Consider the following 143,640-nt stretch of genomic DNA (forward strand, 5'->3'; position numbering starts at 1 on the left):
GTAAATAAATTCAAATTGTGGTAAGCTAGGAACAAGGAAGGGTTTACAAATGTTACAATTTTTCTGGCATATATCTTGTGGGAAGGGATCTTATGAACTGTGAATCATCTCCCAGTGATCTGTTGTTACTATTGGGAAATGTCTCTTCTGTGGAAAGAATGACGTCTAGATTGATGTTGATATGCACAATACAGAAAGATGCTAAGCAACCCAAAATGCAAGGCAATATGTGCAGTCTGAAAACATTCGCTTTTACCGGCCAGAATGTGTTCTCAACACTAACCATCAGTGGGCACTGCTAATGTTTGACTTGCAACAAATAGAGCTAGCAAAAATACATCAAAAATTCTTTGTCTGTTTTTCAAGTATTTTTCTTCATGCTTTACCTATTTGCTCTGATGTCCAATTTAATCACTACTAATGAGACCTATGCCATTGCACAACCTTACAGTGATCTTACAATGCTTCAGCTGTTTATGATGAGTGAATAGTTCAGGGTGATTCATATTTTTATTCAAATACTATGTCAATTTAGCATTTAAACAAGTTTAATCGATTAAATAAACTTGAGAATCGCCAGAAAGCCGCAGAATACAGAGTATAGCTTCCTTTCGAACCAGCTGGGGTACTTGGGTGTGAGAAGTGCATGCCACAGTGTTTCATTTACATGACGTGTTTCTAACATACATAAGTCAAATTGAGTTGTTTTCATTAGTTGAGCATTTTTGCCTGGTCGAAGGGGCTGAGCTTTGCGCAGCTCTGGAGCAGGCTTAGGCACGCTGGCGAAGCGGATTCCAGGGGAAATAAGGCCCCAGTGACTGACCTGCCTCACGGGAGGGAGCATTCCTCAGATTAGAGTCAGGGGATGTTTGTCTCACAAACTCACTGCTTATACCTGAGACAGCCCTGGCACCAGTCATCAGCTGTGCCTCAGTGAGTGATGAGATTTGTCTGTGGGCCAATCGCCAGTAGCTATTAGCACGGGGAACAGCTAAATCAGTACACCAACCGTGATATTGACAAGCAATGCATATCAGAACTTGAAAACCACGCATTAATACATGTTGTGACAGACGATTAAAGCAAAATGACTGAAAGCAGCAAAGAGACCCTGTCATTTTTGCAACAATGCGTTGGCAGATGTGAAATATCATACTTTTGCATATAACAGATTAAACAGGATTGCGTCTACTTTGAAAGCCAACAAATTAAGGAAATGCATTTGAATGTAGCTACAATATTCTCTTAATAGCAACGGTGTGTTTAGAAGCACAAGTGACATTCTGGGAAACCCTGTGTGAACTTACCCACTGCTTGGTGTTTACTTCAACATAAGTAATGACTGGCCCCATGGCAGCTTTAGTACAGATACCAGAAACATTGGTAGTAGGCTTGTACTTGCCTATATGTAAATATTATACAGAGGTGTCAATTATTAGCATGATTGGGCTTGTCTGTTCCAACAAAAGCCCCCCACCATTAACCAATGCACGTTTAAAAGTGGGGACGCGTCATTTTAAATGGTTAATTTCCTCTGTCATTCGGTGCCAAAATCACCTGTAACTGCTTTAGAAAGGCCTGTCAGAGTGTCCCTCCAAGCTATGCCCTGATGAATGCTCCATTCTCCAGTCCAGTTATTCTCACACAGGTCACATTCAGGTCAGCTGGAATGAGCAGTTTGAGTCCATCTGAACCTGTCTCATGGACCTGCCCTGTGATCATCGAGGTTATGAGCTTGCTTCTTTCATTTGTCAGGAACGAGAACTCAACATTCTGCGCCAATGTCCCCTGGACATAATCTTTGCCCTGAAACATTCCACACCAAAAACTTTTAAGTCTCAAAATCATTCATATTTTCTCCCATAAAAAAGTGCCTTTTAAAACAAATTATTCTGAATATGAAGACCAATGCAGTGAAACAGCAGTCCAGTCTACTGTGGAGGGAATTTGGTTTGTAACTCAAAGATTGTGGGTTTTTAGGGATTCTGAGGTTCAACCCTGCTTTTGCATGTTGTCTGGGTGCACTGATTCGATGGATTGAAAAAAGATAATTAACTCCATCTTGACTGCACAGAGATGCACTGTGTGCATGCATGCGTGTGTGTGTGTGCCAGCAGCACATTTCTTCTATTTGTTTAAGTGATGATCAGGTGAAAATCAGGTCATTAACAATACAAGTCTGTGCAGTTTGGTTGTCAGCACATTTCACAGAATCACTGTAAGAGGGTGCTGACAGAATGCATATCTAAAGTGCTTTTAAACATATATATGATGTAATTTATAAGTTCTGACAGTATAGATATTGTGTGAAAGTGAGCCTGTGTTCTCCTCTACAGCCCCCAGCAATGACAAATGAAGCTCCCTGCCCCAGACTGACTCCCTGCCCCAGACTAACTGCAACATGAGTCCTGACAGAGCTCCTCACAGCCTCGTTCCTGACTACTGTCAATGGGTCTTCATCCAAAACAGAAATGAGTGCACAAGATCTATCACTTTATTTGGCCATTACCTTACGGGATGTGTTATTCTTGTTAGGCTTGTTAATCCGGGGTTTGGTATTCGGTGAAGGTTCTAACTGTGAACTGTGCCTACTGTAGATTCAATTGTTGTGTTGGTTCATATTGGTCCCCCAATACGTTACATCTAAGTTTCCCTAAGCCTGGTTACTTTTATCTATCTTGCAAACAAGTTGGACAGGGGCAAGTTCATCCTATGGACACTAAAATCTCTAGTTTTCTGTGCCAATAACCAGGCATGATAAATGCTGGTTTCTCTGTATGGCATGATGTTATTGCACTAGCCCTTATAAACCCATCACACATTTGATGGAATCAAAGCCATGTTATGTTGTGCTTCTGTTCTTTCTGCCCCAAACTTTACGGTGCCATTAAATCTTAAGGTGGATGAAAGTGCTATTGGAGCTGGCACTGTTCTTTTACAAGAAGATGATCAGGGCATTGAACATCCTGCGAGTTATTACACTCAAAATGTAAACAAACATCAGGCACAGGTATTTTATTATTGAAGAGGAAACTTTGACAAACTTTGAGATGGCAGTCCTCAGCCCGTTGTCTTCCTTTCCAGAATGTATAATCAGAATCGCCATCTAATGCACTGGTCACTTATTGTATAGTATTACAGTAATTGTTCTGCATTATTATAGATAACATAACAACCTAAATCAGCACAGCCCAATATGTTAAATTCAGGTTGTTAACAGTCATGTCAACATGGATAAATGGTGGTGAGTAATTAGAAATGTGTTGATCAAAATTTTACAAAACAGTAATTTTAACAGGCACCCAATGAAGGCAGGAAAAAGTACAGCCACATTTGTGCGGTTTCTGTGTACCAAGGGGAATCATGCACAGATGTAATTAAGAAGGCAGAGTAGTTCAATCATCTTTTCTGATGACACATTGTTGTAATAATTTATCCTAACATAAAGGGCACAAAAAGAGGGCTTCCTCCAAGGGTGTAATGAATCTCTCTTCTGCGCGCTGTTCCAGTTTGAGAATGGAAAGCTGCAGATGTGATTCACATATTGGCAATCCCACAAGAATGCTAAAGAGAGACAACATGTTCTTATTATTGCGTTCACTGTCAGAAGGGGAGGGAGTGGTCTCTGTGTCAGTTACCCTGGCACAGTGTAAAAACTGAACCATGCCACAGTTTGATTCTTAAAAGTGTATGTGTATGAACACATAATTCTCCATTTATTGTGTAGAACATGATCTTAAATGAGTAAAATTAAATTTAAAATGAACATTTTTAATTATTTTGAGTATCATCTTGGTTTTTCAAAAATGTACTATGTTCTCATACTCGAGGTTGTACATTAACATGCATGCATAAACAGATGAAATGTGTCTGTCTGAGAAAAGTAACACTTCTTCTCCAGATGCAGGATTTATGCTAAACAAGTGGGGCCTGGAGCAGAGAGAGAGGCCCATGCAGCAGAGTGGATTTTAGACCTGCAGACTGTCAGCTTGAGAACATATACCGGACCAGACAGCACCCGGGACATTCAGCCATCTCTGCCTTGACTCTAATGAACTGTGCATGTTGATATATCTCTCACTGCTGGATCAAACCCACTATCAACTCCAGAAGCTGCTTGCACTCAGTTTGGCCATGGGAAAAGAGTTTAGCTCCTCCACTTTTGTATCTGAGGTCTGAGAGACCAAAGGATATTCTTCAGTGGGATTACCTGGGGTAATTTATATCGTAGTGTCCCATGCAGCAGGTCAGAGGTGCAGGAGGGAACGGTTTAGGAATCTAGGAGTTATTGCTGGGCTTGATTCAAGGACACCCTTGAGACTAGTACTGAGTACTGAGATAGATACATCCCTCTGTCACTGCATGTGATTTCATGTTCCACGGGCTTCCTCTGTGAAGAGGTGGCCTCTCTTGCATTCCTCTATTGCTGCCTGCACCTTAGGGGCTCTCTGTGCTGTTAGGCAGTGTTTCACATAACCTCTATTGTAAAGCCACTTTTTCTACAGAGTTCCTACATGATATAGGCTTTATATATTACTTTTCCTTAGAGCCTGGCACTCCTGTTTCATGGGTCTACTGCAGCTGCTAAAATGTATACAAGGTTACCGGAGGCAAAATAATTATGAAAATGAGTGTCATTTGGCAGAATTCATAACTCAGAGAATCATAGATACCTTACTAACCATTCCACTGAAAGACAATTCCCACTGAGACAATTGATGGCATAAATGCCTGGGGTAGTAGGCCACTGCTATGCTTTAATTCTGTACTGTGTTCAGGTCACATCGCTCAGTGTGGTGCATGCTCAGGAATCAGCGGGGTGTCTGATACTCACACATATGTTTTCACTTATAAACATACAGCACGATTGGGTCTTTATCACATGATCCAGCTTAAATAAACATTCTGAAGCCTAATACGATTATCAAGAATAGGATGATCAATTGTTGGTTTAAATTTGTCATTTCTTTTTTACACTTTTGTATTGGGTAAGGTTTACAAGAAATGACATTTGCCAAGCCGTTTATGTGTATGAGAGGGTATGTACTCTGCGTTTGTGTTTTCAAGGTAGGGTGGACAGGATATACATTTCCTAAGTCTCTACTCATGTCAAATGACAACAAAAAAAAGATGAAAGGCATGCACAATTTGATTGTTGCGTGGTCGATAAATGTATTTATGACTGAAAAAGCCAAGACGAATAGCTGGAGGGGATGCCGGCCAATCACATTCAGGGGGCTGTGGGGGAGGGGCGGCATCAGGACTATCAGGAGATAATTGTGTGTCCCAGACTTGTGAAGCAGGAAGGAGAAAAGAAAATGTTTAGATTCACTTAGTGCTGCTTGGCCTTAAACAAACAAGCATTAAAGCAAGTTTACTTATGCTGATGTTAATGGGACACAGGGAAAAAAATACTGTGTAGTTAGATGCATTTCGATGGGCTACTACAAAGTTAATTGCAGAAACTTTTCCCCAGTGATATTCCCGAAATGTAAAATAAATGTTTGTAGGGCTTTACTCATAAATAACTGCCAGGTACATTTAATTATTTTTTTCACACTTTTGGCTGAGCTTTCTATTTGTGTACATACCTGCATCATGTATCACAATACAAATCTTTATTAAATAACACATTTTAAAAGTATATATTTTATATGCGCATATATTCTACATTTACACAAGCACAAAATCTTTCATTTAAAATATTATGACAAACCATGAATGTATTTTTAATCAATCATTGTGTGAAATGACATTATTCACTTTTTATAAAGAAAAACTATGTCTGGAATGCTTGCTATGTTTTACTCTCACAAATTGCAGATCCCTGAACTGCAAAGTATACATGTTATAGATCACTGAAGCAAGAACTTCAGTGTTTGTGTTTACATTTGTTCTTTGGCCACGTGTTGTCACCAGCTAAAAGCTCACTGAAACAGCTCCATTGCTACCTCTTTATGGTCGATTCCTCATATACATTCTAGTCAGCAATATGATTTCACACGCTCTCCAAATTATTTGCTAATAAAAAGCATAGCAACATTACAATGAGTCTAGAAAAATGTAAACACTATGTCATTTTTTTTTCTTCTGTTAGTTAACTTAGGCAAAAGGACAGATGAAAATGATACACTTGGGGCAGAATGCTATGCGAATGAAATCACGTTCTGCTTTGCAGGACATAATGAAGAACATGTTTAATGGAACAGAGTGCACTGTAGATACAGAAACTCCTGCTTTGGAGATGGGCAGAGAGGGGCTGGTTGAAACTCTGCAGGTAAAAGAAGAAGGGATATGCTTCACCTCTGGCTTCTCCTGTAAAAACAAACAAAGCATATCTGTAGAACAGTGAAGATGGGTATGCTGGTACCCTGCAAGCTGGAACCAGTTGGCCCTGCATGACCAAGTAAAGCTACCAGCATCGACATCACATCACCAGCCTGACCAGCATAAACCCATTAACCAGCTTCAAACTTATGCTGGTTTATGCTGGTGTGGTCACAGAGTGTTAAAAAGATATGGTGATGGTTGTTGATACTACCAATTAAAAGAAAATAAAAAAGTTTTGTTGATTTATTGATTAAAATAATGTATATTACAACTCTTTGCTTATGAATACAGGATTTAAGAAAGTTCAACAAGCACAATGTTATTAAACCCTTTTATATGCTTGTACTGCAGATGTCAACAAAAATGCTGACCTCATCTACGATGACTTAAATGACTCAAACCATATGGTCTGCCATGAGACAGTAATAATTTATCCTGAGACATGACTATGTGAATAAGATCTTCCTTTGGAATGTAATAAGAAAATTGAAAAGAGTTACACAAACAAGAGAGACAGAAGACTGAAATATTAACATTTGTTCACTTATGGTACAGCTATAGAGCAAAAATTTGCGATTGCTCTTTCGCTGTACCGCTGATATTACCGAAGTCACTATGATTTATTAATAGTCTGAGAGCATAATGATCATGTTTCCTACTGTCTGGTCCTTCCACTGTGAAAATCACCCTATATGTTATACAATTCAAAATGCCAGTACATTGATAGCACATAGACATATGATATAACTGATAAAAGAGATATGAAGTGTATCATAGATGTTCATTTTATATCTAGATATCACTTTATACATGAGTTATAGTTTAGCAGGCACATTGACGCATCTTGTCTGAGGAAATTAAGTATTATTATTACATTACTAGGATGTAATTACCATAAACATAATACTTTGTACTTATCAGGCACTTGATCATGTTTCAAATGTTTCCTTTTTAAAAAAGGAGCATAGGAATTCTTGGAGCAATATGATACTTTGTTCATCCCAGAGTCTTGTATACAGGTCACAACAGCTATTCCTTATCTGATACCAGCTGCAGGCTTTATCTGATGGTCACATCTAAGAACGAATTCTGCTTGTGTATGTAAGTACTGTATGAGAATGTGATGGAAGTCAGTATTAAAAGATTAAATAAAACAATGCTAAGAATCAAACAAAACCAAAAGGTGAGGTTTTACATATACTCATTGTACAAATGCTCTATTGAAAATGTCATATGTCATATATCTATGAGCCAGAACACTTTGCCGTGGATTTTTTAAAATTCTGCCACAAGATTAATATTAATGTCATTGTCAAACTGTTGCACTGCCAAACCAAACAATCTTATTAGCAAAGCTCAAGCAGGAGCACGACAGGAGAACAGTTTTCTCAGCATCAGTCAAATGGATGACACCTCTTTCCAAAATAGCTGGTCTGAAAATGTAGACATACTGTCTGACAAGGTACTATATTGATTCATCATTATGTGAGTATGTTTTAAGATACAGAGAAGCATTTCAGACTGAGATAGATAAACAAATTCCTCCTTCAAAGACTGAAAGAGGGCCTGGCTAAAATTGCGCAAATAAAAGAAGGAAGGAATACTCTTCACCACATGCTTCTGAAACAAGTATCAACATACAAAGCACTTTATTAGGTATTTAAGTTTAAGTTAAGTCTTCTGCTGCTGTAGCCTATGCACTTACAGTTTTGATGTGTTGCATGTTCAGAGATGCTCTTCTGCATACCACTGTTGTAATACATGGTTATTAGTGTCACTGTCACCTTCCTGTCACCTTCGACCAGTCTGGCCCTTCTCCTCTGACCTCTCTGATTAACAACCCGTGAACGGCTGCTCACTGGATGTTTTTTTTGTTTTTTTTTGCACAATTCTCTGCAAACTCTAGAGACTAGTGTGCGTGAAAATCCCAGGAGATCAGTAATTTCTGAAATACTCAAACCACCCTGTCTGGCACCAACAATAATTCCACAGTTCAAAGTCACTTCGATCACATTTCTTCCACATTCTGACATTTTGTCTGAGAAACATCCGAACCTCTGAATGTCCGCATGCTTTTATGCATTTAGTTGCTCCCACATGATTGGCTGATTAAATATGCGCATTAACAAGCTGGAGTACAGATCTACCTAATAAAGTGAACAATGAGTGTAGATCGGTGAATATAAGTATGCTGGTGGCCATCATGCAGGAACCAGCTGGTCTTGCATGACCAATTAGATGATCTACCAGTATGGACATTAGATGACCAGCCTGATCAACAGGCATACCGCTGTGCATTCTGCTCTTGCCAAATAGCTGAAGCTAAACAAGTGGGGGCTTGGTTAATACTTGTTTCGGAAAGCTCATGGGCATTATGTTTTGTATTGGTGGCTCAGCAGGGGGCGATCTCCCCTCTGGTCAAATAAACTGCAGTGTAGTGATTGGGACACTGTGCTGTAGGAGACACCATCATGTTGATGAGATGAAACTGAGGTCCTGACTCACTGTCGTCATTAAAGATCCCGTGGCACGCAAAGGGTCTTATCGCACAGTATCTCAAACAATGGATGGATACTCCACGGTATGCAATCATTGATTATACTGAAAGCCATGAAGACATAGTAGGCATGGCAGGAACTGCCTACTGTGTGAAAAACCAACATAATAAAAGTTTATTAAATTGTATATGATTTCTTATGTAAAGATTGCAAACATTGTGTAGTGTAAATATAGTAGTGCAAACATTGTTGTCTTATACATAGTAATTACGAGCAGTGAAACATGTGGTTGGGAAAGCTCTGGATAGGAGTTATTTGCCTTTCCACCTGGGAATTTCTGCCAGCATGCATGTGTTAGTGTTTCCACTGCACTGATATGAGTGCGGCGGCACGGATGGTGCAGTGGGTAGCACTGCCGCCTCACAGCAAGGAGGTCCTGGGTTTGAATCCCCGTCGGCCGGGGCCTCTCTGTGCGGAGTTTGCATGTTCTCCCTGTGTCTGCGTGGGTTTCCTCCGGGTACTCCGGTTTCCTCCCACAGTCCAAAGACATGCACGTTAGGCTGATTGGAGAGGCTAAATTGCCCGTAGGTATGAGTGTGTGAGTGAATGGTGTGTGAGCCCTGCGATGGACTGGCGACCTGCCCTGGGTGTATTCCTGCCTTTCGCCCAATGTATGCTGGGATAGGCTCCAGCCCCCCTGCGACCCTGTTCAGGATAAGCGGGTTAAGATAATGGATGGATGGATGGATGATATGAGTGCAGTCAGGTGACACAGTGAAGACAACTAGGCAAGGTAAGCATAGGGTATTGTCTACCCAGTCCCAGAACATGCAGGCATTTTAGTTATATTTTACCAGCAAAATGTACATGGAATATCTCTTCTCTGTGAAGCAAAGAAACAAATAAGCAACCAGTACTTCTCACATTGTTTGTACACTGATACATGAAACTTATTTTCACACTGAATAACGGCTATTTTAAGTACCGTACATTATGTTTGAAAATTGATTCATTTTGTACTGAAAAGACAAAAGGTAAAAGCATACAATTAGAATGTGAAAACTCTTCCAATCTAAAATCACCCACGTTGAATCCAAACCCACAGCCGGAAAGATTGTGGTCTGGGAGGGGAAAAAACGTCCGCACACTCAGTTACTGGTTTCTCTTGGCTGGAGTCGGGTGGCGTCTGAGTTATGTGTGTGTGGATCTTTTCTGGGCTACATGCTGGGAACCACCGTGAGATTCACCACGTCTTTACAGAAACATGCTATTCTCACCAATACCCTCCAGGACCAGGCTGGAACATTATGACATCCAAACTGTAGGCCTGTTGGCTGGTCCAAAGCCTGATTCAATGGGGTTTTGTAGTTTTCAGTGTGACAACTGGACAGAGCGACTCATATCTGAGCACGGAATGAGCTCCAGAAAGAATCTAATTTAGAGGAGCTCGTATCATTCAATGATTTTAAAGCAAGGCTTAATGCTATGGAGGAAAGTGAAATTGCTTTGACCCTTAGTCCGCACAGACTACTCTTGAGTAACTTGAGTGTAAGACTTAGAACATTGCTGTTTGCCTGTGTTTATGTTAAATGTTGTAATTGTGTTGTCTGCAATCAGTTGATACTTTCATAGAAGATATTCCTAATGTCAGTAAGTCTAACCTGGTTAAATAAAGGTTAAATAAATTAATAAAAACTATTTGGGGTCACTAGATCTCACAAAAACATATGCATTAGGCTCTGTTTCTGCTGCCTTGTTGCCTCTTTGCAGTCACAATATCTATTTCTAATCACAAAAAGTGATAAAACTTCCATTTATAAATTGTCTGAACAAATGTTGCATTATCGTGGGTAGCTCAGTGATTGGAATCTCTCTTTGCGGGAAATGTTCATTACATTTAATCTGAGCATGTTTTTGACTCTTGAAAGAGATGGCAACCAAAAAGAGAGGAAAGAACTGAAACAGAACTCAGTGAGATCTAGAATGACGCTAAATAAATGATCAATGATCTCCTCACAGGAGTCATATAGGGGTTTCAAATCCAATGTGCTGGAGTACAGAGTCAACACAAGCTAAAACCATGTCACTGTCCAAATACTTATGCACTGCACTGTAAACTGTAACATAAAGTAATGCTTCATCTGGATCCTTACAGCTTTGTCAATATACTATAGTATATGTATGCTAAAAAAAAACATAAAATTCTAGATTGAACAATTCAACTTGGCTCCAAGTACACCATACATAAGCAAAGGTATTTTCTAGTATTTGCATAACAAAGCTGACTACTTAATAAGCATGATGTAAGGAAAGGCAGCATTTGTTTGCATTCCATTTAAAGTTAAGGACAAACAACAAAATCACTTAAGAAACAAGTAGTGGATGACGCGGTATTTGACTTACAGAGAAAGTGTTGGTTGGTGTAACCTAAAATACATTGAACAATATGGCTCCATACTTCCTTACCTTGCATATATGTAGGTGCTAAATACTTGCAGCAAATGGAAACTGAGAAAATAAGATCAACAAACCAGAGCAAGGCTGCTCTTGAACAAATGGCAACACTAAAGAATAAAAAACACATGCTTGTCACCTCTAACCTTTAACCCATCGACCAATCAGTGCTATTTAGTTAAGTACACAAGACGTGTGAAGGGTCTGGAATGTCAAAAGGCCACTCAATCCCTTTAAGACATCAACTGGCATATAGACATGGCCTTCTGTGGTTTCAGCATCCAAGCATAATTGACGGTTCTTAATATATACACATAAAGCATCTGCCAGTCATTTTTATTAACAAAATATGAAATAAAAGATCTTTGTTCAACACGAGGTCAAATTTAAATCTTGCGACTGGTGGTATAATTGAAATCAGACTGACAGAAATAGACAACTGAGCATGTAAAATAATCATATCCCTGCAAAAAATATATATATATAATAATAATAATATTAACAGCGCAGAGATGACATTACACACTAAAGCTGCTCTTCCCCTTTTCCCTAAGTAAAACAGATTAACATGTGAAACACTTCTTGCACAAACCAAATAGCTGGACTTCGTGGGAGTTGTAAGGCATTCCATACTGATGCTGTGCATCTACAAGGGCAGTCTGTCATTTCAGATGAAGCAAATACTAGAGGGTAGAATACAGTTGTTATAGGAATATTACTCTTTGCAAATGTGGGTTATTCTATGAAAAGCAGCTTTTAATTTCAGATTTGGCCCTCTCTGTTATAGCAATGATGGAAGATCTGGAAGATCAACAATAACACTGGAGGCCTCTAGATAGAAAGGTAGCTGATCAGCTGTTCTGGAAGGTCAATCTAACCAAACTTTGTGCATGTCTGTCAGTAAGTACAATGACAAGAGGAATCCATACAGCCATAAATCGTATTTCTGTTGTATGTTACATTGTCAACTAAACTTGATTTGATTTTTTGACTGGAATTGTAGAGTCATTTATGAATGGGATATCAGTTTGTATTAGTATTTGCATTCCATTAGATGTTCCAAAATACTTGATAGTCAGATTCTCAAATGCAAAACAATTGTTGTTGATTGTTTTAATTGAATGCATATAAAATGAATCAACAGCACAAATTGTATGCTTTCAACTTAACATTTGCACAACCTATTGGCTTAGACAAGATACAGAACTTCAGTGACACGAACTGTGGTGAGTTTCCCAAAATTAAAACTGTAATTCATAAAGTTTATCAAACTATCTGCAAGTAATTTTCAGTTAATTCAGTTTAAACTCACACACTGACTGAATTGGAAGCCAAGAGGCCCAGATGATTGGAGGGAGGAACCCCAGACTCAAATTTGACCATTGGTGGATCATAAAACGAAACAGAAAATAGGATTTCATTGATCTTTAAATACAAAATGTTGCCAATGTCTAATTTTCAAACTCCCTCATCATGCATCATACAAGTTCCAGACAGAAAAGTAGCTTTTGGTTTTTAGCCTGTCCTCCGTCAAATCCTGGAATGAAGACTGAGTGAGGCAGGTCTTGATTCAGAGGCCAACTGGTTACAATCCGGGAGAGACTGAAAGCTAATACCAGTTCAGAGGGGTAGGGGACTAGCGTGGCTGTGGGCTGTTGCCATGCCAACAAGTTCTTTTTAACCATGATACACGTTAAATGGTAGGGTTAGAATCTCTGTGAATACAACAGCTGTTCTTTTCTCTCTCAAAAAAAAAAAAAACACAAGGCAAATCACAATACCGAGACCCTTTTCAAGACTGATCATGAAATCAAACTGAATTCCTTCAAAAATAATAGAATAGAAATACCTTTCTAGGTAATTTACAAAACCCTGCATTTAAGAACATTTGGCATTACAATGTAAGTTTTTTTTATTACTTATTCCTTCTCTATTGACACAGAATAACTTCTGTTTATGCTGAAATTAAACCACATGAAAATAAAAACATGTGCATGGTATTTTATGAACCTGAAAAGCATTCTGATTCATAGTTGCTACAGCACAAATGGTCGTCTTTTGAAAAACATAAAAAGCATTGTGTTTCTAATTTATATTATATATCTTTTTATTTTTATTTTAACCATGTTTAAAAATGACCAGGAAGACAAGCCAAAAGAGACAGACTATCTGCTGTGTGAGGTGAATTTCATGCAATCATTTTTCTCCTCCAAGACACGTGATGAAAGGAATAACAAACTGCACTGCAGTGCAGGGAAAATGTTTCTTGTGAGACAATTGAATTAAGGCAACAAGGCAAGCAAAGACATGGGCCTGTTTATATATAACGGGAGGGCAGAGTAGAAGAGAAAATGTTACTTTTTATGTTGGTTTGCCAGTAGGAAGGGAAACAAAACTATGAAGCGCAGAGTGGGTTTTGGGGGAGGTAAAGGAGACATCTGACCCTGGCCTGGGCACTCTGAGGAATTGGGTTGATTTGCTGCAGCTGCCTCGTGCACCATGCATTCCTCTGCAAACCTGTCTTGTGTTTCACATCCTGTGTGTGTAAGTCACTCTGCTTAAGATGGCTGCTAGTCCCAAACCTGCTATAAAGCCAGCCTCTGCATCCTCTCATATATTTCTCTGTGAACATTCACAGTTTTTTCCACAACCGTACAAAACATTCGACGACTACTACATGGACTTGCCCCTCCACTTTGGTTTACTTGGACACCCCAAATGCCTGCCAGTTCACTTTGAATATCACAGCGCTCTGTCATTGCCCCCATGTCACTGGTGTCTGCTGGGCATCTCTTCCTTGCCACAGCCATTTTATGTGCCTCTTAAAATCTGATTTTCAGTCTGAACGTGTAACTGGGGAGGGAAACACACTCCATCAGTGTCCAACCAGGCGTAAAAATCACTTGTGAAGGTAGGAGGGGACACATTCATGCCAATTTGGATCGATATGGATTCATAACAAGGAGTACAGGTGGTTTTAATCTATGTGTTACAAATAATTTGGTGAAGAATCATAGGAATATTAACCAACATCATATGTTCTGAGGAGAAAAGGAAGAAACAAGCCAGGACCAGTTCACAGTAATAGAGATGCCTTAGATATGAGGTACACATAAATTATGTATGTAGCTTTATATTTAGTAGCTCCGTTGAGCATGGACAAAATATGTTACTGAATGCCAGTACTGCACATTGTGTAGGATCCAGATGTGTGGACAGTGTAAAATGGGCCTTGTTCCCCGCTTCTTAATCCCATCTCACCCCTTAGCCCCAATCACAGCCTGGAACCAGGTCTCACTGCTTGATTTATGGCTGTCTTGGGTGAGGGTCACTCAGTCTTTTATGGTTTCCTTGACAAAAAACTTTCCTGGGTCCATTGACAATGCAGCCTCTGACAAATTCTTTATGCAATGTGTTGGAAAAATAAGACAATTTTTTGCATGCATTTCCAAGTGTAGTGTAGCAACCTTGGAATGAAGTATTCTTCTGAATAATTTCAGTGGCAATGAGGTAATTTTTTTAAGCCCTAACGTTGCAGCACGTTTTCTTCTGATAGCATGTTCAGACTGCTTATTTACACTGAATGTTAAACTAATACCACCACATTCAGCTTCACAATGAGCTAAATATGCACTCTTTTATAACAGTGTGAACTGTCATGTTTGAGTAGCTGCTGTGCTTTGATTCATGTTTGCTTTAGGATTTAGATGGAGTCCTTTACCACCATCGCTGGAGGGAGTCCTGGAGAATTACAGCCCTAAGCCACATTTGCTAAGTAAATATTGTGGGGAGACTGGGTCCTTGCTACTGATAGCACAGAGTATGTCGGAAGAACATAAGACTGAACATGAGGCGATATTAGTTCTCAGAGATAACCTGTGTATAACACATTCAAATGAGCTATTTGAAACAACAGTTCTTGATGAATAAGTTCCAGTCTAATTTATACTATATTAAATATTTAATATTTTCCAGAAAGAAACCATCCAATGGACACAGCATACATAACAAGTTTCTGTTTACTGTAATCATTTCCATGAGTAAAAACTTAGTGAAAAAAAGACTCACCTTACATTAGGATAAACTACAACAACTACTACTACTTATACGTAATTTGCCCAAATTCCCCGCATTTGTTCCGCGCCTCTTTGCGGTGTCTGTGTTACTCTGCTTCATATTCATTATTTACTCTGCAGGCTCATTTGTGCTTGGTTTACAAAGCCACTTAAGCTCACGCACCACTTTAACATATTTATGACCTCAGCCCGCTTTCTTTCCCCAGACACTGTACAGAGATTGTTCTCTGGACCCGGGTATGCCAGCATGCCCTCTGCGATGAAAAGAGACAACATAAAGGAGGAAATGAATGTGTGAACGATGAATAACCTCAAGACAACAACTGTGTGCAATTTGGCCCATGGCCCTTGGGGTCAGCTTAATGGAGTGAAGCCACAGCCCCTATTGAGTTCATGGGAGACTATTAACTCTAAACAACTGCCAAGCTTACGTTCATTCTTTTGGCTAAAGGTTTTGTTGGAGCTCTGTTTGCTCCAATTTATGGCCAACTCTTTTGCTTTCAGATGGTCATACCACTTATTCGAAAAAGGACAGGGTAACAGAAAGTATGGAGAGAGTGTTTTAGTGTTTCCTTGGGAGGAAAGAAATCTAGGGGTACTTCTATAAAGTAGGGGATGTCCTGACTTTTATTTGAAATGATGTAAATTAATGGTTGGCCCACACTACATTAATGCATTAAAATATCCAAGCCTGGATACAATGAGATTAATATACTGATGATAAACTTGCCCAAGCTAAAAGTCAGCCAGCCTAAAAACACAGGAGAGGGGAGATGCGCAAACAAGCATAAAATGTTTTTATGTTGCAATAGAAAAACACTCAAGTCAAACAAGACATAGAGGTTTTATATGAACTGCAATATATTTTTATTTATCCAGACTGATTCATATTGCCTCATGGGGATTGAAAAAATTGAAAGGAAACACGTTTTTATATGAATAAACATGTTTTAAATGGGATGAATCCACCCTAGAATCCCATCATTTATTCCCAAAAATTTCCCCAAATACTCTAACTTCTACTCTAACTTCGATAAAATATGCACAGTATAAGAAATGGCAATATAAGAAAAATAAAATAAAGTTTTGTGCCAATAACATTTTTTATATTCTGATACCAGATGACAAAGTTCCCGGTTGGAAACACCCAAGAAAGCGTGGTTCCCATGGTGAAGCGAGAAACCTATAATTGAAAGCACATACATTTAACACAAAAATGCGCTGAAAGCACTTCTTAGTTCACTCGCCCAGATTGATGTGTATACATTAATTAATAAAGTAATTCCCTGGAAAGGTTGTCATACCACCTTAAGCGATATGATTACATTATACCGGATTAAAATAACACAGACTTCCTGATCACAAATATAATAATTAAATGACTCTCATGCTTAAGACCCCAGAGCTACAAACTTTCTTTGTCTCCTACCTTTACCTAGAAAATCCACAAAGGCAAATGCTAAAAACAATGTCACTGTTGATCTTTTTAAACAAACTCATTCTCCAACCTGAGATCATAATACAAAGGACTTTACACAACAAACGCAATTCATTTTAATGTTCCTATCTTGTTCATCAGAGCACAACTTATATATCATACTGTATGTATGTATGAACAACATGATACTTCAAACAACTATCAATAAGAGGCGAGAGGCACATGTTTCTTAAAGACAAACTCATAAATCGCAACAATCAGCTCCCCCTTTGAAATGGCTGGGTGCAGTCTGAGTTTCCCTTCTGGGTCAGTAAAGGCATTGAAGTTTTAATGGCCTTCCACGGCAGATTACACCACACAGCTGTCCCGCCACCGTGGAAATTAAGTTATGCCCCGTGTCAGCAAGTTTTGTGTTTTTCTCCCTCACTCCCACTCCCCTCTCTCTTTCTTTGGCAGCCCTCGGAGGGGCTGGGGAGAGGTGCACATCCTCGGGAGGCCCGGGGATTGCCCATCTCCAGCATTCACACTTGGTAAATAGAGTCGATGGCTAGTGGAAGCCCCAATAGAGGCTTTGTTTCCCATGACTGGGAGCGGTCCTTCCCCTCCCCCACACTTTCCCCCCCTCGCCCCCCACTCGCTCTGTCTCTCTTTTACTCTCACTATCATAACCCCTTCCCATCGCAGCGCATGACACCAGGCGACAATAAACCATCGGCGCCCACCCCCCACTCTGCTTAACACTGCGCAACACTCTTATAGCCAGCGCTGGGGCCTGTGGCAGACTCCAGCGTCCAAACACTTTGCCTGTATGTGGGCAGGCTTGTTTATGTTGTGGTCAGTGGACAAACACAAACTCTGAGAGTGCTAACCTGCAACATCAATAGACATGGATCCTGTGGTGTGAGCCAGAGAGGAAGGATGTGGCAACGCAAGCACAGAGCCAAAGCGCTGAAAAAGGGAGTCAAACCTCTAAAAGAACATCGCTATCTATTTACAATGCATTATATTCCATTATTGTCTTTGCTGGCCAAATACTGCATGGACAACCTTCAGTAAAGAAAAAGCACGAATTACTCAAAAACACAGATCAAATCCAACATTCTTCTTCATTGACTGCATCTTCGACTGAATGAATAAGCCATACAAACCATGAAAACAGTGGATTCAAGTACAAATGCTGCTGTTCAGCTTTCTTGGGTTCATCAGCCAGGTACACTGTAGGCTGATGGCGCTACTGTGCATATATGCAGAAGATTTAAAGTAACGTGTTACTGATGGAAGCCCCTACCTCCCTCCATACACACGCATTCTGCCAGCTCAACGCCTCCTCCTGACCACTGCTGCTGTAGGGCCTGTCCACTGTTTTCCATTTGGTCTGTCACATGAATTATATGGCTGTTGCTTTAGAAAGGAGGTGCCGTCACAGTGTAAAAACACCCTACAAAATATTCATTGTCCTGTTTTCTGCTAGCAACTTCACTATTTGTCCATTCTGCACACTGAAGCAATGGTAATTGTAAAAAAGTAAACTGCTCCCCCCACGTTGGACCTGAAAATACATTTGTAATGACATGATTTTCATATCATGAAATGAACAAAATTACATGAAAAACAGTATTCCATTTTATGTAGCCATTCATGTGGAAAATGTAATATGCTAGGCTCCAATTATAACTAGTATTTGTCCAAATATTTTGAAATAATTTGAGCAGCTAAGTTACTCACAGAAAGGGTGATAAATACTTTCAGAGGGGGAATTTCTAACAGTGGGATTTATTTCAAGAGGCCTGTGGTCAGAACAAACAGGCCCCACATCACCTATAAAGCTTCCAAATAGCTGGAATAAATAGTGATGGAGAGTTTCTTTAGAGAACAATTTAATCCTGTGGTTGCCTCTTAAGGCCAGGGTGCTGGAACCCAGCTGGCATAAGTGAAATAAGAATATTAAATGGTAAATGGACTGCATATAGAATATTAAATGGTAAATGGCTGTATATTCTGTCAATTTCAAATGGCCGTTACTAGATTTTGATCTGATGTGATCAGCTCAGATCAGTTGTATAGCTTTGACCCAAAGAAACAAAATATTGAATAATTGTATATCTTCTATTGTTACCATGCAGGAGTGCGGAAGGAGCCACTCCTATGGGTTGTGGTTCTATGAGCAGTGTTTTATTTTTACTTTGAGGTTCATTTCATATCCTGACCTGTGTGTGTGTGTGTGTGTGTGTGTGTGTGTGCGTGCGTGCGTGTATGTGCTATCATATCCAGTTTACCATTCAAGACGCCATGTTGATTACACTGTACAAAGATGCTTCCCTGGTAATGCTACCTATAGTAATAATCATATCTCATATATAACTCATGATAATAATCAACTATTGCAACTATCATATTTTTTATCCAAGTTTTACTGTTTGAGAAGTTATTCATTTGGATAAAATACAAGATGGCCGCACACCCGTGGGACCCTCTGGGATCCCACAGCCAAAGTAACATTTAAAGGTCTGCTTTCAAATGAGCTTCATACTGAGATGGTCATCCTCCAGTCGTTGTGCTGTTAGACCATTCCTTCCCTCAGCACATAACTCAAATGATTTAAAAAAAATAACATGGCCGTGGGATATCTATGCAAGATAATTGCTGTCAACAAATTCATAAAACACACTTCAAACTTCGTAAGAATGGAGGCTCTTGGGCACGAGGCAGGAGTTATGATGTGCTTGTTTTAATGAAGTTCTCCTCCTGCTGAGAGGTTGCCTACAGATTTTCCATATTTCGACATGGGAAACCATTTAGAGCATAGCCCTCAGTGCCAGGAGTTAATTGAAAGCATTTCAGGAGAAAGTAACGTGGGGGGAGGGGGGGTGAATGGGGGGGGGGGGGGGGCGCGGAGGTTCTTTGAGGAAGGGGGGAGGTAGTGCTCCCATTCCTTCGTTATCTGAAAAAATAATGAAGCAGCACTGCAATTATGAACAGGGAAAGCTTTCTTAAAGTAGCATCAACTTATTTGAGCAGCGCAACATATCACCAGAAACATATAAGCTGCATTACTTTTTCATGTTCAGAAAATACTTTTTACAGGTTGCGAGTTTATTTAATTTTTTTGCCTTTTTGCAATTAAGAGCATTAGTTATTTGCTGTAACATTACACCTAGTAATTATGAGGTTCCAAAGAGAGGCAAATAAATTATTACATTTGACTTTTAAAATGGAGATCCAAATGTATGGGCCGGTGCTCAATGTTTGTGTGCGTGAATTTAATATCTTTAATATGAATAATTTGAATAACTGATAGTTATAGTAGAAAGTGAACCAGTGTGAAGCGCTCCTCCCTGCAGCAGACCACATACAATGTGCAGACTAAGACCAGCATATCGTTCCCACATCCTGCCCCGCTGCTTCCCTCAGAAGAGGTGTCAGCGAGCCTGAAAGGATGAAGTGCCTCCACATTGTGGGGCTGAACTATTATGTGCTTAACATTTCCATGACAGAAGTGCCACTCGACTTCTCCCTGATTAATTCAGCTCGAGGGCCCTTGTCCACCCTCTAATAAAACATAGCTGCAATCATTGATTTTGAGTCTCCGATGGCAGGAGCGGGAGCACATGACCCGTTTATGAGGGTATGGGGAAGAAAAAAAAAAATCCCCACCCTCACAAAATATCTGTTGCACAACCATTCAAAACCAGATCCAAATGATGCTTAGATTGATCTAGATTGTGAAATAACATTCTCCAGCGAACTCTGAAACTGTTTTTATGCCTCTTAACTTGTAGCTGTGCAAGTGGTGGAAGTCAAACATTCTACTAATTAGTAGCTTGTATTAATAGATTTTGTAATTACACATGAGTAATAACTTATTATTCAGTGTGTGAGCAGCTATGTGAGGGTAATGTGAAGTTCTTTGATGATACACAGAGGCAAACCTTTTGTCATTTAAGTCACTGAAGCATGAATCCTATTCTAGCTCCATGTACTGTAGTAGTCAGTGTCCCATTCTTTAGCAGCTTTGGACCTCAATCATTTCAACAATTGTCTCCTAATGTTAGATCAGAAAAAGATAAACTGGGCAGAAAAGGGAGAGAACTGACACAAACTGATGAAATAGCACACTGTACATTAGTCTCTTACGTCACGCAACTGTGAATACCAATAAATACATACTGTACATATATCCATATGGAAAAATATGGTGATTTCCTTTTGTATTATCAAATACAAGTGGGAATGAATCTGCCTTAAGTTTATCCGATCCAAAATTTCCACTGAAGAAAACCGTGTAGCCTACTGAACAGATTATTAAGTCATACATTAAGAAATGCTGCCATCATTCATTCATAACTATGTAGTACTCATCAGGGTATTGACACACAACTCTAGTTCAGACAGCGTGGTTTACACGTACATCATTGCAGCAAAGCTTATTTGGGCTGTCTCCACCTTGTTGATTAACCTAATCATATTCATGATTGGAGTATTAACTGTTCAAGAGAACAGTTACCCCATTTCCATCTGTACCCAAAATTTATAAAGGTTTATGCCTTCAGCAAATATTGGTACTGCATTAGTAAAACAAGTCTCTTGGTTTTGAATGCATCCAGAAGACCTTCTCCAGTAGAGATTGGCACAAAACAAAGTGCACTGCTGAACAGAGTAATTTTTATCCAGTTTAATAAGAAACATAAACATTTATATTGAGAAATTATTTACATGGCATTAAACATAAAAAGCAGTCAAGTATGCTCAGCTAAAACTTGCAAAACTTTCAAGCATTCATTACATGCACCATACAGTCATACAGTGGATTTTAGACATTTCTGGTCAGTGGATGCTCTAATTTAAAAAAACAGCACAATCATACAATTATCTCTGAAAAACTGTTCTTGATATACAGCACAGTTCTTTTTTTTCTCATAAAAAATTACTTTCCCTTTAAATGTTAATGCTTGCATTTCATTCTGATTCATCAGCAATTAAAATTATTAAGATGAACACAATATTCTGATGTAAGAAGGTAGCATGTTGCATATGTGCAACCCAAGCTACTATGCAAAAAATCAAGCATCACATGGTCTTTATAAAAATGAAATGCTTATCTCTGAATTCATTGAAGGCAAATTTACAAAAGAAGTTTCAAACCATGATGTATGATGCGTGAAGTGTTGCATAGCTTTCTTTTTGAACAATGCATCGGTTGGACACAAACTAAATAAACACAATTGTGTAGGTATTTCCTGTCATGTCCCATTTCTTCCAGCTTTGAACCAATAGGTAAATGTGATCATTTTCAGGGCTTCTTAAACAAATACATGTACTTCCATGCAGTAGTATTGACTTATTTACGTTTGGGTCTTGCAGGACATACTGATAAGGCTTTAGTGTTGCTTCTATTTACCAATAGAGCCATTATCATTACAGCAAGGGGCGTGAAGCTGTATGAATGCATAGAAATTAAAGATGCCAGCTTTCAATCGATATAAAAACTCATATGGCTCCCTGGGAAATTAATAATAAACGGAAAGGTGAGTTCATACTCTTTGGAGTCAAAACACTGATCTGCTATTGCACAGCTGAATGACAAAAGTTGACAAAAGTCAAACATATTCTTCTGGTCGATGATTAACCTCGATGATTAGAGCTGGGAGAATAGAACCAAAATGGATGCCCCCATAGTCAAAACAGTAAGGGGTCCGTTAAAACTACCTGTATTTTCCTCGTACACGGGGTATTCCGTAGCCATGTAATAATCTTCGTCATCTTGCTCCGAATCAGAAAATCCGCTGCCAACATATTTATCAGGAGAGTCAAAGCAAAGAGTTTTCATGCTTATTTTTACATACTCGCATATGGTCCTTTCTGTTCCGTCACACACGCAAGTATCCAAGAGTGCAGCTTTAGGTATGCTGCGCATGTTGTAAATCACATTCCGACATGCGTCCGTACACCTTACCCCACTGAAAAGTTTACCACAGTGAATTAAATAATCGCGCATAGCACCGCTACACTGGGAGTCTCTCTCGCACTGGCGCCGGGCTTCAGTGCAGCCCATGGTGCTAGTCTTAGGCAAGCAAGGCTCAATTGCCCGTTTTGTATTTCTGCAGATCGCATCCGTAGCGCAGTCACAGTCCTCTAGAGATGGTCCATTTTTTGTTTGATTGAGCTGAATAAGGGATGAAATACAGTGGCTGGGACACTTCATTTTCTCTCCCATTATTACCGGCGCACATGCGTGCATATACTGTTCGTATGCATAGTGGCATTCTGCTTCTCCTTGACACTTCATGATCGCCTGCCAACAAACCAACCGGCGACCATGTGATGGAGTGGCAACCGAGATGTAGCCGAACGTTACGAACATGCACAATAACGGCCAAATCAACCGACAACAGTACTGTATACTAAAACTACCAAAATGTGCCATCGTGATGGCAGAAGAGATGAGGTAAATGGTATTTCAGACTTCAACATAAGGCTGTCACGCTCCACTTTATTCGGCAAAAAAATCCAAGTGTTGTAGAGGGACACGTTTTCTGGGGAAATCCATGGAATCCGAATTTCTTTTTTTTTTTTGGAAAGCCGTTCGTTCCGCAGACTACAAGTTGGCTAAAGGAATGTAGAAGTAGCTAGTTAGCCACAGTAGTTGGTTACAAAGTCGCGTACCAGCCTCTCATCAATTGCTACTTTGAAAATAAAAATCTGAGCTACTTCCATAATGAGACATGCGAAATGTGGCAGTAGCCTAGTCCTTACATTGGTTTCGGCATCTGAGTTTCTCCTTGCCCTGGTGCTCAACATCCAGTGTCTCTTATGCAGCTCTGTTGTGTTTCCAAGGGATGCACAAATCCGACAGACTCGACGTGTTCCTCAACTTTAAGCAAAACCACTCCAAGCGTATCGTCCTCGTCAATTCGATAATAAGTTATCTTATTCGCAGCATCCCATATTTAACTTTTATCTTGTGTATGTGGACAGCGAATGTCCTAAGCAAAACATCATGCTTCGTATTAAATGACTTCGTTCTTTCTGGTGCATTTTTTTTCTCCACTGACTGAACCCCCAAAACGAAAGGTTAGCATTCCCTCATTGGTTCAGCCAGTTGTTGTAAATTTCTACGTTGACCAAGGGCGGGTATATGGGGGTGGAGCCAAACTTTGGAATTCTGTGAAGAGTACTAGCACAGGAGGAGGGAGTAGAAGAATGTCGACCAGACGGATAACAATATTTATGCATTGGTAAAATATCCATGTTTTTTTTTTTTTTTTTCGTTTACTTTGATGAAATTACAACAAGCTATGACCTATAAGGATTTCTTTTCTGGCAGCTTTATCTTTCAAGAAAATATATGTTTTTCAAAAAGGTCATGGGCAAAACTCTTCAGAACACTCCAAGCCCTGGATGAAAGCCAAGAATACGGAAAGTGTGTGTGCGTGTGTCCAATCAAGGTAATGCAGTTTAGGTAAGGCTAAACTGTAGAAATATACCTCCCAGATAATACTATTTTACTCGCAATGAGTTATAGCAGCTATAATGCTACTGGACCAAAAGTAATACTAAACACATTTTTAAAACTATTATTTAATTTATCTAATGAATCGCTCCTGTGAAAAAGTCATTGCCGCCATAGTAACTCAATCAACTAATTAACCAAATTTAATAGAGAATTAGATTAAATTGGTTAAATACGGCCAGGCTTGAGTGCAGCCATCCCTCTTGAATCTAAACCTTACTCATATTGAGCATTACCATCAGAGTGAAGTAGTCACCACAAAGTTTCTACAAGCACACTATGCCACGATCAAAGGAAATTCCAGAAGAGATTAGGAAAACAAGTTGTTGCAATATATCAGTCTGTAAAGGGTCACAAAGCCTTAAGGCTCCGAGACTCGGAACCACCGTGAGAGCTATTATCTCCGACTGAAACGGTGGTGAATCTCCCCGGAGTGACCAGCCACAGCCACAACTCATCCGGGAAGTCACAAAATATCCAAAGAATGGCCCCAGCTCTAGCCCCAGCTACGGTCAGTATTCATGACTCCATAATAAGAAAGAAACTGGACAGAAATGGGATTCATGTGAGAGTAGCAAGGCGGAAGCCATTGGTAAAACAAAAGAAACATCAATGCTTGGCTTACATTTGCATAAAAACACCTGTATGATCTCCAAGCCTTTTGAATAACGTTCTACGGACAGATGAGTCAAATGTGGAAGTTGGACGGGGCAGGTCCCATTATGTCTGGCGTGAAGCAAATACAGAATTTCACTGTAGGAATGTCATAGATCATACCAGCAGTCAAACATGGTGATGGTAATGTGATGGTGTGGGGATGCTTTGCCACCTTGGTACCTGGATGAACTGCCATTATTGGAGGGACCATGAATTCTGCTCTGTTTTGGAGTGGACTAGTCAAAGTCGTGACTTGAACCCAGTAGAGATTCCATGGCAAGACCTGAAATGAGCAGATCATGCATGATCTGAAACCATTCAGTGAAATATACAGTTATAGGGGAAATCAGGAAGGGAGCACATACTAGTCTTCATGGACTAGTCCTTATTAAGACAGCTGTTTCTATGTAATCTTTTTTTTGTCACAGCCTATTAAAAGTTTGTGAAATAATTTCCTCCTGATCTATTACTGTATAACCTTAAAAAACATTCAGCGGGGATTGTGATTGAGGATTTACTCTCAATCCATATGAAAATCCCCCATGTGGGAAGCTCTATTTCCCGCTATGAGTTTATTATACTGAGTGCGGTAACCCTACAAATGTTTTCCCTTATATTAATATGACAAATTATAGGAAAAGACAGACGGCTGCCAGGGGTGGTTGCACAAAGTATTAAACCAGGGGTGCCAATAAGTGTGAAACCTGTTTTGATGGTCTCAAACACTTCATCCACAAATTAAACCTAAGTCATTTCCATTTCTGGAAAATGCATCTGTTGGGAACCACCCCTTAATAGGAAAAAAACTATTATTTTACCACTTGAATAAACACACAAATACAAGGTTTTTTTGGATTATGATTTTTTATTTTTTATATATGCAAATTAGCTATTAGCTTAATAGTTGGTGTTTGTCAGAGGTTTTTGTCAATATATATATATATATATATATATTAATAAATTATTCCAAAAACAACACGTACATGCTGAAAAAAATAAAATAAATTGACCTATTTGTACTGATAAAATGCCACATAAAATGAAAAAAAAACCTAAACGTATCAAAAGAAACCTCTGACATGCACTAGATATTACACTTAAGAAGCAGTATGTAAAATTATGTAGCTGTATCTACTGTTAAAGTTGAGAAATTGAATACCGTATGGGAAATATAATTTTGAGAAAATGGCTGTTAAAGATTGGTAAAGGTAAAAACATGCATTTCCCACAAATGTGAATGAAGAAAAAGGCTAACAACACTTACTTTAAGCTCAAAAAATACCATAAAAATAGAAAATACATTTAGAAAAACTGATTAGGATTTTAAAAAAAAAAGACAAAAAATCTAATTGAACATGTTGCAATATAAATATGAACCTACATCAAACAACAACAAGAAACATGGAACATGAACAAGAAAGTGACCGGTGAGGGAACCCACTCCATGTCAGTCAGCTATGCCTGCCCCATAGGTGAGGCCTTCTTCTAGCTGTTGCTGGTGTCACTTAATTTTTTTAGTTGTTCCTTTTTTTAGTTGTTCCTTTTTGCGCTCTCACATGACACAGCATCAGCATTGGCAATGCAATGCTTATCCTCCGCCAGACTCTAGTGTGACCATGGCGCTTTCTAGCCACAGTTTGTCCATCACTGCAGTTATAGCAGTAGCACCCTCATTAAAAGTGGCCACTGCCATGCCAACTGCTGCTTCCACCCGGCCCTTGCCTACAAACACAGTTTTTGGGCATCGGGACCAGATGACCAGATGATTGCCATGCTGCATTCTTTTTAGGAGATTGTCTCCCGTCATCCGATGGTACACTGGTACCAGCTGTTTCCCTACCTCCGTGGAGAGAAAATAATGGCCTGCTGACATAGAGTGCAGCAGGATCCAGATCAGCATGCGCACTCCTTATTCTCTCAGCTGCGTTGTCGAGAGATGCCAACCTTCGCTGAATCTCAGCAACTAAAAAGAAGCGGAGGGAAGCACATTCTGAGGACTGTGCAAGTAACTTCCATGTTCCAGTAAAGCCATGGAACAGGAGGGGTAAAAGTCTATAAATGCCTACACATATGAATCTAAAATGTTAACCAATTAATTGAGACAAATATAAGTGAAAGTACAGGCTATACATTGTTTATTTGTTTATTTGAAATTACACACCAGTAAAAACAGACTATGCCCTTCGAATGAACAACCTTACTGTCATATGCACTAATCATAATAAATAATACATGTTATTTATAAACAAGCGCTTTTCATTTGCATCTCAAATTGCTTTACAGTACACATGACATTGTGCAAAAAAATTATAAAAAACACAATTACACGAAATGAATGCGATGAAAAACAGTCACAATTAAACACAATAAAATAAAAAGAATGCAGTCTTACCAGTCACTTTCCTACCATGTTTCTGATAGGCGTTTAGCTTCAGTGTTGGCACAACAAGGACCTTGCCTATTTAGAGCAATGCTTAGTACCCCAGACCCAGTTCGTGGGCTAAAAGCACCATCATGATGTTGATGCCAAAAGCGTCATTTCCTTGATCTTGGAGGCGAGATGACGTGTAAATACTTCGGCGGTATTTGTTTTTGCAGTCAGCGCCACCCCACTCCAGCATTACACAACTGCAAAAACCAATTGACACTTTTAATTTGTCGTTTCAACAATTTGGGCAGATCAACTCACTGATTCGTGTATTCAACTGAGTGATGTGGAACAAAAGCAATTGCTGGTGGCTTGCTGGTTCATCAGCTGTTGCTTCTGGAGTCGCGTTAGCGATTGCATTCTCCACTAGTCTCCACGGTGTACCGTGAAGCACTTAGCTGTGACGGTCCGGCGACTTCGTCGTCTAATGTCTTGGTTTGCTCTATTTCTCCCCCCAATTTTAGCCCTAGCACCAAGCTGTTGCATTCGCCTTTTTCGCTGCTTTCTTTTATTAACAAGCCTGTCTCTAAAATTCATTGTTTTCGCGTTCTGGTCTCACGTTTTTGCTCCAAAAATTGCTACACTTCACTCTTTCTCCATCACCTTCTCTCCAGTCAATGCTAAGCAGGAAGTACAATTCAGATCACGTGACGCGTTTAAACCAATCACTAACGCCAGAAGGGATATTTACAAGATACTAGCCAATGAAAACGAATACATTCAATTTCCCCGCGTGTATTCAACCCTCCCTCACAGTGAGGACAAAGGAAATAACAATAGATTTACAATAGATAGGTTTTCCGGGAAACAGTCTTTAAAAAGACGTATAACATGGGCAGGTCCTTTTTAAAACCGTGGAGGAATGTAATCATAAAAGATGCTATCATAAGCGCATTTTATGCTTTGAGTACCTTACCGTGTGCTATATTATCATCTAAATTAACTATTTATAACGATTATATGAAACTATATTAGTTCTAGAAGTAAAATATAAAACAATATCAAGATTGACACATGGAACCAAAATCATCGTTTTTGACAGTGGTTCCTCCCCAATGTATTTGTCAACACTGACCGGACCCTCTAAAACTATGACAGATTTTGCTCCAGGGGTCTTGCTTCCCTTTGGTCATGCATACACTTTCGTGCTTTTGTGACTCTAGGCCTGCATGGGAGTAAAATGATCTTGTGCAAGTTCACACATGAATGCACTCCTCAGTTTTTTAAAGTTGATACAGTGGCTAGAGGGGGAGGAGGGTACAAAGGGGCTTGTGTTCTAAGTACCATTCTGCTTCCTGGGACGTACCTTTAGGCCAACCATTGAGACTTCTCAGAACACAATGCAGTCAATGTCAGTCATGGATGGGCAAAGCGGACGTTATTGGCAGTTTCTTGACATCGCACGTCAGAAATGATGGATGCCAGGAAACACTATCCTTCCGCAGGGAGTTTGGAGAAAATTTTCACACATTCCACAACAAACAGATTTCATAATGACCATATCTATGTTTCTGGTTAAACAATTATTTTGATTATATTGTACTGCTTAAGCTATTGACTGAATAGCACTACTGATACCTTGAATCTTCATGATTATACATACACACTACAGGTAAGCACACAAATAGCTCTATGATGTAAGAAACAGAAGGTAAGGGAAGGAAAAAATCTTTAGAGGGATTTTCTTGAATTACACGTTAGGAACAGCATCATGTTTGTGTGTTTCTGCATGGGCATTGCAATTATTTGACTGGATTATTTGTATCCAGTGAGCAGTATTCTTGTGCCTCATTTAACTTACATCTGAGATACTATTTAGTGTTTCGACAACAACATTGTTTAGGGCGATAGAGGAACTAATTATATTCCAACTGCTATATCATTTTTATGCTAATGTCCTACTGTCAAGAAGAAAACCTGATTAGCTGGGATTGCATATAGTGGGCTCCAGAATTATTGATAAATATGCACAAAAAGTGCTGTAAACCAAACAATAATACAGTTATTGACAACAGCTTTATTTTCCAACATATGTAAAGCAGTGTGCTTTATTAATGATACAATGGAAGCAAGCAGAAAAAAAAAAGATTTCAAATTCAAACACTCCTGGCAAAAATGACAGCCATGATGGTGTTTCCTATACTTTTGTATAAAGTTAGAGAACACTTTTGGAGGGATTTCTGACCATTCCTCCAGGCTCCATGCAGAACTTTTCAGAATCATTGATATCTTTGGGATACGTCCCTCTTCAGTTCAGACCATGGGTACATGTGATGTATGTTTGGAGTCATTATCCTGCTGGACAATCTACTACGACCAAGACTCAAAAGACAGGCAGATTTTCTGATGATATCAGGATTTATGAAAGCAAGGGAAAGCGTGGATGTTGCATGAGGAAATATCCGACGACAGGAAATGAGCTCAGAGCTTCCTCTCTTTGGATTTTTGAAGGGTGATTTCAAAAAAGATAACCCCCCCCCCCCCCAAGAGGCTAGAAAAATCTAGGGTATCCTTTTTTCTTTTTTCTTTTTTTTGCTTAACTTTTATTTCCTCAAATAACTACATATTCTGGAGAACAGATTAGAATAGAAACGGAATAACAGATTATTGGCTCGGGCTGCCCCCTCAATAAAGGTATCAGCTGTGTCTGTCACTAGCAACTGATAGCAGAGAGGAAAGGACACTATATGAGTCTGTTTACTCCCTAGACAGTGAGACAGCAGCTGTTATAACACATGCATTGCTACATCTCCATTCAGTATTTGTGTCTATTTATATAAGCCTAAGGGCCTTCCATGCTGTTGCAGTTGGACAAACATGACCAAGTGCATATGGCTATGCCAATAAATACATAGCCTCCCACAGATATGTGACCTTAAGTTCCCTAACTTTGCTCAACAAAAAGAAAAGAAAATCAGTTATGTCTGCATTGTATTACCTTTTACTCATATAATAATAATTGAGTATACAGTGGCAGTGCCATGTGAATAGGGACAAGATGTTGAGACACAAGATATGTAGGTTCATTTAGAAAATTTTCACAGAAAGAGTTGTTTTAATTTTTTTGGACAATTAAGGGGAATGCAACAAATAATTATGAGAAAATGTCTGTCAAAAAAAGTTTGCGAATGTAATCATTCCAGCTTAGTGTAATAGAAAATTCCCTCTCTGTGTTGACATTGCTGCGCTCTTGTCACCATCTTAAACATTGTTAATATTTGAAAAGTGTTAAAATGACATGTTCCAGCCGTAAGAGCGCCCGACGCGTACTTCTCTCCCCCAGCTCCTGTGACATTCTCACCTCAGCATATGGCCGGGGCCTGCAGACCTGGCAGGGCTCCAGGAGCCCCATCGCAATTAGGGAGATTAGGGGCCAAAGAAAGCAAGTGCAGAGAAAAGAGTCCGACAAATCGCCCTAAAATCATCCCCGCTCACATTCCAGAACCACGGGCATCTGTGGAAATGAGCTGTACTGTAGAGACGTACAGCGAATGTGCGAAAGAGTCTCTGGGAAAGCGCTGTGCCCCTTTTGCATTTCACACATTAAATGCTGTTCCATCATCATCGTCAATCTTTATACGAACACAAAAAATATATATTTTTCAAAAAGATTTCATCATCATTTAATCAACTGTCACTCCTGGATTTTAATGTTTCATGTTCATTTCACATTTTATTTGATTTTGTCCTTAATTAATCTATCAGTGCTCTGAAATTAATCTCAAGATTAATGTTCAGAACATGTTCTTTTGTAAACATGTATTGCCCCTTAAATAGGTCATTTCCATTTAAAATGAGTTGCAAGTGTTGAGCAATTCTGAATATTTTTATTCCCCCCACTGAAACAAGAGATGGCAGGCCTGTCCCCTAGTGACAGCTAAAAGTTTACAGTCTTAGCCACTGGCATTTAGGGGTACCTTATGTTATTGCCCTCTAGACATGCATATCCACACACGTGTTTTAGACCTGCATTGGCTTAGTGGGGTTTTATAGCCCTCAGGTTGCATCTGATTCACCATGCTGTCCAGAGTTAATGAATCCATCACTGCTTTGCTATTCACATCCAGCATCCAACTATGTGTGGTGGCAGTTTAACTGATACTGACTAGTTTGTTCACCCATTATGGTAATCATAAGCACAGGATCATCATTATATTTTTTTATTGTTACAACTACAAGATGGCATCAACCTGAACATTATACATTTGTTGCCTCTTCATTTCATTCAGCAATGCTGATTCAGCTCCGATGAACTACACTGCAGCATCTGGTGATCTCCACTAATTGATACACAAGTAAAGAAGTGAAGAGCTAATCATTTTCAGATGTGCTATGTTCATAACTTCTCCTTTGTCCCAGAGCTAAGTAACTGTCGATGGGGTCAGGGGGGTGAGATTATTGTTTGCTGCTGTTGCATTGATATTTAATAAATGTGCCAATGTATCAAGAAATGTTTTTTTTGGTGTGTACAGTTGTTGTAGTGTTGTTTCCTTTTCCGTTTATTTCATCTTCTGAATATTGTTATTCAACTTCAGGCCGAAAAAAATAGACGATAACTCACTGGACCTCACTTATAAAACGTGAACCGAACAGACTTCACAGTAAACAACTTGGAAATGCATTTACAGAAGTAATGTGGGACTTATCAAAGTTTTGGGATGTCAGTTTGTTTACATACTAGTTTGGCACTTTGAAAATGGCTACTTATCAGAAGCTGAAACACCACAGCAACGGTGCTCCAAATAACACATAGCATGCTCCACCTGCTTGTCCTGCCAAATATTTACTAGGCTACTCACCAGACAATACACAATGTACAATTTTTGGCTCCGTTTTCTGGCTCAATCTGGCGCAAGTTTAGGACCAATCAGAGCTGACAATGCTGAGGTGGAGTTTATGTTCTCCGGGTTCTTTTTGGGATTATCTCCTTATGAGTCATTTGTAAACAGTGACATTGGTGTTATAGCTCACAGAAGGGTGTGCAGGCTGTGTCTGCACTGTGAAGTGCTGCTTTCAGTGACTGCTGGTACTACATGTGTCCCTCATTGACAGCTCTGGCTCCTCTTACTCCTTCGCCTCTCATGCAACGCTCCTGCTGTGTGACACATTGGCAGCATCCCAGTTGGACGGCCTTTCACTGTGCCCGAGAGGTATAATTAGCTTACTGATGTACATCCAAGGTTTCCTGTCAAGTGGGAGTCCCTCTTGGGTTCTGCCATTCCCATTCTCCAAAGAACAGCCCCCTAGAGAGAGTTCCACTGCCAGTTGGCACAAGGTGCACTGCTGGGATTCCTGTGCTAGGCCTGTGGTGAGTTTTATACTGGATGCTGTTGACTGTGTCCCGCAGAAGTGCTCCACAATAAGAATATGACAATTTGGAAAGGAAGCACCTTTTCTCTACGCGCTGTCCTTTTGGAAAAGATATTGTAGTAACGCCCTGTCTTACAAGAAAAAATATGATTATTATTCCCAATTATAATCAGCAATGCATTGAGGAATTTGTCTACAACTTGGCAGACTGGGTTTTTCCATTTGTGGTTATTCTCTAATACACTAGATAAATAAATCATTTGGATATAATTTTCATACTGAACATAATGCGAATACTGATTCTGTCTACAGTAATTCTCCTTGTTTTATGGTGGACATTTGAACTGAAAAGCCTGAGGTGGCCCCAGCACAATGTAACTAAATCCGTCTAAAGGCAGATCCACACTGGAGTACAGAATACAACACGTTCTATCCTCTACTGCTCGAAGGGATTCTCCAGGCACTGAGCCAGACATAGTTTGGAAATGCGGGAAACAATCTTCAGCTATCTGCATTTACCATCCCTGTAATTACACCACAAAAACCTGTCATGGGATTCCTTTGCGCTGTTTCCTGAAATTATTTATTTATTCAAATTATAATAATCTTGTCATTCATATTAAGTTTTGACTGCACACACCTATAGCACCATCTATAAAATGACAAATATTTACACAATAGAAAAATATCCTTGATAGGGCAGCCTGTAGCGTCGTGGTTATGGTAAATGACTGGGACACACAAGGTTGGTGGTTTAGTCCCGGTGTAGCCACAATAATCTCCGCACAGCCGTTGGGCCCTTGAACAAGGCCCTTAACCCTGCATTGCTCCAGGGGAGGATTGTCTCTTGCTTAGTCTAATCAATTGTATGTCGCTCTGGATAAGAGCGTCTGCCAAATGCCAATAATATAATGTAATAATGATAATCCTTTTTTTAATTGAGCATATTAGCAGAGCATATTAGCATACTTCCAGTGATTTATGGGTTAAATAAATGTTGGCAGTAAGCATGTTATTCTATACCTCAAGAATAGTGGTGTGACTTTTTCAACCTGTAACCTCAACCTACCAGCAGCTGTTCACCCGTATTGTACCAAGATATCTGCCGTGTGCATGCTTGTACAGACTGCAGTCTCCATCTATCTGAGATTGTAAAAGGAAGCCTCCTTAACTGTGACAGAGTAAGCAAAGACCTTTACTTCAGAGCCTGCTATCAACGGAGAGAGCAGACCCCTCAGATTTCAGAAATGTGAGATCGGCTTCAGCTGCAGTGATAGCTACCCCACTCAGGAAATACCTGTCCAATAAAAAACAGAGAATAACGTAAGCAAACATTGTGAGCATTGTTCCCACTGAAAAGAGTATCAGGGTACTATGGAAACAGGAACACATACCCATCTCAGAGAAGGAGATGAGCCAAAAAGTGTAGGATAACAAAAGATTAAAGCTAAGGCTTATGTAATAACAAGCAAAAAGGCTGGTTTTCATTTTTTATTATCTGGGAAGCCTAGAGATGTCTGCATGACAAATCCCATAAAATCAGTGAGGTGATGCTACTCTTTTTTATCTTGTGATGAGGATTTTATTGCATTAATTTGCTCCCTTTATCACAATGTAAGCTGGTGTTTCATTACCATAAGGTTTAAATGGGATTTTGAAGTTGTAAAAAACACACATTATAAACACATTCAATGATTGTGTTGCAATATTATTTCCTATAATATTTAATACATTGTGCACATGATTCGGTAAGTATATAAGTCCTGCATGGATTTGACAACATAAAAATAACAGATGTGTTTGTTTCCTGTGATAGGGGACTGTTTGTAAGGGACTGTTAATTCACATCTCGATTTGTTTGTCCAATATTTACCAATATTTTGTGTGTTCGCTGAAGTCTTTTAAAAAATCTGAGCGGTCTCAAAATTCTCTGGCATAGTGAGCTCCATGAGGTTGACAGCCTTTTTTTCTTTTTTCTTTTGATGTATTCCACAATTTTAGGTTTCTGATCAAATAATTCAAATGTGGTTGAAGTGCACATCCTGTTGTTTAGCGTATTTTTATTATACACTTGATTTTGATACACTTTACCATGTAGAAATTGCAACTAAACATGACTGCATTTATTTATGAAACATTAATATTTCCCAAATATTTATTTGTTCCTGATTATAATTTCTAACTTCTGTTGTGTCATTTTACACAATCTGTCAGGGAAGGAATGTTATTCTGATATGAATTAATCGGTCTCTGGACTACAGCATGTTGTAGAGGGCTTTTAACATCTGAACACTTCTGCTTGTGTGTGGTAAAGGAAACAATGGCTTATTATTTCAGTGCTGTATTTTGTGGAGTTTTCACATCTATGATGGGACCATGGATCCCAGTGTGTGTGGTGCTGTCTGAGGATTTATAAAAACACAATTAATTTTATTATCTAGACAAAACCAGCCTTATGCTATGTCCTGTCAAGGCTCTTTTCACTCATTTCTAAAATCACAAAGTTATTTGGCCATACTGACATAATGAAAACAGACAGGTCATTGGACGCAGATCGTTCTTTAGCGTATATCATGTTGGTTATTGCCCTTGGAGTGCCTTTTCAACTATCTGGAAAAGGTTTTAGCCAGTATAAATCACAGTGCAAAAAAGTACATTGAAAAAGTTGTAGCAAACATATTCGCATACATGCTATCTCTTCATGCCCCAATGAAACCATAGAGCTACCTAAATACACAAATCAATCAAGCATAATCATGAATTTGGGAAAAAAACCAGCATAATGTCTAAAATGTTTGGATGCATGACTACATGTTTTGCCATCAGAATCATGTTGGGTTATTCATCCTAAAATGCAGCTGAAGTGATAATCACTGAATATTGTAATTGTAGAATAAAGTGTTCACTGAAGGAAATGTCTCCATTCACATGCTGGGAAATGAGGACACAGTGTACACCTTTTCCTGTGCACGGTATCTGTGTATAGATCAGCTTGTTTAGATCAGGTCTTTCATAGTGACCTCCTATGATCAATACCAGACCTCATCTCTGGCACCTTAGATCATATAATATTGTTGCATATGCATGTATCAACTAAACCCACCCACTTGTTTTCTTTATCTAGTGATTGCACAAACACTGTCAATGGACTCCCATTGAAAATGGATTTCCGCCACTTAAAAACAAATAAAGTAATCTCAACAGAGTGAAAATCTGTACTCTCGGTTTTGTAACCTGTACACTTGGTTTTGCAAGCCTAAATGCGTAAAATATCCTTTAATAAAAGCTTTAGCCCCGTATGAATTGTTTAATTAGAAATCTAAAGTTGTGGAGTACTGAGCCAAATCGAATGTTATTACCTTTTTAACTTCACAGCTGTATGGTTGTTTACTTGTTGCAGAAGCAATAACTCATGATTGAAGCATTTTTAATCCTTGACATTAATTTTGATTCATGGAGTCATTTATGACTGTGATAATTGAGCATTTTCATATTTTATGTATGTATGTAGGGGAGGTTACCTTTGAAAGGCAAGCTGGGACTGCTTTCAGGACATTTTCTTTAAAACACAGTGAGCAGCTTATTGAAGCTTAAGCTTGCTAATGCTCTTCTATTTATTATGTGGGAAAAAAAAGAAAACATAGATTTGTCCTTCAGTGGGGACCATTGACAGATGTTTGTTAAAAAAGGCAATAATAATTTAAATATATTGCAAACATGACTAATGGATACACCTACTTAAGGAAAAATACATTCCCAAGTGTGACGAGGTGGGTGTAGTTTCATTTCCATTTCACAGAATCGTAGAACAATCCCAATGGACCCATTAGAAAACACAACTCTGTTAGTAGTTGTTAACTCACAAATGTGAGTGGTCAAGATTTGCAGTTTAACAATGAAAGGAGTGATCCTATTCAATATACAAAATGCAGACATGGCAATGACCTGAATTCATTATGTTTGTGATGTGCCCTGAGACACTGAAAGTAGCCTTACAACCTCTTGTTTCCTGTGTTTTCTGGTTTGGTTCTCCATAGAGCCCCTGGAATTAGTAAAAAAAATATATGATCTGCAATACCCTGCAGCTTTCAGAAACATAATCAAAAACACATGGGACCAAGGGCATCCTTGTGACTCAGTCGGTAAATGCTCTCAGCACCATCACAGGTTGATTCCTTTATCAGTAGTTCACAACCCTTTGGACAATTTGTACCGAAAGTACCAGCAGGAATGTATCATTGTACATAACAAGGACATTGCAGGTTTCTGATGACAAACTTATTTAACCAGGATGTTTGTTTGAAGAACCGTTGAGATTAAAAATCTATTTTTCAAGAGACCATGGCCATGGCCATGGTAGCAGCCAAATACTTTTAAAAGGATAACTAACAAATTCACAACACAATACAATGTGATGCACAAAAGACGACAAAATACAACCTCACAGGCAAATTGGTAACAGTGAAATCAGTTGCACACCTCATTTGTTATGCTAAGAACAATCGTATTGTTCTTAGCATAACAATCCTCATTTACACATTGAGGATTACATTATGCAAGAAGAGCTATAGTAGAAGTATAGGGTCATTCATCTTTGTAATCACAGTTATATTATTTTAAGCACTTTTCATGCTGTGACTTATGATTTACTTATCTTGTTCAAATTGAAATTAGACTGTCATAGGTATATATTTTGCCTTTCTGTCATGGTGAAGAATTTCAGGATAAGTGATTTAGCAATTGGAAAATTGCGTGAGAAATAGCCGAGGTTATTGCTCAAATGGTAAAATGAATGATTTTACAGAACGATTGAGACAAAGACACAACAGTGCACAATCGCAGCATAAAGTGAAGTTGAAAGCACTGCAGTGATGGACTCCCACAGATAGACTCCCAGGCTTTGTGTCAGGGGGTCTGTTGAATGGTGGGTGTGGGCCTTACAGGGCTGCATGTCCCTATCTGCATGACAAAACACACCCTTGGATATGAAGTCCCATTCACACGTACTTCTCCCGGGGCTAGGATGCGGTAGATTGCGGCTATAATTCCACACTGTAATAATCCGGGATCACTGGACCGGAAGAATGAAAGCTTTATAATTATTGCTGGGCGTGCGGTAGTCAAGCCAGGGGAAAAGGCGTCTGTGAGAAATTCATTTTGTGGCCGGATAAAGCCTCAATAATCATCCAGATTTTTTTCAAAGAGGCATAAAGAAATCGGCCTGCTGTCTTTGTTTCAGCTAATCAGTTGGGATGGGGAGTTCCCATGCAAGGCCTTGCATTTTCTGACCAATCAAAACTAATGGGCTGGGATGAATGATCTGTTGTCCCTGCAGGAGAGATGCCAAGCTGCTTTTTGCACATTGGCCATGCATCCTGGTGTCACAGACAGGAGAGATTGGGAGAACATGGTTTTTCCCAGGTCTGTGCCGGGGTCAGATTCCCACGTTTCCCAGCTCAGACACTAGCATGTGAAAACAACAGATGATGGGAAAAATTGACAAAGAGTTCGGGCTGTATTTTGAAGCCTTTTGATTTTTTGAGTTCATGACTGTTGGTTTTTCATTTGCCTCAGTTAATGCATGTTTCTTAGATTCTGGCTACACTGTAGTGATGATATATTTGCTATATCATAGTGATGTATCAGTTGGTGTTTTCCCATCTCTGTTTTCGTAGGGTACATATTAATGAATTATCCTTAGGTGTGGAAAATAGGTTAAAACTTTTGTAATTAGCATTTTTATTTGAAAGATAATTGGTATGTGTGTGTGTTGGCCTCAAACAGTAAATTATTAACATATTATATGTCTATTGTTTGATGCTGTTCAACCTGGTAACATAATATTGATTTAGGTATTTTTACTTACCATCGACAGTATACAACAGTTTTAATGCCAGCAGCCTTATTGTCAAAAGTCTAATATTTCCAAATACACAAATGATCAGGGATGTATTTGTATACTTGCTCTTCCTTTTAATTAAAACAGGATCAACATTATTTCCCATACTGTATTTAACTTCCCATAATAATGGTCCCATAATAGCCAATAACTAATTCATGAAGAAACAAAGATAAAATAAAGAAAATAATAAAATAAAGAAAAAGAAACGCTGTAACCGAGCCAGCTAGAGGAGTACAGCTTCCTTAAGGAGTTAGAATATAAGGCTAATGAAAGAACAATGGATGAAAGGAGCGGGGCCCGCATGCTCACTCACCACCGCAGACTGCTCAAAGCCACAGGGCATAATTCAAGGCCAGAGGAATGAAAGCTGAGGTTTCTGGTTCGGGGTCAGCTGAGGAGTCAAGCAGCAGAATCCCTCATGGACCCTGAAGAGGAAGTTATTGTGCGGAGCATAATCAGTGAGTGAGGGAGAGTCATTGTGAAGAGGTGCCACCTCCGTCAGGCATCGGAACAGAACGCCTTTTACAGAGGGAACTCAAACTACTTATGGGATATTAATTCTCAATGCGGAGGTCATTATATGGGACGTAATTTGGAAACTACGGAAAATACTTACAATTGCGGCTGACTAATCTACTCCATTTAGATGTTCATCGTGTAATGAGAAACCCTATTGTACAGTCCACCATGAATAAGCCAGCAGTATGTAGCCAGCAGTATCATTTTGAAACATTCTGCCAATGAGATTGAAGGGCTAATCTATAGGTTGCAAAAGAGATGATGCTATATTTAGCTATATTACCAACCATGCATGATGGTAACAGGAGCCTCGGTGTAAGATAAGAGCTGTGCTCCCCACACTCTTTCTGGGCTCTCTGTCATTCCTAATTCCCCTGAAATTAACAAGGTTGAATGTCTGATGTAGTGTCCATTTTGGTTTATAACAGCTTATTTTGGTAAGCCTATTGTTTGGTCTAGGTCTCTTACTGTTTTTTCTAATTTCTCAGCCTCATAGTGGCTTCCTTGACTTGACAACTATGATCCTCATCCTCACAAATGCCAATAACAGACTCCAGAGGCAATCAAAAGCCTAGAATCAAGATTAGATACGGGAAGGTCTCTCTCCATGCACTAATGAAGTGAATGAACACATCGGACTAAGAAACACCAATGATGTCATTAAATTGGAGGGACTATGCACAAAAGGTGCTGCTATTTCTACAGTGAAACCAAAATGTATTAAAATAATCTTCAATAAATACATTTTTTGATTCAAAATCTAAAATTGTGGAGTATGTATGTGAATGCATGTATTATCAAAAAGAAACTGGAAAAACAATACAGAAGACACAGCTTGCAGCGGAGACCCTGATCCTGTTCAATGGCCAATGGCCTCTGGTCTCTGCCAGGCTCAACAATAAACACAAATCCTAACAACAGGAAATAAGCGTGTAATCGCTGTAACCATTTACACTGGCAACCGACCAGTGTCACACATTAAAAGCTTTGTTTACTGGTTTTCTCCAGGCCAGACGTGTTCATATAAATAAATTAGAAGCCCCCACAATGAGTCAGGGAGTTCGGGGTTTTTTTTTTTCATGTTTCACGGCCAAAAGTGCAACAGATTAACAGAGTGATTTCAAAAGTATACGTGACATTATTGGCTGCTTTTCAAACATTTTACGTATTTATTTACATTTAAATACGTTTTACCCCCATCTCTCCTATTTGCTGAAAGCGCTGTAACATTGTGGGAGATACAGACTGGAGAACTTGTGAGGTTAAATGTCTTTACAACTGGAGTGTCTTAATCATATTTACTATGATTCAAATTATGCATAGTTTAATATTTATGTCCTGTGCAAAACATTATACCATATCTAAATAGATTTTTTTTTTTGCTTTATTTATTTTTTCTCTTTACAGTGTTGCGGTATATGAGGGAGGTTTTTGCATCAGAAAAGAGGTTTGTACATTTACACATATTTTTCTTAACAAAAGATGATCAGGGCCATGGGCCATGGTCTGTTTTTGGGCATTTCTAAATAACTAAAAGCTTAAGCAGTCAATGGATTCTGTCTGATTTTGCTGTCACAATTATACACTTTTGTTTTTGTGTGCTTAATGGCTAAATGTAAAGTTTGTTATACACACATATTGTATTGCAGATTGCAAAAAGTTAAACCTTTACTTTGGACTATTTGGGAGTCTACACACAATGGAAAATCCATGTCATATTCTCTGAAAATTTAAATTTCACTGAATTGTCAAAAAAGAAACAAAGTTTTGCAATGCAAATTAATGCAAACTTGTCACTAGATGTCTCATTTCATTGTACGAAAATGCACAAAAGAGAAATCATAAACGTTTGTTTGCTAGCTTTGACCACAAGATATCAGTTTTCTTGGCACTAGGTCCCTTAGCATGGTTAAGTATTGTTGCTGACCATGTGTATCCCCATATGGACACAGTCTACAGTTCTTAAAATTGATACTTTCAGTTGGATAATGTGGCATTTCATAAAGCATGTGTCATCTCAAGATATTTCCGTGAATGACCAATGGCTGTGTTCCCAGATCTCAGTCCAGTAAAGCACCATTGGGATGATGGATAAGTTGGAACAGGAGATCTGCAGCATGAATGTGTGGCCAAAAAATCTTCAGGAACTGCATGATGCTAACGAGTTAGCATTGACCAAAATCAGGGATTGTTTCTAGCACTTTGTTGAATCCATGCAAAACAGGACCAAATAAACAGTATCTACAGCAGCAGCTGTTATCCCTGCCTGGCCCCCCATGAACGTATATGTACGGTTTTTGTCCTATATCTTACCATGGGAATGTGGAGCAGGGGACTGAACCCCAGCTGAAACCTTTATTCATGCCGGGTTTTGCAGCCAATTAATTCCAGATGTGCTCTGTCACATGGAAGTGAAATTCAGTTAGACGAGTGTGTGAATATGCTTCCTGTACACTGGTTCTTTATCGATCACTCAAGACACAACGCTGGAGAGAGGCGGTACCAGGACACTCCTGGCAGAACCTCTCATTTCTGTGGTTTAAGTGCTACATGAGAATGCAGCTCTCCAGAGATATCCTGTTTCCTGCATTCCCATTATAAAAGCAGGGTTTGGAAGACCCATGGAGACAGTCCCCCTGAGACCTGGGTTTCATAACTCTTTAAGGTCATCCAAAACCATATACCATAGAAAGCTAACATTCTGTATTCTGCTTACAAGCACAGTTGCCACTTGTTGCCAATTATTGCTCTAAATAAAAACCGTACAATGTTATTGGAAATCTGTCCAATAGCATGCACCAATTTATTAATTAAGTTTGAAAACGCCTTCAACATAAGCGTTTTCCAAATGCTCCAAAAAACATGTTTGTATTATGGAGAAATACTGTGTGTGGTCTGCTGAGATAATACAAATATTAATGAAAACAATCTGAAACTCTGAAAAATTAAATTAACATGTGCACCATGTCTTTGAAAATGCTACAAAAAATGAGCACAGAGAAGCAGTCCATGAATTACTGAAAGTAAATATTATAATTACTGAATACGTGAATTAAATGCCTTTCAATGTCTTGTTAGCCAGGGCCCAAGGTGACAGGAAAGCCTCTGCTGAGATAATGCTGGAAAACCGGGCTTTCTTTATTGCTCAGAAATAAAAATGAAAACATTTAAATCACACATTATTAGACAACGCTCAAGATTGTGTTCACACCTCTTGCTTATAAGCCTGTGCATTCATTGGCTTTATTCGTGATATTAACATGGATAGATGTGTTCCATCTTCCCTTCCATCTCACAAAGCAGAAGCCACCAACACAGCTGGCTGCAGTATTGATGTTGATATTGCTGAGCCCACAGTGGAGCACTGATGTGTTTGTGCGCGTGTGTGTGTTTGTGTGTGTGTGTGTATGCATGTGTGTGTGTGTGTGTTTGTGTGTGTGTGTGTGTGCATGCGTGTGTGTCATGCATGTGTGTGTGACTGATTCATTGAAAATTTGGTTTAAATAAATTAACCAGGCTCAGTTCTGACACACATTTTAATCAGTATTCAATTGAACCATTCACAAAATACAGTACTGTGAGCTGTTCCCATCTGTTATCAATTCAGATTCATTATTCCCCCATAAGAGTAATAATGAGAGAGACTTTGCTGGAAATGGAATTGTTCACTTAATAAACCTTATCAAAGCTTCAGTGACTGCTGTACTTGAAGCAGTAACTTAAAAAAATAAATAAATAAATACATAAAAAAAACCTCTGGGAAATGGTGATTGACATTGCCAGCTGCCTAAATGAACCCTTTCTCACTCAGAATTCTTTCTCTGTTTTAACTTTTTTTTGACCAGCCACTATTTACTTGTGGTCCTAATTCTGGCGAACTATAAATTGCAACTCACATTGCAATAACAGCAGAAAAAGTCTTCCATTTTAAGAGCTGACAAGAATTCATTTGAAGAAAAGGCCAACTTCCAGGACAGAGATTAATCAGTCTGTGTTTTACAAAATGTATCTGGTTCTATACAAAAGTTCTTGTTCCTGGCATAATTATTCTCTCATGAATGCATCATTGGTATGAGGCAAAGCACACAAAAACATGCCTCTTAGTCTAAGTCTTAATAAGCCTCCTGTGAGATCATACACCATTGCCATGTGCACAGAGGATATCGTAACCGTGTTCATTTGTATTGATGATTTATTTGTCTGTAAAGACATACTGGCCTTGATTAGTATCTACAATTAGTCCATTAGTGCACGGGTTGGGCGGAAGCAATGTGGAGTCATGTGGAGTCACTCCTTTTGATTCAGGGAGCAGCTTTGGGCCTGGGGTTGTGTGTGGGTGTAAAGTTCCCTCAGCAGTCCCCGGAACAGTATGGCAGTATAACAGGAGTGGGCGAAATCTTTCTGCCCTGTCGAAATGTGTCAATGCTATGTCCCTCCAGTGCTAAAAGTTACATCAAAAATCAGGCTTGACAGACTACTACTGCACCATTTTGGCCTAATATTCTCACCTCTGAGAAATTTACCAGTGGCAATACGCCAGCGGAAAAATCTGAAGATGAATAGTTTATTTTATGGGAGGACACATCCTATCACAGACATGCACTCATTATGTGCAGTGAAGAACACAGTGCTCTGATGGCAGCAGGCAGTATTAAGTATCTCCTTCCACAGGAAGTTTGGTTTGTTTGTATTCAGTTATACCGAACGCCATTCCCCTGCATGCGTGTCCTCAGATTGTAACTGATAGAAGCAGGACCTCTGAAAGCCCCCATGCCCTCACTCCTGGGCGTCAGGAACACCCGCTTCATAAAATCTCTTGGCTGAAAACTGCGTATAAGCTTTAACAAATGAGGGTAGGTATGCATGACAATTTTTGTGTAAAAATGGGGACAGCTTTGTGGCTTCAGGGTCCAGGAATTGCTTGATTACTTTTATTAACTAGGAAAATGGAGGAAAACCTGTATAAACGTGTCAGATGGTTTGATCAGAAGTTGAGAGCAGCAGAGTCCATGAAGAATCCCTTACGCGGAACCCAACCCAGCCAGCATGCAGGGCCCCGTGGCAAAGTGGGAGGAACTCTGGGGTGTGTACACATCCACTGAGGCAGATCTGCATGTTGTCTGCGTGTGGAAGAACCAGGGGACCACAGCGCTGAAGCTGGACTAACTCTGATGTCTGTGTTTGCATCAGGCCTGTATTCTCCGTAGGCCAACCCACCCACCCCTTCCCAAGCCAGGCCCTACACAACACACTCCCCGAGCCCAGAAAGGGCCATTAATGTCCTCATTAAACTCAAAAACTCCTGCTGGATCACAGTGTCATATGCTGAAATGTATTATTTATGCTATCCTTCTTTAATTCCTTGAAAAGAGGATAGTGTAGAAGAGATCCATTTGCCAAACTGATAAGCACTGCACTTGAACGCGTCCCACATGTCATGTTAGCTATGTGTAAAGAATTAACACCTTTGACCGCAGCTGCTGGGACCCAGTTCCACTGCATTGGTTGACTATTTCCTGTGATCCAGTCCTTTGGGCCGGGCCCGCCCAAATAAAACAGCTGGCCGTCCCCAACACAGTGTCAATGAGCCCAACACGATGGTGTTATGGTGGGGTTCTTTGAAGTTGTGTCAGTCAGCCTGAAACAGGATACCTCCTGGTGGTGGTGAGATTTACTGATCGTGCCACTAAAGATGCCGCCCTCAGCTGTGCTAATGTGCTTATTCTGGGATACAATCAGTGTGAGCAGAAAAGAAGCAATGAATATATGAACTGATGTATTATGAATCTGAAGGAAATTAATATCATCTAAGATTATTTAAAAAAAAAACATTATTTGAGCATATTAGATGGACATGCCACGCAATTGGCGTATGCATTTAAATAGTTTGTTATTATAGTTTTTTTCATGCTACATTAGCGTCTTAACAAAATACTTTCATGCTTCTGTTTCAGCAGCGATAAACACCACCTGTTTAGCTGCTGAACTTTTACACTGAGAATGAGTGCCCTCTGGTGGAGAGTACAGCTGTGTCCACTCCTCACACAACATAAAACTCCACTGCTTACAATATCTGCTGACAGAAGTACACTTTGTTTCATTATCCCAGAACTCTGGCCTACAAACATTTCATCCGCAAAATGTACACAAGTTAGAACACTCACCACAAATATAACAGGACTCATCTATGATCTCCAAGATTGAGTCACATCACAATTTTAGCTATTAAAGTGATTCAGAATCAAACTGCAATTACTCTTGAGAAATAGACCCCAAGCCATGACATAACATGTTCTCCTTGGCACTATCCTAGCACAAGATTTAAAAAACTATCAGTTGATCCAATGTGGCATTCCGTAAACTAAAAGCAGTGCCAAAAGGCAAAATGAAGTTTAGAAGAAATATGAGTTCTGACAGTGTGCTTAGTGAACTGTGGCATTCTGGCCAAATACCTTCCTCCATGTTTCTCTCTAATCTTAGGTTCATGCCAAGGAGCTGCATGACTTAATGGAGTTAACACACTGCTTAATTAACTCTGTGTGAAGGCCTTTAAGCTATGAATTGGGTTGATGGGGAGGGATGGGGGTTTAGGACGCACCTTGATCAGCCCAGGAGCAATGAGCTGCTCTAATCTGAGTGGACGTCCCGTCGGGTTAGTGAAGGTGCACAGAGTCTTGTGATGGGAAATGTGTGGGAGGGAGAGGGACCCCTCCCTATAGCCCCTCCATGAGCCTCATTACCCAGAGGATTGGCCCAATCCAGTCAGCTGTAAAATGTCCAGGTACCCCCCTCAGAATTCCACAGACAATGTTTCCCCCTTCCACATGACAGCAAGAGCATGGAGTGTGATTATGCCCTCTTCGTCGTCATCACTGTGTGTTCGTACATGCATTTGTGTGTGCGCTCGTGTGTTTGTGTGCGTGTGCGGATGTGTTTGCGTGTGCAGACGTGTGTGCGTGTGAGCCAAACAAGCTTTTTACTTCAATAGTGTACACTCTTCTATGCTGTACTGTGCATCCGACATTGTCACAAAGCTGGAAAGTCCCAATTATTCAATGTATTTACTACCTGCTGGCAGAAGCATGTCCTGGATGCCCCTCTTCAAGAGGTTCAGAATTTTTGGGGGAGTGGAGTTTGTTGCAGCTGTGTAAATACAAATGATTTATGGTTCCTCATGTGACCTGTTAATGAGAGGGTCACTTCAGTGCAGGCACACCATTCTCCCAAATAAAGATGATAAGATTGTTGTTCTAACACTTACTCACTGTGAGTCACAGTGGTAGGCCAGAGGGGGACTGTACAGTGACTATGTGAGATGTGCATCACATATCCTAGATTCCAGGTGCCACAGTTCCTTTTTCTGACCACCAGAGGCCGCCAGTTCCCAGCCTGAGTGTGTCTCATTTTTGTCGGTTTGGTCACCGTTCATTATTATTATATCATTATTGAATCACTTTGTCTGCACCTGAGTTTTATTTGTTTATTCAGATCACCTGTCACCGGTCTTGTCCTGTGTACAAGTCCCTTTGCCCTTGTGTTTCATTGCAGGGTTGTTAGATTGTATGTTTGGTCAGCCTTGTGATTCCTTGTGGCTAGTTTATTCCTGGCCTCAGTTTTGTTAGTATTCCTAGTTGTCCCAGTAAAGACGTGAGTCTGAGTTTTGCCTCTGCATCCTTTCCCTGAGCACACTGTGCTACCAGGTTCCTGCAACAACTATGATGCCCCTCTTTATCTGTCCCACTCAGGCATTTTCTTCACCCGTGTGCTACACCGCCCGATTTCACTAATTACCTTATCTGAACCAGGCAGGTGGAATAATTAGTGAAATCATGTTGTGCAGTGCACAGCAGGAGAAAATGCCCGCAGACACTGTGGCCCGCAATAGTATGTACAAAAGACCGAAATCTGTGAGGCTGAGTCTGCCAATCTGGAGGGCAGACATTAGGATTCAGCCCATGTCTTTGAGCCAGTGGTCCTCACTCCTGGCCCTGGAGGGTCCCAGAGTCTGTTGTTGCTCAGCATTTGAGTAGTACAACAATTGCCAAAGCAGTTGATGAGTTAATTCAGGTCACCTGGTTTCTTGGGTCTGAATCAGTCACTGACCTTCAGGGGGTGGGGGGAGAAGAAAACCCCGGCAGACCCTATGGTTGAGGCCAGGATTGAGTATCACTGCAGTCAAAGGAAAATGTGTCCATTTAAAGCAGATTTTAGTTTTAACCCAGCACTAGACACCCGACTCTACTTAGTCTTGATTGAAGACCATGATTATTTCATTCCTTGAATCATGTATTTATTTTTACTTTTTTAACTGCTCTCATTTTGTCCCACTGTTTCTAACAGAAACTAACGACATGGCTCAGGCAGTAAGAGCAGTCGTCTGGCAGTCGGAGGGTTGCCGGTTCGATCCCCCGCCCGGGCTGTGTCAAAGTGTCCCTGAGCAAGACACCTAACCCCCAATTGCTCCTGACGAGCTGGTCGGGGCCTTGCATGGCAGCCAATCGCCGTCGGTGTGTGAGTATGTGTATGAATGGGTGAATGGAGAAGCATCAATTGTACAGCGCTTTGGATAAAGGCGCTATATAAATGCCTGCCATTTACCTTGTGCAACATTTTAAAATACCGTAACAACAATCTGTGGTAGTAAGTCATCAAACTAAATTTAACTTGTTTGTGTCACTTGTAGTCATCGTTGTCGGTCATCATCTGTGCTTAATTAGTGCCATTTACTTCATCAACTTTCATTACTGAGATGATGCAATGGGATAATTGTTCGAGAAGTGGTTTGACAAAGAGGCTATTGTGACCTCTAGCTGGCGGATGACTGAAGTACCATGCAAGAAAACGAGACAAACTGGTGGCCCTCCCCACCTAACACTTACCTTTTATTGGTATTAACCCTAACTGTTATTCCCTTCATTTTTCCTATGTTATAAAAACATCAGTTTATACTTTAGGTATACTGGTGTATTTCAACAATTCATTGGAATGCTCCATTCAAACACTTAATGTACTGTAAGCACTACTCAGCAGGCTCAGTCAAGTTGCTATACATTAACAGTAAGACTCCGCACAATCGATAAATTATGAATAGCATTCCCAGAAAAATCATGCTGACTGTAAAGTCCATGCTAAATTTAGGTAAAATGTGACATTAAAAAGCCCTTCAGAACGTGTAATAGACAGATTCCATTGAATCATTTAAAGCATAAAAGAATATTAGTTATGCCATTCTACTTTATAGGTTTTAAGAACATACTTAAATATAGCACAGACCTTGGCATATAGTCACTTAACATCGATCAATGCAATTGGAAGCACCGCTTAAAATTACTGAGTGAACCTGAGTGAATATCTCCACTCTGCCGTTCCAGGATCAAGCAAAAGATGGAGCTATTTCTCCAAACCAAAATTGTAAAAGGCTGATTTCCATGTGAAGCGTTGAGAATTGTAGGTATGTCCATTAGAGTTTACTGATGCAGAATACAAAGGACTGAAATGCAAAGGAACCATGGCCATTGTGTATAGATAAAAGGCAACTCAAATCAAAACAGCACAGTTTTCAGTGAGAAAATCATTGCTCACACAATACAATTGACTTGAAAGGATTTTGTGCAACCAAGGACCTGTCCAAAGCAGACAAGGCCAGTTAATACTCTTCAGACAGACTGAGCTGATTATTGGATGTTTGAAAATAAACATCTGTTTTCCTCAATATTCCTAACAAATAATTGCATATGACATTTTGTCAGTCTGTGTTTCATTCCAGGCCCTTAGCCTATTTCCAAGCTCCCTTGTAAGACTGGCCTAAAGCTCACAGGAAGAAATGCCTCATTTTAACACAGTACAGTCACAGAGTTTAGTGAATAAAAATGATTTCATTCGGACAGGTTGTGGTTTGCACATGGGACTATAAACTGACCATTCCCATCATCCCTGGAGAGACATTGGTTGAATCGATGAATATGTGACATTTCCCAGCTTCTCATCAGGTAGGTTATGAGCTGGGTGAATGTGTTTGGGGGCCTGATGCAGAAGATGAATCCATGTGTTGTTCATAATAATAATCCATCCATGGATCATCAGGTCTGCAGGGGGGCTGGTGCCTGTCCAGGCAGACCAGTGACCCACACACCATTACCTCACACATTCACACCCCAAGAACAAATACAAGTGAATAATAATAATAATAATTAAAAAAAATAATAATAAAAAATAAAAAATAAAAAATAATAAATAAATAAATAAATAAATAAATAAATAAATAAATAAATAAATAAATAAATAAATAAATAAATAAATAAATACACGCTACAGGGCGTCCTGTAGCGTAGTGGTTAAGGTAAATGACTGGGACACGCAAGGTCAGTGGTTCTAATCCCAGTGTAGCCACAGTAAGATCCGCACAGCCGTTGGGCCCTTGAGCAAGGCCCTTAACCCTGCATTCCTCCAGGGGAGGATTGTCTCCTGCTTAGTCTAATCAACTGTATGTCGCTCTGGATAAGAGCGTCTGCCAAATGCCAATAATAATAATAATGTAATGTAATGTAATGTAATGTAATAATAATAATGTGTTATCCAAATTACTGAAACATTTCTGAGAAACTTAAGGTAACATACTCACTGGTGTTTCTGCATCCTTTGACATACTTCAAAACCGCAAACGTTAGCACTAAACATTGATTGCTTATTACTGTCCTGTCGTGCATTTGCTTCTGGCAAACCGTAAAATGCTGCCTCTCCAGGACTGAAATATCATTGCACTTTGTATAACGTTACGCGGATTTATATGTACACACACCCACATGCAGAGCGAAACACTAGCATTAAAGCGAGCAGTCTGTAGCCTACGTTATTCACGATTACCCTATACCTTGACATACACACGCGCAGATGATAACGTCGTGTACCCACAGGAAGCCGTGCAGATTTTTTCCTAAGGTGCATCTTCTTTCATGTTATTCATATTTATAAGTTCTCATGGAGAGAAAAACTTTGCTAGCATTAGTAATCTACTGAGTTGGCCGTCAGCCTTTTTACGAAGAGGCGATTTCCTTGAGGAAGTATGACACATTTGGTTAACGGGTTTACTGAACTGTCATCCACTTCCAAACCCTCCTCTGTTGACAAGGCAACAACAAGCATGCATGCACCGTGGAGTGTGAAGTCATTTTCTCTTGGATTGAATTCTGCTCTTCGGAAAGTCGCCATTTAAACTTGATTTTTGAAAAAACCGTGAACTTCCAGGATTTGTAATGTTTCCAAAACTCCGCTGTGTTATTGGTGTAAAGTCACGTCAGCGAACCGCTCTAGGGGGTGAAGCTGATCTCTACTGAGTGGTAGTGAGTGCGCTTTCCTTTTGCGATGATGTCCTGGCTGCAGTTGTCCGTATAAATTGCATATGTCTTGAACTGTTCTGCTATCGTTTATAGATGTTTATAATGCTTATAACATTATGGCGTGCCCCCCTCATAGACTAAAATGAGGGACGATTCGCCGCAAAATTGAAAGGTTGAGAGGTTGAAAGATATACGGTATTTTGGTGAAATCGACGGGCGCTGATTCGGGAATCTCGTCTCACCATGACAGCATTCAATCAAGAGAATGTTGAGGAATACTATGAAATCGGTGAAGAGCTTGGGAGGTAGGTGATTTCATGAGACACGATATATTGTTTAGCTTGGTTTGTCATTTAACAGGTGATGTAGGTACTAATGAATTGTAGCATTGCTACTTACAATGTTGTATGTAAGTTTCAGAAAACCCATATGTGGTATGGATGTACAGTGAAATTGTATTGTGTAACACTTTGACAAGGCCGGTTTACTAAATATTGTTGAGAGAAACCTGTGTAAGTGCTACTTATCGATTCTAAAATATTTTTATCAATAAAATCTAAAATCTAATTTTGGTTTTTATAGTTGGAATAGAATAAAACAAATTACTACGTGATTACAGCGCGCAATATTATATTAGATTAGAATACCCGAAATAAGACACTATTCAAACACTCACTTTACTGATACATTGAGTGATGAGTAAATATGGCATACATTGATGGGACGTCCTTCTGAGTTCTGGGGTGATAGCTTTTGAGTTAGAGTAGCCTTAAACTATTATTGGTGAAACTCCATGGTTGCCCGAAGTGACGAACTAGTTCTGGTTTGAGATCCACAGTGATGTTGCAGTGTATGGTACTGCTTTAGTGTAACATTGTCGTTGTCTTGAGTTTCAGCCAGTGGGGAGAATTCAATCGAATCTTAAATATCTTATTTGACTACTAAGAAAGGAACATGTAAGAATTGCACTTACCTTGAAAGGGGTATTAGGTTTCAGATGTGAAAAGCAATACAGTATAAGACCAAAGACTTGGGATGAATCCCTTCCGGATATTTCTGTGGGATATCATAATCAAATTTCCCGTGTAGGGTTGATATGTAAAAAAAAATTTTTGTTACTCTTACTTATATTTCATACCTTAAATTTGAATTTGATTGATTTACTCGTTGATCCTGAAAGATGAATATGATCAGAAACTCCACTCATGTCATGTTCTGTTTTATGAACAATTTTGAGTATCATATGAAGAAATGATTTGAATGAACAAAAATTGCATGAAATATATCTTAACTTCCATCCCACTAGCTTGCCCTGCCAATGCAATGGTTCTAGCTGCCAGCTGTGGTATGCTAGTTTGAAAGTTGATTGTACTCTTCAAGGGTTCTAAATTTCTGTATGTTTACACTAGGACTCGGAACAGTACTGTCTTCTTAGGTCCACTTTTGCACTTGTTCTTGTGTTTGATTTGCACTTTGTTGTACGTCGCTCTGGATAAGAGCGTCTGCTAAATGCCATGTAATGTAATGTAATGTACAGTGGGAAGACAACGGAGGAAACCCAGAAAAGTATATTTGCTAGATTATTATACAAAGAAGGCTGTCATTTTGCACAATTTATTTCCTTGATTTGCTAATCATGTGTCAGGTGTTTTACTGTATGAGGTGGTACAACAGCATTTATAATACAGAGAGCCACCATTTCTCCTCCATTTGCAGTTTTTTGTGGTTTCCCTTCAATCAGCCTGTTTACTCTTCGGAAACAAGACGTGTGGACACCTTAGACAATCAGTGACTTAATTACTTAGCTGCTGGTACACACCAAAACAATCAGACACTGTCCCCCTCCTGGACTGGAGACTGACAGCCCTGCTCTAAAGGAATAGTAGGGCCCATAGAAACTCCTGACCATGTAACTTGAGACATGTGGTCATTGTTTTAACACTTATTGTATCACTGTAGGCACTTTAACTTCAGAATGTCTTTTTATTTTCAATGAACCGCACGTATACATCAATTATACCATTAAGGATTAATTAGGAAAAGCTTGTCATCAGAAATCAATATTATGTGATGTGCCAACAAAGTGAAAGAGAACAGCAGGGCATCCAAAGGTAATTATTACCCTTTATTAAGGGAATCTGTCTCATTAATGACATAAAATCTGCCTCTTACTTGCCAATACTTTATTTTTTTCCCCCCGAAATTCTTGTTTTATTTGGGTTTTCACTCACACAATAGCACCGACCACCCCTTTGATTGGATGTAATGGGCCCCACTTTTCAGTACTGTTAAGAGCTGAGGGGAGTGTGGCACCAGGCTGGGTTAAACACATAGCCCCTCTCCATGGAGCGGTGGTGCTCTTCATTGTGCAGACAGTCTGTTTCCTGGGTGGCCTTTTTAATGGAGTCGGGCGCTTGAATGAGATGTGGAGCATTTACTCACTTGGCATTCATGGCGATGTGTAATGCAGCTACAACTCCATCTTGCAGCCCATCCCCTGCACAAAAGCAGCATCATGCCCACTTCCCTCTGCTCAAGCCGGGCCGCATGACTGTGGGCTTATTGTTTGCTAAATCTGTCATTGAATGTTTTTCATCCTCTCAGTCGTGTTTTAATAGAAATATGAGTATAATATGCTGCAAATATGGATATGAGTTAACAGCTGTACTCATCAGGGTGTGAGCATTGTATATGTTTGAGTACTTTATTTATTTTCCTCCTTTTTCCTGACCTTGAAAAACCATTTTCTTGGACTGTTGCCTCATGATCTTTAATTGTCATTATTTTAATAGTTTGCGACCATTTGTATAACTGGTTGAGAATGGAGGCATAGACGTTTTTTGTATGTAAACAAAGGGCTGCATCCAGGCCTATAAATTATGCATAGTATGCCTTTAAAGCAGCCTGTAGCATAGTGGTTAAGATACGTGACTTGGACACGCAAGGTCGGTGGTTCAATCCCTGGTGTAGCCACAATAAGATCCGCACAGCCGTTGGGCAGTTGAGCAAGGCCCTTAACCCTGTATTGATCCAGGGTAGGATTGTCTCCTGCTTAGTCTAGTCAACTGCTCTGGATAAGAGCGTCTGCCAAAATGCCATTAATGTCATTTATGTAAAGGGGATTCCATGCTCACTATCGTGCAGTGAAATCCATGTAGGTGCAATATTCACTTTTTAGCAACGGTGAGGTGAGAACTGCTTGCTCTCGCATGCTTGCAATAGAACTGTTAGCTGAGGCAGGAACTGCACTGACGCCCCAGGGTATAGTTACTCCTATATCCAAGTCAAATGAGTGATACTGGTGAAAATGGCTTAGATCAGGGTTCTCTGGTGGACTGCAGTATATGCAGGTCTCTGGGTGGTTTCCTTTCAACCTGAAGCCTATACTGTAGGCTCTGGAAACAAGGCGGTTTTTAGCCAATCACTGACAATGGCAATATCTATCTATGAGGCAAATTCTCCCCATGATGCTAAGGCTGCAAAGAAGTATGCTGTGCATACAACAGAAACTAAAATAATCACAAAACCGACAAACCTGAAGTGGGGATGCACCATGGCTGACCAACTGTAGAAACTCCACTACATAGGAGTCTTCTTCTTTTATTTATTAATGTGTGGGTTTTAGCCCACGACCCATGGCAGCTTTGGTCTGTATTGTAAAGTGTAAGGTGTTTAACAAACACTGGGCTTTCTATGTCAATGATCTTAGTGTGGCCATGACTAATGAAGAAATCTCTAAGGTCATATGAAACTAGAATGCTGCTTCTGAATTCATGACTGTTATTTGAAGGCTAAGTTCTCCTCACAGAGTGAGGTGTACATTCTAAAAGTGACAAGAATGCATGCCCCAGTCATGCAGTTGGCATCCTCTTGCTTTCCTGTGAAATGTAGCCTAGCCAGAAAAAGTAGGCTTATAACGATGTGAGACCATTCTGTAAAGTACAAACAGCCTGGGCGAACAATGTTCTAGGAATGTTTGGGTAATTCCACAAAATATTAATGACCGGAAAATATTAATTGAAAACTGAAAGGAGAGTCAATTTTATTTTGTTATATTCTTATAATATTTTATTATATCAATATAAATCTGTAATAAAATTTTGTGAAATTTCTGTTATGTGTGAAATTATTTTGTGTGGCAGTTTTGGATTTCATCAGCTTGCTAGGTGGCTAGTTAAAAATCAGTGTCTTGCACCAGGCTTGCTGAAAATGAAGGGACAGATGGTGACAAGAAAAATGTGAGTGTGCCATCAACAAATCAAAGTTTGTCACAGGAAATGTGTCTAAATGCAACACCATTTCTGATGCTTTTCCCGCATTGTGCGCAGTGGGCCAGGACATTCAGCAGACAATCTTATTTACATTTTATATACAATAAATGTTTACGGCTGGATATTTTATGAAAGCAGTGAGTATTCAATGGTCAAGAGTGCAACAGCAGCACATCAGCTGGGCGTTATAGTTGCAACCTCTTATGTGCACAGTTACAAGTTTGTTTTTTAAGTCAGTTCAACTGATTTCAATGTAATTAATATATGATATCTTCACATACATTTTTTTAACTGCATATAGAACTGCAACAATGAACCTGCTATACTATATCATATATTTGAGAAATGAAGCAGTTCATATTTGGAGGCCAAACTGTGTAAAGGAATCACAGTGATGTAAAGCACTTTTTGCAATTAATAGTTTCAAAGCTGGGTAAAACATAAATACCTCAGTTCTGGTTAAGGTGCAACTGTGCATTTATAAGTTTGGTGCTACTTAGGGACCAGTGGTATTTCAGCATAATTTTAAATGTTTTTATCTGAACTTTGGTAAACAAAGCTGCCCAGTATAATTAAGTGTCTTGCTTTAAACTGCCCTTTTTGAATATTATCTCTCCGAATCAATTTTATTTTCATCATATAACCTGAACTGGACTGTTCTTTTATATATGCTCTTAACCTTTAAAAATATGAATCAGTTTAATTTCTCTCTGGCTGATATTTCCTTTCGTCTTCTTTTTTATGAATGAAAGAAATGTCAAAGGGCACTCATTTCCTCCCAGTTACAAGATTTCATCTAGAAAATCCAGTTTCATACCGATTTGCAATGAACAAGACTTTCTTGCTATTGCTCGGCTGTGCAGTTCGACTTTTATGAAGGCATAAAATACCTTTTCCATAAATACTTTTTATTTTTATAAACGTCTTCAGTGGAGCAGCTTATATGTTTTCATGTAGGATCACTGTAAATTACGTACTCAACAGTTTCAAGGGGAAGTTCAGGGGAAGGACTAATGCGATGTTTAATGTTTAAAACAGGAAGCAGCCAGCAGGTTATTAGAAAGGCTTCTGCATGCAGCTCATGCCATGGTTGCCCCAGTACCGTATCTGTTTCCACATAGATTCTGTTCAGTTACAAAGAGAGAGAGCGAGATTGACTCCAAGGGCACAACACAGGGTTGGGTTTGTCCGCTGTGTCCAGAGTGGGATTGGGTCCCTCAGCAGAGTGTATGGATGGATACAGCATCCATACCCTCTGATGCTATTATAGCCTTGGCCTGTCTTTCATCTTCGCTTGCGTATCAATTTGACCTTTTCCTAGAAGATGCATCCTGGGTGATACTGTACAGGAACCTGTACAGGAACCTGGAAATACTTATGTTGGTATTGCATTGATTTTGAATGTTGTGTCCTCCATTATGATAACAGGACAGATAGACCAGTCTAAGCTGAGTCCCCTACAACTGCCCTTATCATCTTTCATCTTGTGTCCCTCACTGGTGTGATTTTTTTCATTTGATGTGAATACACACCCTGACGCCCTGCAAATATAGAAACACATTGACTTCTGTACAACCCTGCTGCTTAAAATGAGGATGGTCTCATATACACATGACAACATACACTCAGTGATCACTTTATTTGGTAGACCTGTACACCAGATTGTTAATGCAAATATTTAATCAGCCAATTATGTGGCAGCAACTAAATGCATAAGAGCATGCAGATGTGGTCAAGAGGTTCAGCTGTTGTTCAGACCAAATGTCAGAATGGGGAAGAAATGTGATCTAAGTGACTTTGACTGTGGAATGATTGCCAGACAGGGTGGTTTCAGTAGTAGTCTCTAGAGTTTGCAGAGAATGGTGCAAAAAAAACAAAACGGCGATCAGCAGTTCAGAACACGCAACGCGTCAGACCTCTAAATGATTAGGCTACAGCAGCAGAAGACCAATAAGTCTAATACCTAATAAAGTTCTGACTTAGTGTATATTATGTCTGGCTTTAGAGTTATGATATCTCCTTTATATGCCATTTCAGTTTCATGAGAGAAGAAAATATTTATTTCTTAACTTCCATATCATGTTCTAGTTCCCTGAGCGAGGCCTTCAGTGATTAAAAGAAGAAACAATTTTGAAATTGTTTAACATTGACTAAATACAATAAACAACATAAAAGTATGGCTGACTCATTGTGTGACTAAGTGTGAAGCTAGACTTCCTTGCTTCTCCTTAAATAATAATTATGTATTTTCTCAAGAGCATGCAGTGCGATGTATCAACAAAAGTGCACAGTCTTAATATAATTCACTTGCATCATTTATAATTGAGCTGTTTATAATTTCACACTAAGCTTATTATTATTAAATTGTTAAGTTGTCCAATTAATTATTTCATTGCATCCATAATTATCGACACTGATCTGAAGGTGATCATCACACTCATTATACACAACCACTTTCGGCAGTGTTGTTCTGTACAGACGACCGCTGGACCATGGTCAGATACATTGTTCTTCAGAACATACTTTCTCTTGCTAAGAGAGCCGGGCCCCAGATGGTTGATAAAATTAACTCATTTGCATCGTCTGTACTAAAGGATACTGTCAGTGGAATTATTCCACTGTAGGTGCGTCCCATTAGTCGGAAAATGCATGCTCCTTCACTCCACTACCGCCCTCCTCCACTCTGTGCCCCGGAAACCGATCTTTTTGGACTCCTTCCCTCCACTGCCCCATTATCGAAGTATACAAATACAACTCCCACATTTCAGTGGAAGTCTTTTCACATTTCTGGGTGACATCATCATGCTCACGTCCACATACTATGAAAGCCTAGCCCACAAAATCCAGCACTGTCCAGATCCAGAAAGAGGAGATGGCAGTGAACTTGAATTCCCCCAGTTATGCAAAATATTTAGCCAAATTTGCGTGTTGTTATTATCACGCATAGCATCCTACCTGGATTGCGAAATGTCCGTTTTTGTGGCTCATATCCTATAAGCAAATTTACCAATTTAAAATGGTAGCGGGTTTATATATTTGTACATAAAACCAATATGACTCTAAATCAGCATTGTCGCTACCATTATTTCAGTGTGTGAACATGCATGGATGAATTTATTCAACTAACCATTTCCAAATATTTACATATTGTATTATTACCAATAAATTTGTTACAGATGTTACAGTCGGAAACATTGTGAACACTGTACTTTGGAAACGATAACTCAAATAATATGTCATGCGATATAGGCTGTTTATATAGGCATTACTGTTTCTGAATATGCGTATGTGAGATACAATATCCTAGAACATAAGCTGTACGAGGTGTTCAGATCAGACACATCAGGATTCTGGGATTACAGTAAATAGGCCTAGTTATGTTTGTATAGATCCAATGTTGCTGTATGCTGATTGCAATGCCATGTTTGTGTTTTTAACAGGCTACTGCATTCTACTATCCAGCTTGAGCTTGACACTTACAAGCTATTTTTTAGCTTCAAATGGGCTGGCCATATGTAAGATCTGTAATGGGTTATGGGAATATTTGTGGGCTTGGCAAAAAAATAACAGTTATGACAAGGCTATTTCTTCAAAAAAGACGACGACTTTGTCGAGGACAGCAAAGCCGAAAAGCTTCTCCCGATTTTCTTCACTCCCCCTCGTTCTCTCCTTTGCTCCACTCGTTAACTCCACTCCTTTGCTCCACATAATTCTGCTGGAGTGGAGGAGTGATGGTGGAGGAGTGGAGTGAAGGAGGTGCAGTGAAAGATAATGGGATGCACCTTGTGTCTTACTGACTTGGCTGTAAGAGGGATCTGAAACCCTCAGCAGACAGCAGTTACTCCTGGGGGACCTGAAAGCAAATTCAATTCAATTATATTCCTTTCTGTCTCTTATTATGCTGCCTGCTAGATTTAGGCTCAAGAGTTCCTGTAGCCATAGCAACACACACAATTTGTCAGTGTTATTGATGCACTGTCACATCACTATTAACGGTAGACGATGTTTGATTAGGCGTTTGTAATGTAATGGCCCTGTGTTGCTGCAGTATCTTCTGCAGAAGCACCTTTGTGTGATGAAGTGGAATCTTGGGGAACATTGAAGTGGGGCATTGAGGAACCAATGTACAGTAACTCCATTTTGTGCAGATTTGAGCATTTCATTACTATTCTTAGCAATGCCATTGGCTCACAGACTTACAGGTAAATAAAATAGAATGTCTATACTAAGTGTGAGATGGATTTTTTTCATTTATGAACTGAGAGTGAGCTGAAGATGTAGATATTTACACCACTGTTCAAAGTGAAATACCAGATCTGAGCTCCTAAAATGAGCTCCTAACACCTCAGTGTTGTTGCTTACTCTATCTCTATCTCTGACTCCTCTCTCACTGCCCTCCTTATACCCTCCATCTCCCAGTAGAGACAGGTGTCATTGATATAATTCTCCAAGCTCTTTTGAAGGTTTTCTCACCTCTTCTGACAGCACATCTGCTTACTAACTTCATTTAAATGATCTAAACTTAGTTCAGGTTACAATAAATGTAGAACTCAGTTTTATTTTTTATTTATCTGCATATTTAATGTGTTGGCATATGTTTGGTGCATAGATTCATATAGGTATATAGCACAGAATATGATAAGTAAATGTGATCTACAAAATGGCTTCAGTGAGCTTACCTAAATGGTGCAGACTGCACAGTATTGCTAATAGTCCTACTGTATTGAGAAGTTCCCTATACTGTGACTAATGACCAGACCATAGTAAGTGAAGACCACTTACATATCTCATTTGAGAGAGGGAAACTTGTACAACAAGTGCTCTCATGGCTGTGCTGGGGCATTAGGGAGGAGTGACCTGGCACTCAAACACTCAAGTACTAACCAAATATCCCCGTGCATAGCATCAGCACTCTGCTGAGCATGCAGGGAGGAACAGCCTTGTTGAATACACTATTTATAACTGCCATGCTTTTCAGCTTTGCCTGGTCAGAGACCGGAATTTTCTTCCACTCGTAACATGTAAACTCCAGCAGTATGCGTGGAGCTGAGATTCATTTTACGGAGGCCAGGAGCTTCCTTGCGTAACAGTATCTGCTAGCTCGATAAATTATGTAAAAAACAATGTAATATAGACATTATTTCACAACTGATTACTCAAAGTTTGTTTGCAGATGGTGTGGAATAATGACATCAGGATTAGAAGTATGTTTTCTGTGTTGGAGGCTGTGTGCACCAGTAACGCTGTGGCATAATTAAATGCTTAGCATCTCAATCATCAGATCCTCTCAATTGAAGAAATTCCCTACAGTCTGAAGGCAACATGCATGGTTTACCGGTATGTTACAGTAATACATGGGGGTTTTTCAGAATAGCAGAATACTAGAGTTCAGTTCTTAAACATTACTGGTTAAAAGCAGCCCTGAGTTTGTGCATAATCTTAGAAGAGGCTTTGAAGCACAGGTATTTTTAATTTTTTTGTATTGGCTTAATGAAAGTGCTGTAGTGAGTGGAAGAGAAGCCACACTGACCAGAGGTAAACACATTTTAAATATCAGGTTCTGTGGTATTATCTTTTTCTGAAGATAGTCTTTGGGCACACTTGACACTGGTCACACATTACCCAGGCCAGCGGCCTACTGCAGCGAGTTCTTACCAAGCACAAAATCCACACAATGTCCTGCACAGTGCTGTCATTTGGCAAGGGCGTCATTTGACACAGTTACTATTGAAACACTCCATCACCATGGCATTTCCGATTTAGGAGCAAAAGGCCACTCTGACATTTTGATATGCACAGTTGTGTCAGTTTAAGATTCAAACAGGCCCCGAGAGGACCTTTGTGGGGGTTTTTTTCCTCACTCGAACTGCCAAATTTACACAGCCACAGACAAGCTTCCTCTTTGTGGGCTGGCCATTGTGCTGAATGTGATGTAATTTGCATTGCACGCTGGGATGTGGCTCTCTTTGGGAAGATTTCAATAAGGAATACTGAGGCTGCACTTCATGGTGCCATGGAAACTGGCATAGCAGACAAACCACTGATGTCTTATTTATTGTTGTGACTGACAGTGCTTTTCATATTCCCTGAACGGAAAGGGCAGTCTTTCATATACAAGCTTGCCCAGGTACACTCATTTACAATTGATTAGTCAAACAATATGTTCTTATCCCTCTTAGAAATAAATTGTTTGATTATTATCACCCTGTTATTTGATTATTATCACCCTGTTATTTGATTATTATCGCCCTGTTATTTTGTTAGGATGGTATAGTCCTGGCATGTGCCCCATTTAATACACTTTACATTTAATGATGTTTTTCACAAAACCAAGCATTATGCCTTATGTTAAACATTAAATCAGGAAGCATTTTAAAACACAATCATATTTTCATACATGGTAACATAGAAATTCTTGCCCCTGGTTTACAGTTTTACATACATATACATTTCCATTTATGGGTGTTAATTCTAAAGGGGAATTCTGCATTTCAAAGTTTTCTTACATTTCCGGATCATCTCATAGTTGTTTCCCAGCCTGTTTGTTTGTTTGTCATGTGAGCACTGAAAACTGTCAAAAAATGGGCCTCCATAAAAATACATTACCAGACTCCAGAAAAAGCAGCAGCATACATCCGATTAGCATGACTAAACTGTCTCCTGTACAGTCTTCCTTCCTTCCTGCCATTGTTTGAGAAATATCCAGCTGCTTGTCTGGCTACAGTCATATTACAGCTTTAAAAAGTCAAAAGGGCCCCTTCAACAAGTGGCACCAGTGCAGGCTTGGTCATGTTGATCCTGGTCAGTGCCATTAGCTGATAATTGGGAGTCCACAGTGACGATGCATTTGGCTATGCTTTTCAAGAGGTTTGGTGGTTTGAAGTGAATAAGGGTTGCTCGGGTTATATTGAGCTCTTGTACTATCAATCAATCAATCAATCAACCTGTATTTAAACAGGAAAGGACAATGAGAACCATGATATCTATTACATTGTGACCTATAGTATGGGATGAGTGCATTGGAGAAGGTCTTGCATTCAGTGCAGTGCTGCTTGCACAGGTGACTGACAATGACAAATTGGAGAGGGATGAAAAATCGAATTATTATTATTAATTTGGTCAATTTTTTTTTGCCTGATGAAACATTTATGTGTCCTCATTAAAGATATTGACTTTAGCTTTGTAAAAACTGTTCAGGCTGCCTATATCTCTTTTGCCTAGCTTTTAGTTTCACTCTGGGTCTTTGGTGGATAAATATAATATGTAAAGGCGGACTGGTGATGGTATAGCATTTCAGTTTGTGGTTCAGGCCTGCATGGAGTCTGTATGCAATACTACTGCATATGCCATAGTCACTTGTATGACAGGCTCTGTATGCTGCTCATTACTGTGGATGGGGTGGCATAACAGGGCCTTGGTGGGATCATCGTCATGGTGACAGTACGGACTGCAGGAGGAGCACTCAACACTAAATGCAGTGTTTGTTTACTCTTTCAAGTATTTCACAGTTGACTGCACACTGGGAGCCGTGCTTGAGACAGTCTGTGGTTTCTGATTTCACCATGTAGTTGACTGGTGAGTCACGAGGATTACGGCATTGCTTTGGTGGTGACAACCAGGAATGTCGAAAGGTTGTATTTTGGAGTTTCTGTTGACATGTTTAATTCAAATGGATTTATACATCTGGAAGTCTGTAGTTTGGATTTGTGTTTTTTTGCATTTTTACAATGCATTGGGAACTGGAATTATTGTGAGCGGGGCATATTATCACACTTTTCACTCTTTCTTACATTTCTTTGGTGCAATACATCACAGTGGAATAAATATCATACCAAGTGGCACATATTTTGTATTTATTACATCTTCATATCTTATTTATTTACATAATTTTAGACAGGTAAGCAAGAGCTGTCTGCTTGTGACAACTCTCCCCAGTGATCATTGATCTTCTTTAGACATTAAGGGTATAGACCACACATATATGTTTTGTTCCCCGCAGCGGTCACTTTGCAGTGGTGAAGAAATGCAGGGAGAAAAGCTCTGGCACGGGGTTCGCGGCCAAATTCATCAAGAAGCGTCGGAGCAAGTCCAGCCGGCGGGGCGTGTCGAGAGACGACATTGAGCGAGAGGTCAGCATCCTGAAGGAGATTCAGCACCCCAACGTCATCACGCTGCACGACGTGTTCGAGAACAAGGCCGAGGTCATCCTCATTCTGGAGCTGTGAGTACGGCCGCTCGTCGCCCTGTCCGATGCCGCTGTGTAACCGCAGCCGGAGCTGTCCGTAGTGGCACGGCCTTTAAGGATGCGGGGTCAATGTCCCAGTGAGGCGTTGTACACTTGAGCATGGTACTTGAGTGTTTCAGTAAACATCCAGCTGTAACTATACAAAATGAATGCTCTGAACATCACCTGGCATAAACAAAATAAGAAATGGAAAATAAGTTTCACTTGATGCAAATTGCATTTCATGAATGCAAATTATTATGTAATATGAATATACGAATGCACATTAAAAATATAATATTATTTCTGCCATGGATATTTTTGTGTTGCAATGAAAGTTGCTGCCCTTTTACTTATGTATGTACTGCTAAGGATCCTTCTGTATTTGTTTTCACTATTATTCTGCAGTCGTGTCCATATGAAAGGATCAGGGTTAAATAAGATATGATAAGTTGCTGGGGGTTCGCCCCAAACCAGTGATCTCACCAGCTTACAATGCGGTTGAACCAGCTGTGCTTGTTGTAAGGGATTCTGGCTTTTTGTAGAATCACACGGAGGAACCTTTTTTGTGCCGTCAAGAAAATGTCTCATATGTCATCCTGTTGGAAACCTCCCCAAACATGGCCAGTATTTGTGTATTAAAGGCCCCATATTGTGGAAAATGACAATTCCCTTGCTACATGGATTATAAAGGAGTTGAAGGTATATAATCCAGGTTAATAACTGCTTAAGCAGTTTATTCCTATCAATGGGCCTTCAGTAAAACAGCCTGTTCTTGGTGAAGCTCATGAGTGGTGGTGCAGACATGTTTTTGGTACCAAAAATCACACAAACGTCAGGATCAGGATCTAAAATAAAACACTGGAAAGGTGTACAATATGGGACCTTTAAGCCTAACGACTATATACTGTGTACAGAGTGTGCCTATCACTGAATATGTTGAACGTATCCGTAAAATTGAATGAACGTATTGTGGTTTGGTGGGAAAGAAAACATTGTCCCTGCATGTTTTCCTTTGTCTGGGTGGCAGGTTGTTTGGAAAGACCTCTTGGCCTCAATAGGCTTGTTATCACAAGCCATTATTTTGTCACAGCTCCACAGCTGCTTCACGGCTTCTTAATCACAAGCCACATGTCTCATGTACATGTGAAAACTAGAATTGTTATGCCATTAACAAATAAGTTTGTTTTGCTTTGCCAACGTATGATTTTTTTTTTAAAGAAAGAAAAAAAACTCCAGTTGTGCTTGTAGCTGTCTGATACAAAGGTCATTTTGAAAATATGGTGCATAGTGTATACTCATGTCCAAGAATGCCATGAATGCCATGAATTATGGTCCATCCTGAAATGATGTGGTGAGGTGACTGTCTCTGATGGAGAGCTCTTTGAAATGATGTGGTGAGATGACTCCCTGATGCAGCGTGGTTGGGGAGAGCTCTTTGAAATGATGTGGTGAAATGACTGTCCCTGATGGAGAGCTCTTTGAAATGATGTGGAGAGATGACTGTCCCTGATGGAGAGCTCTTTGAAATGATGTGGTGTCCCTGATGGAGAGCTCTTTGAAATGATGTGGTGAGATGATGGTCCATCCTGAAATGATGTGGTGAGATGACTGTCTCTGATGGAGAGCTCTTTGAAATGATGTGGTGAGATGACTGTCCCTGATGGAGAGCTCTTTGAAATGACGTGGTGAAATGACTGTCCCTGATGGAGAGCTCTTTGAAATGACGTGGTGAAATGACTGTCCCTGATGCAGCGTGGCGGGGGGAGAGCTCTTTGACTTCCTGGCGGAGAAGGAGTCCCTGACAGAGGAGCAGGCCACCAAGTTCCTGAAGCAGATCCTGGAGGGAGTCCTCTATCTGCACTCTAAGCAGATTGCCCACTTTGACCTGAAGGTAGAGTCCACTCATCATGTCAGGAGTGCTTTTGATTATTGCCTAGTGACTCCAGCAGAAAGTACTATTTTTCACCCTCTCTCTCTCTCTCTCTCTCTCTCTCTCTCTCTCACTCTCACACTCTCTCTCGCTTGCTCTCTTCTGTAACTTTTTCTCTTCACAGCCAGAAAACATTATGCTGCTGAACAGGACTGCCCCTCACCCACGCATCAAGCTCATTGACTTTGGATTGGCCCACAAGATTACTTTTAGCAATGATTTCAAGAACATTTTTGGGACTCCGGAATTTGTGGGTTAGTCTTTCCCAGTACTTGTTTTTATTTCTTCATTCTCTACTAAATCTGTCAGGGTGTGCCCCCTGGTGTTTGTGCCAACCCTGCTTCCCTGGCGCAGGTTGTAAATTTGGAACGGGGAGAGGTGAAAAGAGATTTTGCTGCACACAGGTCTGCTTCACTGAGTCACTTCCTCCTGATCTCCCCGGGGCAACCTTTATGTGCTGCTGCTGCAGAGAGATGTTCCTGTTTAGTTTAGGAGCGCACTGCCCTCCCGGGCAGCCTAATCCATCCTCTTTTGAACAGCAGCCAGCAGCACCACAGGGAATCGCACCAGTGCAGTGTGACAAATAGAGATCAGAGACACTGGCATGGCCAGTGCCCAGCAAGTATCCCACTTTCTATTAGGGCCAGGAGCCACTGGACTGATGCATCATGCAGGCACAGGGAAACAGTCCAAACGCGGTTGCCAGGTTTACGGAGATAAAAGCCATTTAAAATGTAGGACTAACCTTGCAATCGAGTGGCTGCACAAAGCGTAAAACTTGTCATCCAGAAGAGAGCAATTCTTGCTTTGCCTTGCAATGTCTCCGATTTGCCGAATTGTGGTTTTTGTGTTATTCCATAAAGGGCAGTTATTCTGACTCTACTGCTTTTATTTCAGCGAAACAGCTGCACTGTCAGGATCCAGACTCTCAGATTTAAGACAGGATCACTTAATCAGGGAAATTCTTTTTGTTTTTCGCCCCATTCTCTGCAAACTGTAGAGACTGTTGTGCATGAAAATCCCAGGAGATCAGCAGTTTCTGAGATACTCGAACCACCCTGTCTGGCACCAACAATAATTCCACAGTCAAAATCACTTAGATCACATTTCTTCCCCATTCTGACATTTGGTCTAAGAAACAGCTGAACCTCTTGACCATGTCTGCATGCTTGTATGCATTTAGTTGCTGCCACATGATTGACTGATTAAATACTTGCATTAACAAGCTGGTGTACAGGTCTACCTAATAAAGTGCTCACTGTGTGTATATTTCTCTGTGTCATGTGTGCAGCTCCAGAAGTGGTCAACTATGAGTCACTTGGCCTTGCATCTGACATGTGGTGAGATATTCTATCACTCACTTAAGCAGCAGTCGGTTCAGTTTCCCCAATCTCTTCAAGAGCGTAAAATGTTTACGAGTGTAAAATGTCGGCACTAGTCGTGAGATTCCAAGAATCGTGTGTGCCCTGTTAATCCCTTTCCGCCTTCTTACTGAAAGAGAACAAATCAATTACCTCTAAACATACCTGTGTCCCTTACCCTACCACAAATGTGTGTTGTTTTGTAAAGGTGCTCTTGTGATATTGCTTCTGCAACATTTATTTTGGTTGATTAAAAAAGCTATTCAAACCGCCTTAGTAAATCAGGTAGCCTATTGTCTCATGTCAATTGTGTTGAAGAAAGTGCAATATGTTAGCACAAATGTAATTTTGATTACGCATTGAAACACACCTGAAAAGTTAATTGAAGGGAAGGCTATCTTCAAGTAACTCTTTAGAGTTACTCTTGAATAATTCTCCTCACATCATGTTTTGGGAAATGCACATGACATTTTCAATACTTGTCTTGAAATTGTGCGTGAAGTCTGTCATGCATTTTAAAGACACGTCGCTATTGGGAAACTCACCCCAGATAATTACCATCCTGCATTTCTGCCATATAATTTATTTTCTTTTTCATTGCAGGAGTGTTGGTGTGATCACATATATTCTGTAAGTACAAACATAATGATATAATGATGAACATGTGTATGAAATGTAGAATTGTAACAATATATGGCATATATACATGCAGAATTGTAACATGAATCACATTACTAGCTGTAGTTTGTTTATTTATTGATATATATGTGGTGGACTCCCTTGAGTGCTACCATGTGTACATTGTACATATTTTGTATGCATGGATGTAGAGCACTGAGTGCTGTCTTGCTTTTCCTAGCTGGGCTTATTGTAAACTTACGCATAAGTATAACTTGTCATATTCCGATCTCTGCAAAAACCACAGTGTCTAAATCAGTGGTCCTTACTCCTGGCCATGGAGAGCCACTGGGTGTGCTGGTTTTTGTTTTTGCCTTAATATCAGCAACCAATCCAGACCCAATAGACCACTTGAGGTGAGTTAACTTTGTAATTTACTGCTATAATTGATCATGAGCTGAGTAACAACAAGGCTGCACACTCTGCAGCTCTCTAAGGCCAGGAATATTTTTTTTAGGACCACAGGTTTTCTTCCCACCTACTCCACAGTCGCTACTGTATAAGTGGAGCTCCAATCAGTTAGCATCACACCATATGCCTTACTGCAGTCTGTCACTGGTGCTGCTGGTGTGTGGGTGAAGCCTTATCTCATTAGCAGCACTGGTTTTGATGGCTGACAGTACATTGCCCCTTCTCCCCATTTGTAATTCTAATTCACCATGATGTATTTGCATCATTTGGTTGTGGCTTAAGCAGTAATCTGTATTTGCTCCAGTCTCCCGACTCTCCTTGTCTGCCACTTCTGCTTTCCTTGGCTGCCTGATTTCATTTGCGCTGAAATTACATTTGTGCCGTTTGCTTGAGAGCAACGTGCGTTTAATTGGATGACAGCAAGTGTGAAACTGCTTATCAGGGATATTTTTTTGCCTACTTAGAAATGCCTGCATATGGTAAACACGAAGCACAGCCGGAAGGATTTTAACTAGGCACTCTGAAAGTATCAGCTGCCTTTGACCTATCGTCTTCCATTTCCTCAATATTTGCAATGAACAGATTTGACTGCTTATCCATTAGCTTCCCTGTCACCCATTCCCCACTTTGTTAATATTCGCAATTGCTCTAGCACTCAAACAACCAACACGTCAGGCACAATGTTTTGACATCAGTGTGTCTTGTGTAATCTTTGCTCCCCCGCCTCCCATTGAACTATGACAGCCTGAGTGGTGCTTCTCCGTTCCTGGGTGACAGCAAACAGGAGACGCTGGCCAATGTATCTGCCGTCAATTACCAGTTTGATGAGGAGTTCTTCAGGAACACCAGCAGCCTGGCCAAAGATTTCATCTCAAAGCTCCTCATCAAAGACCCAAAGTATGCTGCCTTTCAGTCACTGAGGAATTCAATACTGGCTGTGTGGACTGTAAATAATAATAATAATAATAATAACAATAACAATAACAATAACAATAATACTAATCTGTCATACATTCCAGCTTTATTTGTATAGATTGTGACAAATATATTTTTAAGTATGGGAACATTTTTATATGATTGTAATTGCATTCTGTTTAATCATTTCTTACCCTCTCTCAAATCATCAGTGTCAGTCTAGTCTGTACAGACCAGCTAGCATAATGACACACTTTTATTATTCAGCACATGCGATTTTTGAATCGAGTTTAATATTGATTTCAGCCTTATATAGCTGAATATAAATGTTTCACAGGAACAAAGAAATGCAGGAAATAACCAGAGGATATTTGGTGGCACAGCGCAGGAGAGTGCAATGTTCTTAACAATTGCGGAGTGGTCGGCATGCTATTCTCAGAGCTGTGAAAGTGTTGCATAAATTTCCATAATGCTGTTTCCTGTTTTTGGTCAGTTACAGGCCAGACTTAATTGCTCCATAGGTTTCTTGTTGGTTTGGAGGTACTCTCATTTCATCTTTGTGTAGACTGTGAGATACCTCTCAATGTGACTTCACATTGTTCGTCAAAAGTGAACTGAAAATGAAAAAGATCCTATTGTCTATTGTCTCTGATGCTTTAAAGTACAATGCCGTGGTTAACATCCTTAACCATGAATGCACAAGCTATGTGTGTGTAATTTAACAAATGTATATATATATGTATCTGTTACAGTTAGTTAATAATTTAACAAAAAAATCAAATAAAGTACAAAATCACTAGAGCTGAAAGAGATCAGTAATTCTCCTCTCAGAATGGTTGACATATAAGCTAGCCAGCCATTATTATTAGTGTGAAGTACCTGCTGAGTTGTTCTGATAATACAATAGTGATTTCAAGTCTATGTATTCTGAGTCTGGTTATGTTTTCTGTGTTCCATCAGGAGAAGGATGACCATCCAAGATAGTTTGTGTCATCCTTGGATCAAGGTTGGCCCTGTTTTTAAATTGATATATCTTTAGCCCAAATATTCCTTTACATTTTGTGAGTCACAGCAAACAATAAAGAAACAGTAAATGTATAACAGCACCACTGCTGTGTCAAACAATTACATGTACAAAGTCATGGTTTGAAAGATTGCTTTTCCCACCCTATTATAGCCAAAGGACACACTGCAGGAGCTTAGCAGGAAGGAATCGGCTGTCAACATGGAGAAGTTCAAGAGGTTTGCTGCTCGCAGGAAATGGAAGGTGACTTACCACAATTCCTCTTTTTCCGTTTTGCTCATTGGCTCTGGGTCATAAAATCCACTTTTGTTGTGCATTTTTGAGGTGAGTCTAAGCCGTGTTTTCTGCCTGTGACTCTGAATCTGGCTTGCAATGTGCAGTAGTCCTCAGACTTGTTTTGTTGGCGTTAGGATATACAGTAGTGAGGTATCATTTTATACCTTTCTACTGTGGAATCTGACTGATTGTGAAATGTCATACAGAGTCCCACATTAACCAGCCTGTTGCTCAGTAGACTCCAGTGAAATAATAAATATGAGCGATTTAAGAACAAATGTGTTCGTACGAGTGGTTCTTGCATGAGGCCCGTTATATGAGTGCATGAGGCACTGTTATAGACTGCAGCGAGGGCCAGTGAAATGACTGCAGGTCCTTTCTCCTCTCTCTTCCAGCAATCAGTGCGTCTCATCTCCTTGTGTCATCGCCTGTCACGGTCCTGTCTGTCCAGGAGCAACATGAGCGTCTCCCACAGTGATGATGCTTTGGTAAGAGAAGGTCAAGCGCTTCTTATCTCTGCTGGACTGTATTTATGTATATGTATGTATGTGTTTTTTCATTCTAATGATCTCAGGGCACTGTGGGCAGGGGATGGGAGCCACCCACTTGAGTCGAGCATGGCAGTTTCTTTTTGCAAGAAATATTCTGTCTGATATTTAAATCTATGTATTACTTCTATCTTATTTTTAGATTAAGTAATGGTAATAATGGTATTTTTGTTTTAACGTTTGGTTGCATTGCTTTTGTATGTAATTGTTGCCATATCCAAAAAATATGTAAGGGAAATAATTAAATTATTTGGTTTCAAAAGTCAGTGAATGTTACTAAAATGAAGCATGAAGCAACAATAATTTGAATTTTGAATACCAACAGCTGTTTGTTTCTTAGCAGTCAACTAGCAACATTACTGTTTGTGTTAATGATTCCATTAAGCCCCTTACACACAGGAGAAAAAGGTGCCATGAAGCTATTTTTTTTTAGCGGCTTTGAGTTCTGTGTCTAATGGTCAGACTGGCATTTTTGAGACCATCAAAAAATGCATCCAGGAAACTGGCTTGGAACTGCTTTTTTATGCCGCGTAAAAGGTACAAAGGATAAAGCCTTAGGTATCTGGCCTACACGTCAATATATAAATATTTTGTGGAGATAGCCGATCGGAAACTGCAGGAAAGAAAGTTTAACCCAATGGATTCCAAATACTTTATACATATTTTTCAAACAAATAAGAGCTGGGAGGTATTTTAAAAGCTGCAAGGTAACACTAAGTTCACACTAAACTCAAAAGACTCAAACAGAAGTTTTTTAGCTGTGTCTAAAAGGTGTTCCTCTAAGAAAAGGCTGTGCCATGAAATTCAGTGCGAAACTACAGTAGCTCATACATTCTGGTACTATTGAAGCCTTCATTTTACCTGTTCTTTTATCCTGCCCATGGCCAATTTTGTTATGAGGCTAGTGTGCATTGCTAGAAACTAGAGATAGAATTGCACTTTCTATAAGGTTAATAAAAAAGAGAGAAAAGTAACTACATTTGATCTGCAGTTGGCCCCATTTTAAACATCTTAAACAGCTGATTGATTTATTTTTGCATTGCTTAGCAATGAAAGCAGTATGTGGTTTGTGTGTGAAAGGGTGCATGCTAGCATACTGATGCCTGTTTTAGGCAGTGTGAATGCGTTAGAAATTGTTTGAAGTAACACTGATGTGTTCATTTCACCGCCACGTGTTATGTTCTGATGAAGAAAATGACTCTCAGTTCCCCTCATTACTATGTAATGAACTTAGTACCCATTGGGAGCAGACTAATTCATTTTTACAACTTTCATCCAATCAATAGTCACAGCATCTTCCTCTGTCTAAAAAAAATCTACTGTCAATCAGTAAACAGAGTAACGTCTTTCTCCATCCATATCTCTACCCCAAAATAAATCAATTTGAGTTAAGGAAGGACATAATCATTATAAATTGAAGCAGAATGAATTAACCAGCGTTTAGCAATTATTGACCATGTGTCTGGGGGGAGGTGGATTGGAATCAGATAGACAGGGATGGGCAGAAATACACTTAAATGTATCTTGTTAATACATTCATGCAAATATACACTCGGTGAGCAATGTATTAAACAATTGCAGCTAACCGTGAGAACATCCATTGTTCTCAATCATCAATGTGTGTAAATAAAATGTTAGGTTCTCCTATAAAACGTTGGAGAGTCTAAATTGCCCATAGGTATGAGTGTGTGAGTGAATGGTGTGTGTGCCCTGCGATGGACTGGCGACCTGTCCAGGGTGTATTCCTGCCTTTCGCCCAATGTATCCTGGGATAGGCTCCAGCCCCCCTGCGACCCTGTTCAGGATAAGCGGGTTAGGATAATGAATGAATGAATGAATGAATGAATGAATGAATGAATGAATGAATGATGTTTCCCATCCATTGGATCCTCTAGAGGATTCAGTACTTGCCTTACAGTATTCAGCTAAATTCAAGACCTTCAATTTGGCTCAAGATCTGTATATGGTAAAAAGGCTTGAACCCAACATGATGATGGGCATGATAATGGGTGTGATGATTTCTGTGCAGCTCCTGCCTGCTCTGAGGTGCATTTTGCACACTGGGCTTGGGCAGTATATTTTAGGTGTACTGTTTACCACTCAAGAGTCAATTGTCCACTTGTCAAATCTGTAATATTACTCTGAAAGGTTACAGGTGGGCCACATATGAGACACACAAACTGACAATTGCATGTTTTCGGCTGTACTGAATTCAAATGTAATAATCTTTTTCTCATTAATGGTTGAGACTTAAAATACTGATAATCTGAATTTGTCATTTAATATCCTTGTGATTCACATTTGTATTGAAATACGTTAACGTTACATCCATTTGCAAGTTTGGATTGCCCTGACTGATTTATGCTGTATGTTCTGAAAGCTTGTCAATGCAATAGTAACATTGCAGAGAAGGTTATTTCCCCGAGAGCCAGCAACAGTAAAACAGGTCTTATAATCAGCAGTATTGGTGCCTTTATCTTGCGAAATATTAAACTGTCAAGTAAACATATCATGCATGAAATTCAGCGCTGTCGGAGGAGTACTAAGAAACAAGGTGTTGAGCCTGGATGTGAAAATGGTGTCCCGCATGTGAAAAGGTAAAGTGAGCTGTGCTGTGTGTGCAGGATGAGGAAGACTCCTTCGTGATGAAGGCCATCATTCATGCCATCAACGATGACAACATGCCAGGACTGCAGCACCTTCTCGGATCCCTGACAAGCTATGACGTGAACCAGCCAAACAAGGTCAGAGGTCACAGTCAGCCTGAGCCTCTGCCAACACAGCAATGAAACAAACTGTCTGCTCATCCCATGTATACTCACGCCTCAGTGTCTGAACAGGGATGTTGAAGAGCATTCTCCCTTTACCAATACCGTTCATACGGAAAGCGAATGACTCATTTGACTTAAAATTTGTTATTAATGTTCTGTCAATTTATATTAGCAATTTAGGTATTTTAGACAATGTGACAATGTGATTTAATGAGGTAAGCAAACCTAAGCACCACTAGCTTGCGAAATTAAATTCAAATCAACAATGCACATTGATGTGCATCTAAAATCAGGGATGTCAGGGAAGGATAATTTATGTTAAGATTGTGCAGCACTCCTGGCCCTTGCTATCCTGTTTTTGTAGCAGTTTGTTTTCACTCATTTGCATTTTGGAATTGGGTGGATGAAAGAACATGACAAGTCAGCACTGAAATTCAATACACTCTTTCAATTACTACAAGACTAAATTAAAAATGTAATGACTGAACGAGTATCTTTTCACTTTCGTAATTGCTTTGGGAGAATAAACAAATGGTTACTTACCCACAGATACAGATTCGTACCAGAGTGCTGTGGTACATTAATGTTTCCATAATCTATTTTGCAAAACACACATACACTCACATACCACACACATCTTCTATTCTCTCTCCGATCTTCTATTCTCTCCGATAAAGTGCATAATGCATGTACGGAATAGAGGCATTTCTATATTCGGAATGCTTCCGATGAGGGGAAAAGTGACTGGGCTTGATTACTTGTGGGCCGCAGTGGTATGCTAGTTTTGTGAAATGAGCTCTGAGCTCATGCCTTTACCGATGCTTGCGTTTCTGAACATGGCTGCCTGCGCCGTAAGACAGCACAGTGGCAGGCAGGGTTTAGTGTTTGATATTCAGTGTAATATTCTGTGTAGGATGATGTTGGCTGTGTTCATCCTGCCTGTGTTTCAGCATGGCACGCCTCCTCTGCTGGTGGCTGCAGGCTGCGGAAACATCCGGATTGTAGATGTGCTCGTGAAGAAAGGCGCAGAGATCCAGGCCCGGGACAAGGTGCCCAAAACTGCCCTGTTTTCTGTTTTTAATTTTTATTTACATTTTATTTTTGCATATGATCGCAGTTGTATTTTGAGGGTTGTCTTGCATTGAGGCGTTCAAATAACATTTGTGTCATTTTAGTTTTCTTATACAAATTTATTTTTGATTAAAACAATCATGATCATTTTTTTAATGATCATGAAAGACACATTAGAAACATTACTGCGCTGCAGCTGCTGAAGCCATTTGCTCAGAAAGTAAGCAGGCGTGCAGTGGTCTAACGGGCCGCTGTGTTTGGCAGTCTGGAGCGAACGCCGTGTGCTACGCAGCGAGGAATGGCCATGTGGAAACCTTGAGATTCCTGCATGGGAAGAAGTGCCCTCTGGACAGCCAAGATAAGGTGGGCCCATCGTCTGCTTGTGGAGACGCACTTGGCATGCAGTCTCAACACTCCACATCAGGGTTGCTGCGGAGATAGCTTGATTTTTTTCCCTCTTCAATATTCCCAGGCTGTTGTGTGTGATTGCACCCTTTATCGGGTTATTTATGGTTACCATGGATACCAATCAGGCGGCGATATGGCTCCGTGATGCTTCCCAGCTTTGTGTGAACCAGTGAACATTTCTCACAATTTTCTTTCACATTTCTCAAATTGTATTTGCTACCTATTGTCTTCATTTGTATGAATATACACAATATGATGTTTAGTTTAATCTGTAATTGAAACTATCTTCTGGTTTCTTATGTTTCTATGTAAGCATAGCAATGTATGGTAATAATAATAATAATAATAATAATAATAATAATATTATTCCTTTCCTTTTTCTTGCAGTCTGGAGAGACTGCCTTGCATGTGGCAGCACGCTATGGCAATGTGGATGTAGTCCAGTATCTGTGCAGTATCAATGCCAACCCAAACCTCCTCGACAGGGTATGTGCCTCCTTTCTGTCTAATCACACCAGTGCAAAGACTGTACATGCACTTCAACTGTTTATGTAATAAATAATCAAACGTGAGGTACTCCTATATGTTATTCGAAACCCTTTAGCCATATTCTGCAGTTCTATTCGATCTATTCAGGGTAGGAATATTATACATATAAATGTTTTGTGTATTGCATATCAAATTAAGACCGCCTCTTCAGTTCAGACCACAGGTTCTTAAGTCTCGAGACTGAGATGGCCATTTCAGAACATGGATGTTGTTTTCACTTGCTGGCTAAGTGAGAAATGATACATCTTAATTTGAAAGGATAATGATGCGCTTGCTAGTGCCGGTGTATCATTTTCTTAAGTGTGCGTGTGAGAGCCAGGGCTTACGCTGTCCTTTCAGGAACACGAGACGCCCCTGCACTGTGCGTCCTGGCACGGGTACGCCCCCGTGGCCCGGGCGCTGTGCGAGGCGGGCTGTGATGTGGACGTGGAGAATCGGGAGGGGGAGAGCCCGCTCCTCACTGCCTCCGCCCGGGGCTTCCGCGACATCGTGGAGTGCCTGCTCGAACACGGGGCCCGTCTCAACTCCACAGACAAGGTAGGGGCTCCTCTCTGTCTGCTGACCCGAGGAAACCCAACACCGATCCCGCTGGAGCGGGAACGCGCCCCGCGCCTGGGGTGCACTTCCCATTGGATACTTCATGCGCCACGCCGCAGGTTCCGTCTCGGTCGCTCGATCGTGGACGACTTGGACGGGGAGCGAGATCGCCGTGCCAATGGGCCGTAAAGATTAACCGCTCAAATGTCCGTGTGTGTGAGTGAAAGGCAGAAGGGCTTCCTGTTGGCTCAGCGGTAAGGTGAGTGGCCTCAGGTGTCAGTAAGTCTCTGTTTGTGCCTCAGGATGGGCACGCGGCCCTGCACCTGGCTGTGCGCAGGTGTCAGATCGCCGTCGTCCAATGCCTGCTCGGCCGCCGCTGCCGTGCGGATGTCCAGGATCACCATGGCAACACTCCGCTGCACGTCGCTTGCAAGGACGGCAACCTGCCCATTGTGTCGGCCGTCTGCGGTGCCAATGCTGCCCTGGACATTCCGAATAAAGTGAGTGTGTACGCTATGCGGCCTTGTCCAATGAATAGTCTAACAGTTTAACAGTGTAACTAAAGTGTTGTTCTAGCCCAGTAAACCTCAGGTGTTCAAGCCAAATAATCACTTTAAAACAGAATTGTTCTCCCAGTAGTGATTTCAGAAGCGTAGAAGCCATTCTGAGTGCTGAATACATCATCACATTGCAGTTCAACCCTTCGGAACCACTAAATCTACATTTAGACATAGACACAGACACTCATCTATGCTCCCTTCTTATGCTTTGACAAATTGTGATAATACTGTATGTATAGTTTTGATAATAATGATTTTATTCTTTATTGTAAAATTGTATTGGAATGATTTCAATTTTACAATCTCTTTTACATATGTATTTACTATATACATTAGTAAGTGTCACTCTATTGTGCTTTAAATTGCCATTTATGAGTCCTTTGTTTTCCCGATAGCATGGGAGAACACCTCTTCATCTGGCTGCAAATAATGGATGCCTGGAGGTTGTCCGATACCTTTGTTCTGCAGGCGCTAACACAGATGCCATCACCAGTGTAAGTGTCATATGTGCATTTGTAATTCAACCAGGCAACAATTGGTTTGTTGAAAGTCAGAATACAGCCACCCATCATAAGACACAGAGGCGCAGGAGGGCCTGGGACCAATAACAAACTCCTCAGATCCTTCACCATAGAGGATAAACGGTAACAGGCAACCAGTGAACAATAAACATTAAACTGGTAATTGAGTTGTCTCTTCTACTGAATGCAGGGTGTCATTCACTATATCACAGAAATCCCAGCTCATTCTTAATATAGAAATCTCAGCTCACTCACATACAGAGATCTCACCCCACTTTCACACATAGCTATTGCTTATAAAGATCTCAGCTCACTCCCCTCCAGTTGAGGCCATTTAATTAAAGCGGAGGATTCTGTGCCACTGGAGAAGGAACTTTCATCACTCAAGCACCCACTGCAGGGAGAACAGGTGAAGGTCCACGAAGGTCTAGTCTCTTTCAGCATCCACTAATCTGCCCCATATGCCTCATTAACATTCATATGTGCACTTTGAACATAGCCACCGATATAGTACAGATCACTAGCACTTAAAGAGGGTCTGGGTGGGTTAAAATACCAATTGCACCACATTTTCAAGGTGATTAGTGTTTTTATTGACATACCCCCTATTGCACCACCCAACGGATGTCGACACAAACATCTTTAGAAATATTAGCAACCCACTTGAGTCCTGGATTGCACTATCATTGTCTCATTATTCTTAAGTCATAACACTGTTTGCATGTTCTATGCTACATTTTTCATAATATACCAGAACCTCTCCTTGCAACATTTTACAGTACGGAGAATATGTTTAGTGTTGCAATGCTGCTGCCGCAGGAAAAGGTTGAAGAGGCTTTCTGAAGGCAATGGGAAGGCAGAACTGGAGAGGGAGAACAGGGGGATAGAGTGTGCATTGAGAGAGAAAAGTGGGCAGTTCATTCTGAACTCTGTCACTCACATAGTCACACTTCAGCGCACAGGAATTGGCAGCTGAGCGCTTTGTTCTATAACAGTGATAGGCAGAGGAATAATTACAGTCTGGGGGGATGATTTCTGCTTCCTGCCTAGATCGATGTGTGTGTTGGAAAAACACTATCATTCATTTCAGTTAGCTTCAACAAAGTTTGTCATTTGTGTATGGGTTATATTTATAGTGAAAATAATATGTATGTAGTTGATAGTGAGATCTAGACAAACTTATAAAACTGATTTTGTGAAAGCAGAGCAAATACCTCAACATATTCCACTTAAATACCAATTACAAAATGCATGCACAGATAAGTTACCTTCATTAAAATAATTGAATAAGGTTTTAATTATTGGTCAATTTATTTAATCCATGACTATATTTATCTGTGATTATTTAGCCGCTCATGTGCTACTTTGCAAGAGGGAGGAACCTCACACCTGCTTTTATGCAACTGAAGAAACAAATCCGCCATCTTCTAAAGGTCTTACACTTCCTTCTGACAAAGATCTGTGGTTTCAAAGAACTAGGTCATATTTGTTTTTGTATATTTGTGGATTTTATACTATTATATCCTATGGTTGATGGAGTGCTCAAACCGGATAGTGGAATTCATCAGCCAACATTATAACATCATTCATCAGTAATCATAACTGACACTGGTCTAGTGGTATAAACATTCATCATGAGTGCAGAACAATTCTAGGTGGAGCAAACATGCAAGGTAGTGAAGAAATCTCACCACTTTTAAAGCTGCTGTGCTCAGAGTTCTCTTTCTGCTTTAGTAAAATAAATGCTAGTGAGCAAACCTACAGTATGTAAAAAACTTACTAACAGGCTCAGCCAAGTTGGAGGGTATTTGAAAACCAGTCCACACAGAGGCTAGTAAAGCAATCACTTGAGTGCACTTGCCTGTGTCCATGCCAAACCAGCCATTACATTTCTGCAAGTGTGGACTTTAGTGCTCAATAGTGATTTCATTATCACACTATTGAAATAGGAGAAAACATAAACCTCTTTTCCAGTTTTCTAGCATATATTCTGAATCATCAAACAGTAAAAGCACTTTAGTGACACTTCATTCTCCCAGTGGTCCTGGAGAACATAAACCATTGTGACGATTACTGTATTGATCTCGACAGGGTGATACACTAAGCCGTGTTTAATTCCCTGTGCAGTTTCTTCATATTTTTTTTTCACACCTCTCGGGCTGTGTGACCAGCAGTTGTGTAAGTCGGGCAGTTGTGTAAGCATTGCGAGGGAAGCAAACACCTCTATTCTCAGAGAACGATCGAGATCGCAGCGAAAGTGTGACTGTGCTGTGCCATCAACACCTGGGCTGCTGCCTACCAAAGAGCCAATTAGAGGACACGCAGGTGTGGGCGCGCTGTTCGATGCTCCGCTCCCTCCCGTTGACAGGAGGAGCAATGCGTCCGTGTCCACGGCCCCTGTTTAAAGCACACCTCCTCTGCTGTTCTCCGCAGGACGGGAACTCTGCCGAAGACTTAGCCAGGATGGCACAGCATGGGCCTGTCGCCACTCTGCTGGGGAAGCTTAAAAAGGTAGGGGAGACCAGACGTCTCGAAGACTCGTGTTTATTTATTAGTCTTGTCTTCCTCCGTAGTTTCCACTTGATATATATTTAATTACGATGCGTATGACTGTAGCTGATACACTGTACTGTATGAATGAACCAAGTGACAATTGAGTATATACCTGCAAGACATTGGACATGTCTCTGTTTCTCATACCAATCACATGAAATAGCTCATCTGTTATGTTGGTGCTGCAACATCAGTGATATTTGGATATTCAGGTGTTATTCACATGTACTGACGGGTTTATGCCTGTTATTGGAGGGTGTCTTTTATTCTTTGATCTGATTGGTCCCCCAGGATACGCACAGAGCCAGCTTCCTGCAGCAGCTGCGGCCCACCCAGACCCCTCAGCCCCGGGTGAAGCTGAAGCTGTTCGGGCACTGCGGCTCTGGGAAGAGTACCTTGCTGGAGTCCCTCAGGTGTGGTCTCCTCCGGAGCTTCTTCAGGCGGAGGAAAACCCGCCTGTCTTCCAACAACCCCACCCGCCTGCCCCCGTCACCCGCATCTGCCAAGCCCACTGGTACAGTGCCGACTTCCACAATGCTTCTCGGTCTGTTATTTCTGTCTCGCGCTCTTTTCATGCATCTTCGCTGTTTTGTATATGCTAACTTGCTAAATGACCACTATCAGAGAGCTTCTGATATGTGCTCTTTTGAAATCCTGATTAGTCTATTGATGAAAGAAAAGACAAAACATTATCCTGGCCCTCAACTGGTTCAAAGCAGTGCTATAAGACAGCAGAATAGATATGTGAAAACTGCTGTGACAGCTGTCCTTGTTCCTGTTCTAAACTCGCCCTGGTCACAGCCTCCCTGTTCACGGTGATAGATCTGTCTGCCACAGTTGGCTCCCCACGTTCTCCTCACTCCCCAGACGGCCTGGGTTTGCTCAAAATAAAAGCGTTTCGTTTAAGGAACAGTGATAAATCAACAGCTGCTAGACATGCTCAATGCAGCATGAGAAGCACAGACTCATTCAAGCAGCTCATCACCAGCCCAGTGCAAGTCTGCTTTTTACATGTTACATTACATCCAACTGCACTTGAGACGTGGCTTTCCATGAATGAAAATGTAATATTTTTTGCTAAAGTGGGTAACTGACATTTTTCAGTTTTGAAGGGTACAAGTTGAGGTAAGACTGCCCCCAATTGGTTAAAACTGGAAATACATTTTTTCTTTAATCCAGATAATGAACAACGTTACAATTCAATGGCTCCTGCTACTACGTAATGATAATAAGAGACAAAGTATTTTAATTTCCTCAATTCCTGATTTTGGGGGAGAAGAGTAGAGGATTGTAAAAGTGAACCTTTCTTTCTGCAGTGTCCCTGAGCGTCTCCAGTTTGTACGCAGAGTGTGAGAACGTGAGTGTGCGCAGTCGTAGCATGCTGTTTGAGCCTAGCCTCACAAAGGGCCTGGTGGAAGACTGTTCCCCCACACACAGCTCACTGACCGCCTGCGATGACCAGTCCACCAAGGCCATTGACATCCAGAACGTCAACATTAACGGTGGGTGGCTTATCTGGGTCCGGGCGAGCACACTGGTGTCACTGTAGAGTTGTACTGGATACAGGAGTGCATACATTACAAGTCTGTGTACCAGTTAATCTAATTTCCTGGTACTCCTGATTTATTATGAAGATGCACCCTTATAATCAATATTTTTTAATAGGATTTGTAAATAAATCTTGTTACTACAGATGGGCATTTGTAATAGATATTTTCATAATCCGTGTCACCCAGTATTAAATATTCAATAACCAGACATCTAAGCACTGTATGAACTGGTAGCAAGTCTGCAAAGAGCTATGTGTTCATTCACACATTGGACTTGGAAATTAATGATGTCAGGATCTCCATGCATATTAATGAGAAACGGTACCCTGGTTTTCCATAATCCTCTGTTAATTGACAAGCATTTGAATAGTTATTAAGAGGTCAAGAGGGTGTTGGGTATTTGAATAATCATATTCAGTCTTACTCCAAATTATCACCTAATGTTTTCATTTGTCTACAGCTTGTTTTGTCCTTCCAAAGTGGAGGCCCTGCAGTTGTACTGAACTGTTGAGCTGTCATGATGAGCCAAACGTTGTTGTCTTTGTGGATCAGGAGTGGGAGACTTGAGCGTGTGGGAGTTCTCTGGTAACCCGGTCTACTACTGCTTCTATGACTACTTTGCTGCCAATGATCTGACCGCGGTGCACCTGGTGCTGTTCAGCCTGGAGGAACCATACGAGACGCAGCTCAACCAGGTCACCTTCTGGCTTAACTTTCTCAAGTCCCTCCACCTGCCAGAGGAAGACATTGGTGTGTATCTGCAAAATGCGTATAATTTCTATGTACCCAAAGTCACCTCTATGTCCTAATGCTAAATACAATTTGCTGATCATCTTCACCACTGCTGGTTAGTAGTAAAGATGAGTTCTTTACTGTGGACTTCTGTACTTATTTTCAGAAAAAGGTTTGTTTTGCTATAGCCATTTGCAAAAGCAGTTCCAGACATTTTTCCTTAAGGGACAATATTTTCTCTGTGTATGTTTTCTGTGTCCTGTGTCCTGGTGCTGTTGTGTTACCAGCCTTTAGGGAAGGGTAAAGAACACTTCATGTTGTACTGTTGTGTCACCAGCCTTTGGTGGAACTGTAAAGAACACTCTTCATGTTGTACTGTTGTGTCACCAGCCTTTGGTGGAAGGGTAAAGAATGCTCTTCATGTTGTGCTGGTGGCCACACACGCTGACATCATGAACATGCCACGCCCCTATGGGGGGGAGTTTGGCTATGACAAGGAGACATCACTGCTGAAAGAAGTTAGAAGCAGGTAACTGATTATTTCACTGCATTAAATGCATTAAATTTACTGTATTAACTGATAACCCAGACTTATGGGTACATGTTCATGGAAAAAATCAATAGTTCACATTATAACTTTGAAGATGCTGTAAAAACAATGAATGAAACCCCTGATGATTTGTTTCCTTACACTACACTATTAATCACAAGTAACCTGCCCTTACTTGGTGGTTTTATAAATTATATATAAATGTCAAACTGAAAGGTTTCCCTGAGAAACAACAACTGTTGTTAAGTCATTGACAAGTCAACTTGTTTAATTCACCTCACATTTGTAATCTATTTGCTGTTGAGTGTTTGATTTTGGTTGTTTTAATAATCTCCTGGTATGTATTTGCAGGTTTGGGAATGATTTTCAGATCTCTGAAAAGCTGTTTGTGATGGATGCTGGAGCATCCACCTCCAAGGAAATGAAGCTCCTCAGAACTCACGTGCAGGAACTGAGAAGCTCCATTATATCAGTTAGTCATCACAATGTTCCTGTGATTGTAAAAGATGTCCTGCCTATCAGCGTAGCTGCTGTTCTGACATGTACCGCCCACATAGTCCAAATTCACTGTCAATGCAGACGTACTCCTACATGCATATATAAAGAACATATGTATAATAACACCACATGAAGCCAATTTAATGTGTCACCCTTTCACAAAGGTTTTGCCCTGAAAAATCGGATCTCTCCCTCCTGAAAACAGGATAATTCTGTAATTTAATAATACAAGGTTCAGTAATGCAGTACGTATTTTTGCTGAAATTAGTCATGAAAATGACTTCTTAATGACAATTCTTAATATCCATCACCACTAGTGTCTATAACCCCGGTTTGTTTTTTGTTGTTTATGTGCACTTACTTGATAAATAAAAGCAGTATGTTCGCTCACCTCACCTGGTTTCTTGGCTCTGAGTGAGCCGGTGACTTTGGGGTGAAAACAATGAGCAGTAAATCCTGCAGCCATCAGCGCTGAGAACCCCTGCTGCGCAGGATGTTGGCGGAAAGGCTATGGCATAACATGAGAATGGGGAGAGCCTCCCCCTCATTGCACCGCAGGAAACAATAGGTCCGCGCTGGCCGGCTTTGTGTTTTTACACGGGCTGAAATCCCCTCTGTCCCCAGACGTGCCCACCCGTAACTCAGCTGTGTGAGAAGATTGCCTCAGTCCTGCCCTCCTGGAGGAGGCTCAGCGGGTCCCACCAGCTGGTGTCCTGGCAGCAGTTTGTGCTGGATGTTCAGGAGCAGATTAACCCATTGGTCTGCGATGACGCTCTGAGGGATATAGCCTTTCAGCTGCACAGCATGGGAGAGGTACTGTAACCAGCACACACATTACCCCCATGGCCTGGCCTAATACGTATTCTACACAAACAAAGACAATAGCTTACTTTCCTGGTCTAACCACTAGAGGGCAGTATTGACATATTGGCCAAAAAATGTCCCACAGTTGGCTTGTATGTAGGTACGGCTATTTAAAAATGATCCACTCATAGTGGACAATAGTTATCACTATTTGTATTTATAATAATACTAATAATAATAATAATAATAATAATAATAATAATTATTATTATTATTATTATAATCACCATCATTACCATCATGATAATAATAATGTATTGTATAATGCAAATTATATATTATTTCTATGAGCTGGTGTCGTTAGTGGGAGGAAATGAAACAAAACTGAGTAGGAGAAATGCCTTGTACTTGTACAACACAACAAAGAACTTCTAAGCTTCTAAGCTTTACATGCCGGCACACAATTATCCCGTGACAATCCGGAGGATTAGTGCGCTTGTGATGGACCACAAACCTCAAGGCACATTGTACTACTTCTTCTGCCATGTTGTTTCCGTAATGCTATAGAATTCAAAGGTAAGAGTTTAATGTGCTTGCAGCATGTGAACATGACCTGAGAGATCTAGAAATAGTAACTTGTTTACAGCTGAAGTTTAAAGTTAGCCAAACAAACCAATAATTATTCCTGTAAGCAAAAGTAAATTCCATTTTACAGTTAACATATCTTTCCAAAAGGAAATCAAATAAGAAAGAGGACCACTAAAGTCTATAGAGAGGGTACAGTTCCTGCTGTCCTGATCACTGTGGGAAGCTCATTCCACAACTAGGGGACCAGAACAGATGACAAAGGCTTACAGAGGACAAAAGGCCAGTCACCCAGGGGTTGCAATACAGAGAGATCTGGCTGGTGTGTGGGCTTCATGATCTTTTGAAGACATAACAAAGTAGTCCCTTTAGCTGTCTGGTAGGCTAGCACCAGTGTTTGAAATTTGATGCCAGGGACGATGGAGGGAGATGGGAAGGGAAGGGACATGAGCCTGAGGAGGTTAGAGATGAGGCAAGCAGCCGTGCTATGGATGAACTGCAGAGGGCTGATGGTGGAGACAAGGAGACCAGTGAGGATCTTGACCGGTGCTGGGAATAAGAGCTGGGTTGAGTAGATGGTGTGGAAGGAATGATTTTTCTGGAAGGAAGAATCTGTATGCCCAATACCACTCTGCAGAGTGTGTTAGTGACATACAACTAAGATCTGATGTTGTGACTTGCATATGGGAAATAGGTAGACGGTTGTGGAAGCTGCGTTATGTCACCATAGGTCAGTAGCACGCATACACCCAGCCTTGGCACATCAAACATCTTGTGATCCTGACCATACATGAAGCCACCCTGCCTGCATCATGTGACCCTGACAGTAGATGGTGTCTCTCCCCCTCAGATCGGTATTCTGCAGAGTGAGACGGTGCACGACGTGGTGCTGCTGGACCCACGCTGGCTCTGCAGCACTGTTCTGGCCAGGATCCTCTCCGTCGATACGCCAAAGGCCATCCACCACTGCAGGGGCCGGCTCCACCTGGAGGAGGTGCAGGGCCTGGTGGCGGAGGGCGACGTGGATGAGCTGCTGCAGGTCCTGGACGCCATGGACGTGTGCGCCCGCGACCCCAACAACCCCTCCATGGTGGACATCCCCTCGCTGGTGCGCTCCGGCGGGCTGCGGTGCTCCTGGACGGAGGAGGAGGAGGAGGAGTCGCTGGTGTACGGCGGGGTGCGCGTGGTCCCCGGGGAGCACCTGACCCCCTTCCCCTGCGGCCTCTTCCACAAGCTGCAGGTCAGCCTGAGCCGATGGAGCCACCAGCAGAAGCCTGAGGACGGGGACCTCCGGCTGTGGGCCGGCGGAGCCAGGGTGTCGCAGGGCCGCACCGAGGCCGTGGTGCTGCTGGTCCAGCACGGGCAGGGCCTGGAGCTCAGGGTGCGAGGGCCAGACTCGGACAGGCCCTCCTGCTGCGCGCTGCTGGACCTGGTCTGCGGCATCGTCGACGGCCTGCTGGCCACCACGCTCCCGGGCCTCCTGACCGTCAGGCATTACCTCAGCCCCCAGCAGCTGAGGGAGCACCAGCAGCCCGTCATGGTCTACCAGCCCCGCGACTTCTTCAGGGCTCAGGAGCTGAGGGAGCAGTCGCTCACCAACACCATGGGCGGCTACAAGGAGAGCTTCAGCAGCATCCTCAGCTTCGGCTGCGGCCAGGTCTACCGGCAGGCCAGCCTGGGGGCGGACATCCACGCGTCCGACATCAGCCCCTTGGCCAGGAGGAAGCTCTGCCGCCTGCTGGACCCTCCGGACGCCATGGGCAAGGACTGGTGCCTGCTGGCCATGAACCTGGGCCTGACGGAGCTGGTGGCCAAGCTGAGCTCCAGCAGCAGCAGCAGCGAGGGCCCTGGTGAGGGGGCTTTCCTCCTGAGCCCCACCGCCTCGTTGCTGCGGGAGTGGAGCGGGCGAGCCGACAGCACGGCGGGCGTCCTCCTGTCCAGACTGCGCGAGCTGGGCCGCAGAGACGCGGCCGACTTCCTCCTGAAGTCATCGCCCGTGTTTCGGGTCGGCCTGGAGGGCGCAGCGCAGGACAGCGACGGCCCTGCCTTCAACGGGGGGACCTCCCATAACTCCATCAGTTCTGTCATATCCAGATGAGCGCGCAGTTTAAACACCGTGCGCTATTCAGGCAAACGGCAATCTGCTCTCCCGTCTCCTCCCATGTGGCACAGTTAGGAATTTCTGGTGTGGAAAACTCAGTCTGTACACACTGCTGCCCTTCCGCTAATATGCACAGATTGTTCCTTGTCCAAGAAAAAAAGAGAAGAAATTTCAGAAAACATCCGATAAAATGTATTTATATATTTAACATAATACAATATGTTAGCATAAGGCTATATACAATTTTTGAACAAAATATGTAGCATTGAAAAGATGACTCCATGAAAATATTAGCTGCTGTAATTATGTGTGTGTGTGTATCTGTGCATGAGTGAGCCTTCAGTATTACAATTTCAGTGTCCTTAATTCTCATTATCTATATCTGTCAAAAAATGTGTCTGATGACTTAGTTTCCATGTGCAGGACACCCCAGAACAGTTTGAAGCTCTACTTCGGCAAAATGCAGTCTACCCTCTGGATCCAAGATATAGCTTGTCCCACTGGTGCTATTATGAATGCAATATGCTTTTGTGTGAAAGATTGAGATAAGCTTTAAAGAAGAGTATTAATTTCCATGTGTTAAATTGTGTACAGAATTCTGGCAAAGGAGCGCAGTAAAGGTGAAAATATATAGAAAATAAAGATATATAGAAAATAAAATCACTCATCCCAAGAAAGTGCAGCCACACATGAATTATATTTAGTACTGTATATTTGAAACATATTCTCAGCCATCAAACAGTACTGCTTGAATATTCACTTTTTTTACACTGTAACATGTTTGGAAATATTATGGAAGTCTGTTTTACCATTTTTATAAATCACATTTTGTTTCAGAGAAAAATCTAAAGAGAATAGTCATTGGCACCGCCTATCAAATATCAGACTGCACTATCGATTTTTAATTTCTTTCAATTGTATTGATTGTTTTTACCAAAGCATACATCATTTAGTGATTTAGAGTATCTCTTTATAATTCATGCTTATGAGAATCTTGTAAAAATCAGCTTAAACAATTGTTACTACACTCAGTTTCCACTTTATTAGGAATTTATTCTACTTTTTTAGACTAATTGGTCTTCTGCATTCCATGATCATAGTCACTTGGATCACATTTCTTCTCCATTCTGATGTTTTGTCTGAACAACAACTGAACCTTCTTACCATGTCGGCATGATTTAGTTGCTGTCACATGATTAGCTGATTAGATATTTGCATAGATATTTTAGATATTGGCAAACAAACTGGTGTACAGGTCTGCCTAATAAAATTGTCACTGAGTGTATGATCCATTGGCAGCACTTTAACTTGTTCCAAACAAAAAACAAATGTGTTTAGTTTTTTTGTGATTGTGGTGTCTCAGAACTAAGACGTCTGCTCAAAATAGATAGGAGAAGGACAGGATTGAGCACATTTGGCATGTTTAAGTAACGCATTTGGCTGGAGAAAGAACTGCAGATAGGCAGTAATTCAAAGCACGAGGAACATTGCTTTACTTTTTTTTTTCTGTTAAAATATTTGAAAATATTATACTAGAAACAACTTCATTTTTGTTTAATGCCCTTTGCCTAATTCCACATTTGTGATAATCATTTTATATTCCACATCCTGAGTTCACTCACTCGTGTTACTAAAAATGTGTAAATTAGAAAAGTAGCCATTTAACTTAAAATGAAACAAAAAGTGTGTTTCAGTAAGACAGAAGAGACAGTAATTTAAAGGGAATCAGAAGTGAATCTGCATTTCATCTCCAGTTGTAGTTTTGGGAATTCCATACCTTCAGGAAATTCTTCCCATTATGGAAGGCATCATCTTCAGTTTCTGTCCCCCTGATATGACGGTATGAACCAATCTACAGGGAACAAATGTAAGAGTGTTTTTACACAAAAGTCTTTGCAAAAGACAATTTAAATGTATAATTGCTGTTATTTAAGCATGTAATGTAATTCTATGTCCTTAATATTTGTTTAAATGTTAAAATACATTTTTATAATAAATTGTTTACCTGATTAGCTTACTTTGTTTTCTTTTGAAATGAGAAAAGGTAGAAAGTAGTCCATGTCATTGTCTTGATGAAATTCCTGGCAAAGTTATTAACAGATGCCTGACACTATTGTTTAGATGACTGTAATGAGCTTTAATTTATGCACAATAAGGGGGAATGAAAAAAATAATTGAGGAATGAGCACTCTTTGACGATATTGGAATGTAAAACCTCTTTGTTTAAACCATATTTTATAGGATGGTGATGTAAGAATAAGACAACTTAGCCACCGTTTCCCAGATGAGTCATATTTTCATGTCTTGAAAAGTATGCTCTTACAAAAAACATAAAGCCTAATTGCTCAATTGCATAAAAGTAACCTATACTACATAATCATAACTAACATACAGCAACCATCTGAAAATGTTATTAAAAAGGAGATTTAATATCTGTAATTCCAGTTAATTACTGGAAATGTTAGCCAGCTTGAAATTGCTAAATGCATATTTTTTATTGAATGCCTGTGGGGGGAAACATCTTCTTTTTTTCACAAACTTATACTGCCATATAATAAGCTGAGTATAATTACAGTACAATAACCTCATATTCACCTGACATTCAGTGGTTTCAAATTTGATTGGTGTAATTTAGGTTGGGGGTTTGCAGGATTTATTGTGGAACCTATAATACTAATATTACCACACTATTAAGACACACTGGAAGTGAGAAACATTAAATCTCATACAGATATTTTAATGTCTAGTTTTGAAACCGATTGCATATTCGGTGTGATATCCTTCACCAAATTATTGTAGATTCAGTGTGTAGTTTGACAAGGCTCTACCACAAACGTGAAGTGATGTGACCCCGATCTTTCCTTTTGCATATGAAACCCCTTTATGAAACAAAAGCAATTAAGCAAATACATACTGGAGCATGATAGCGTCACGCGGAAAGCATGCATGTCTGTGGAGGAAAGAGATCACATGCAGGGATGGCTGGGGCGGGACCTTTATGAGACGAATGCGCATCTCACAACCAATGAACAGCACTTCTAGTGTACAGCGAGCTGTATAAGTTCAGAAGCCCAACAACAAAACCTCATCATTTATTCGGTCAAAAAAAGGTAGGTCACGCTTTAAATATGAACAACACTTTGTAGGTGTAATTTAGATCTATCTTTAGATGTACAGTTTCGTGACAGTTACTGCTTTGTGTGCGATATTTTTTATTATAATTTTGGAACGTATTCCTAAATACCTTGCTAATAATTAAGTAGCTAGGCTATTTATTTAATTTAATATTATGAAAAGTTGTATTGACGGTATTAAAAGTAAAAAAAAAATTTTCTTTCAAATGTAGCAAATGGCTTTTGTTGAACTTGGACTGGTCCGTTCCAGATTTTCAGAATCTTTTGTCTGGGAGTGTCTGCATGAAGTAGTGTTGATCTTGTATCAAGCTTGTATCGCCATGTAATGTGCGCTTTTTGCCATTACCCGGAGGAAGGGCAGCTATTTTGTCGCTAGCTGGCTCGATGCTAGCTACAACACAGCACCATTTTTGCATTGAATCATGTAGCCTACGTTAAAGAAATTGCTGAAATGCATTCGTTCATATGTTTACTAAAAATATAATCCGATATGGAACGGCGTTCGTTACGTGATGTAGGGTGTTTCGAAGTAGGATGAAGCAGGTGTGGGCGCACGTATATTTTCCTGTACCATTTTCCTATAGGATGTGTTCCTGCCCTGCCCATACGAGCAGTTGTTGTGCAGCTAGTCCTTAGCACCGGGCTATTCATAGCACTGTGACACGGTTGATACATGAAACTCTCTCTCCCCCAGTTGTGTGGCCATGACGCTGTATTTGACGTTGTTTACACTGTACCTAAGTGCAGTGTTTGCTGCTCCAAGTCTGGACTTTCAGCTGAATGACCATTGGAATTCATGGAAAGACTGGCACAGTAAAAACTACCATGAGGTATGGCTTGGATGGTTACTGTACTGTATTGTAGTGTAAACTGCTACTGCTCAATGGCCCCTTTTGATGTGAAGATTATGAAGGTTAGCTTGACTCATATTTGGGAAATGTTAGCCAGGTGACCGCATGAAATATTAATGTCTGTTCAAATGTTTTGTGTAGAAGGAAGAAAGCTGGAGGCGAATGATTTGGGAAAAGAACTTGAAAAAGATTGAATTGCACAACCTTGAGCATTCCCTTGGCAAGCATTCATTCCGTCTAGGAATGAACCATTTTGGTGACATGGTAAGGTGACATTTGTCATGCACAGTACATCTCTGGACTACAGCTACAGTACAGATGGATAGTGTTGTGAAGCATTGCATGAAGCACAGACTAAAGGCTTTTGTTTCCACAGACGAATGAGGAGTTCAGGCAACTCATGAATGGTTACAAGCACAAGGCTGAGAGGAAGTACAAGGGGTCTCTGTTCCTTGAGCCCAACTTCCTTAATGTTCCAAAAGCGGTTGACTGGAGAGAGAAGGGCTATGTCACTCCTGTGAAGGATCAGGTAAGAATGTGGAACCTCCATGGATTGTCAATAGAAATGTTTATTCTCGGTGCCTAAAATATTTACCCTGGCCATTTCTGGTACCGTGTTCTCTCCTTTTCTATATACAACAGTTTAGTTAAAATGACACAATAATACATTCTACAGAGTATTAGCCATTTGATTTATGATGCCACTCGATATGAAAGGCCATGAACTGTACCCTTTCTCCCCACACTGTTGCTCAGGCTCAGTGCGGTTCTTGCTGGGCCTTCAGTAGCACTGGTGCCATGGAGGGCCAGCAGTTCAGGAAATCCGGCAAGCTGGTGTCCCTCAGCGAACAGAATCTTGTGGACTGCTCTCGACCTGAGGGGAACCAGGGCTGCAATGGTGGGCTCATGGACCAGGCTTTCCAGTACATTCAGGACAACAATGGCCTAGACTCTGAAGAATCTTACCCATACCTGGGAACTGTAAGCTTGTATTATCAATAAAAATGTGCCCATTTTTAAAGTGCAAGATGGAGGGCAGGGAGTTTGTGGTAACTATGCAATGGATTATTATTGTTGTAATTTCCTAGGATGACGGGCCCTGCCACTATGACCCTCTGTACAACTCTGCCAATGACACCGGCTTTGTGGATATTCCCAGTGGGAAAGAACATGCCCTCATGAAGGCTGTGGGTTCAGTTGGCCCTGTCTCTGTTGCCATTGATGCCAGTCACGAGTCCTTTCAGTTCTACCAATCTGGTAGGTATTGCAGTACTATGTAGGTCCAAATGGGAGGTGTTTATGATTGAAATGATTCTCTGCCAAATTTGAGTTTCAGTTTTGCCACTTGAGTCATAGCTGTAAGACAGAGTAATGCGGCAGGAACCCCACCTAACCTGTGAATAAGGACATTTGATTCTGATCATTTTAGACTCTCAGCCATAGTCTGTTAATAACACGATCCAGACTTTTACTTGCAACTGCAGAATACACCCTGCATTCATGGGAAGCCCCTCATGCCAACCAGAGCACTCAGCAGTGTTTTTATGTGTAAATTGGTTGGAATGTCCAAAATTGTGAGCAAGCACGGGAATGTCTCCATGTGTTAAGAATGAAAAATAAACCTAACACAACCACTTGTCTGCTGTCCACCTTGTAGGAATCTACTATGACAAAGACTGCAGTAGTGATGAGCTGGATCATGGTGTCCTTGTTGTGGGTTATGGCTTCCAGGGCCAGGATGTAGATGGCAAGAAGTACTGGATTGTCAAGAACAGGCAAGTCAAACTAGCAGCAATTCAGATTAAAATGGGCCTAAAGGGAATTACATTTTATACTGGACTTGGTATGAAAGTGTGATGCTTGGTCGCTGTTGTGCTTTCTCATAACTACCACAGTGCTATCTTTGTTACTACAGTGTATTCAATGGTTGTTTGTCCTTCCTTGTAGCTGGACTGAGAAGTGGGGTGACAAAGGATACATCTACATGGCCAAAGACAGGAAGAATCAGTGTGGAATTGCCACAGCGGCAAGCTACCCACTGGTGTAAATTCAACAATTAATTCAGTTTTAGGATATTGGAGTGGTTTGATTAGGACATGCCAACATCCTAGCCTTAATGAGGCCTTGGTACAAACAGAACCATGTATGATTTATGTGGTTTAATGAAACACTGTAATAGGGAATTTGTGAAATACTGCTTTGTTTTTATAGATTTCATTTTATTTCTTTATTTTTGTTTTCAATATAACTGTTGGAGGCCTTTTAAAGGTGCATGGGTTTTAGTATATACTACTATTGCTACTACTACTGTGAGTCTTTTAATGTGAATGGCTGTTTTAATTTTTATAAGTGCAATATACAAATGTTGATTTTTATATACAAGTATCTACGGAACCTTTTTAAATGGATTTGTTTTATTATGTCGCTGCACCCTTAAAATGGCAGAGGTTGTCCTTTTGCATTCCATTTTCAAATCGCAGTACATTTGGATGAGTGGGAATTCTATTTTCATAAGAATGTCCCTTGTGTTAATTTGCACAATTATTTTCATTCACTGTACTCTCAAGTCAAAAGGCCATTTCAAATATCAGGAAGGATCTGATCCCTATATGCCTAGTTTTTACTATGAATGTGCATGTGTTGAAGCCTGATTGTGTACGTTTACAGGAATTATCTGTGTGCTCATAAGCGTGATTTTTTTCTAGCCACTTTAATGCAAATACCTTAATGTGGGATATGACAATTATGTTACAAGTGAGCTGTGAGGCAGCCACTTTCCTGTTTGAATGTAGTGAGCTGTAACTATTCTCTGTTTCCAAGGAAATGTGAATTATACTAATAAAAACAAGATGTACAAATCAATTAATATGGCAGCAGCTTTGATGTTTTTGTGTGCCCAAATTCCTTTTCTTACATTACTGGCATTTGGCAGACGCTCTTATCCAGAGTGATGTACAGTTGATTAGACTAAGCAGGAGACAGTCCTCCCCTGGAGCAATGCAGGGTTAAAGGCCTTGCTCAAGGGCCCAATGGCTGTGCAGATCTTATTGTGGCTACACCAGGATTAGAACCACCGACCCAGTCATTTACCTTAACCACTACACTACAGGCCACCCAACCTTTGTGGTTAGATATACAGTACATCCATCCATCCATCCATCCATTATCTTAACCCGCCTATCCTGAACAGGGTCGCAGGGGGGCTGGAGCCTATCCCCGCATACATTGGGCGAAAGGCAGGAATACACCCCGGACAGGTCGCCAGTCCATCACAGGGCACATTCACTCACACACTCATACCTACGGGCAATTTAGACTCTCCAATCAGCCTAACCTGCATGTCTTTGGACTGTGGGAGGAAACCGGAGTACCCGGAGGAAACCCACGCAGACACGGGGAGAACATGCAAACTCCACACAGAGAGGCCCCGGCAGACGGGGATTCGAACCCAGGACCTCCTTGCTGTGAGGCGGCAGAGCTACCCACTACCCACACGCCATATACAGTACATGGATTAAATATATATTTAGCCATGAAATTATGGCATAGGAAAAATAGTTTGCTTTATTCTTATATTTATTGAAATGGTGATCAACTGTACTGAATAGCAATGCCCTTGTCTATGACTGGTCGGTGGTATCATTACATCGGCCTTTGATATTAAATAGAGAAACCTCAAAAGTTTTTTCTTTACATTATGCTGATGGGCAGCTGAACATTAGGCTATCCACAGTCAGCCATGCAATTTGACCTTGAATTTTATTTTTCATATTGGTAAAGTAACCACATTAGAATGCACAAAACATTGAGTCCTTTGCTATTTTTACACTAGTTGCAGCCAAAGGAAGGTCCTTGTGTTAAAGATAAGGTACTCATGCAGTGTGGACAAATTATGCAAATTATGACAGAGAGCAGACCCATAGAGCATGTGAAAGGAGTCCATTCTGGTTTCTATCTTTTCTCGATTTTTTATTTTTTTAATAGGTACAGCCACAGCTCTGCTGCGAAACTACAGATTGTTGTGAGGTTCTTTTTCTATTTTCTATCGGTATTGCAACGTAGTTCTTCGGACAGCTGTTGCCTGTAGGAAACACATGGTTTATTGACACACTGAGGCCAGGTTGGCAGCATGAATAAAATAGCACAAGCACACTCCGTCTCTGCCTTGCCAGCCCCCTGGGTGTCTCCATCTGAGCTCTCAGCCTCTGGGAGAACAGATACAGGTCACCGTAGAAGCGACTTGTCTATTTGCCTGTGACTGCGGCTGAGGGCTGGATTAACCACTCCACCCTGCTGTCTGCAGCCATAGCCACACCCCTCCTCCACAGTAATGGAGACCAGTTTTGAGATTCTGTGTGGACAGTTCTACACATTCATCAATGCATCGTGCATCTGACATATATTAATCTGTTTACAAGATCCTGCTTTGTGCTTTGATTTAGCTGAACCTGTCTCATTTTAGGATTTATAGGTCTCGGGACCTTCTAAGACACTACACCTCAGCTTGCTTGATTGCCTGCTTGCTTCACTCATTCATTCATTCATTTGGATACTTCATTGCATTGTTCATTCATTCATCTGCTTGCTTGTATGCCGGTGCTCTTCCCTAGAGCTGCAGACCAGCTTGTTTCCAGTCATGTGTACATGTGTAAAGAGGTGAATAAGCTATTTTAAACCCATGTACGAGCTGACAGGAAGAGATACCAGAGCAGATCGAGGAGAGCGTTCCAAAAGCAGTGGCGGGTGTTGGGTTTGGGGTGGGGGCTGTGCTCGGAGCGGCACACTGCTCTGTGCTGACACAGCACCACGTGTACACAACAAAAGGTCTGCTCAGCTGGGCCTGCCACAGCCATGTCCCCACATGAAGCAAGCACTCTCTGTTCTAAGCACGCTCACTCACATGTAGATGTCAATTTCTCAAGAGTGGGTAAGCAGTTCTCATATTACAAGCCCACAGGCTCGTAGTGTGAAACAATGTGTGCTTGCTTGTGCGGTTTTCAGTTTGAAGTTGGTGTATGTGAAGATGGGTGCCCCTTTAATTTCAAAACTCAAACTCTCAGAATTGTAAATTGTTTTGTGCTCAAAACATATGTCACAATCAGTTTGTTATGTTATGATCAGTGTAATATTCAGCTTTCATTAAGTTATATGGCTAAGGAATATAATTATGATGATTATTTATCTTTTTGTAATATGTCATGTGCACAATTCATATGATTAAAAAATCACATAAAGATGCAATCATCCCTGTTCCTGAAGATATAAGTTTTGACTCCAACCCTAATTTGGTACACCTGATTCTATTTATTAGAAGCTCAACAAGATTAGTTGAGGTGTGCTTTGCAAGGGATGGAGTGAAAACCTACAGGGAATTAGATCTCCAGGAGTTGGTTAGCACTGGTCTATGGTCTTTTTCTGTGTAGGGAGCTGCCCTCTCCAGAAGTTCTTTAAGAAATAAAATAAAATATGGTATGTCATATATAAAAATGCAATTGACTCAGGTTTCCTTTTAATATTATATTTTGTGTAAATATATATAAAATGCTGTTCCTTGATGTCCCACAAGCTGAAATCGCATTGTTAAAATATTTTGTTTTGAGAAAACATTCATCCCAAATGTTAATGTACATTGATATCTACAGAGGCAGCTCCAAACGGTAATAACATAAATTTAATAAACATTGCTCATGTTTATCTGTAATTGGAACACATCATGCCATGTTCTATCATTTATTTATTTGTGTTGTAGGCATAAATGCCAGACTGCTGTGAGTTTGATAAGACACTGCATATAGAAACTTTTGATTTGTGTTTACTGATTGATGAACGTGTGGCAACCTTGTACTGGTTGATGTAGTGTCTCGTATTTTAAGAAAAGGAAAATCACTGCTTAGAGCAAAGTTGCTCCAATAATAACTAAATATGCAAGTGAAAAAATGTGAAAATATTCGTCTTTAATATGAAAGTGTATATAATAGTTTTTGAAAGTCACCTCATATACAAGCACCAATGAAATGATAGAAAGCCAAGCATATGTGTAGAAGTTATTTATGATATTATGATATAGCCACAGCCTTTAATGTCTGAAAGACATCAAGGTAATTTAATATTAATTGCACCACTTTTTCAGAAATTAGTATTCATAAACCATTATTAATTTCCATGTTCTATTTTTCAATCCAACGGAAGGACCGATTACTGGAAACACTGTCCCAGTGCAGTGCAGTTGCAGTGGCTGGCTGAAAACTGAACAATTATTACAAGCACAAAACACCCTGAAGTAGAGCTGAGTTGCTTCATCCTCAGTGCATGCCTACATGAAATCTGATCATGCAATTGTTTGTACTTTGAGGTGGTGGGGGAAACATGAGATATTACAGGTATCTTATAGCTGACAGCTTGGGTTGCATTTGTGTATTAAAACAGATTATAACATGAAATTTTATTTATTTATTTATTTATGCCATTATTATTTTACTGTGAGATATACAGTTTGGAAACCATGGTATCAAAGTCCTAAACTTTACCGAAGCCTTGCTTTTGCTTAATTAAACTATGACACATCTCATTCCAAATGATGCTGTGTTTTTAGAAATTTGTTTGGCAGATGAAAACAGCAACTTCATTCAGTGATTCTGAAATACAAAAATAGTATTCCTTAAATGTGATAATTAAAATGATAATTTAATGATTTGTACATACAATTGGATATGAAAGCAAGATGTTTGTTTGGAATTTGTGTTCAAAGGCACTCTCAACTGACAGGTAAGAGACACAGTTACCTTCAAAATGTAAAATTAAATAAATAGATTTATTAAATGAAACCGTGCATAAGTTCTTACATCATAAACAGTGTAATGCATGTTAACTTATCAGGCTCAAACAGAGTGGGATGTGCTCCTGATGAACCTGGTTGAAGTCACATGGAATTTCTTGCTGAGCAAAGTTCTAGCTACTATGTGGTCAATAGTGAATAATAAGGACAGAAAACAGGACAGCACAACAGACCACAGATATTCACATGATCCACAGATGTGTTACACATTGCAGTTTTCATCTATGTAAACTGGCTTGACCAGAAACGTGAAGCGTAGTGGTTAAGGTACATGACTGGGACCCGCAAGGTCGGTGGTTTGATCCCCGGTGTAGCCACAATAAGATCCGTACAGCCATTCGGCCCTTGAGCAAGGCCCTCAACCCTGCATTGCTCCTAGGGGGATTGCCTCCTGCTTAGTCTAATCGACTGTACGTCGCTCTGGATAAGAGCATCTGCCAAATGCCATTAATGTAATGTAAATGTGGAATCCAACATTTATAATATTGTTTAATCATTGAAAATGATTAACTTATCTGTTCAGATAACTTTTTCAGGAAGGAACATCATTCTTTTTCTAAAGTATCTACCTGTTATGCATGGTAATCGAAATCCCAAGGGCCTTATTCTCCTTGTGACCTCGAGCCTAACAACAGAAAGTAGACTCACGAAATGTGCCTGAACAGGTGGCTAACAAGAGGAACATGATATGATTTCTGCTGAATTATGCATTCTATGCTGTTACATAGACACAAGTTTCTACCTCAGCTTTTCACACTCTAAAGAAGCTAAATAAGCAAGCCAAGCAGGGTAACTTGTCGCCATCAGCGTGGGTCAGATGATTCAGTTTGAAGCAAGGTCATATGCAGCGTCTATCCTCAAGCATCAGACTCTGAAATCTGCCTGTTTTGTCATCCTGTAACACCTCAAGCAAGTTCCAGTTTTGCCTGCTGATGAGCCGTTTCCTGTTATTACCTTATTCTATTACTTTGCATTGCATATGGAAGTAACTGTAAATATATCAGAAAATGCTAAGTTGTTGCTGTGTTTGTGCAGAGACATAGTTTAGTATTCATTGTGCTGCATTTACAATAATTTGTTGAATTTCTCAAGTATGTTTGAACTGCATCCCTTACCCTTCTCCCTGAGAAAGCACATCCTCACGCACACCATGAAAATGAATAACATGTCCAAGAGTTCATTGGATGATTTGCATTGGGATAAATCACATACGCAAATCAAGACAAAGACAAATATACTACCTTGTCAATTAGACCAGCACTACATAGCTGTGACTATCCAGATGACTCCCCGCCATGTAAACTCCATTGGGAATAGATAGCGTGTCTGATATCATTCATTTATTTTATACTCCATGTGAACTCCTCTGAGGGCAGTTGACCTGTCCTATATAAATTTACTATACGGTTTCTATTCTACACAATGTAAACTCAATGTATGTGATGTGTGCTATATTCATTAAAATATAATTTCCTTGTCCTTGAATTGCTGTAAATGTAGAGTGTCTTGAATAAAGACCTGAGTGAATATGAAACTAATCCATATATAATGAATATATAATAGTGTGTTTGTGACAGATACTTAACAGATCTAAAATAAATCTAGAACTTCAATCTTGCGTTTTTTTTCCTCAAACATTTAACTGTAAAACCATATTCACAACATTTTCATGTTAATAGAGAGAAACTTGGTGGTTATTAACAAAACAAATCATTTCCAGATTGAGAGTGAGATATCCATCTTTGCAGCACAATGACACTGTAGCCCAAGCAGTGCTTGTGCTTCACCTAGTGGTGGTAAGTGATCACAACTAGCACTATAAATGTATCTGTTTTCTGAGGCTATCCTATATCCACCTGTATCAATTTTTCTTTATACACCAACTTGGATAATACAATGGTAAGCTTGCTCTTAAACATACAGTGCTTACAGTGTTTTTGAACAATGCAAGGCATCGAGATACCCTATTATTGTGAACTGATGTGATAAAGTGCATATGTCAACATTAGTATGAATGGTAAAGATCAAAGATCCTGATTTTATATTTTGCATTGAAAATAAACACAATAATTATGCACTTAGAAAACAATATTGTGACAAACAAGAGTGTGCCCTTAAAAACAATATGCAATAACTACCAGCCAATTCAAAAACCATCTATTTGAATCTTAACATTTGCTAAAAATATATATTCGAATACGTATGTAAGCAATATAGGCCTACAACGTGACGTTGAAAGCCAAAATATCCCCAAATATAGGTTACCTATGAAAATAAACGCACATTTCTTAGCTACGTTGTCTTAAATTACGGCTAATACGCAATCATTACCACTACTCTCGAAAACTGACTTCGCGCAACGCACTCGTAGCTGATTTGCTAAGACGCGCCATGTGATAGTTTTTGCCCGTAAAAGTCGAATGCGTTGAGTTTCACCACGAAAAGAAAAAAAATCAAATTCTGTACGACAGTGTCGCAATCGCCCAAAACCTCCGACGTAAACGCCTCGTAAGAACCGTAGATGAGAACGTGTGCATCCACCGATGACGAACAACACAGAAGCTTTCTCAAATTAGCGATATGCTACAGTGTTTTAGACCAAGAACATGCCGTTAGAGCCCAGTTTCTGGGTTCAGTTGTAAAACATTCTGTGGAAAATGGCGGCTTTCATCGTAAGTATATGACTTGGTGCCTTAAGAACAGCATAGAGAGCTGTGTAAAGTATTCAGTTCAGTCTCGAATAGTACCCGTGGACAAGCAAGGCCTCTTTGTTATTACATTTAGCATGCTAGCTACGATTCAAAAAGCAGTGACGTTAGAAGCATGGTACAAGCTCTTGTTTACGTAAGTTACTTGCTATCCATCCTGTAAATGCAGTGTTATATGGCGCAATACACACAAACGCTACAATGAATAAAACAGCTAGCTAGATGAATGCATACTGTTGAAACTTATTGAAACATTAGCCTACGTCAAAGCATTTACAATACTTGCAGTGCGCGTACTTACCAGCAGGGGTTAATGTTAGTTCGGCAGGTTATTTGATTAAACTGACGAGACTGTTTGTTCTGTGTATTCTGAGGCAATTTCTCCCAAATAAATATTTTCTCCGTTTTAATGCAAACAAACATTTAAATTTGTTGTCAGCTTTTGAGACCAAAAACATTACAACTATTACACAAAATGAGAGTCCAGTTACCCAGGGAAAACGGATGCAATTAGACCTGTCAAATTTAAGCTCATTATCAATTGTTCCTTTAATATTACGGAAATCATTTAGTAGTTGGTGTGTCTTAATTAGATTTTTGTGTAGCTAAGCACTTTATGTAATGTTAGCTAGTACGGAATTTGTTTTGTTTAAGTTGCTGCTGCTATTTTTGGTTTTGCTGTGTCACACACAGTCATGCAGAAATGAGCTTGTTGTAGTTCACAGACCTGCATCTGGCAGACTGTCTACAGTTTCTCCACACTAATGCTTCCTTAACCCCTTATGTTACATCTCCCTTACCAGCCTTATGCGACGCCAGAGTTTGATCATATTACCGTTTTTCAAGACACATGACGGTTGAAATGCTTTGTGATTCCTAGGCCTTTCTATGGGTTTTCTATAGGTGTAGGGCGGCCTGTAGTGTAGTGGTTAAGGTACATGACTGGGACATGTGAGGTCGGTGGTTCGATCCCCGGTGTAACCACGATAAGACGATAATATCTGCACAGCCGTTGGGCCTTGAGCAAGGCCCTTAACCCTGCATTGCTCCAGGGGAGGGTTGTCTCCTGCTTAGTCTAATCAACTGTACATCACTCTGGATAAGAGCGTCTGCCAAATACCAATAATGTAATGTCTGTAGGGCGCCTTAGTCCATAATAGGTTAATTGTCTCTTTTTGCCTGCGTAAACGGCGCTTCAGGCTCATCCGTCAGTGAGGATCAAAGGTACAGAGCACAACTACAACCCAGTGCTCTGCCAAGATGAGACCTGCTCGTCTAGGGCTAAGGAGAGCCACATGCACTGCCCTTTCTGCGGCATCACTGAGGCCTACCAGGACCCGGTCATCCTGCGGGCACACTACCGCGTCAAGCATGTAGACAAAGGCATTGATTTTGCTGGTGAGTTGCACCCCTGCCCCTAACTGACCGCAAACAAACAAACAAACAATGGGTTCTGTTACTGGTGTATGAGTAGGTCTTGAACTGGTGTGAAGGCAATGGATTTCACATGTAGAGTGCCCTCGGAAAGTATTCTTACTCTTTATAAAGATAAACACTTCCAGGCTTCAAAACAATTGTTTTTTGAAGGTATCAGTTTTTGAGTATAGTTGTGTAAAGATTCGCCTATTTGGATTATACCAGAGCCTATTCTTAACATGGACCCTTTCATATTTCTCCAATATCCCACAATCCCAACCAGTCCGGCTTCAAGACCGCCCTGCTTGCGGTCACTGAGGCACTCCACTCTGCTAAAGCTAAATCCCTCTCCTCTGTCCTCATCTTCCTCGACCTGTCGACAGCCTTCGATACAGTCAACCATGAGATTCTGCTCTCATCACTGTCTGGGATGGGTGTCACAGGGTCTGCACTTGCTTGGTTTTCCTCCTACCTCTCTGGTCGTTCCTACCAGGTGACTTGGATGGACTCAGTCTCTGACCCTCACCCCCTACAAACTGGAGTCCCGCAGGGCTCAGTTCTTGGTCCTCTCCTCTTCTCGCTATACACCATGTCTCTTGGTTCTGTTATCTCTTCCAATGGCTTTTCTTACCACTCTTACGCCACTCTTACACCCAACTCTTTATTTCCTTCCCCCCCAATACCCAGGTCACCACACCGATCTCTGCCTGCTTGGCTGATATCTCTGCGTGGATGACTTCCCACCACCTGGAGCATAACCTTGCCAAAACTGAGCTTCTCTACATCCCTGCCAAGTCCTCTCTGACAATCGACCTCTCACTCACTGTTGAGGACTTTGTAGTTTCCTCCTCCCGTACAGCAAAGAATCTTGGGGTGACTCTTGATAACTGCCTCACCCTGGCTCCACAAGTATCCTCCACTGCCAGAACCTGCAGGTTCTTTCTGTACAATATACGCCGTATCCGTCATCTCCTGACGGAGAAAGCCACCCAGCTCCTAGTCCAGGCGCTCGTCATTTCCCACCTGGATTACTGTAACTCCCTCCTAGCCGGTCTCCCAGCTTGTGCCATCAAGCCCCTCCAGCTGGTCCAGAATGCTGCAGCCCGCCTGATCACCAGTCAGCCCAGATCGGCTCATGTCACCCTGCTCCTCCGCATCCGATTCAAGGCCCTAGTGTTGGCATTTCAGGCTGCTAAGGGGACTGCCCCACCTTACATACAATCCTTAATCACTCCCTACTCCCCAGCTAGACCACTCCAGTCTGCCAGCTCTGGTCGCCTTATGGTTCCCTCTCTACGAGCACCCGGCAGTTGAGCTACAGGTTCATGCCTGTTTTCCGTTCTGGTTCCTCAGTGGTGGAATGACTTGCCTACCACTGTCAGGACAGCAGAATCCCTTCCACTATTTTGACGCAGACTAAAAACACACCTTTTCAAACTGTACCTTAGTCCTCCCTCCTGATTTCCCCCGCCCCCCTTTCTGATATCCCTATCCCTCTTGTCTAACCCCCCCAAAAAAATAAAAAAATTAAATTGCATTTATGATGACTATATGTTTAGAACAACACTTCATGTGTATTTTACTAGTTATGGATGTGATGCTTTAACTTGTGGAAGAACCTATCTACTTGTAAGTCGCTTTGGATTAAAGGCGTCTGCTAAATGACAAAAATGTAAATGTAAAATGTATATGCAGACTTTGGTCTAGTATTGTCACGATAGTCTCTTTTTGCTGCCCCAGGCTTGAAAGTACTGCGCTGCTGCAACCACTGTGAGATTGTAGGCACCATCAAAGGGGAGAAGAAATTCAAAGGAGCTCACTGGCACTGCTACCGCTGTCGAAACGGTTTCAACCGCCGCGACGAGGCCATCAAACACTACAAGACCCACTTCCGCAACCCACACACTACCTTCCAGATCCAGATCACCCAGGTTTGTCCTCAGGACTAACACTAGGGCGGCCTGCAATGTCTGACTTGCAGGCCTCTTTAACTTGTTATCTGAAGCATCACTCTTAACAGTGCTGTAATTACCATCCTGCATAAGTACCACAATGAAGAGGACAAATTAAAACAAAGCAGTAGTAGAAGTTCTACAGTATAACAGCAAAATCGAGCACATCCAGTGATCAAAGCTGAATGTTTTTCCTCAAGCAAGAATGTTGCCTGGAAATGCACGGGTTGTGTAATACTGTGACCATTTGGAATGGCAGTTAATTTAGGTAAGCATAAGTATGTTTGGACTTCACGTGGATTGGTTGATGTTAACCCTGTGGTACGTTTGGTGGTCTCAGGAGGTGAATAGCCGTCAGTACTATGAGCAGAGTGCAGAGGCACACCCCAAGGCCTACAGTGGCCTTGCCATCGGTGCCGGCTCAAACGGAGACTACAGCGCTGTGCTGACACAGACCATCATCGCCACGCCAACCAGCTCCGACACGCTCCTTACGGACGAGCCCAAGGTATGCTGGGTCTCTGTTCAGACCGCATGAGGTGGGGTGTTTTTCATCATATTGAAAATATGGATTCATTTTATTACCATCATATTGTTGGTATTTTAGTGCTTTTTTTTAAAGGTTTGACTCTGAGGTGCTGATTTGTGGTTTAACGGATTGAAGGACAGCAGTGTGAACAATGGGATTGCAGTGGGAGCGGAGGAGACGGTGGGCCTTTCCCAGCATGCTGCAGGCCAGCAGACGCTTGTTCTCATGGACCCTGATGGGGAGACTGGTAACCTGATATACGACACAGCGACCAGTATCATCACAGAGCAGGTACACTTATATCATCATTATGACCTTTAAAAGACATTTAAAATGCACCCTTATTTAGCACTGCTATTGGAGTACATGGTATGTCTGGACCACATGAGTGGTCAGCTGTATGGAAAGGTTCAGGGGTTGCCTGCTCAATAATGTAGTAGGCTGAGCTGATAGAATGCAGTCATTGGTAAGATTTCCCCAATTCACCATTTCTTTTTAATTTTTTTTTTTTTTTTAATAATGTACTGCCTTCCTTTATTTAGTATTTAGTTCATCAGTTTTATTGAATTTATAGCTAGTTTATTATGGCTTTATTCAAGGCCCTGTGTAGAAAGTTGAAATGTGTTTGTCTGAATGACTTGAATCAAACATAGCATTGTCTTTATTCATTTAAGCCCTGACCACACCAATAGCTATAGCTATAACAATAACGATGTGATGTCTGCACTGATGACTCTAGCATCCATTTGAGTTTGAAATGGCGCAAAACACAAAACAGATGACACGGCGATAATGGCAGTAGGATTGGCTTGTACACTGCAGTGTAGGTGCGGGCAGCCTGCTGCGGGACTCTAGCCCAGCCTGTGATGTGTGCTGCAGGGTGCTGAAAGCCTGGACCAGAGCCTGCTCCTGGAGAAACAGCTCCTGGACCTGCACCAGCAGAACCAGGTCCTCCGCGCAGAGAAGGCTGCCATGGAGAAGAGGCTCCAGGCCGAGATCCAGTGCCTTAAAGACCATGTAGGCAGGAGGGTTTAATGACTGGGGCCTGTTCATTTCAGTTGGGTATGGGTATTTGTGTTTTCAGATGTCCATCATCAAGGGATAGTGCTGAAAGTTTAGCCACTCTACCATGTGGTTAGAAGTTAAGCTCATTACTGTAAAACTGCCTCAAATATCCAATTAGGAATGTAGGGGAACATCTGAGCAGCATAATTGATTAGAAAGCTTTTCCATAAAAAAGTTGAAAGGCTCATATCATTATATGATAATCGGTATATAGCTATTTTACAAAATTATTCACCATATATCACCATTACTCCTTATAATATAGTCAAACTTCAAATGATAGATCATGTTATTTTCCTTGTGAACTAGACTTTGTTTTAAAGCAAGATAACTTTTTATTTTTTACAATAAAAAAGGAAAAAAGCCAAGTGCAAAAGTTTGGGAAGTCTGTCACTTAGTACTTTGTAACTCCTCCTCGGGCAACTATAACAGCTTGTAAATACTTCCTACAGCCAGCTAAGAGTTTCAATTCTCTGAATTTTTCAGACATTTCAGGACATTGTGTGTGTGTGCGTGTGTGTGTAACTCTCTTAGAGGATGTTGCCTATTTCTTTTTATTTTATTTTTTTCTCAATTACATTCATAAGTGTGTGTGTTTGAAACAGTTTGTTGAAAAAGGTTAAAGGGCTACGTTTTATCTGTGGTCGATTTTGGCATTAACTCTTTCTGTTGGAAATGTCTCTCTGGCGCCCTCAGATGGCCAGTCTGGTGCAGGCCAACGTGAAAATGTTTGAAGAGCTGCAGTTATACCGTACTTCAGAAAGCAGTGAACAGAAGATCAAAAATCTTGTGAGTGTCGCCTAATGTGGTACGGGTGCATGTTTGTCTGATAAACCAGTGCCAACATAGTGAATTTTAATTGCATTCAATATGTTGTAGATGGGGAGTTTGCATGTTTGCGTGGGTTTCCTCTGGGTACTCCGGTTTCCTCCCACAGTCCAAAGACATGCACGTTAGGCTGATTGGAGAGTCTAAATTGCCCATCGGTATGAGTGTGTGAGTGTGTGAGTGAATGGTGTGTGTGCCCTGCGATGGACTGTCGACCTGTCCAGGGTGTATTCCTGCCTTTCGCCCAATGTATGCTGGGATAGGCTCCAGCCCCCTGCGACCCTATTCAGGATAAGCGGGTTAAGATAATGGACGGATGGATGGATGGATGGATGTTGTAGATGGCCATAATGATTTAATTAACCAACAACAAACGGCCATCTTCTGAAATGTCACTTTTTCAAATGTACTGTATGTCAGTATGTAAGTGTCTGTGCAACTGTAGTCTAAATGCTGTGGCAGGGCAGAGTTAAAGTGGGCTGGTGCACTGTGTGCAGGTGGAAAGTATGGAGGCGCAGCATCGCGAGCTGTTACAGACACAGCTGGGCACCTTGAGGAAGGAGCTCCTGCATCGAGACGGCGCGCTTCCTGTCAACGGCCATGCCGAGGTGCTGCAACTCAGTCTGCCCCCTGGTGGCGAGGAGGGGCAGGAAGCAGGTGGCATGAGCATCTCCTTCCTCAGCGAGGACCAGTCCGGCGGGCCAGAAAGCCAGCCTCCTGCCCTCACAGGACTGGAGATAGTTGAGGTGCAGCTTCAGCCCAACCAGGTGGAACCTGAGTCCAAAATGGAGAGCCCCCTCCCTGGCACCCCTCCAGTCTATTCGGTGGAGGTGCTGGAGGGGGAGCAGGACGTGTTATTGGCCAAGAAACGCTCCCCTGAGGCGGAGCCAGAGGAGGGGGAAAATACCAAAAAGCAGCGCACCACCTGAGATGTCAGACCCATAATGGAGTCAGTCGCATTCTCACTGTCTCTTCGGCTTGTCTGTCCAAGATGGTGCGGATCTTACTAGAACATTTCAGTTCTAGATCATGAGGACTAGAGCAGAAGCAGAAATATGCTCTGAAAAGGGACCTGAACCACACTGAATTATCCCATATATGACTGTTAAGCTACATGCTTTTCCGCTGTACTGCCGTTTAGCAGGGCAATGCTAACTGGACCCTTTTTATACGTGCTAACTATAGCTTTGAAATCTCGATGGTTTCTCACTGAGTGAACATTACCTGGACCTGAACCAAACCTATTTATGTTGTTTATGTTTGTTTTTGTATTGATGCTGGCATTATTCAGATGTTAAAAGTTATCCAATTCACCTGAACCATGATAAAATCCACCTCACCATGGTGAATTTCCCTTTGAAGTAGATCTACTGCAACAAAATTAATCCAATTCATAGCCTTTGCATATCTCACATGCAGTTAAATTTCTTGAAACTATAATGGCAAACTGAATATTCAGAAGTTTAAAGTTACATTTTCAGTAAATTGTATAAGCTATATGCCACTTGTGATATTTAGTACATGTAGGTTTCAGCTCACATTTAACTGATGGAAGTGCTATATCATTCAATCAAACCATGCTCCTGTGCAATGGAGATTACCATTTAATTTTTAAACATCCTGCTGCAGTTAGGATTGCTTCAGATGTCATTCCAGACTTGCAGTTGTAGAACTGCATCTTAAGGTTTGTGTTAAAAGAACAAAAATAACAAGAATAAATGTCTGAATGAAGGAATATTTTGTATGCAAATGGATAATGTGGAATGTTAGCAGTGATCTTCCACTGATTTGTGCTGTTAAATCTTGATGAGGTCTGATACTTTGCATTCAGCTTGTGGATGAATACTTTGAAATCTCACCAAATTTTCAACACTAATCAGGCCACAGACCGTTTTAATTACGGAAAATATCATTGGCAATATCCAGAGAGCAAAATGCACTGCAATTTTTCCATTTGGTGGCTTTTAATCAGTGACTGAAGTTAATTTCACACGATAAGCAAACAATATCGCTATAAGTGGTGAGTTATAATCTTGCAAGTTCCACAGTCAAGGTGCACGCTTAAAAATCTAGAGAGAAGGGTAAAAGTCAGGAATTTGACAGGCACTTTTTATGAATAAGTGATAATACAGTAACGTTAGCGAAGTGCAGCTTCGCAGTTCGGCATACCTTGTGGGCGCGCTCTTCGATTTCTGTACTTTCGCTGGTATAGATGCAAAATACCATAACATTAAAATCAAAATACAAATCTATCTAAACACGTGTCATGTTTAATCGTATCCGAAGCGCTTCATAACTCGAGAAGATTTAAGGGTAGTACTTGTGTATAGTGTGGGCTTGTTTGTTGACGGGATAGGTATTGTCAGAAAACTGGTCAGTTTCCTACCGGCAGTATTTTCAAAGGACACCGCCCAGAAAGACCCGCCTCATTCCTTATGAAAAGCTGCTAGCATCATGTTCGTCTACTGAGTTCACATCACAACAATTATAACGTAATATACATTTGAAGTCTGTGAGGACCTTTGACGCGTTTACCTTACTCAAACATAGGTAGCTAGCTAGATATGTCATTAGCATGGTGCTAACTAGCTATCATGCATGGCTAAGTTCTACCTAGCTAACGTTAGTACTGTCATCAAGCGTTAGGTTTAGCTAGCAAGGATGCTAGAATGCGTAGCCTAGCTAGTGCATGTACTCGGGGGCATTTGTAGCGAACTAGCTAGCTAACGTTAAGTTACTATTAGCATTAGCTAGCCTATTTTGCTCTGTTTGGTAACGTCAGCTGTGTTCAGTTACAGGTTAACGTCTTGCTGGTGCAAACGATACTCTTGGTAGTTGCAATGTTCGCTAGCCAAGCTAAACGCGTGTCATAGTTTATAGCACGAATCCTTTGTTGCGGTTTAAACACAAACGTAGCTAATTAACGTTACTGTAATCATGATTTACAGTTAGGGGCACAGGTGACAGTAGAGCAACTTGATCGCTGCGTACATCCACGTAGCCTAGTTAACTTGGCCAACTGTCGTCGCTCAATTATATTGGAAGTCTGTAAGATATGCTGTAAATATCAAAATAATAAGTTGGTGATGGAAAGAACGTTTTTTTTCCAACTTGAAAGCATGTGATGGAATAATCATTCATGGCTAATCAATTTTGGTCAAAATATTTAAACGAAAATGTTTACACCTATAGCGTTTGTATTTATGCATTTATTTATTTAGCTAGCTTAATCTTTGGGCATGTCTCCAACCTTCAGATCTCCTCAATCAGGTATGAGTCACCCCCAGCAGACCACAACACTTCCAACAGCCCCAGAATCCCCAGCTCTGGGTGTCACCATCAGCGGCAATGTTCAGAAATACGCCATCAAGAAGAAGAAGATCCTCAACACCGAGGAGAGCGAGCTGTTTGAGCTGACCCAGGCAGCTGGGATTGCTGTGGACCAGGAGGTCTTCAAGTGAGTGCAGTCCTGCCAACCACAGGCCATCCTTTTCAAGTGTTACAGCCTGCTTACCTTCAGTCGCTTTAATCAGGTGCAGATTAGTGTGTGACTGAATGTCTGTCTGACTCTCCAGGATCATTGTGGATCTGCTCAAAATGAATGTGGCGCCTCTGGCCGTCTTCCAGACATTGAAGGCAATGTGTGCCGGACAAAGGATTACGGACACCTCGGACCTCTCCACAGCGTCCCAAACAGCCACAGCCCCGACCGAACCCAGAGGTCAGACCCTGAAACATTGGGGGTGGGACTCGGCTAGACATGGGGGAACTTCACTGCATATATTGTAGGCCAATAGTGAAGATTTCTGCGTAGTTGCATGTGTACTGTAAACTATCTCGGCTCCAGTGAAGGTCTGGAATAGAAGAGCTGTGCTTTGGAAAGTAGCTCAATGATGATATTGAGAGCCTATTCCATGATATTTGCAGTAGACGTTTCTCACAGTGTATGCTAATGGCATGCTTTGCTTGGGAAGCATATATCCAGTCTTGCAGGACTGTCCTTAATTTGAACAGAAATCTTTTCCCATGTTTTTCTTAGGCCACTTCCGGTTTGTAAACTCAAAAATATAGTTATCACTATATAGTTATGTAATGTTGATTTCATTACATGCAAATATACTGACTTTCTTAAAATAAAGGAAACCGTTTGGCTATCCAAACACATTTCTATGATCAAAATTAAGATCTTAATGGGAAGCTTTCTGTTTGAAAATTACTGTAGCCCCCATTTTTTCTGTTTGTAGGAGCTTGCCTTGCATGTGTCACAGCGCCTTGCTTAAGATCTACCACACGGGTGCAGCTTGCCAAAGTAGTGCTGCTTATAAGTGTAGCTCATTGGTTTCATGAGCTTAAATGAGCTGGGGAGGATTCCCTATTCATTCCATTCCAGAATGCTTCTGCTAGCAACACTTTGGCTGAATTTGGCAGAATAAAAAAGTGCATGAACACTTTTTGCAGTAACATACTTTTGAAATATTGTAATGCTATGCACACATTTCTTGTGTATCTTCTGACTGCGTATCACTGTCCTTGTGCGCTAACGCCTCTCTATTATTCTTCCTATGTGTGTGCACGTGTGTACGCCGGTCTTTGTGTTACGTGTGTGTGTATGTGTGTTTCTTTTTCCTTTCCCGAAGTAGACGACTCACTTGTGTCTGGCAAGAGCAGTAAAATCCCCGCTCCTCTCCCCCCGCCCTCTGGCCCACGGCCGGCGAGAGTAAACTCAAAGATCGTGGTCTACAGCCCAGCCGAAGCTTGCGCTCCTCTCTCTCAAGGTCCCCCTGGTTCCTTCCACTTTACTTGCTGCCTGTTCTCTCCCTTTGCAGGTTGTGTTTGCTCGTTTATTTCCTGGGGTCACCTCTGTCTGCATCTCGCCAGGGGGGCAGGCCCAGCCACAGCTCCCAGCATGCTCAGCGTCGCTCTGCCACGCTTTCTCTATCGGACATTGAAGCCACAGGGTTGACAACTGCACTCTCGGAGACCTGAAATAGCGCTGGTTTTCCATTAAATTCCAGGTCATTGTGCGGATTGCAGTTATCACCTGTCATTCAAGCCCTGTGTCATTTGCTTAACCGGTTAGTTTCACATGAGGTTTCATCTCGTGTTGTGCCTGGTTTCAACCAAACCCTCATGACAGCTGTGTGAAATTAACCAGGTGAAAGGTTCAGTGAGTATATCCTCAGCCTCTTATTGTGAATGAAGGTTGACCGGTTCCATCCCGCACAGGTCGAAGCAGAAAGGCAACACTACCATGTAGTGTAGTGACGTACCTCACAGATAACCCCAACATATATTCATATACTGATTAATATTCCCGCAGTGTTTCTCAGAAAGCAGGTGTTATTGTGCGAGTCCATGGTGGTTGTTGCGTGTTCTCGGTTCTGAGTCTGATGGATCGGGTGCTTTCAATCACAGTTCAGAAAGCAAGTCCGCATAGAGGCGAGATGCTCAGTCTAGAACAGCGGTGCCAAGTTATATGCCATGGAGTACCAAGAGCATGCAGGTTTTCCTTCCAACCTACTATTACACCAGCTCATTTCACCAAACCATTGATTGGATTTGTAACCATAAGTGTAAATACTTGTCTGTTTGTCTTGCAGTGTCACCCTGCGTAGATTCTGTGCAGATTCACTGATCTTTTAGTTATTCTGATACCCCGGCCTGTCCTCAGTCCATTTACGCTCCATAAAGATATGCATTATTATACTGTGTGATACCCTGGTATACATAGTATCATTCTATGTGAAGCAAATGGTTCACCAGTAATGGGGCTGAAAATCTGGGCCCCTTCAAAAACGTTTACATTTTTGTGGGTAATGCTCAGTTTCTCAAAAGCCCAACATCAAAGCTGAAAGTCAAACAATAGCCTGCATTGCATAGTTCTGGTCATATGTAGTGTTTCATGGTCTGTGCGTGTCTGCCATGAAGTGCTAATCTCCTGCCTTTTCCTTCTGAGTTGTGGCTGTGGTAAGATGGCAGTGCCATGAGTGATGCCTGTCTGTGGCTGTGGCAAACCTGGCTGTTTACAAGCTCTGGTGCGCATTGTTGTGTGAGAGTGATACTCCTGCTTGCCTTTTATGTGCTGTGTGTGGGACCAGTCAAGTCCAGACCCTGCCATTCAGTGATATGGCGCATCTTAAGATTGCTCAACTATACTTACCTGTGTGTATGGTTTTGTGTAGTCACACTCCATATCATGTATCAAAATAGTGTGAAGGCATTGTATGCATGTTCTTAGTTTCTTTTAATCAGTATTTGGGATCAGTCGTGATCTTCACCAGTAAGGAGAGTTGCTAATTGAAGTGGCAGGCTTGTTTGGTTAGAAAGGGGCACTTGTGGTCAGGTATTAGAAACTGCCGATGGTTCCTCTGTGTTTCAGTGATAGGAGAGCAGCTTAGAGTTTCAAAAGCATAGCTGTTAATGTGAGGGTCACGGTCTTGTTTAGCTTCACCTGGTCATCACTGGTGCCCTGCTCTCTGATCCTCAGTGTCTCTCACCTGGCTGCTGCTCTCTGCCACACTCTCATCCCTGGCTTGTGTAAAAGCAAAAGGCCTGAAGCACCCAAATGAACTGGAGGTTTTCTTTATAAAATAATTATCCACAGAAACATCCAGGCACTCATTAGGTTGGTTTCCGTAGGGTACTGTAGATTACAGAAGATGGTCTGGCCAATACTATGTTTATGTACGCTAAATTAAGTTGGAGCGCAGTTTGGGTCACATGCAATTTTATGTCTAAATTGTTAGTTTTACTTTATTCAATGTTTTATGTTTTGCCACATGGGGGGGATTGGCTGACCGTGTGGCACAACGTAAAACATTAAATAAGCGATAGCTTGAACTATAATGCATGGAGAACATGGCCTGTTGTGATTAAGGTCCTGATCTATATTTTGGCCTTCGGTACGTATAAAGGCCGAACAAAATTATCCATATTTATGTCAGAGTGAGCACTCATTTGCTTTACAGTGGATTAAACTCCATATATGGAAATGTACAGAATACTACTTCCACTCTATTGCAGGAGTAGCACTCTTCCCTGCATTTTGCTGCTCTAAGCCGTGCTTTTCCCCAGGCGTGTGGCTTTTTGCTTCTGAAACGTGTATCTGCGCTGTCGGTGTTTGTCGGCCCCAGTGTGTTTAACTGTACGTGAGACCGTTCTCCAGGACGTGTGCGCTGGCGCGTTTGGGCGTGAGCGGCGCTGTGCTGCGTCCCTGGCCGTGTGAGTAACCACGGCGCCTCTCTCCCCAGTGCGGGGCAAGGTGGTCCAGGGCGGCCGGGACGGGTCCAGCCAGCGGGGCCCTCGGCAGGCCAGCGCCTCGCGGGGCCAGAAGAGTGCCAAGAGCTCCGGCAGCAGCAGCTCCTCCTCACAGCTCGCCTCCAGCTGAGCCCCGCCCGCTCTCCGGGACTCCCAACAGCGCTGTGCTCCGCAGTCTCATCTCATCTTTATTTTTCTTTCTTTCTTTAAAAAAAATTTCTGTTGGTGGTGACTTGGCAAATGCATGTGACCCTCTATAACAATGTGGAAATGGCAAAGCCGATTCTCTTATTTTTATATTTATTTGCAATAAATGTGATTTACTTGGTTTATATTACATGATTGAGGTGTGTATATTTGGTGCCAATTTCCCCCCCATTAGACTGAATTTGAAATAACCAGGTAAAAAAAGCACACAATGACAGATGGGTGGGGTAATAGTGGGGCTTTTAAGCTGACAATGGCTCAAGGTGAGAAATGGTACTAAGGGCCTCTTTTAGCATGAGTGTTCAACCATTTCTTTTATGCGTAGGCCCTCCTCCATGTGCCCCATTTTACCTGATTCAGTTATCTTGGAAAATTACGACCGTGTTCTTCATTTACCCAGGAGTTTTTACTTTCTAGTCTTATTTGGATAAATGTGGGTGGCTGTGTTTAAAGAGGTGAAAATATTGTTATGAGCAGAACTGCTCAAATGGTTGACTCCTCACCTCTGTAGAAGGGTTAATAGAAGGCGATGCTGCTGTACTTGGCCCAGTTCACACACACTTTCAGGTCAGGCTGCTCAAAATTGTACTCTACAAATTCTGAGAGGCTGTAATAATTGTTTCATCCTTTTGGCTAAGATCAAGATTTGAAATGCTGAAGGCCAGACCGTGCCAAGGCTTGTGCCAAAAGTAATGTAAAATAGGTTGCCTCATGCATCTCACTTGTGATTCCACTTTAACAAATATTTTTGAAAGATTTTACTGTAAAATAAATTATTTATCTTTTCCTCTTACTAGTACTTTTCGTGTTTCCATCTCGACTTGGCCATACACCTTTACACCCCAGTAAGGGCAAGTCAAGACACCCCCCCCCCCATGGCTGAGCATGTAAACGTAGTGTACATGATGGTCTATTTAATGTATTTTATTTATATTATGCACGTTATTTTACAGCACAAATCAAAAGGACTTTACATACAGTACAGTAGGCAGTTTGTCAATTCTACAAATCCCTCCTGCTCAGTCCAGTCCAGGCCGTTGCTGTTTGCTGAACTGAAAGAAAAGGTATTCCTTTGTGTTGAAATGACTGCGAAGCCCAAACAGCATCTCTGGTGGTTGTAGAGAATGTTGTATCTGAAGAGAGTGAAAAGCAGAGCTGAGCGCGCTTGTTTTCCCTCCTCTTTTCATCAAAGACCCATAAGCCTTTGGCCAAGAACGCTGTCAGGAGAGCGATCCCTTTCTGGCAAAAGGCCAGTTCTCTTTATTTTCTTTTTCCATTTTCGCACTGAAAGCAGAGTCAACATTCAGTTGAAACCCTGAAGAAATGTTTTTTTTATTCTCATGTCAATTCAGTGCGCAGATCCGTTGTACGATAGACACAAGAACACAAGGTCTACATTTTGTAGATGTTTTTTGCACTTCCATTGTGCTCGATGAATAAAAAAATGTTTTCAGTTATTCAGACTACATTAATCACTTGGTGCTGTGATATATCCTTGAGGAAGATTAAAGTTTGGAAAGGAAAGATGTCTCTTGAAATCAACAGATTCCTGCGTGTGTCTGTGTGTGGAATCTGAATCTGGTAATGCAGTCCCCCTGGGAAATGCTGGAGTTGGATGCCGGTCTGAATCATATTGTGAACATCTGTATGGCCACTGACCTCTTGAGCTACAAAAGCTTGAACATGGTTTCCTTATAGAATGGCATCTACAAATTGTAAGAGTACCATGTTGTCTAGTGGTATAAAGACTGCTGGTTATCTTTGAGTGATATTTTCAAATATCTATGGCTATACAAAGCAAATTTACCTCCTCAACAGCAGCCATTACAGTACATTAAAGGCATTTAGCAGAGGCCCCTATCCAGAGCGACATACAATGAAACATTCAGCTGTTTACCATGTACTGCCTGTATGCAATGAGTGTAAAAAAATTATATAAACTGATATATAGGAGCTGTTGAACCAAAATGGCATCATCGTCAGTATGTACAGTTCTTACTGTACATACGTATTGGGTAAATTTGGATTTACCTAATGCGACTCACAACTGTTCTATCGCAGGATCGCAAAGCCACTGTGATGCACTTGCTCACAAGCCCAGGGCTATTGTACACATAGGAGAACGACTTGTGATTAAAGGAAAGGTTTGTCTCACAGATGACAACTGATAGCCTGTGACTATCCTGTTGTTAATCCAGCAGTTATCCATAGAACATTATAAAATGTAACCCCAACCTGCATTAAAACAACTCTTAACGTGTCTGTTTGAAACTTACTGGGTATATTTGACTCTTACGGAGTATATTTGACTCTTGCAGGGTATATTTGATCCCAAATAGGCTCTATAAGAGTTGATTAAACTTAATTTGACTGTGTAGAGAGACCAAACCTGTGTGACCTGGTAACTGATCACTGAATGATGTAGGAGCCCAGTTAAGCATAACCATATTTCATTAGGAAGGTGCCATGTTACTGCTGCACATACAGCAAAATAAACAAAGGAACAAAAAAAAACATGTAGTATCCTGTTAGAGGGTGCTGGCTAACGACAGGTGTCCAATGAAGCCTGTGCACTGGTATAATGTTCTGTGAGAGGAATATGGCAAAGTCAATACGGGAAAGTCAATTAACGTACATTTAGTCGGATGGAAGTAGAAAACACCTTCTTGGGAGTCATTCCAGAATATCCCATAAATGCTTCAGCTCCTGTGCCTGGGACGACCATAACACGGATGGCAGGAGTGTTTAAAATGTTGTGGGGATCACTTATCACCTGCTTCATTCATGTGAAACTTGCCTTCTAAGCATATGCATGCATCCCAAACATGGCAGGAACATGTAACTCCCACCGTTACAGAACAACCAGAAGCTCGCGATTGGAGCTTTTGTGCTCCAATCATTTTCCTGTTTTTTCTTCTCCTGTACGCACTTAGGCTGAGGAATATATGGACAGTTGGACAACCTTCAAAAACGAGAAATTCTCAACATTACCTGATAATCAGAAGTATAGTTGGCATAATCCTGTTTTTATATGAAACCGTTCTCTCTGAGCAGAATCAACTGAAAATGCTGGTCAGGAGGTCAGTAATCCAGTTGATAAAGTGTGTATGCTTGTGAGTGAATGTATGTTTGTGTGAGGAACCTTTGCGGCGAGGAAGAAAGCGAGGTGCAGATGAAGTGCCTCTGACTAGCCAAGCGCGTTCAGAGGCAGGCTGGGGGTTTTATGCTGCGGTTTGTCATGTTTATGTGTGCCGGCCTTGCCCCTCTGCGCTCTATTGATGGGCCTGATGGTGTAATTGATGGGGCTATATTGCTGTGGTATAGCAGGGTTAATGGGGCTTGACAACGCAAAAGGAGAGCATTGCATGATGGTGGAGGGGACTTAACCCCTTCCAGACACGCTGCTGGGTTTTGCAGTATAGAAAGCCCTTTGTCCCCTACACATGCACAGTGTGCTCCCCAACCTTCCTCCAGGTCTAACCAAGGTCTAAAAGACTCCTTTTGTCTTGGGGATCTGTTGTCTTGTGGGTTGTTGTGCTGGTATCAGTGTACAGAATCTCAGAATCTTGCTTCACAAAGTACACTGAATTGTGTTGATGATTATGATTTTAAGAAAACCCTTTGGTGCCAGTGCTACTTTTGCTGTTCTCACAGAGCAGAAGGGTTATAATTTGTGTGTGTGTGTGTCTGTGTGTGTGTGTGTGTGTGCGTGTGCGTGTGCATGCATGTGTGCGTGCATTTGTGTGTGGCGTGTGTATATGTGTGTCTTTTTTTTTCTTTGTATTTATTCGGTTTTGCCAGCAGGGGGCAGTGTGGCTCTAATTTCTCAGGGAGGAGGTGGCGTGGAGTGTCCAGTGGAGAATAGAACGGAGAGCTGTATTGAAACAGTGCAGAACCTGACTGCAATACAACATTGATATTAGAACATTTTAGTATTACAATAAATGTATGAATTAATTGTTTAAAAGTGAATAGAATGAGGGGATTTGTTTTGAAAATGTGTTCATAAATTGCAGGCATGCTTTATTAACATAATTTTAGACAGAATTAATTGCTTTTAATGCAGATTTTGATTATAGTTACAGAACTTATAGTTTTGTGCAGTGAAAATCTAAATGTTTTTTCTTAAAAAAAATAAATAAATTCCCCGTGCACTAACAATACTGTAATGAACCGAGGCTAAATGTATCAGACACATGGCAACACAGTCAACTCTATGGAAGCAGAGAGTGGGCTGCTTCATTCTTTTTCATGATGAAAGTAATTTTGCTCAATTGCCAACTTATTGAAAATGTATGCTCAAAAAAATTCAAACTCAATCATTCATGATAATTTGTTTTCAGATTTGGTAGATATCTCATAGAACAATTCTACTTATGTGTTGAAGGAATTTTTTGACCATTTTTGGTACGATGAAACCAGCCTTGCCAGTGCAGTTTTCTCTCTCGTTATACATGAGGATTGAGAGTGTAGACCCGGGTATATTCAAAGCCTCAAAGTCGGTCACAGTGGTTTTATTTTTTAGTAGTCATATTGGAGAACAGATATGGTCTCGGTTATCTAATTTTATGTGGCTCCATGTTATACTGGGCAGGGTAACTTGAGAAAGAGAGGGAGTGAGAAAGAATGCTTCTCTATTTGTGTATGGTCAAGGGTTTTGCTTCTTTCTAAATGTGTGTGTGTGTGTGTGTGTGTGTGTGTGCGCTGAAGATTCTTCTGTTCTTCCTTTCTAACAATACCATTGAATTTTCAAAGCCTTGTGACCGGACAGTTGAACATACTCAGCTTCCTGGTTGTGCCCTAGCTTGTAGTTCCTTTTCCTGAGCCAAGTCTTTGTATTTAATTCAATAGTAGTATGCGTATTACGATGATTTTACCAACATACCAGACACATAAACAGCACCATTATTTGCAGTACCTAAAGGCAAGCAACCCTGTATGTAGTGTACTCATCTTCTGCATCTATCTAGTGTTAAAAGTACCTAGCATATAGCATGTCACATACAAGGCCTTCTGTTTTATTTTGGCCTGATAATTGAGCCACTTATGTAAATAAGCGTTTGACTGGAACAAAAAGCCAGAAGCATTCAGGACCTAGAATGTCCACACTCATGCTACCTCATACCTCTCCTCAATTATATGAGCTAAATAGGTGATGCTCCTCTTAGCACCTTTGAAATATAGGCTTCACTGAAAGAAAGAAAAAATAGTCAAAAGCCCATAATGAAGCAGGTCTGGATAGACTGGAATATATTATACATTGATGATATTTGCAATGCCCTATTAGTTACCATTCAGCTTTGGAAGTGCTTTCTTTAGTAGCATGCTCAGTATTGTGTTGAGGTTTAAATCTGCCCATGATACCAGTCCAGCACTCTGAGGGAAAGTTCTGTTTTCTTCATTTCTACCCTCTGCCTCCAATAAAAGGCGTTGTCCCCAACGGACAGACTTCTCTGCTAAACTGGTGCCAGGGTGTCAATTGCTAGGCAAAAAAGCAGATGTCTTTTCCTGAGTACAAACCAGAAACAGGGTGTCTCTCAAGACATGTCCTGATGGCTGAGGGAGGTTTGTTACTTTCTAAGTCCTCATCACAGCTCCCTCTCCTTTTCTCTTTTTATAGGAGTGTGCTCTGTGGTGTATTCGCTTCTGCAGCTGGAGTCACCTAATCTATTGACTCATCAAGCCTCTCATTTGAGGATACCGCTATTCCACCTGGAGTCTCCGAACATCTGTTGACTACGGAACCATATTGCTCTGTAAGTATTTCAGGATAATTGAAAAATCTCTTATTTTTTGTTTAGTTTATTTTCTCATAGTATTTCCCCTTTGTCTCCAGCTCCATGGCAATTTTTAATCTAGCTCTTTGTAGAATGGTATGGTCATTTAGAGTATCCTCTCTCTGTCTCTCTCTATCTCTCTCCCTCTCTCTCTCTCTCTCTTTCTTACACCCTTCCTCTCTCACTCCTCCTCTCCTCCCCATCCTCCCTCCGAAGGACGGTGCCTGTATGTGAACATATTTCCCTGCACATGCTCAGTAGCCTCCTTATCAGGATGCGCTTGCTGATTGCTGGCCTGTCTCTCATGGTGAGTGACAGCTCCGGTGTTGCTTGTGAAATGGCTGATTTTGTCAGTGTTTGTCTGTGAGGCCTTATCTCCACAACTTATATTAACTGCCTTGTCAGCTGGCAAAGCTAGTTCACCCTTTCCCTCTCTTTTTCCATTCCTCTCCCTTCGCCAGTGCAGCAATGTTTATTTAAAAACAGAGGAATTAGAGTCAGAGTCATCGCCGTTGAAAATAAAGCATCTGTTTATATGAAAAACGGGCGCATCGGCAATTAGCACACGTAAATTGTGCCAAAAATGAGGGCCAGTCATTTGCGTGGGGTAACATTAATGCTTACATATTTTTTGGGACTTCCAATGCATGACTGCAGCAAATTAGATAAATGAATGCAGAAAAATGAATGACCTGATTTATCCAGGCTGACTGTGATTGCGGAGAAAACGGTTGTGTATTTTGATGCTGGGGAGAGCTCTAAATGAGAGCTTTGCCACGACTACTGTAATTGCTGCTAGAAAGAGAAGTCAGAATTAGTCAATGCACTTTCAAAGGAAGAAAGTATTTTCTATTTTGAGATGCTAGAATAAAATTGGTCAAATCATATGGGGTCTCCATAAAGTACGTAATAGTAAAGCCATTTCATCTTGGAAATGCATCCTGATCACACGCTGATTCTCGCCCTTGTTTTGAGTCAATATACAAATGCTTACCATATTAGTTGAAGGTGTCAACACCTGCATATAAAGAGTTTTTAATAGTGCCAGCATTATTTATAGGAATATATTGTGGCTTTGTTTGGCGTCATAATTAGTATTAGTGTATACCCTGTTAAATTCCCAACATACTGTATGTGGCCAGATTTTAAACTCCTTTTAGCTGTTAGTGTCTGTCTGTTAGAATAAATTCCCCTCAGAGTGCAGTGTCAAACTAAAGCAGTTACTTTTTAAAATCCTAACACAAAAAAGAGAAAAAAAAAAGAGTCTAGCATCTTCCCTCTTACTCACCTCCATTGAAAATTGCCCTTGATTTCTTGCAGCATTAAATAATCAGCCGGCTCAGTGCACTAATTTGCTGATTTTATCAATTGAACGGTTTGGGATTAAAACTGTTTAATTGATTTAACTGTATACAGTTTTTAATTGCTTACCATGAATGTTACATGATGGTCTTGAGAATCCACTCATATAATAAAATACAGTGACAGAATAACTTCAAAGCTTTAAATTCAACACCTTTGATGTATTCTTTTTTTCTATGATGTGAATTTTTAGCATTAATTATCCTCTCTTAAAATATACAGTCCTTATGTGGAGCATAAGGTTCCTTCTTCACACCCTCCATCCCTCTATTTCCCTTTCCCTCTTTGTTTATCTTTCATTCTCACTCCTTATATACTGCTCCCTGTCTTTCTCTGCTGTTCCCCTGCTCCACATGCATATTCAAATTGTCAGAATTGAACGGCAGAGCACGAAAAGCACACTGACCGAATAGGAGGGAAAAGTACACCTGTTTCAAACGGCCCACGGAAGAGACCATCATTCTTTTGTGTCTCCTGTATAAATATTAAGAAAAAGATGGGTATTTACTTTGATGAGTTCATTTTGATCAGCCTCTGCTATATTTCAGTCATTATTGATCATGAATACATTGTTGTAACAATAGGTGTCAGTCAGTCATTTTGTTTAAGAAAATATCGGCTCAGTCCTAACATTTAGAATAGAATAGAAGAACGTGTTTTCCACAGAGGAATTGTTTTTACAACACCACCCAGACATATATAATTTATAATACCTTTGCAGTGTCAGAGATGAACATAGCAGTAGAGGCACCAGACAGACTGAACCAAAACGCGCACACAGGTAACAAATGTGAGCTGTGAAGTCATAGCTAAGCTTGTCCCATGATGTTGTACCGTGAGCCTTTTAAAATAGATGACCGTTTTTTTTTTTAAGCTGGCTTACAGAGAGCTCATTATGATTTTCTGTTTAGAATAAAATTAATTATGTGACTGACAGGGCTGCAGTGACTGATGACACAAACAGTAATGTCGTGTCTAATCAGAGACGGATAATGAAGTGGGAAGTGGGAGAAAAAAGGATTTCAAAGGTAGAAAAATTTAGATTCAAACAAATGAGCTTCCTGTTCACTATCATTTAGAGATCTTACATGATCAATTTTAAACTACTCCGTTCAATTAACGGCATGGTTCATGTTGTAATTGGATGCACCGTGCTGTAAATTGTAACAGAATAGGAATAATTGGAAGGAATTAGTAGTTTTGTATGAATTGTCATGTTTGCTCAAGTCCCTGGAAACCCAAGGAAACCAACGAGAGAATAATGCAAGGACAAGAATTCAATATCCATTGTTCCTGTTTTTCCTGTATTTTTATTTTTAACGCAGTGAAGAGCTGTTTAAGAACTTATAAGTACTGCATTGAAGAAGGAAATTATCTTTTAAGTTCTGATAGTGACCAGCCAAATGCAGTGTCTTTGGGATACAAGTTAGATGCTGTTAGTCAGAGTTTTTGGAGGGGAACATCAGCTGAACCACACTTAGTTATATTTGTATGTTGTTACGTACTCTATGTGTATTGCAGTAGGAATCAAACCAAATTCAGTTGGATTAATTTTTGCTAGTTACAAAATTAACTTTTTTATTTTTTGTTGTGCTCTTCAAAACCACCCCTCCAATTTGGCATGGTAATACAATTCCCATCAATGTTTAAGCCAGTTCTCATAGATATCATGACTTTACAATGATCTATGGGTGTTTGAGTCAAGGGATCAGAAACTGCGCTGTGCATTCCCTCAAGATAAAGTTAATGATAAATTTTATTTTATTGACATGCCAAATTGCTTGACTGACAATGCATGATGAGTCTTTCTCATGAACTACATGTATTACCTGATCTACCATCCATAGATAATATATTTTTTAATGTGTACTATATTTGTATAACAAGTAATTATTTCTTCAAAACGATATTTGTCACAAGATATTTGCCTTCAGTGACATCCTATTACACTATGGTATAAGACACAAGTAAAATCTATCCCTCACCAAATGGTAACACAAAAATAGGAGATTGTTATAAGCGAATAAATTTAAAATGTAATACTACTTAATCGCTTAATACTATTAGGTCAGTAATTAAGAAGTTTTAAATGACTTGGTGAACCTGCCTTGTAGAGAATGCCCGTTTGTTTCCCCCCACTCATAGTAAGGAAGGCAGTTTTGGAGGCAAAGATAAATATTTTACCTGTGCATCTTGGGGTCACAAACTTTCCAAAACTACATCAGATCCATTTACATAAAAAGTGTTGCTGAAGAAAAAAACACCTAACAGCAATCAACAAAAATAATCTGGAGTTTACAAAACTTTTTGATTTGAATTTCAATTGGAACCCCATTTTATGTTCAGATGAGACCAAAATCTCATTGAATGTTTCAAAATGAAAATATAGCTCTGTAGAATCATTTTTATTTATATTTACCTAGGGTGTAAATAATTGTGGAGGACACTGCATCTGTTGCTGGGCATGTGTGTGTGCTAAGTCCTGCCTATAAACAGAACAATTATGTCTCGAAGAAAAGATACTAGCATCGTGCTGAACACTACAGTGGAATTATAGCAGAGTCTCAAAGCAGGGCTTCAAATGAAACCTGATTTTCTTTGATGTCTCATTTGTATATTGTGGCACTGTGGTGACTAGATGTAAAAGAAGATAAATAAATTGCTGAATGGTGAAATGATTGTTTTGTTGTCTCCTTTTCTGATGTATCAAATAGAAAAACAAAAACCCAAAATGCACTCAAATCTGAAGCAGACTGGCCTGCATTGTGCACAGCATGCCCCTCCCTGAAACATGGCAGACGGTGCCTGTGTAAAGGGCATAACAAAGGAAACTAGAAACACTTTGGTTGATTTTTAATCAAGAATTTACCCTTTGTCAAGTCTGCCCCAAAGTCCCGTCGTCTTGGAAACGAGAATATGCCGTAGGGTTTATTGCAGGCAAATATAGAAAAAATTAAGCTGAAAAAAGACTATTTTTATCAGGAGACTTTCAGGTACATGATGGTCACATCACATCATTGCTATCATTGCTGTTTATCTTATCAGTGGTTCGCTGTCTTGCATGGCTAGCACTGGTTTACACTCACCGATGGATGTATTCACTTCCACACAGTTAATAAAGTGGTAAAAGAACTAACGAAAACAAAGGGAGCAATCATTAAAGAAAGGAGTTGTTGATTTCTGTCTGGCTTGCAACTAACATGCTAACTAAATTAGATCATTGACAGCATTCATTGAAAAGCATTGACGATGTACTGTAGCTTGCTAGCTAGCAAACTTACATCATTGATAAAGTTAGGCAACAAAGCTGTTTCATTGTGAATGATGTACCGTGGGCAAATTCTGCACACTAATGAACAAGCACAAGTTTGAGGCAATTTAGTATTTGAAATCTGAAGCCTACCTGGACCGCACAGATACATAGGGCCGGTTTAGGGGCGATGTCTGTGGGAGGTAGTTTGCCCATTACTAATATTTAGCAGCAATGTCTCTTACTGTGGAATCAGATTTCTGTGAAAATGATCAAATAAAGCATTATACTTTTGGTAATAATTTGTGCAAAGCATTTCTGAAAAAAAAAATATTGCAAGTGATCCTTTTCTATACAGTACCAGTGCAATACATCTATTTTTCTATATCTGTTTTGTTTGATACTTTTGACACAATTCTGCTTCTATAGCTGAGCAGCTGTAATTATTATTATTATTTATTTTATTTATTAGACAAATTTATGACCAACACTTTATGGAAAACAAAAATTTCTGGCAAAAACTTGACAGAGTCAATAGTTGTTAACAACAATTGCTATATGTGTGGTCTGATTAGTGGTGAACTACTTAATCAAAAAGCTAACAAAGGGTCAAGCATTTGTTTTATTGTTTTATTCATTTTAATTGGTGGTGTCATTGCAGTCTTATTGAAAAAGTGTTTGTTGATACCCGGAGGTTTAATTAAGTAAATAGGATTTCATTGTTTTAGTGGTTTTTATGGGATGGATTTTCGCGAAGTAAAACCTCTGTCTGCTCTGCCAAATCTGCGGGACAAGCCTCTCTCATATCTCCTCCTGCCATTAAAGGATCACACTTCCCCTGTGTCCAGAACGTGTCCACGCTTCCTTCTCCCCAGGACTGCCCAGCTTCTGTCTCACACAGCAGGGTTCTACACACAATTTCACCTGTTACGTGTGAGTCCCCGGTCTTACACCCCCGTGTGCCGGCCTGCCCCCTGCTCTCTATCCCTAGAGGTGTTGATTTCACCACCTTTAGGGAAGGAGAGGGGGGTCAGAGGAAGGGCGCGTGGCTCAGAGCCGCTCCGGCGCCTTCCTCGGTCCTGGAGAAGTTCTCCCGCTCTGCCACGCCATCGATCCGGAGGGTTCCTCGCCATCTCTTCTGCCTGACGTCCGGAGCCGGGGCCGCGTCAGTCAATCACCGCGGCGCGCGTCAAACCGTAAGCCGTCCGTTTGCTGAAAGGAAGCCTGAGAGCGGTTTGGCCTTTGCCAGGCGGAAGCGGCACGACTCGGCCCAACGCATCTCTGGTGTAGTAATCCACGTTTATCTGTCTGGCTCTGCCTCTGTCACTCACAGGAAGTCCCATCTCCATTTGTTTCTCTTTTTTTATCGGCCCAGTTTAGAGCCCTGACTGGAGCATACTGAGACAGGCTGGTTGAGAATATAAACATGGCTTTTTTCACTTTATTTATTCAGCGAGAGCTGTTCAGACTACAAGTGGCAGCTGTTTGTGAGTGCTGTGTTCACACCTCTGACATACCTCCACCCCCTCCTCATTAGCACGGTGTGCTGTCAGGTTAAATAAACAGCCAGCACTTTACAGGCTTAAATGTTGTTTCTTGGTATAAGGTGGCAAAGGACAAATAAGTCAAGGCAATAAATCCACTTGCATGGACAATGTTAATTGTGAGCTCCAGGCTGCAGAAGGATATGGAGTGAGGGAGCCAGAACGCTACTGCTATGAAAAGCAATGAACACATATAGATAACAGTGGCATTCAAAGTTTGTTCCCAGGGTGTTACAGGATTTGCAGGCTTTGGCTAAAATCAGCATTGAATTCAGAGCCAAGAAACCAGTTGGGCTGAGTTATCTTTGTAATCAACTGGTTTGATTTTGCTGTCTAGTGCTGAGTAAGAATAAAACAAAGCTCTCCAGTACAAAGCTTTAGGACCACTGGATTTACACATACAGTGCTTTACACATAGGTAGTGTGAGTCTGTATGTAATTGACTCTGGTTCTACATCTACTATGTCTACAAAAAAAAGGGGAAAAAGGAATTTCCAGTTGTAAATGGAGCTCAGAAACCAATGGGAAAACACAATTTCACTGGATATTGCCTCCACAATTCCCATCTGCATTCAAGTGTGGTCATATGATCACATATTTAACAGCCTAGCTTTACAGTGGAAAGGTAATAACCATTCAAATTCATTCTAGAGGCATATGTGAACATACTTTTGTGAAGACGTATAAGGTGTCTGTTAAGTGATAGCTGTGTGTCACTTGCCGTGAAGCTGCCAGGTCTTTGCGTGACCCAGGAGGGGTGCTGTGTCATCATTAGGGGCCTCTGAGGTGGAGGATCAGTCAGCAATCAATCCCCTCTGTACATGTTTGTTTAGAGAGATCTGTGTGGAGCTCGCTCCTCAATCAATCTGTCCCAATCTGTCCCTCTTCAGCATTTTACACATGGTGATCAATGATACTTCTCATTGGTTCTTACTAAGGCTGACAATATCTGAGACAGGACTGCCCCCACACATGTATAAACACGCGCACACACACACACACACACACACACACACACACATACAGAGAGAGAGAGAGAGAGAGAGCGAGAGAGCAAGGATGGTGAAAAATAGAGAGATACATCGATGAAGACCCAGGTCTGAGATACTCCTGACCAAGCTCAACTCTAGGGCCTTCTCTCATTGAGGATTTAAAAAGAAACCTGGCAAGAAAACTGTTTTGCAAGCAAACCTGCCATGGCAGTTTCAAATTTTGATGTTGAAAGGATCATTATGGAATAACGAACGAATTATGATACACCACCTCTGGTTTTATGAGCATAGGGATTTCTGAACGTGTGGTTTTAAATTTAGGATTGAGATTAAGACATTTTAAAAAATTTACTGGACATCTAATTTTTCGAAATACATTTACGGTACACCTCGTAATCCTCGTAATGTTTAACATGTTTTTACATGTATGGAGTATGCATTTGGCTGCTGTGTGCAGATGGGGGTGGGGGGGGGACCTTCATAACTGTTCTTGTGAAATCATTACATTTTCGCTCCTGCCAAGACATATGTAAAACTACCAAGCTTCATTGATGATAAAATACTCCCAGAGAGGAACCATATATTCCTAAAAATCAGCTTACTGAGGTATCTATGATCATCGGGTCTTTCTGATTTTCAGTGCTAATGCAGGAATGGTCATATACCCTAGGCCTATATACCCTATAAACCATATGCTTCGCAGTGAGTTCCTTGGACTTCATGGCTTGGGTTTGGTCATTCACAGCGTGAATTGTGGGACAGGTGTACGTCTTTCTAAACTATGTCCAATCAATTTAGTTTGCCACAGGTGGACTCCAATCAGGTGACACATCTCAAGGATAATTGAAGCAAACAGGATGCACCTGACCACCATTTGGAGTGCCACAGCAAAGGGTCTGAGTACTTATTTAAATGAGAGATTTTGATTTTTGATTTTTAATACATTTGCAAAAACAAATCTGAAAATATGTTTTCACTTTGTCATCATGGTGAAGGGGTCTGAATTCTTTCAGAAGATCTTAAGATAATCAGAAACCATGCACAACAAGACTTTTCAACTTCAGACGCATTGGTGGCATACAACTCTTATCTTTTTTTTCCGGTCTCCCATCCACTCCGTCCAGACTCCAGACAGCACAGTGTCTCACATCTGTGTCACGCTGCAACATGGACAAGGAGACAAGCTGACCATATTGTGAAGCAGTACCTCCAGCTTCTGTCCCTGTAGATATGCATTGATTACTGGACTGACATCTTTAATAGATGAGGGCCTGTGATTAGAAACGGCAATGGGTGTCTGTCTGTTTCTTTGACCAACAGTCAACATAAGTTAACCAGTGACGTGAATCGATTTTCCCCCAACTGGAGGAATTTCTGTGAGTGCTTTCCCCAAACATTCCTGATTTCAGAGGCTTTGCAGTGGGGAGAAATGTTTCCGATGTCACAGACAAGTAAGAGTTCATCACACTGTATCTCACTTCACCAGCCATTAATTAAGGTTAGTTTACAAACATGGCAGAACAGTGGGGATTTAATTGTCTACCAATTATAAAGATTTTCAGGAGGTGTTCGGCATGTAATAATTAAAAGAACACACTTCAGATGTGTGCTTGTTTAGCTGTTAAGAACAAAAATACACTTTTCTGTTGTTTATCTGTCAAATTAAAAGGATTGTGTAGACATTCTTAAGTGCTTTAAACTTGCCACCTTAAATAGATGATGCCGAAGGCCTTTTTTTTCCGCATTTTAAAGCAGGTTGAGTTCCAGAATTGGTTCCTGTTTTCCTTTATGTTTTTATTTGTGTTCAACTTTCTGTGTCCACGTCTTTCTTCAGAAATGTGTCTGCTTGTTTCTACCGTGTCTGCTCGTGTGTCTTTGCGGGTGTTCTCCACAGCCTCATGAGGTCTAATTCTTTTCTGTTTTTTCTCGTACTGAGCCAATATTCCCCCCTCCCCCTGCTTTCTTCACCTCTACCAATTTAGAAAGTCTGAACAAGGATTCCAGAAACATGTGCCAGGCAATTAAACCTGTAGAGTACGAAGGCAGGATCTGGTTAGTGTGATTTGACTGCCTCCATCCTGCCGAATTACTGAAGTTGCACTTAATACACCTGCTCTGACATATGGAGGCATCTGTGTGGACCGCACTGTGCTTCATAATAAAACACAACCTGCACAGACTTCTTAACGCTCCCTCCTCCCCAATCAGCAGAGTGGCAAAGTTTTTTTTTTTTCTCTTTTCTTTTTTTTTTTTTTATTAAGTGGATATTACACAAAGTCAATGCTGCAAAGAGGGTTTTTATGTATGTGTTTGCATGTTTATTTATGCAGGTAGATGTGCTTGTGTGTGTGGTATTTTTCTTGTTTGTGTGTATACAACTGTGTGTGTGTGTGTGTGTGTGTGTGTGTGAGAGGGAAAGGGAAAGGGGTGGGGGGGAGAGAGAGAGAGGGAGAGGGAGAGGGAGAGGGAGAGGGAGAGAAAGGCTGCATGTGTTATTTTCTTATGTTCATATGTATTGAGGAATAGATGTGAAGCCCTGGCCCCATACCAAGCCCCTGCCTGGTTGGCTTAAAAGCCCCTCAGCCAGCCTCTTCCTCACCCTGCGTGCTGTAATTGTTACTGGCCGGGTAGGAGCAGACTGTGTACCGTCTGCGCCCACAGAAGCATTAGCCCCCTGATGGAAGAACGGCATTGTGCTGTACACTGCGTTGGCGGCAACACGACTCCAGCTGTGACGAGATGGTGGGACTTCCCCAATCCTTCTGCAGTTATCTGAACCTGCAGCATTACCAGCAGCCCTCAGCTGATAGACAATTGTCACATTGACCTCTGCAGACATCCACAAACAGCGCTCAGTCCTCCAGTGCTTCCTGCTGGAACCGCAGAATAACAGCTGGGCTCCTGGGTCTACTTTGGGTTATGCCAGTACTGACAGCTTTCATTTCCCCTCACCAATAAAATTAATATCAAAGCTTTAAATATGTATTTTATATTTTATATATTTCAATATGCTTGATAGATCGATATATGCATTGGGACGTTTTGGTCGAATTGGTGGTTTTTCCTCTGTACTAATCAAATTCAGTTTCAAATCAAACAATTACTTTGAGGTTGAGTTTTTGTTTTTAAAACATACATTGTTTTAAATGTGTATTACAACAATGCCATTCAATGAGTCCTCTGATTTCAAGTCTGCATTTTCTACTGGGACAAAGTAAGTTTTGACACATTTCAAAAGCATGTTCAATTGGATTTCAATCTGGTGACGTTTTGGGCCATGTCAAACATCTCTTCCTGATAAGCTTCTTGGTTAAGTTTATTGTACTGTACATTTTGGGTCATTGACTTGCTGTATAATAAATGTCCATCCAATGAATTTGGTAGAATTTCTCTGAATATTGCTGGACAATATCCTTCTGCCCACTTCAACTGTCATTCTTTTCCTGTCATCAATGGTTACATCACCAATAAAGACCATTGACCATTGCAGTTCCAGATTCAGCCAAACAGGCCATCACAGTATCCCCATCAGAGAGAGTCTCTCCCTCTCCTCTCTCCTTCTCCCTCCCAGTCTTTCTGCCCCAACATCATCTCTCTCTCTCGCTCTCTCTCTCTCTCTCTTGCTCTCACTCGCGCTCTCTCTCTCTCTCTCTCTCTCTCTCTCTCTCTCTCTCTTTGGAATACACAGACATATTGCAGTTGGCAGTAGTTGTAATAAATTTTTTTCCATCCGCACAATAGATTTTTTTGTTGTCATACTCAGGTCTTTTGGCCCTCGTCAATAGTTCTTGTGTCTTGTAACTTTTAGGTCATAAAGACTCGCATTACCAAAAGATGTAACTCAAGCCCTGACACTCCCTGCTTTCCATTTATGAATAATTAGAGAAATATGGTAAATCTCTGAATTTGAAACAGCTGCCGTTCATTTGTCCGAATACCTACGGAGACTTGAAATTAGGGGAATTGACTCATTTCTGTTTAAAAAAACATATTAAATAAATGCAGACATTGTGAATTTTGCCTCATGGTCATTGTTTGATTTGAAAATAAAATGTATTCTAATACATTTGATTAGTACAAAGGAAGAAACGTCCAATTTGACACAACTGTACCAATGTTTTTGCATTAAGCTGTATATCACATTACATTTGGAAGAAGCTCACAGAGCTTGTTGTTGACTCGTGGAGGTGAAGGTTCTGCGGGAGCCGTTAGCGTGTCGTGTAGCAGTGGCAGGCCTGAGAGGAGGACGGGGACACGTGTGCAGCCGTGACCTTGGCGGTACGCGTACGCGCGCTGAAACGCGCACAGGCACAATGGAGCAGGCGACGGGCTGGACGCGGGCGGCGCTGGCCGGCGCAGAGAGCCGCCGTTAGCGGGCGGCGGCGCTGAATGCACGCGGCGGCTGCCCATTGTTTACTCCCCGTCGCCGCGTGGACCCGTGCCAGCTCCGCGCTCCATTGTGCCTGCCGCACTCCGCTCCTCCGTGTGAATGGAATGGCGCTCGGTACGGCGTGTCTTTCATCCCGTCTCCTGACCTGTCTCTTCCACGCTCGCTCGTCTCCTGCCAGTGGGTGCGAGGCGCTGTTCATGGCTTTTTATTCGGCTTTTGTTGGTTGTGGTCGGAAGCGGGAGAGCGCAATGCACAGCTTTACATTGGCTAGCTTAAAATGGCCCCATCACTAAAAGCCATGAGGCAGTCTGTCACAAAGAAAAAATATGCTTCTCTTCTCTTGTTTCACACCTCCTGGTCTTCTAGATTTTTCGAGATCTGTAGATCTTTTTCTGTATTTAGTGGGTCGGAGTACTGTTTGTGAGGTGGTATGTAGTCACGGGCCTGATCCGTTACCTGTTGGGAGCTGTTGGACGCAAAAGCTGGCACATGGTCGTCCACAGTGGCTGTTGTCATGTCAATCTGTGGATTTCTCAAAGCTTCCTTGCTTTCTTTGGAGGCACAATGTCCCCTATTGCAGATTCTCCAGTAGGTGCATTTGGCCTCATTAGGGGGGATGTGGTGGCAGGTTAATCCAACACTCAGGCCCCTGTGAGAGGGAGACCATGGTGTTGTGCTGGGGGCGTGAGGGTGGGGGGAGAGTGTCGATTGAGGACCGTGCTGTGAAAAATATGCCTGTTTCTCCTCTTCACACCTCTGTACATTTGCCATGGTAACATGGTGGCAGCACTCCTTTTTCCCCACATAGCTTCATTTTCAGCCCCCACCCTTCCCTGCCTACTATAGCTGTGGCAAAACAAGCTTGCCGTCATGTTTCCTCATTCTTTTTCAGAAGCGAACGCAATTCGCTCACGCGTTTAATCTACAATTCTCTCCTTTCCTTCATTGGTCTGTCCCCTACTGTCCCCTTCTCCATTTCAGACTATCTGATGAACCTCCACTGACTAACCATCATAAACACTTAATTAGCTCAAGAAAGGCCAAACGCCTCTGTAATAAGCATACCAAAAACATTATGACAGTTTATAACAACTGAAATAAGGTCATAAAGAATATAATGATAAATAATATAGCACTAATGACTTGACATACTATGTTACATGTCCAATATAGAATATGTTGTACTGTAAAATTGCTATTAATATATGTTCATGACAGCGGTCATGATAGTTTATTTAATTGTTCTGTGGAATTATGAATCCTACACAAGCAGTGTTCTCCTGTTCACTCTTCTTCTATCTTCATCTGCTCTCTTTTCACCCTTGGTTCTTCCATCCTTCTCCGTTACTCTCTGTCCACCACTTCTTCTCCTCTCTCTCTCTCTCTCTTTCCCTCTCTCTGGATCTATCTCTCTCTCACTACTGGCAGCATGGTGATTGACACTTACAAATTATCCGGCGATGCAGGCATTGAGTGTGACCCCTCACTCGTCTCCAGCAAGCCCCACGCTTGCCGTCGTTTTGTCATCTAATTACTGCAAATCCCCAACCCGCTCCCCACCGCTGAATTTTTAATGCGGCTGCCTGCCTGCCTGCCTGCCTGCCTCCGCTGGCTGACTCTCCCCGGTCCTAGCCCACACAGACTTCTTTTCAGAACGCCCCACTCCCACACCGCATCAATTCGGTGTCTGCTTGCGTTCTCCTAGCGGTGCGTGGCTTTGATATTACAGTCTCGTAACGCCACTGCGGTTTTATATGGGAGCTGATTGGTGGCCTTGCTTACGCCTGCTCTCGTACGGTTTGGGCTCTTTCCCTCCGCGGAAGGCGCCTGCCCATCCTGCCTGGTGCGGCAAGGAATTGGGAACGGCATCTGTGCCCGGCGGAGCACAAATATTTGAAAGGAGAAACATTAGAATAAACAAATAGCCCAGAAGTCCCTGCAGACGGGCACGCCGGCTCCGTGGCACTGGGGCCAGCGGAGCGAGGCACACCGAGCGCTCCCACTCCCACCGCTCTCATTTCATAGCTAGAAATCAGCGGAGCTTATCTGCCCACCGGCAAGTGAATCACGGGTGGGGCGGGGGAGGGGAAGAGAGAGAGACTTCTCACCTGTCAGCCAGGCCTTAGGGCTGTCACACAGGGGGATCTGAGACTCAGCTCCTGTAACATAATTGAGTTCCCTTTTTTCCAGTGCCATCCACATCTCCCTGCCCGCTCTGCAACCACGTTCGCCCCTCATGCGTGAGATTGCAAACAGCTTTATTTATTCATTTTATTTGCGCTATGAATTTGTTCACCTCCTAGTTAACCGGGAAGGTCAACTGAGATTCTTCTCATGTACAGTGATGACCCGGGGAAACAAGTCGGATTGGGTTTGTTTTTGATAAATGTGTGTGTGTGTGTGTGTGCCTGTGTGTGTGCAAGAGGGGGGTGGGAGGGGTGATAATGAGATCCCAGATTGAGGGATTTCAATTTGGAGGCGTTTAACTGAACAAAGTGCTTAAAACCCGTATTTTTTATGGATTATTTAGGGATTATTTTTGCCCAAGAGGATACACTACACTACTCGTAGCAGTCAGCCATTGGGCCAGACAAACCATGCAGTGGTACAATTGGCCAATCATTCCACAGGAAACTGGGCATTTATTACGGGTGCCAATGGGAGAAATCACCGTCATGTGTCCAGGTGTCCATTATGAGTAGTACTACAGAGTTACTATGAGAGACAGGGGTGGGTAAGGCTGAGCTCTTATATGTACAGGGATAGAGAGAGAGAGAGAGAGAGAGCGAGTGAGAGCGACAGAGAGAGAGAGCGAGAGAGAGAGAGAGAGCGAGTGAGAGCGACAGAGAGAGAGAGCGAGTGAGAGCGACAGAGAGAGAGAGCGAGTGAGAGCGACAGAGAGAGAGAGCGAGAGAGAGAGAGAGAGCGAGTGAGAGCGACAGAGAGAGAGAGCGAGTGAGAGCGACAGAGAGAGAGAGCGAGTGAGAGCGACAGAGAGAGAGAGCGAGTGAGAGCGACAGAGAGAGAGAGCGAGAGAGAGAGAGAGAGATGGGGTTGGGGCAGAAAGACTGGGAGGGAGAAGGAGAGAGGAGAGGGAGAGACAAAACAAATGGCCTTGTGCTGAGAGACAGCACTCAATCAATCATCTTTAAACAAAAGCTCTGGGGCCCAGGAGCCCTCTTAAAGCCTGCTTATTTAATTAAAAGTCCCATTTTCCATATTTATGGCTCCTTTCTTCAAATATTAACCTTCCAGGCTGTGGCGGGTTGATATTCAGAGCAGGGGGAGTTTCCCAGCTCTTCATCAATAGCATCTAAATATGTCAGTGCCGGGCTGGAGGGACGGCTAATTGATCGATGGGGAGAGATGGAGGCTGACACGGAGAGCGGAAGAAAGGAGGTGATATAGTGTTCACGGCTTCACTCTTCAGATTGTTTTGAGCTTGGCTTTATGTCCCCGCATTTATATGACCTAAATCTTTGGAGTTACATCCAATGCCCTCGCCGCGTTCTTTCTCCGGCTCAGCCTCGGGAGCACTAGCGCCCCCTATGGCAGGTCGTGAAATGGCCTTGCACAAGCCTTACAGGCAGAAGTATGGATTTAGCAATTTAATCAACATGAAGAAGTCAACCTTCTCGGTAGGTGATAAAGCATGTTCACACAGGAAAAAATGTACATCTGTGATATATTTTTTTTGCATATGCAGAACAATAATTGGCAGTCACTGCTTTCACACCTCTGGAAAAACTAGCACCTATATACATATTATAATAATAGCTGCAGCCTTTGAATCTTGAGTTGTTAAAGCATTTAACCTGCATTTCTGCTTTATACGAAAAAAATGGGAGTGCTAAGCAAACCCAAAAAACCCTCTTGTTTACATCAATACTTTGAAATCCTCATTGAGAAAGTCTCACCAAGCATGTGTCCATTCACACCTGCTTACTGTGGAGTTTATAGTGGTTGTAATGGATTATTCAATCAATGCACTACCTTATCTTTGCTGTTGTCGTAAGTCCTCCATGTGTTTCCTGGCATTTCTCTGAATATTTACCCAATATTTTTAACCTGCTGCATTTTGTTTTTGTTCTGACAATGATGTAAAAAGGCAAATGGATCACACTTTTGCTGGCCATCGCATAACACAATACACAATAGAAATGGTCTGTAAAGACCAGCGAAGCAGAGTGCAGAGTGTGTGCAGAGTGTCTATGCTGTGAAATACCATGATAGTGTGATTGAAAGGTTGAGGGCCATCCCTTTAACAAAGCTTTGATGTGGAAGTGCTGTTTTTGGAAAATGAGAACCAAGGACAAGAGCAGAGGTAGTGAATAGGATGCATGAAGGCTGTGTGGATGAAATCGACAGATTGAATTGAACATGAAGTCAATAACTTTGCCAGGTCTAGTCTAGAAATACATATTTTAACTTTATACACAGGTGCAGATTTGCCCAGTGCAAGTCAGACATAGTAATCCTGCCTTTGATGCAATAGAGGCATAAGTGAGAAAATAAGCTTTGTTCCTCAGAATAGTTCTAATTGTGCTCACCCAAGCTTTCTGCAGCTTGTAGATAGTGAGAAGGATCCTAGAGGCAAGGCCGGATTCACAGAAGGATGTTCATAATGTTCCTTTGATGAATATGTAAGACAGGCTTATAGACAAGATCTGCTTGAAATTACAGACTGTGCAAGTGACTCTTAAAACTTGAAAGAACATTGGAAAGATGCACAATGTACAATATTTCAATGTGTAAATGACTGTACTCCAGTATACAGTGGTGTGCTACGATTTGGGCACCCCTGGCCAAGAAGCCTTTTACAATTAGTACCTAAGTGAATAGATGGGAACCTGACCTCTAAATGTCATTGAACATGACAAATCAATTTAAATTTTAAGGCAAGATTACTTTTTATTCTATTTTTTCTATAGTTTCAAAATAATAAAAAATGGAAAAAGGCAAAGGTTTGGGAACCATGTCAGTTAGTACTTTGTAACTCCTCCTTGGGCAACAGCTTGTAAATGCTTCCTGTAGCCAGCTTAATTCTTGCTTTTGGATTTTCTCCCAATTCATCCTGGTAGAGCACCTCTAGCTCAGAAATATTCTTTGACCCCCTTGCATGTTTGACATCTCTCCACAGATTAATAATAATAATATTCAAATCTGTGGACTGTGGGGCAAAATCTTCATCCATCTTTCCTGGAGATACTTCATGGTTGATTTTGAGGTATGCTTTGGATCATTGTCTTGCTGGAATACTCAACCTTTCTTCAACTTCAATGTCTGGACTGATTTTTGAACATTAGCCTCTAGAATCTCTTGATATTTGGTGGAATCCATTCTTCCTTCCACTTGCATAATATTTCCTGTGCCCCCAGCTGCCACACAACCCCAAAGCATTATGGATCCACCTCCATGCTTAACAGTTGGCAAGATGTTCTTCTCTACAAAGGCTTCACCCTTTTTTCTCCAAACATATCTTCTTTGGCGGTGCCCAAAAAGTTCAATCCTCCATGTTTTTCGACAGTGGAAATAGGTAGTTTGAAACATTTGTGTAGCCTTCTCCTTCTTGGTGGAAATTAACCATCTTCATTCTCAAATCCTTAGACAATTGTTTAGAGGAACCCATGGTTGTTAACACCAGACAGAACAGCCACTGCAATTAGATAGTTTAGAAGGCATGGAGTTACTTCAGAATGAAAAGTTCAGCCTTGGAATTATACTCACCTGACTCACTGAAGCCCTAACGAGCAAATCACCTGGGTCTGGGCCTTAGTAATCATCTTTTTTTTTAAGCAACAAAGAATAATCCAAGATGGTTCCCAAACCTTTTCCTTTTTTATCATTTATAAACAGTAAAAAATTAAATTAAACAACAATCTTGCTTTTTGATAATTGCACAAAGGTCTCATGGTTAATTCTGGACCATTTAGAGCTCAGGTTTGCTATTGATCATATACAGATTCATTGTAACAGACATTTAAACCAGGGGTGCCCACATTTTTTCACCCCACTGTAAATCTCAATTCCTTGTTATATTACACCCAGTGAACACTCTATTTAGGTATTTATTAGACTTATCTTTTAGACTTATTGGTCTTCTGCTGCTGTAGCCTATCCACTTAGAGGTTGGGTTCGGAGATGCTCTTCTGCATACCACTGTTGTAATGTGTGGTTATTTGCGCTATTGTTGCCTTTCTATCAGCTTTGATCATTTTGGCTCTTCTCCTCAGAGTTCTCTCATTAACAATGCATTTCTGCCCACAGAACTGCTGCTCACTGGAGGTTTTTTGTTTCTTGCAGCATTCTCTGCAAAATCTAGAGACTGTTTGCATGAAAATCACAGGAGATCAGCAGTTTCTGAGATAATCAAACCACCCTGTCTGGCACCAACATCCCCTGGTCAAAGTCACTAAGATCACTTTTCTTCCACATTCTGACATTTGATCTGAAAAACAGCTGAACCTCTTGACCATATCTGCATTCTTTTATGCATTTAATTGCTTCAACATGATTGGCTGATTAAATATTTGCATTAACAAGCTGGTGTACAGGTCTCCCTAATAAAGTGGTCGGTGAGTGTAGATACAATTATTGTGAAGTATGCTCTTAGAACATTTTCATATCTCTCAGTACGAAGACAATGAAAAGGAAGATATTTAGGTACAATTTAGTATTTTATTTATTGAAAAGGGCATAGATTCCTCCATCAGCACAAAGTCTACATTGCTCCTTCACATATCTGACTAACACATTTCTGTCAGAGTGAGAAAGCGTTACCGCTGGCACCCTTTGGTTGTTCACTTATTCAGTTCACCTCTGTTGGTTTCCTCATTTATTTGCACCTATTCAGGGAGACATTCGTAAGCTGACACATTAGCCATTTCTGCAGCTGGATGCCTTACTGGAGATATTTAAGTGATATATAATGGGTCCCAGCAAGGAGAACTTGTCTGTACTGCTGCCCATACCACTTTAGAGGAGTTATGTGGCTTAGAAATGGTATGTTTGGAGTTATGCCGAAATACAGTACATTGTATACATACAATTTTTCAGACGTATTGAAAAATGTTTGTTACGTACAGTACATGCAAATGTATTATATATTCAACAGTATTTAGCAACAGTGTATGTCAGCAGTACCTATTTAAGAATATATTTCATTTGCACATATTTAAGAGCAATAATGATACATTTTTACAGTATAATTTCAAATGTGGCAACATATTTTCTTGGTGTTTCTGATTTTGCCACACACAGTATATCACTTACACAGTACATCAGCTTGTGTATCTAAAGCAGACCTGTATTTTGAACCCATCAGCTACCAGGCTCAGCTATGTATCTGATGGAACATCAGGAATGGAACAGTGCAGTTTGCCTTCCACCTCTCCCCCTTATCGGAATTTTCCACTGGCTCCAGGGTTGCCCCCTGAGTTGGTACGGAGAGCAAAGGAATTCCTCTGGAGAGATGCTCAAAGCTTGCATACTGTACCATCTGTGTGCACTTCTCCCAGTATGTATAAATTAAGTTGCCGTGAATTCCTCTTGAATCGAGGAGGGGGGCCACTGGCTTGTGTGTGCATGTGTGTATGTGTGTCGTGCATATGTGTGTGTATGCATATGTGTGTGTGCATATGGTGTGCATGTGCGTGATGTGTGTGTGTGTGTGTGTGTGTGTGTGTGTGCATGTATGTATGTGTGGTGTGTGTGATATGTGTGTGTGCGTGTGTATGTGTGTGGTGTGTGTGTGTGTATGTGTGAGGTGTGTGCGTGTGTGTATGTGCATGTGCATGTGTGTGTGTGATGTGTGTGTGCGTGTGTATGTGTGTGGTGTGTGTGTGTGTGTGTGTAAGCATGTGTGTGGTGTGTGCGTGTGTGTGTGCGTGCGTATGCATGTGTGTGTGTGTGATGTGTATGTGTGCATGTGTGTATGTGTGTGGTGTGTGTGTGTGTGTGTGTGTGTGTGCGTGCGTATGCATGTGTGTGTGTGATGTGTGTGTGTGTGCATGTATGTGTGTGGTGTGTGTGTGTGTGTGTGTGTGTGTGTGTGTGTGTGTGTGTGCGTGCATGTGTGTGTGCACGAGTTAGAGAGTCTGGTGGTTGATAGAGCTAGTTTCTCTGGGGGTGTAACACCGGCTGAGGTTATCACTGGAAAGCGTGAAGACAATAATGCAAACTGACACTTCTGAAATGAGACAGTGGTTGCCTGGGCGACAGGCGACAGGGTAGGGGCTCCCAGGAGAGTACTCAGAGATGGAGCCTAAATGATGTTTGATTAGAACTTAGATCATTTAGGCCGGCAGAGACGGCCCTTTTGTTGTCAAGAGGTTGGTCACCTGGGGCCAGGAATAGAGGATTAGAGAACTATGTATGATTCATGTGTGTACGGATGTATGTGCATGTGTGTTTTGGGTGAAGGGACCAGGAGGGATGTAGATGGATGGTACTTTCTTTCGAAGAAGAAATATAGAACACAACAGTGAAAATGAACAGAATCTCAATATTGGACTGTTGGACTGCATTAACTATGGTACCTTCAATGATGGAGTCTTAAAATAACACTGTATTACCATTTCTTGATGACCCCATTCTTCTTCTTCTGTTGTTAATTATCTGCATGGCTCAGAAACCTAAGTTTGTTCCGCTGCAGTTCATATTTGTCAGCCTGAATCACATTTCAAATGACAATAATTAATTAACTGATGCATTTCAGTTTCATACATGCAAACAGACGGTTTCGCATTTCAATACTCAGTTGGAAACTTCCAATTGTGTGCCGTAGTAACAGAGCAGACTCTTGTTGTGCAGTTGTAGTTGTGCACCACTTTGATTCCTGCTGCTTCTGCTCAACCCACAGCTGGTCCATGGAGCTTCACACAAGGAGAGAGGAGTGAAAATTATATCCAAAATAGACTGAGTGGAGCAGACAGCAGGGGTACGGTACACATTGCCAAAGCGTGGTGTGTCTGCTGTTTATCTGAAATCCTCAGAGTAATGATTAGACAAGTGTCCTGGATCCAGGGTCTTCTGTCCAACAGCAGCAGAGGAGATGCCAAACACAGTATTTACCTGTCACATAACAGCGTAATATCCATGATGGTATTAACTCTTTTCTTTGGTCTCTATCACCACATGCCAACAGAAACTACAGACATGATAGTAATGAGGCTGGTAATGGTTAGCAGCTTTGTCCGTGGTGCTCAATATCTCAGCAGCACAATAGCAATGTCAAGCTTGACGATGATAGTAAGCATAACAGTGAGTGAATGCAGACCTGTTTGTTGGCCCAACACTTATAGGTCATGGAACAGAGGTTGTACATTTTCACCCGCTGATATAATGTACATGTATTTTCAAAGAATTATGACCGTTTTCATCTGGGTTTAATTTATTTTCATAGCAGTTGCACCTTTGGCTTCCAACTGAAGCCAAATATACCAACATTCCACCTGAAGTTGTGAATTAATGTTTTCTGCAGAGGTTACGATAAATAAAAAAACCCATTCTCCCCACTTTTCCACAGAACAACACTGATCTACAAGTTAAAATGACCCTGAGGTTCCTTTTTCAATGAAAAGTTTAATTACTTGTGCTCATAATTCAACTTCAAATAATGTCCAAGCCTGTCCATCTTGACTTATTGACACTTCACATAATATTAGCCAAATTACATATGCTGTAAACCCTGAATTTATATCTTACATACATCTCATCTACCGAGGAATGCATAAAATCAAACGTAGACCGACAGCAAATTATGATCCATACTGCATCTTTTCCGTGATTATTTATGAGCTTTAACAGAGAAATGAGTTTGTTCTGCGTGGCCTATGTCCGAGCCGGATCAGACGGGATGGACGGAGCCTCTGGTGGGAGTGATAGACGGAGAGACGGAGAGACGGGAAGGAGAAAATCTGCAGTAGTAACCAAAGATTTCCTTAAGTGAGCAGGCTTTGCATTTTAATGCCAGCTGCTCCACTGAGCAAGGAAGAGTTGCGCCGGCCTTGTGTGAAAGCAATTTTCTCTATGCAAATGGGAACCCCCCCCCCCACTCCTCCTCCTCCAGCCCCCCTCCCCATCCCCCGGCTCCCACTCAATTTAAACGCGTATGATTAAAACCATTTCCAGGACTTAGCTTATGCAGCAGAATAAATTGAAAGTTTGTGAAACATATAAAGGGTATGTGTGTGTGAAAGAGAGGACGAGAGAATGAGAGAAAAAGGTAGGTAGACCAGAGGGAGAAAAAGATGCAAATGGAGGAGAAATTTAGATTGGGTTACTTTGCTGCAAAAATTTCTGATATCACTATAAGACAAATGTGACAAAAGAAACCTTACATACGTCTTGAAACACCTTTATTGTACAATATATACTTCTATCTTTTATGGCATAATATATCAAGAGTAAAATTATACAACTACTTTTACTTCAGGCAGATGTGCTGATATACACACAGAATTTAATATTGGTTAGCAGTAAAACTGTAAAATTATTGTGTTTGTTTTTATTCCATACCCTCCCCAACCCCTCTATATATTTATCAGGAATAGCTTCTGGATGCTATGACAGAGAAACTATGGAGTCAGCATTCCTCCCATGCTAATCTTGGTCTGTCATTGTCCAAGTCCATTTTTACATATTACTATTCAATGTGTAGATGCCTGGAGATCCTATTGATTTTTATTTCTCTTTCACTGTCACTGCTGTGGCTAACAGATAGAGGCATTGCAAGTGCTTACACTTTAAATATTCTCTGATAAAAAGGATAGATGTTGGAGGGGCCTGTATGTATTTGCACTGTGCCAGATAGGGAGATTAGTCACATCCTGTCTTTTCACCACTGCTTATAGGTAGATGGATAGATAGGGTGGCAGTAATGTGTTTCTGGCCAGCACTGCTTTTGCTGCTGTCGACATCAGCTGTATCCCATCTGTCATGTGGTGCTTGGAGTGCCGAGCTCTTTGCACATTTGGAAAGAGCACGCAGGCATTCTGCGTGACGCGTGCATGCCCTCGCAAGTCTGGCCAAGGTGACCAGTTTTAAGGAGTGGACGTCCTTCCTCATTTTGACTGATCTATCATTTTGAGTTTGATCTCTTTCTCTCTCTCTCTCTCTCTCTCTCTCTCTCTCTCTCACACTCACTCACTCTCCCTCCCTGTGTGTGTGTCTCTCTCTCAGTTTCATGTAACGTTAAATAAACATTAAATAAATAAGATCCCATCTGCATCGTTCTCTGCCTTTGCGCTCTTACTCTTTACCAGCCTGTGCCTCTCTATCCTTCTCTCCATCCGTCCCTTTCTCTCACTCTGTGCCACTCTTTCTCTGCCTTTCCTCCCTGTCAAAAATACTGCTGGGCTTGAATTATGTAGTGTTACATCCCTTACTAAAAAATCACGTGAAATTTCCCTTTTGACAAAGTGAAACCTGCAATTTACAATTTGCATGTGTGCTGGGTTTGCATGTGTGCTGGGCTATTTTCACATGTGATTTCAAATATTCACATGAACACATTTGCATCTTCACACGTGATTGCCTTTTTCACATGTGAATGAAGATTTCCATGTGAACAAAAAATAGGTCACATGAACTCATGTGAAAATCACAATTTCACTTGTGAATTTAACATTTTCACAAGTGATTGGCTTTTTACACACGTAAATGAAAGGCTGAATTCCTCTGAGTTCCGCTCAAAAAGATGGCAACAAGCAGATGGCAACACGTGTGTTTTTTTATGCACAACAAATGTATCACGTAAGTCAGTGAGCTTAACAGCCCTGGGACTGCCTTCATCAACACAGTCATGTGATGGTCTTCCCAGGCTCAGTCTTCTGTTCTCCATCCGAAGTGTGGAAAACTACATGCTGTGGGTGATTAATTTATTGTGTGTGTGTGTTTGTTGCAACACGGACTGTTAATGTGGTAGCACTCTGGAAAAGTTAAAACCAAAGTTGATCTGTGAGTGATGAAGCAAACTTGTTCCATGCTTTAACCAGAGGTGTTATGCCACCAACATGAATATCAGGTTTCACCTCCAGGGGGCGACCATGAGCACTAAAACTGGGTCAAATAGAGTAGAATGGCAGTTAAAAAAAAAAAAGAGAGAAGAGATGGAGAAAATTTGCATATGTGGTATGACAAGATTGTGCACTTTCAATCATGAAATCTTGAACCATTTATGTAAAAATTGCTTGACCATAATGATAGCCTACATAGTTTACAAATTTTGAAAATTGTCAACAGGTGTGCGTATTGCTAACAAGTGATGACAAGTTAGCAATATGTATGTTAACTGTTCATTATCTGTTTAACAATTGGATAGAGCTATTTATAACACGGCACTGAGGAATAACTGACCACTGAGGGAAAATACGGCATGCCTTTCAGTGAATACATTTGTTTCTAAACTAGAAAGAAATAGTCCATAGCTACGTTACTTTGGCAGGTTAGCCGTGGTATAAGCTGGATAATACCCTATGAACAAGTCAGTTATGAGGAAATAACTGCTCTTCAGCGTGGCAAAAGCAGCACTGTGCCAAGCAGTTGTTTCCCCACAACTGACGAGTTCATAGAGTATTATCCCTTACATATAGTAATTTAATTTAACTTACTGTGCTCCAAGAGGATCTCTGGTTTTACATTGCCTAGCTAGCAAGCAAGGCCTGGCTTTTTTACTAAAAGTTTGTGACTGCTTTTATGTGGGGAAAGGAGTCATAATCCTTTAGTAACTCTTGCCCATAGTGTTTTTGTGTTGACTTTCACATGTATTTCCACAGGTGATTACTTAACATGTGAACGTCCACATGTGAAACATACACAGGTGAAATGCATGCAGTTTTTTTATGTGCAATATCTATGTGGGACTTACTAAACGGTTGCGATGGGTCAAAATCACTATTAGAATAATTTGCAGGGATGTGGTTACTCTGCAACTTCCCTGTTGATGCGTAGGTAAAGCTGTTCATGCATATGTACACATGGACAGAACGCACTAAAACGTAAGGAGTCTACTGAAGTTATCTGATAGCAGTTCTCATTGTTCATATTATTCACTTAGCTAGTTACTGTGGTAAAGTATTGCAGTATTTGGACCGGATTCATTAAAATGTGGACATTTCATTTGTGAACTATTGCTGCCAAAATTCTGAATAGGCTATCAAAATATGAAACTTACTTTACCACAGTTCCTTAATCCACTTGTGTCTTTTGCCCTTACATGCCATCGTTTCTTTGCATCATTTTATTATACATTTATTTTATAGCCTATGTGATGTCACACGCCCAAATGTCCTCTCGGTTGGTGTTGTATTGCTATGCTGTAATATGGCATAAAGCTGTAGCTAGCTATGATACCTCCTTGAACATTATCTCCTGATCTGTAAGTTTACTTTTTCTTATCGTGCCCTTGCTTCTTGCACCTGGTGACTAATATGTCGCTATAGCAAGATTTCTTAGGAAATCTGGCCCTGTGTGCAGTTCACATGTGGGTGTTCACATGTTAAATCACATGTGGAAAATATATCTGAAAAACCAAGAAAAAAAAGCATTGCATGCATGTAATGTGTGTTTTTCCACACTTGGGTTTTCACACATGGAAAAACCAACATAAAAAGCACATGTATCGAAAAACCATGTGTTTTCAGTTCACGTGTGA

At 41.0% G+C, this 143,640-nt stretch overlaps 5 protein-coding genes across 12 annotated transcripts; 4 read left to right on the forward strand and 1 right to left on the reverse strand.

Annotated features, from left to right (window-relative positions):
• Positions 1-21,472: 21,472 nt before the first annotated feature.
• LOC133142552 (growth arrest-specific protein 1-like) lies at positions 21,473-23,842 on the reverse strand. The gene has a single exon (XM_061263827.1). It carries the CDS (start codon positions 23,218-23,220, stop codon positions 22,432-22,434), a length of 789 nt encoding a protein of 262 aa, XP_061119811.1. The 5' UTR covers positions 23,221-23,842; the 3' UTR covers positions 21,473-22,431.
• Positions 23,843-50,039: 26,197 nt separating this feature from the next.
• On the forward strand, positions 50,040-87,901 carry LOC133141760 (death-associated protein kinase 1-like). The gene is made up of 25 exons (XM_061262463.1): positions 50,040-50,763; positions 62,729-62,950; positions 64,709-64,847; positions 65,011-65,140; positions 66,178-66,226; positions 66,851-66,877; positions 68,081-68,233; positions 69,212-69,257; positions 69,429-69,518; positions 69,947-70,039; positions 72,724-72,843; positions 73,821-73,919; positions 74,206-74,304; positions 74,737-74,835; positions 75,238-75,435; positions 75,738-75,935; positions 76,391-76,489; positions 78,950-79,027; positions 79,361-79,583; positions 80,386-80,571; positions 81,172-81,369; positions 81,742-81,880; positions 82,253-82,373; positions 83,024-83,212; positions 84,639-87,901. Exons 1-25 carry the CDS (start codon positions 50,702-50,704, stop codon positions 85,884-85,886), a joined length of 4,305 nt encoding a protein of 1,434 aa, XP_061118447.1. The 5' UTR covers positions 50,040-50,701; the 3' UTR covers positions 85,887-87,901.
• A 973-nt stretch (positions 87,902-88,874) lies between these two features.
• Positions 88,875-92,736, forward strand: LOC133141819 (procathepsin L-like). Its single transcript, XM_061262583.1, has 8 exons — positions 88,875-88,999; positions 89,718-89,853; positions 90,016-90,138; positions 90,251-90,403; positions 90,631-90,855; positions 90,963-91,131; positions 91,532-91,649; positions 91,822-92,736. The coding sequence occupies exons 2-8, from the start codon at positions 89,728-89,730 to the stop codon at positions 91,919-91,921; spliced, it is 1,014 nt and encodes a 337-aa protein (XP_061118567.1). The 5' UTR covers positions 88,875-88,999; positions 89,718-89,727; the 3' UTR covers positions 91,922-92,736.
• Positions 92,737-99,242: 6,506 nt separating this feature from the next.
• zgc:193801 (uncharacterized protein LOC564476 homolog) lies at positions 99,243-107,465 on the forward strand. Its single transcript, XM_061263453.1, has 8 exons — positions 99,243-99,381; positions 100,617-100,815; positions 102,574-102,764; positions 103,126-103,293; positions 103,450-103,605; positions 104,194-104,331; positions 105,076-105,168; positions 105,705-107,465. Exons 1-8 carry the CDS (start codon positions 99,367-99,369, stop codon positions 106,134-106,136), a joined length of 1,392 nt encoding a protein of 463 aa, XP_061119437.1. The 5' UTR covers positions 99,243-99,366; the 3' UTR covers positions 106,137-107,465.
• Positions 107,466-107,536: 71 nt separating this feature from the next.
• Positions 107,537-113,464, forward strand: mzt2b (mitotic spindle organizing protein 2B). 8 transcript variants are annotated; one of them, XM_061263224.1, is made up of 5 exons: positions 107,537-107,757; positions 108,478-108,664; positions 108,783-108,928; positions 109,845-110,033; positions 112,458-113,464. In XM_061263224.1, exons 2-5 carry the CDS (start codon positions 108,480-108,482, stop codon positions 112,592-112,594), a joined length of 657 nt encoding a protein of 218 aa, XP_061119208.1. In that variant the 5' UTR covers positions 107,537-107,757; positions 108,478-108,479; the 3' UTR covers positions 112,595-113,464. The 8 variants fall into 8 exon arrangements, with proteins under 8 accessions (XP_061119208.1, XP_061119207.1, XP_061119206.1 ...); XM_061263223.1 differs by having other exon boundaries at positions 107,537-107,699; XM_061263222.1 differs by having other exon boundaries at positions 107,539-107,757; positions 108,464-108,664.
• Positions 113,465-143,640: the final 30,176 nt, after the last annotated feature.

This window comes from Conger conger, chromosome 12 (genome assembly GCF_963514075.1).
Source record: "Conger conger chromosome 12, fConCon1.1, whole genome shotgun sequence".
Classification (NCBI taxonomy): domain Eukaryota; kingdom Metazoa; phylum Chordata; class Actinopteri; order Anguilliformes; family Congridae; genus Conger; species Conger conger.

Excerpts from the sequence above, each read along its gene's own strand:
- LOC133142552 (XM_061263827.1), bottom strand. The coding sequence starts at position 23,220 with ATGGCACATTTTGGTAGTTTTAGTATACAGTACTGTTGTCGGTTGATT.
- LOC133141760 (XM_061262463.1), top strand. The coding sequence starts at position 50,702 with ATGACAGCATTCAATCAAGAGAATGTTGAGGAATACTATGAAATCGGT. Across the intron at positions 72,844-73,820 it reads ACGTGAACCAGCCAAACAAG|CATGGCACGCCTCCTCTGCT; the intron begins GTCAGAGGTCAC and ends CCTGTGTTTCAG. Across the intron at positions 81,370-81,741 it reads CCTGCCAGAGGAAGACATTG|CCTTTGGTGGAAGGGTAAAG; the intron begins GTGTGTATCTGC and ends TTGTGTCACCAG.
- LOC133141819 (XM_061262583.1), top strand. The coding sequence starts at position 89,728 with ATGACGCTGTATTTGACGTTGTTTACACTGTACCTAAGTGCAGTGTTT. Across the intron at positions 89,854-90,015 it reads ACAGTAAAAACTACCATGAG|AAGGAAGAAAGCTGGAGGCG; the intron begins GTATGGCTTGGA and ends TGTTTTGTGTAG. Across the intron at positions 90,856-90,962 it reads CTTACCCATACCTGGGAACT|GATGACGGGCCCTGCCACTA; the intron begins GTAAGCTTGTAT and ends GTAATTTCCTAG.
- zgc:193801 (XM_061263453.1), top strand. Across the intron at positions 103,606-104,193 it reads CCAGTATCATCACAGAGCAG|GGTGCTGAAAGCCTGGACCA; the intron begins GTACACTTATAT and ends TGTGTGCTGCAG. Across the intron at positions 104,332-105,075 it reads TCCAGTGCCTTAAAGACCAT|ATGGCCAGTCTGGTGCAGGC; the intron begins GTAGGCAGGAGG and ends TGGCGCCCTCAG.
- mzt2b (XM_061263224.1), top strand. The coding sequence starts at position 108,480 with ATGAGTCACCCCCAGCAGACCACAACACTTCCAACAGCCCCAGAATCC. Across the intron at positions 108,665-108,782 it reads GTGGACCAGGAGGTCTTCAA|GATCATTGTGGATCTGCTCA; the intron begins GTGAGTGCAGTC and ends CTGACTCTCCAG. Across the intron at positions 108,929-109,844 it reads AGCCCCGACCGAACCCAGAG|TAGACGACTCACTTGTGTCT; the intron begins GTCAGACCCTGA and ends CCTTTCCCGAAG.